Source organism: Chlamydotis macqueenii, chromosome Z (assembly GCF_036417535.1).
Source record: "Chlamydotis macqueenii isolate bChlMac1 chromosome Z, bChlMac1.mat, whole genome shotgun sequence".
Classification (NCBI taxonomy): Eukaryota; Metazoa; Chordata; class Aves; order Otidiformes; family Otididae; genus Chlamydotis; species Chlamydotis macqueenii.
In genome coordinates, this window is record NC_141593.1 from 40,779,427 (window position 1) to 40,923,605 (window position 144,179).

The window sequence follows — 144,179 nt, forward strand, 5'->3', positions numbered from 1 at the left end:
AAAGTATTTGGCAGTTTTCAACATTACTAAGAATAGCACCTCCGTCTTTGTAAGCCTCACTCTGGTGCATCTCAGGGACAGATGATAGAGCATGGCCTTCCAGAGACAAGTTTCTTCAACAATTACATTTTCCTCCCTTGTACACAATCCCAGTGTTATTAAATGTTTGCAGACCATTTGCTGCAGGAGACAAGGGCACAGCCAATTCAGATTGAAGCCTGGAACCGGGATAAACACTGAAATTCTGGAACCCACCTAACGGCCAAGGGTCTGGAGCCAGGGCCAGGATACAAGCCGAGGCTGAAGCCAAAGACAGGAACCGAAGAAGCTGCCAAGAAGCAGGAACCAGAGCCAGGATATGATCCAAGGGTTGGAAACCAAAGCCAGGATGCAAGCCAAAGGTCAGGAACAGCTGCCAGGGGCTTGGATCAACAACAGGCTTCAACCATTCAACAGCTGAAGAGCAAATGCAGACACCGCTTTAACGCCCAGCAACTGACTACATGGGATGGCCACACGTGTGACTGTGCTGCTGAAAAGCACCAGGACTCCCTCAACCAGCAATTTCTAACAGACCCCAGCTAGCACTGAACTCAGGCCAAACTCAGAAGTCCAGACTCAAATAAGCTGCAAACTGTTGCATCACAGCTAAGTAACAGCAGTGAGACAGAAGGTGAGATCTGAAAGTAGAATCACAGTAGCGCATCTTGCTCCCATAGGCCTCAGTCAGCCTGGTAACACAGTTCATTACACGTAACAGATGCCTGTGGTGCTGATACTTGCGCTCTTGGCAGAGCAAGCTACAACATACATTACTGCCGCTGTGCATCAGGAAATGGAATGGCTAGATGACCAAAGTGGAGATCAAAACACAAAAGTTATAGCCTCAAATCTACTTTTGAGGTTAGTTTAATCAACAAACTTGTGGCTGTGAAAACAGATAATTCCAGTAAAGCAAGTTGTAAAGCTGACCCCTTTATCAATAAACATAGAATCATAGAATGGTTTGAGTTGGAAGAGACCTTAAAGATCATCTAGTTCTCACACCCTCGACATGGGCAGGGGACATCTTCCACTAGACCAGGTCGCTCAGTGCCCCATCCTGTCAGGCCTTGAACACTTCCAGGGACAGGGCATCCACAAATTCTCTGGGCAACCTGTTCCAGTGCCTCACCACTCTCACAGTAAAAAATTTCTTCCTTGTTTGTGTCTAATCTAAATCTATCCTCTTACAGTTTAAAACCATTACCCCTTGACCTATAAGAATAGATCCTACTAAAGAGTTTCTCCCCATCTTTCTTATAAGCCCTCTTTAAGTACTGGAAGACTGCTATAAAGTCTCCCTGGACCCTCCTCTTCCCCAGGCGGAACAGCCCCAGTTCTCTCAGTTTGTCTTCATAGGAGAGGTGGTATAAATTCACAGACAAATAATTAACTTACTCTCTTGTATAAAGCCTATGAAGTCTGAACTGAGCATTAGAAGATTCAGAAATCAGAGCAGAAGAACAGCATGAAATATCTTATCACAATCTTTGACTAGTCAAGGGAAAGCAAAACCATTAATTGCACCCAAGCTGTAGATGTAACAAGAGGGCTCACCTAACCAGTAAACTAATAAGCCCAAGTAGTGGAGGAATGGACCAAGACAGATAATCAGAGCCCACTGCACTGATGCATCCAAAGCTCATTCAATTTGAATTAGAAGCACTGATATAATAGAGTTGCCTAATTTCCCCTGATTAAGCACCTGGCATTTCCCAAAACATCATCCTCTCTGTATCATGTTTGAAACATGTTTTAGTGAGATGCATGCATTTTTCCTTTAAAATAGCCTCATTTTTTTTTTTTCTGCAGATGCCAAATTACAGGTTGCATAGTAAGAAACAAGTTTTATATTATCATACAAAATCAAGAGTCATGGTCTTTATTCTCTTCCACATTTGCATACCTGCTGACTCGGGTCAGGTAAACGCCTGCTTGTGAAGGAAAAAGGTGATCTCTTCACCCCTTTGTCTTTACAAAGATTTTGTAAATGCATGAAAAACTGAATTAAGTTTGGTTTAGATTTTACAGTAGCTTCTAATCTTTGCAGTCATTATTAGAACATATGTAATATGCGTGTGAAAAGCTGTAAGAGGCGGAAGACAGGAAAGGGCTCCTTAGGTATGAAGAAGGTAAGCGATAGGGTCATGCAACTGGGATTCATAACAAAAGCAAATCCAACAAACTTATATTCATATTGGTTATTTGACATGGTCCTTCTTTGTGCTAAACTATACACATAATGTCCCTATGTTGTCATATGGTGTTATCAAATTCAAACTCATCTACAGACATTCTTCTTAAAGTGGGAGTGAGTGGTTTTGGTGGAGGAAAAGAAGAAGAGGAGTGCAAAAATGAAGAGGAAAGATGTTTTTTTTCAGCTTTGCTTGTGAAGAACCACATTGCCAAAATATAGATGAGCTTCCTTTCTAGATGAAATAACAGTTTGTAATAATAATACTTCCCTTTGACAGAATCTCTGTACGTGCATCTACTTCTAGTTAAACTCCAAAAATTGAACAGTATCTTTTAAATAAAAAGCTGTTTTTGGTAAGCATCAACTTTCCTGTTGGATTAAAAAATCTGCACCTTGGTGTTTGAACCCAACTCCATTTCCCTTGGACTTAAGAGTGGAACATGAGTCAATGATCCCAAAGAACTGCATATTGAAGTTGCAGGCTAAGAGAAAGGAAAACCAAAATAACATAAATGTATAGATTGATCTAGGAAAATTTCATTGCTGACACAGTAAGATCAAGAAATAACAGACTTCAATATGCTTAGAGAGTGTATCATTTTATTGAGTTTAACTTTACCACAATGTTATTTTTAAAGAGATACGATAAGGAAAAAAGAAAGTATGATACTTAGTTTCTAAATGCTTTAAGTATATTAACAATTGCAAGCAACTAGGCATATCAATCCAAACCTCTCAAATAATGGGTCTTTCTCTAGTCTGTTAAAGAATCATTACTCAGGCTTCAGGACATTTAAAGATTTAGGCTTTCATTTATCTATCCTTACGAAAATCAACATATACTCTAAGACAAGCTTTCCCCAGTGAAAGAGGTTGTGAAATTATAGCAGAGAGATTTCCAGCTAAAAGCCAGGGGAGGGGCCAGGGGGATAGGTCTAAAGGGGAAAGGAAAAAAAAAAAAAAAAAAGGGAGAGCAATCCCTTCTCTAATTTCTGTGGAAACTGTGCTGAGAAGATGGATGTAATATTTCTCATCACTGCTCAGATACCATTTCTGAAGTCTCTTTCTTTTCTTTCCTGGAAGGTCTAAATCCTTCTAGTCAAATACTGAAAAATATCTACTATCAGTAGTGGTAATATGATAATTCATAATTCATTTATTACCTAGGTGTTAAGCATCTCCCAAACATGATTGTTAAAACTTAATATGGATTTTTTTTTTTTTCCACAGACTGAGGAAATACCTATGCATTGACTGGGACAAGTCATCTGGAGTTGTTAATGTGCTTTAGAACAGCTAGAAACCATTTACTTGGACCACCCCTAAAGAAGAGTAAAAATAGCTTTCGGTCTGTTATTCAGCCTGGGGTCAAAAATACTTTGTGACAAGGTTCTGAAATACATCCTACAAGTAGAAGCTCAGTTCCCTGTGGGGGAAGTACCTGGCTGCTATTAAAGCTGGATGGGTCGTTAACAACACAGGTGCCCCTGTAATTTCACAGCTGCCTGGAGGGTTCATCAGGTATCTCTTCACTTAAACATCAGCAAGTGCCTGGAGGCAAAACCGTATGGGATGAAAAGGACTCTCCCAGAAAAGTAATTTCTTACTTGTAAATCCTACTAATTTATGATCCTGTGTTAATGCCTGAAGCTCTTTGAAGAACTATTACATAAATCTTTTTTAACTGCATTATCATCTCTTGCACACAAACCATAATTTATTCTAAGGACTTCAAAGGTCATCAGTTATCCTGGCTGCAGCTCCAGCCTGACACAGCAATCCATTAAAAACAGAGAGACCTTTCCCAACAAAGTTTTTCACTTTAAATTGCCAGATGACTGAAACTGTTAAGTGGTCATTCTCAGAAGAACAGTCGTCATATTTTTATTATCTTTAAAACTTCTGTTCAACTCTGCTGTCTATTAAGACATCAGCTGTCTTCCCCATGGTCTGTATTTTTCAAGAATTATACAATATCCTCACTATAATATGTTAATGTATATTTGACCTTAATGAGTTCCATCCCCAGTATTATCCCAAACAAACTCTTAGAATGGAGCACACATCAGGGCAAGAAGCTTCTGCTTTGTAAATATATTCAGAAGAAAGGCACTCTTTTCCAAGTATTTCAAGCAAGGTTGCTTTGGTGTTCAAAAAAGTTCTGCCTGCTTCACATGTTTATACCCTTGGTTTGAATATCTCCTCTGTACCAAAAGGATAAAACTTCTGTAAAAATATTTTGAGTGTTTATCATAGAAAGTCCAAAAAAAATCTCCAGAGGAACTGGAAAAATATACAGCTAAAAGAAAAAAAAAAAACAAAAAAACAAATTAAAAAGGCTTGAAAGCAACTCAAACAAAGAGGGATTTACCAAATGGAAAAGGCAGCTGTAATGGCTGAACTCTCTTTATCAGTATTCTAACAAATAACACCTCCTGTGCTTTAAATATTTAATGTGAAATCCATGGATTTACATAGCTTACAAAATGCCAGAGGCTTATTATCTTTACAGATTGCATGACAGGAATATTCATATCATTTGATTCACTGTTTAAGACAACAGGAATTCCTCCAGGTGCTAATGGTAGATAACTTGTGTGCTGCTTCAATAATCTACTAATTATAGAATCCCTCAGGTAGAACATGTCATTAATCAGATTAAATTATTTATATTTCTGGAAAGCAAAATCTTATTAGGTCCTTGGCATTTGACTGTGTATATCATGCAGCTGTGTTTGTAGTTCATGGTGTTGAGGAAAAGGTTTGTATTTTACCTAGCCATCACCATAGGTGGAAAAGGACCAGAATGTCTTAGATCCTAACTTATAGTACCATTCATAAATTCCAGGGCATGCTCTGCATTGCATAGGTTGTCCATTTAGAGCTTCTGAGACTGAAGACTTGCTGTGAGGCATTTATCAGGCACCTCATCTTCTGAAGAGCAATATAGCAACAGACATGGATGGATTCTTGTCCACTCACTACAGGGTAACCATGTTAACACTAGTGAAATTATCAGACACACTAACATAAGATCAGAATCAAACCAACTGCCAGAATTAAAGTGAGGGTTGTTTTCTATTCAACAGAGCAGTGAAAACACAAACACAACTTATGTTTGCATAAAGCACAGTCAGATCCCACTTCAGTAGCTATGATTTTAAAACGGAAGGAATCATAGGGATCAGGAACTGGTATCTACCCTAGCTTGTAACTTAACATATAAGAGTGGCACTATAACTAGATGCATTGTAAATGAGCAAAACCAGAAATTTTGCTAAGTATTTGCAGCACAGAAGATATTTTCAGCAGCAAGCATCTTCACATCATATGGGGTAATGTGTTGATTGTTTATAGATAAGTGACAAATCCCACTGTCATCTTTGTACACATTGCACAGTGTATCTAACTCCTATTCTGCCACACAGCTCCATTTGAAATTTGTCTTCCTACATTTGCATGACAATTAGAACAACTGTGATCAACATAAAGATGTTCCCATAGTAAAGAAATAAAACCAACACTACATTTTCAGTCATTTAAATATTAAGGTATTTAGAGAATTCTTAAGGATATGATTTAATGTTGTACCTTTTTTACCTGCCATATCAGACAACTTATATGTAGAATAATTTACAGAATAATATCAAGCTGTCTCTGTAGGCCATAATTCTGCCAACATTTATTTACAGTCAATTTAAATTCACATCCATTCAGGGCTAAGAACAGGCTTAAGTGTTAGTAGTATCCCTTCAAAGCAAAAGATTGTTCTGCTTTTATAAAAGAATATAAACTAGTATGATTGTTTAGCTTTTTGCCCTTCTAAATAGCTAGAATATTTAAGTATAAAATGAACTGCACAGAAAAACTTGAGAACACGTCTCACTGGGAGTGTATCAAAATATATGATCTAGCCATCCCTTCTTTCTTTAAAAACCTATGAACTTTTATGTTTTAGATTTTGGTATAAAATTCAGTTTTGAGACTAGAAGTAACATGTACAGTACATATTGTATGTAGTCAGCCACTCCACATATTATAAAGCATTACAAGTCGTAACATTATTGTATAAGCTACAGCTTTTTATTCCTTTATAAGAATTACCAAAGACTCCTTCCAATGCATTACTGGCCATCCATGCAAAGGATATCTGGAAAGGGATTAGAAGTAGCAGTTTCACATATTCAGCTGATTCTTCTAAGAAAAAATAATTTTGTTTTGTGAGTCATCTTGCTTTCTGGCAACAACAACAAGAAAAGCGATAACACATTTCACCTCTGTCCTACACAAATCTGGTCATGTAAAATGTAGGATGTTCATCACAGTGAAAGTGAGAAAGAAGAGTCCTTTCCACCCTCCAATAGCAGCTCCTGCAATGAGTCATAGCAAAAAGTCACCTTGTATAAAACACAGTATCTCTCTCAGGCCAAACTCTGCTAGTTGATCTGGCATAGTGTTACTGAAATTAAGTAACCAGCTACCACTTATACCATAAGAAAATTCAGTGCTTTTTTTATCAACAGGTTTCTGATGTGCTTCTTGAGAACAGCCTTTCCCAGGGAAGCCTGGTTTGCATGGCACAGATCTGAATGACAGCACATGCCTGCTGATGCCACCATGTCAGTAGACCTCCTTAAAGCCTCTTAAGTGAGAAAAATGTCCATTCTTTCAGAAATGTCCACTTGAGTCATTGCCAGAGGAAGTTTACAGGCCATACTGGAGATGTAAAAGGGATGATTCTTCCATCTGCCTTAAATCAGAGGGGTACTAAGCATGCTCCCACAATCAGTTCACTGCTCAGTTGGACAACATGCTCAAGGTTCAAAGCTTTCTTATGTTTGAGAAAGTACTCTGTGCCGAAGGAGATACATAGATACAAGCACAATTTTCTTATGACCGTCCTCACTGTTCCTCAGGCCAGGGAGGTCTGGTGCATATTTGCTATATACAGTAAGCATCTGCTAAATAGCCACCTTTACAGAGAAGAGAAAAAAACATGCAATATTTTACCTTCAACCTTAAAGACCTAATTTTCTCCTAATCTACCACTACTGCCGCATCACAAGGCATTGCTAGAATATTACATATGCTGGATAAAGTCTGTTATACTGAGTGATAAAAGCCCAAGTGGGTGGAAAAATAACAAGATGCTGAATGAGCGAGCAGTAAAAGGACTTGTTATGAGCTCTACGCTGAAGGATTTTAGTGTTTTCTCTAGAGGATACTCTGATTTGTTTTCCTATGTCCACTGGTCATCAAATCCCAGAAAAAATGATGTTTTTTTCACCTGTAAAATGTTATATCACACATCAGAAGACAAATCTAGATTCAGAAGGCAGTAAAAACAGCACTGGTTGCTACACCTCTTAGTGGGAAGGAGAAAGTGAAAATGACAGAATCAGCTGCAGGTAATGTTGTCACTTTATTAATAGTCCTCAGTGCACAGAGACTTTCTGCCCACATGCATTTAGAGTACATTATGCTCTACTAAAGGATGTGAGGGATAAGAAAAGGCTTAAAGTATCGTGCCTTCGTATCTCATGTGCTGCAGCTCTCTTCTAGTCTTTTGCAGACTAGACTTTTGATAATGAACTTCACTAGAAGGGTAAGTACGTGAACCTTGTTCTTTTGAAAAACTTCTATGGCTCCACTTTCAAAATTATATTTGCTTTTGCCCTATACAAAGGACAGTTTTTACTCATCCTCAAAAAATAGAAAACTTAGCCATAGGAATTCTTAAGGATTTAATACCTATGTAATGTTTTTTTTTTTCACTGCAATTTAAATAGGTCCTAAGCTCTTATGCATGTGTACTCCTTTCCTGCATAAAGTTAAACTGCAAATAGCAGACAAATGGTTCTTCTGAACCGAATGCAAGTAGAAATACTGGGAGAGCAGAGCAATTATGGGGCAGAAAAAAGGTGAGGGAATACAATACAGAACAGCAAAGGACAGAAGGAACAGATTATCTTTTGTTGTGAACTGCAGGAACTTCTCTGGCTCCAGCAGACTACGAAAGTTTGCACAGCTGAGAGCTGCCCTAGGATGAGAGACAGGGAAAAGAGCTTGGACAGAACAACAGTACATCACAAGGCCTGGCCAAAACTAAACTTCAGGTGTTAACCTTTGTATTAAGAGACTTTTGTCCTCAGGCTATCCAAGATGGGATTGCAATGGTGGTGACTAGAGAGGTGAGCAGGTAAAAACATCTGCCAAGCCAGAAATATCCTTTTGCAATGTTGACTGCCTACTCATAGTGGGTATTAGAGACACATTGTTTGGTGGTGGTGGAGGTTGCTATTTTGTTTTTTCTACATTACTGCATACTTGACTATGGTTTTGTGTTTAATATTATCTTCTAGCAGATTAAATAATTGTGTGTGTGAGTAGAAGATATATAGAACTGTGCATTTTAAAAAATAACTCTTCTTACAACCAGCAACAGGCATGTAATTCTTGTACCTCTTCCTCATTCAAAATTATAACCTCAGGTACAAAATAATTCACATTTTAGTAACTGAAAAAAAAATTAAAATCTGATTCTCAAAACTGGAATATGCTCAGGCAGCTCTGCTGCCTCCAGCGAAATGACACCTGATGTCCTGTATAGGATTTAATAACAAACATTTGCATGTCTGAAGGAACTCATTAGATGTCTTATGTTCTTTTTACCACCATCATTCTTCCAGCTTCTTTTCCACTCAGAAAAACATTGTTATAACTATCACTTTGACTCACTCTTGTTTTTCATATGTTTTTTTAATCCATAATGTATACTGTACCTCAGTCTACTTGATTGTTTCTTCAGACTAAACTGGTATGAAATACAGTAAACACATGAATCCTGGTAGCCCTACCTAAAGAAGACTGTAATCTCAGATAGATAATAACCCATTACCTAAAAATCTACCAGATTATAAATCCAATTACCATTTACAATAAAGCCATTATATCACAGAATTATAGAATCATATAATGCAGAGACAATGCATCGCAATATAAAGTGTTATGCACTTTTATGTATGGTAAGTAAGGTAGGGACACTTAACTTAGTTCTTATATCCGTATGTGCAAACTCAGCTCAAAAACATTTCCCTAAATGAGCTTATAAATTAGAACAGCTTTCCTGAGAGTTGAGTTTCTATAGAAAATTTTGAAATCCAAATATCTACCATGCTGAAAAAGATCCCATTTCATTATACCTTCCTCCAATTTACATACTTGTCCAATTCACCTTTGGACTCAAAATACACCATTGAACCAACAGCAGAAGAGTGGGCTTCATTTCACTGTTCACTCCGAGCACAAACAAAATAACCTACATCTACATCATTGTGTAAACATACTGTTCTAGACACATGCAATACTATAATTACAGCATGCATGAAAATACAGCACTTACCTTTTTATTGGTTGGTTTAGCCCCTACATGCTGGCTGAATGTAACACTTAGTAGGCTTTGGGAAAACAGAGAGGCTAGTCAGCCACATCTGCAAAGGAAGGAGGCAAATCTGAAACAGTAGAAATGTGGACTATGTATATTCTTATTACTTTTTCTATCTCTAACTTCTATGGTGGGATCATAAACTATTTATAAATATTTGCTCTCAGCAACATGTAAATATAATTTTAATTGTATAATTCATTCTTGGTGCTTCAGATGATTCAGCAGTACTCCAAGCTCCAGCTCTCCTTGTGTTACAAACCTCCATCAGAGGATTGCAATACATACATGACATGTTGTGGAAAAGCTGAACTCCGTGCCCTACTACCAAACACAAGGTCTGGACCTCATCACCTGAATTATTTTCTAGTACTTCAACTGAAGTAAGGAAGCATAAATAAAAATGGCAAATGAAGCTGAATTAAGCAATAAGGTTTAAATCTGTGACATTAATGCTCCCCAACGGTGCATTATCACCATTTAAAATAAGTGTAATTAATTCTGATTCTAATCCTGCTCAGAATTTGCATATCAGGAACAGGCCTAATCTACTCTGGAAAAATGTAACATGCCATATATCTATGGCTCACTCTATGTCTAGCACTCATCATATTCATGCACATTATTCTTATTCAGGAGTATCTGCACTGTTTGGGATCAGTTCTCAACAAGTCAAACACTATATGGTAGTGTTCAGAAATTTCCTGATTACTTTTCTGTTCCATAAACCAACAAAAGACTTAAAATTTTGCTGACACTTTGTTAAAACTGATGGCCACCTCTGAATCCTTCTCAATATCCATCCAAAGCCTGCTGGTGAGCTTAGGCCTCAGGAGTTCACTTCTCTAGTGTAGCTCTGCCATGAAGGAGGGCCAGAGCATGGACCTCCCAGTCTTCAAGCCTCCCTAAGTTCTCACAGCTACTGATGAAAACCACCACTGAGCCACTTTACAGATTGCATGGCAGGACTGCACAGGCTGTAGTGGCTGAGGGCATCCCTTACTGCAGATCAAGAGGTTCATGTAAACTGTACAGCCAGGACCACAAGCACTTTATGACTCTGCAGGAACTGAATATGCACTAGAACTGTGGCCAAGAAGACAACTTAGAGATTGGCTGCCCTCACTCCATTTCATCCTGAATTTTTTCAAGTAAAATCACCAGTTGTTTTCTAAGATCTTTACTTTTCCTTTTGTGGGAAAATCTGGCATTTCTAATTCTGGTTCCAGAAAGCCAGAACTTTTGACTTTTGGACCAGCTCTGTCATCTTGCTTTCTATTAAAGCAGACAAATCATCATCATAAGAAAAGTAGCAGCATGGAAAAGGCAGAGCACCATCCATGCAAACCACCTTCCTGTATTCTTACATGGATCCATTTGATGTTCTTAACATAAGAATTTTAACATAGGGGTCAGACCACACCTTTGTGATCTTCTTTACTTTGTTCTAAAGATTACTTCATTGGTAAAGGCAGCTAAGAGCTGAGCAGACATCTGATGCAAGGGGGAATTGGGACTTGTTCATCTGTCACCCTATCTGAGCATGAGGGAAAAGGCAGATTTTGCCCAGGTAACCTAGAGCACGGGAGGTCAGCAGCAGTACCAGCTGCAGCTCCAGTGGCCAGTGCAGGCTGTGCCACCAGCACCTTCATAACCAAAGGGGACCCACAGACCACTCATGCAGCTCAGCTCTCAGCAAAAGGCAACATCTAGCTTGTCTGGCTGCAGTACTGATTGCCCCCAGCTCCCCTGGGGGGAAAAGCGGTACCTGTCCTCAAAACTTCCCATAGCAGCTCACACCAAGCTGATGCAACCAGTATGCTCAGCTTGAGAAGAGGCAGCTCAGGCAGCAGTCACTTCATGGATAGGGTCACCTCACTATGGGCCACTGGATGCCCAGTTATATACTTTGCTTCCAGGCTATTTTCTGCAAAAGGTCTTCATGCTGCTCTGCTGCTATTCCGTGTGCACCCCAAAGGAGATGAGAGAGCTGCCAGCTGGCACTGAGCTACTTACAGCCAGTGGTGGCCATCTGGGGAGATGAGGAGATCCAGGGCTAGCTAGATTTAGTCATAAGATAATTTTGGTGTTTATGACGGTATGTCTGTGACGGGCATTACTCAGAGGTATAAGCAGTGCCAAAAGGAGAGAGATCAAGATTATTGTGAAGCCCAAAACAATAAAAATAAATCCAAGTTTGGGGAGGAAGATGCATGCATTTCATCCTCGCCTAGACATGATTCATCAGTAATCTCCTTTCTGTGCAGCCTGAGGAGCTGCCCCAGCACTTTGTTCCCTTCCCCTCCAGCCTCTCCGCTGTTCATTCACAAACCACCTAGAGCCACGGCTTTACAACTACAGCACTTTCCCTGCACACAGCTAGGCATATCACGCATAATAATTCAAAGACTACCATTACGCTACTGTTAAATAACTTTTTGTTGGCTAATCAGGATGCAATTGGATTAGCTTTCACTGACTGACCTCATGGCCACACTACCACTTAGAAACACTGCTTCATTTTCATCACAACATTGATACCATAAGGACTTATTATAACCTTTTTATAGATGCAGTGATTGATGAAGCCGTTTGCTCAGAGTCAGCAGCAGCATCTACAGCCGAAGTCATAAAACCTAAAATCCCACAATTTGAAAAACACAAAGTCATCCACTGTCTGTCTTCTTGATAAATCTGATGCTACATGGGAAAGTTTCCAAGGATGGTCACATTCCATTGCTTCTCTCTGACCTCAATGACCATTTTCCAGATTTCCAAATAGTAGAACAAGAGAAGGGAAATATTGCAGAACAAGTTTATCCTTAAGCTTAAGAAAAAAAAACTAAGACTAATTACACAATAAAACCTCAGGGTTTTACAAACAAGTACCACATAGTATACATTGAAGCAGAAAGGAAGGTAGTTTGTGTACAAAGGAAAAATACTTCAAAAGTACAGCTATGACCAAAAAACTGCAAGTAAATTTATTTAAAGGTATATATTGGAAATCTTACTAAGAGATTTTTATCATGCTGGAGATATCCTCTTACGGTAATTTCCATACTTCTCTAGCCTTTAAAAGTGGTCCTGAGCAGGAATTTAAGACAGTGAGGCCTTTGAGTGTATTCCAGTTGCTTAAGGCTTGGGAAGCTCTCACTCCTGCCCTTCAGAGTACATGCCTTTCTGTAAGACATCTTTCAGTTCAGAAGAACAAGATGCCAACTCTTTTTAAGTTTTCAATCTCAAAAGAGCAAGTTTAATCACCCAGAAAACACCTAGCTGCCAAACAGAATCTTAACTCCTAAGAATCTATTTTCTACAGAGAAATGCATTAAAAGTGGGCCAGAAGGATCATTTCCCAGATACAGGATCTAACTTGAAGACTCCCAGTGTTGTACCACATTGAAGGAAAAAAAAAAAAATCTCTTCCTCCTGTTCACTTTACAATTGGAAATCATATGAGATGAGGAGTTAAACATAAACTGCACAATTTCAAAATAACCATAATGTTAGCAGAAGAGTTTCAATCCTCTTTTCCTTTCTTATGCTATATCTAGACACATTTCTCAGATTTTTTGATTCAAATAATTTTCCCTTGTATTTTTAAAGGGCTAACCTTTTGTTTCATTTCAATATAACTAGTACTTCAGAAACATATTAAAAGTTTGCACTATTTTAAATTGTAAAATAGCTAAATGAGAGAAAAATTTTGTCTTCTGCCCATTTATAGGTTCTTTGTGCCATGAAAATAAGTAAATTATTTTGATAGATCTGTCATTTTAAGGTAGCTGTTATAGGACTTGTGTTGTATAAGGCGATACGTTCAGTTAAACACTATGTTACAGTGAATAGTGTCACTGTTGTTTGGACTTTAATGTTGACAGTTTAGCCTGGCTGATCTCTAGTGATTCATGGAGATCAGCTCATTATAACTTCAATAAGGAAACTGTATATCACATGAAGGAACAAAAACCAAAGGATGATTTAGTTGGAGAGTCATTTGCTATAAGAACACAGAATAACTGCATTCCATTCTTCAGAAGAACAAGAAAATGACAAAGGAGAAATACTGTTTTCTATAAATAAAAAAACAAACCAAACACTTTTCTTAGGATATTTTCATGGGTTAAGAGCAAGAGGAAAAAAGGAAATGGATTAGATAGATAAATATTGCATAAACTGTATTTCACGGCTAAGTGAAAATTTTGGCAAACAGGATAAATGTTCATTATCCCTCTCCCTGCTTCTTTGTAGTTTTTTACTAGGTAGACAACTTTGAACTGTTTCTTGACTGGCATCCAGAAACCCTTCTTTATGTCTAAATATCCACAGAGAGCAACAATTTCTCTAAAACAATTTCACAATAGAATAGCCTAAAAATAACAATGGAAAAGAGACCATAATTACTGTCCTTTCACTGAGGCTTTTTTATTAGTCTTGTTTAGGGATGAAAAAATATCAAGGTATAAGATTTATGATGGGAAAGGAATCCCAGTTTCTGCACAGTTCCACTGTTCAGAAGGAGGCTCTGCAGTATCTGCAGAAATACATGTCCCAGATGGTGTGACTTACATATCCTCAGTATAAGCTTCCTTCTTTTCCTGTGCGAAACAGTTTTCTTTGCACTCTGTTCCGGCAGTTATGCTGAAACTATATTATAATCTGCCAAACCTTCATAGTATAACTGAAAGGCTGCCTGGTGGGTTGCAGACTGCTCAGTCACCTCCTGTCTTTCACTTTTCTCTTACTGTCCCATTCTTGTTCTACAGCTGCACCATATTACCACCATCTTCTGCTGCCTGTCATACAGGGGAGTTTCACCTTCTTGGAGTCATCAGCATTAGCAAGGTACTTGTTTGCGCAATGATTCTTCAGTACTTGGTTGATATTTTCACACTTTCTTGTAATTTTCCATCAGGCATTTCAGTATTTTCCCATCTTCCACATAGAAAACCCGTAAGTAAAAGTCAGTTGAAAATGATGCAGTTTCTCTCTTTTTTTTTTTTTAAATCAAAATTTACAAATCCCAACAAATGCTTACAATGGACACTGATAGGGTCACCTTTCAGCAGTGTCCTGTACAGAACTTCCCACAAGTCAGAAAAGGGCATCGCTTACTTCATTTTGGTAGCACATCACCTAAAGAATAGTTTTCTCTTCCTCCCTCTGGCTGGCTTCCTCCTCACACATGCACTTCTCCTGTCCATGACACAGACTCATCAGGAAAATCTCACAGCGAGGGACACTCACAAATGAAGTTGTGCTAATGCACAGGTCTTGGTGCTTGGGCATTAGCTTGTTTCTTTTCCCATGGGGAGATAAACATATTCTTACCCTACAGTTTCCTTCACTTACTCCAGAGAATGAGAAGTGTTGCAGGTCTCAAACACTGGCATATGCATTTGTCCCCAGTCCCTTTTAAAACAACAATTTGTCTTTTAATCTTGGATCTTTAATGTAGCATTTTCATTTTTTGGGTAAAAGCAGCCTGAGATGCTGTAACTGTAGACCTCAGATGTCCTCAGGAAATTCGAAGTGCTTTAGCTAAGCTGTTCTCAGTTTCAGTAACGTGGGTGTTTGGAATTAGCACTTGTCACATTTATCTTATGTTAGAATGGTTACAAACGCATCACTGAAACCAGGACACTTTAACAAGATGCCAGCATAGATTAGTACTATCTAGCTTTTACATGGCATTTTAGCTGTGAATCTCAAAGCATGTTACAGAAGATGGTAAGCAACATGCCATTTAGCAGACAGAAAAGACCGAGAGACAGCGTGGTGAAACAGCCTGCCAGAGGCTGCTCAGGAAAGCAGCTCCTGGCCGCTGAAACCAGGGTCAGTAACGTCCTGAACGAAGGTACTCCCTGCCTGCCTGCCGGCAAACCTTCAGAAACACCTTGCAGCCATGCCTCTGAAGAGCAGGGTTTCCATGCCATGTTTTGGATGTTGAGCTCTTGTTGCTGCCAAAAAGAAAAGGCAAAGCATGAGGCACCCTACAGGAATCCACTTCTACAGATTGTCTTTCTCCTAAAATATTTTTTCAGTTAATTTTTCACCAGGAGTGCTTTTCCATTCAAGTACACCCCAGAGTCATATTTTGAGACTGTATTCAAACCCAATCCTACTGCTGAAACCACTAGAAATCTTCCCAGTTTATACCTGCAAACCAAAGTAAGACTCTAACCAAAATGTGCTCCCGTATGAAAATACCAGTAACCATTTTAAAAGGCAATATATTACAACCAAACCATCTTTTAGCCAGTCACTGTAGTTCATTGTGCTGTGCAATGTATCTTCCTTCACTAGAGGAAATCGAAGCTTTTTTTACCAGTCAGGCAGTCTGTAGCATCAGTAAAAGACAGATTAAGCAACAGACCCCCCAAAAAAGCATATTTAAACATCCTTTTGATAGAATATAACAAAGACAGTTCATGCCAGTTTAGAGGTAAGGTGGCAAAAATAGCATGATCCTAGTTTTCAGAAGTCAACACCTCTTTTAACTGCTTATTTCAAACTGTTCTCGTGAGCAGGCTGTGTCTCGAACACAGAAAATTCCAACTACACCTTTCAAGAACGAGAAATCTGTGTAGCAGAACTGGATATCCAGAGCCAAAACTCTTGGCTACTCAGAGTAGGAAGCAAATGCATAGTACGCATAGAGGATCATGCTTAAGCAGCTTTCAATCCCTATGTGTCTGACATGTTTGAATAATTCTCAAAAGGCCTCTCAGACAGGACCACAGCACTATCTAACATCTTTACATGAGTCCCTGCCTCAGTACCACCTCTTCTGTCTCAGGAACACCTAAACATTTGCTAAGAATGGGAAAGGGATTGGTGTGATGCAGCATAGGCTTTCTGTTGCCTGTTCTTTCTAAGCCTTTTTGTGCCCTTTGAAGAGCTGATTCATGCTTCTTCGGCCATATAACATAGTTTAAAAGTAGCTGGAGTGAGAATTAAAATCCTAATTTGCATACCCAGGGTACAGCACTCAAAATATAGACTGAAAAACACTCCAAGATCTACGCTTGAGTTGTTGGACTTTCATAGCAATGGCAGAGTTCAAAACAGAACTGGTGTTTCTCCCTCAAAATTTCTCAATATATGAGGACAAAAGAAGCGGGAAGGAGATAAATTTTCAAAGGATAAAAAAAAACCCTTAAAATATATCTCATAACAATTTTATATGGGGCTTCTAGTTCAGAGATTTCATGCTCATATTTTCTTGTGTAGATAAATCTTTCCAGTTAGCCTAAGTTCTCCTGGGATGCATCATTTGTAGCTCACAGTGGTTGTCTTCCACTCCCTGCTCCCCCATTGAAGCCCAGTCAGGACATGTGAGGACTAGGAAGATGAGGATCCTGAGGATCCAGAAGACTGCAGCATCTGACTATAAAGAGAATTACATTTTCAACAACAAAAATAGATTTGCTGTGGAGAAGGTCACATGCTTCTTGCCAAAAATTCAGATTTTCAGTTATTCTTAGCTACAAAGAGGAAATTCCTCCTTATTGGTAGAGGGCTAGCAGCTATTCTAACCAAATTTCTGCAATTAATCATTATAACAACAAATAACAAATTATCTAGACACTGATATGGAAGTAATACACACTTCTAAAGGAATTACTTTGAAAATGAGCAGGTTAATGTATTTCTTGTACTAAAAATTTCAATTTGCCAGCCTGAATGGTAATGCACACAAAGAAAATTATTATTTTTTTGTGTCTAAATAATTCTGTCCCCCTCCTTGATATTTACTGTATATACACACAAGTGCATGTAAGAATTGGAAACATTCAGTAAATCATGCTTAAACTTCACAGAGTATCTAGTATTTCATATTATGCATTACTTATCTAAGAAGTGATGATAGGATGAGGGGTAATGGTTTTAAAATAGAGGGAGGTATATTCAGATTAGATATTAGGGAAAAATTTTTTACAATGAGGGTGGTGGAACATTGGAACAGGTTGCCCAGAGAGGTAGTGGATGCGCCATCCCTGGAAACGTTCAAGGCCAGGTTGGATGGGGCTGTGATCAACCTGATCTGGTTGGAGATGTTCCTGCTTCTTGCAGGGGAGTTGGACTAGATGACCGTTGAAGGTCGTTTCCAACCCAAACTATTCTATGATTCTATGATTCTATATCTATCAACATTTGTACCTTTGCATTGATAACTTTATGCATTTGCTGCTGGATGAAGGATTTTTTTTTATTTAGATAATTTATTTTTTTTCAAAACTTGAGAAACTGGCAATAATGCTATCATTTGTGGGTAAGAACAGAACTCTCCATATTGTCTGAAATAAACAAAAGACAAAAGGAAGAATGTGATATTTAAAGACTTTAATAGCACATAAGATGGTACTCAAACCACTCCACTCTTAACTTCATAAAAAAAAGAGAGAACTGAAAAAACAACAAAAGTATTCACAATAACAGTGTAGGATTATTTATACCAGCAAACATGGGAGTTCACAGCCATCTTATTCCCTGAGCTAATATTTGGAAAACACTGTATTCTAGAAGCAATACCTAATGTCCTCTACATCTTTCTAAGACAGAGGAGGAGGAGGGAAGGGAAATTTCAGTCAGCATCATGACCCATATAAAAGAAATACAGTAAGTAAAATTACTAAAATGATACCACAGGGATTATTATACTGAATAGATGCTCACATAGGCAGACATTGGATTTTTTTCTTACAGAATGAGGGTTAAGAAAAAGTGGTTGCAGGCTTACAGGATAATTTTCACACTACTCTGAGTCACAAGCTCCATTTTCCTTTCTATGCCCCAAATCCAGTTCTATAGAAATGCTCAACTTTTCATTCCCAGTTTCTTCTTCATACTCTCAAGGCTGCTTTCCTCCTTCTCATCTTTTTTCCTTACCAGGTTTTTCAAATCCTATTACAGATACTTAGGAAGAAATTATTTTTCTCAGGAAGAAATTATTTTTCTCAGCTGAACTAAAAGTTGGAAGCATTTTTTTTTCATAGAAAAATGCCAAATTCACTCTCCACCACAAAAGAAAAAAAAAAGAGAGGAAATTCAAACATAATTATGAGCACTTTGTTTGCCAAAAATAGCTTTTTCCCTGTGCTTTCTTTAAAAAAAAAAAAAAGTTCAGTACATACTTTTCACTGAAACTTAAGCTTTCAAGAAAAAAAAAAATAAATCAGTTCCTATCAATCTCAATGCATAAGAGACTAAAAAAAAGGCTAACACAAATCTCACAGAAAACATGAATCCAAAAACTTGCCTTCATTAGAAGGTAATGATCTAAACCAGCAAAGTAGCCAACAGCAGTCGCTCTCCTGCAGTTTCTTCCTCCTGACTGCATAAAGAAACCCAACATTTTGCCAAGTGTCCTTTCTTCTTCCCCATCTCTCTCCTCATTGCCTTTCTTTTCCAGAGCTGTTTAGTTCCAGCTCAAATCCATTTAAACAAAGCTTGGGGTAGACTGTAGGGAGTCACACCTGAGGTTCGCTGCCTTCAGATACATAGCTAGGATGTGAGCCTCTTTCTTGTTTAGAGTTTTTTTGAAAGCTTTAACTTCTAGCTGGAAATGAGGACAGGTTGCAAGAATAAAGGTGACCTTTTATTCATTTTTTTCTTTTTTTTAAGCCCTTCCCCAACCCTGGTGAAGAGATGCATATGGGGAAGGAAGCTTTGTGCCATGTGCCTGTGCTCCCTGGGTCGGCAGCCGCTCAAAGGCAATGCAATCACCAGAAGTGGCAGACACTGAAATTTCGGCTTTCTAGCCTTTCTGGCCTCCTTTGACAGGACTCTGGTCACCTCTAAGTCCCCTGCTCCTCACTCGCTTCCAGGCAAGATCTTCCTGTTTGCAGAAGAGCAGTTTGTAGGCCTGGAACTTCCTCCTGTTCCGTCCTCTCCCACATGAGGCAGTAGCAGTCACAATAACAACTATATTAAAAACAATTTTCAGATTAGCAAGAGTTCGTTAAAGCACTTACGTGGCCCACACTCCTGTCAATGCTGGGAGTGCCAACTTCCTAGCTTGCTTTCAGATATGATTAAATACTACCCATCAGGTCATTTTTGCATTGGTTGTAACGATTAAATTTTAATACCTATTTCCATTATTTAAAATGTTGCACATTTTTCTGGTGTTACTTAGCCTTGGTTTTGTCAAATGCAGCTACAATAACATACACAATCACTATCATATCCCTGTTCCCAAATTATTATGTACTTATTTGACAATAACAGTCCTTGCCTTTTCCCTCATGTTATCTTCAATGAGAAGTATGGTTGCAATTAGCAGAAGACTTGTGAAAGCAGAGACATATCCATCCAGCTTTTGAAAAATAAAGCTAAAGTAGTACTGATGCGATTCAGCTTCCCTTCTGGAGGCTGACAGCTGTGTAAGATGCTTTTCAACACAGTGGGAACAAGTATTTCCCCTCCTCACTCGTACTGAGTAACCTGGAGATGTAATTTATGATGGATTCACAAACAAAATGGTCAATGGTTCAGTACAAACCAAACATAAGCAGACACATTTCTAAACTTGTCCGTCATGCTGCTTACACAATCTGTTGATCCATTGAACAAATATATGTTGAAAGATTAGGCAGGAGTTGACTGCCATTCAGTAAGATAAATGTAGACTAGACTCATTTTCTGCCTGACTTAATGCTTAAGGATTTGTATTAAAGGGGAGGGGGAGAGAATTCCAGCCACCTAGATCTTTCGAATGAGATTACCCTGCCAAAGACCTCACACGGAGGTCCCTACCAGCCCTCTTTCACATACTGAACCATCTGTTTTCTGAATAAAATTGCTAGGCAAGTGAACTGGTACTCAAGGAGCACTAATTCTGGCTATTCAATTTTTTCTTGGCAGAAGAGAAAAAAAGGCAGAAGGATGAAGTTGTATGGGGTACAGTTGTAAGTTAAAAGCGCTAGCTGTGCTGTCGTGGTCTTTGTTATACTGTTGTTTCACAAAAGAGTTGCAGGCTATAGAGCCAGAGAGAAAACTGAAGACCGTTAAGTGGGGAAAAGCATTCATGCTGCCCAGGGCCATCCCCTGGCACACAGTAAACCTAGTCTTTACTCAGCTTCTTCTTAGTGACAGTCCCTCTGAAAGCAGCAGCTTTCCTAGAGGAAGATTCCTGGGGTTTTGCCAGAAAAATCCTTCACCAAAAGAGATACTGTTTTTTGGAAGCTGGGTCCAACAAGACTTTGGTTGAAGCATGATTTGCTGAGATTAGAAATAGCACCCAACAGGAAAAGAGCTTGTTTTATGACTCATGTTTCCCATGAGACCTGGGAAACACTGGCATCCCCAGCAAAAAGGGCTACTGAAAGTTTAGGTGGGTGAGCTGACAAGAACTTCAACAGGTTTAAAACATCTCACACAATTCATCATCATGAAGCGCTTCCTTTTCTGAAAAAAAAATGAAAAAATTAAAAAAAAAAGAGGGAAGTTTCTCAGAGATGTAATTCTGAGATGTAATTCTGAATATTTCAGGCAAGTCTGCAACAGAGCCTTGAAGAGACAGTAGATACAGCGGTTTTGTCAGGAAGACCTGACTTTTAGAAACATCCATGGAAAATGTGGTAAAGTTCCAGGTTCACTGAAGTCAACAGCAAGTTTCAATGTATGCATGTTTTCACAAGCTTACAAAAAACATCTTTTCATCTGGTGTCCAAAGTTTAAATTCCACATGCTTCTGGGAATGTGTCTTACTGTAATGATTCCAACAACCTATACCAGGCATCTATCTCATGCACCTAGATCTCCTGGCAGAGATACGTTACTCAGAATCTCAGAGCCTTTCATCCCATGACATCTGATATGCTCTTCCAAAGATTTTGGGACAAGTGACAATTTTCTAAGCACTTCAATACTAACCTCTAACTCTTGCTCCATTTCTCACCCAACACAAGATTCATCAGGAGCAGGCTGGATATGGATATCATTACACAACCCCTCGTCATGCAACACTCTCTTGGGCCAACACTGGCATGTTCTCTTAAGTGTTTTGCTACCTCACAAATAAGAACAAACATCTTGCATGCATCAGTGCCTACTTCCCTTGTGTTATAGAGAAGCTACTCTTTCAAACACTTGGGTTTTTTTTTTTTTCCCAGAAAGAAGCACTTACAGTGCTAAAATATGCTTAACCTAGGCCACCTCTCCACCTTTCTCCCACTTTGTTTAATTCCCACTTTCTAAAGCAAATCCTGTGATCTTTAGCATAGGATGTCTTTCTGTTTGTTTATTTCAACAACTGGAGGCTAACAGAGTGCTGATTCTACTGGACACTACTATAATACTGAAGTAGCACCTCAGAAAGATAAGCAAGCCCATTGTTCCAGATACAGTAAACACTGTCCAAATATTACTATGGTTGATTACGTCTCATTGTCTCATGTGCAAACACTAGTCTCTCCATATTCAAGCTCAAATTCACTGTAGAAATTGAAACGTTTCACAAAACAGAGATGGTTTTGCTTAATAATCACCTAATACGTATGTTAACAAAACCAAGCATACTCAGTTTTCTAATACATTTGAAATTATCGCAGTACTCCTGTTCCTCCTTCGATCTTTGACTCACTGTTGTGGTACCGTGTACATGGCAGATGGTTTCTGTGGTCTGGGTACTGTCGTGCTTTATTTTCCAACTGTGTTGCCTCCACAATGCAATGCAATTCTGCAGCAGAAATAGATCAGATGTTGGCCTGTTACTGGGCTGTGAACGGTCTTGAGATGATGCTCTGCTGTAAGATTATTATGATGCATATGGGGCATCGCAACTTTGGACCTGGTATATTCAAGGGCATTCGGGGTCAACAAATAGCAGACAGTGGCCAATAGCCAGGGTCTGAACTGGACTGACAGACGCCTTCAAAGAGGACATGTTATACAGCTGCTGCACTTGTTCTGAGAGGGGGAAAGCAACTCTGTTGCCAGCACCAAGCAGTTTTTGTTAGAAACTGATCAACTTAAGTAAGCAAATAGAAACTTCATCCTGTGACTTCCAATTTACATATATTTACTTGATGTTTTGTTCAAAGTAACCAATTCACATTGGGTAGTTCAGAGGATAAATTGTGATAAATTTAAATGTTATACCCCTCTCCAGAACTACTTCCTTACAATTAAACAAAGATCAGGAAGGAAAAAAAAATGTACAACATTCAGTTCCTTGTCATGCTGCATTAGACAACATCAGTGGACTTATTCACGTTAGTACTTCTCCCAAATATCCAGGAAATAGTCAATTTACTGCAAGCAACTTGCACAGTAAGTTCCTAAAAGAAATGAAGATAGGGGTGAATACTATTTGCATACTGAGAACTACCCACTGTAGGAGCTCTTATTGTAAATGGACAAGAGTTCAGCTCCTTCATCTTTTAGGAGGGATAAAATACAGGAATGAAAGCTATTTTAAAAGTGACCAAATAAAACCAAACAAACTGAAAAACCTGCAAAGTAGTGACACCTAGAACTATATTTTCTACTCCATTCTTTCCCAAGTTTAAAAATAGACACTGTCCCTTTACACATGAGTTGGTCAGTATCCTATTATTGTCCCAGCATATGCTTGTTCTGTTTCATTAGAAAGTTGATTTCCTGGTTTCTCAGTAAAGTCACCATCAGGAAAGTTCTGTAAATAACACCTACTGGTCTTCCATGAAACATCTGTGTACAAAGCGCTGATGGTTTTGTTTTTTCCAGGTTTTTTACTCAGATGGATTTTTTTTTACATCACTAGTAGTAGGTATTAGAGTTTCTTTAAGGATCTAACTCTATCAGAACTAATTTGTATAAAAACATTTTACTTAGGTTCTCAGAATCCTTCAGCATTAGCCTACTTTGATTAAACAACTAAATAAGAACACCTGTCCCAAATTTTGAGTACTTTTGGCAAATCTTTAAACAAATTAAAAAGAAAATTCAAACCAACAAAAAGATATAGGAAGAAACAGTCTGGAAACACACGTAGACAAAAACATCTAGCATATTTAGGACCAGTATTTCTTATTCAATGAGTGAACCATCCATGATAAGAACAAGGCAAATACTCTGGCTGAATATATTACAACTACAGCTCCCTGTTATTCAAACATCTAGATTAATCCCAGACAAAAAAAATGTATTAGCTATCTCTAGAGACCCTAAGCCAAGGTCTTACAGGGTTGTACACTGGTTTAATTAAAAAAAAAAAAAAAGGAAAAGGGAAGGAGGGAGGGAGACCGAGAGGGACATAGAGAGATAGAGAAAGACAGAGAAAGAATTGTTGAACAGTTTGAATCCTTCAGAAAAAAAATAATCAGGCACTTGAGATTAGTTTGGCAGTCCCAGGCTTTTTAACCTAGCCGCTAAAATTATACTAGAAAAGAAAGCTACAATATGGTCCTAATGAATTCACTGGAGACAGTTTGCATTTTAAAGAAAACATAAACTTGACCATCTGGATTAAGTTACGGCAGATTGCTGAGTATTTTTCTTCCTTCAGTCCCACTTATATGTCTAGCAACATCATATTTGGCACAGCAGTAACCTGTGATAGGCTTCATGGCTCTTTTGAAAGCCTGCTGGTACCTACTCCAAACTTGGGAAGTTGAATGGTAATCATCATGATAAATGACAGTCAAGGAAAGCCTGATTTTTTTATATTCTCTTGCTTAAGATAGCCACTACTGTTGCTCTTCCTTTTCTTGATGCCATAACACATACTCAGTAAGTAGCATCTACAGACAGCCAGTCAGTTAGTATCTAAAATGAGTGCTTTACACCAAGAAAAAAAAAAGAAAAAAATGCGTACCTGCCCATAACACCCCTGTTCTTCATGAGCTCCTAGGACAGCAAAATATGCACAGTTCAGAACAACTTATTTGAATTCATCACAGTTTCTACATTCTCCTCAAGACAGATGCGTATTCCAGTTTCATCCATACTCAGCTGAAAGGAGGATCAGACAAGCTATATTGTTTTATATTAGAATTAACAAATAACAACACAGAAGTCACCAAATAAAAGTATCCAGACAGCATGTAAGAAGTGCTGAGTGGGGGAAAAAAAAAAAAGTTCAACAGCTACTAAAGTAGCTAAGTTCTTAATTCAGCACAAGCTACTTGCGCTTCACCAGGCTCAACAAAATTATGTACAATTTACAGCCACATCAGGCTCATCTCTCTAAAAACACTTTAATTTTCCTTCCTGGAACTGGCAGATGGATTTGCAACTGCCAAAATCAGGAACTTTACAAGCAGTACCTTACACTGTACTACACAAAGACTTTGAAGCTTCAAACACACTGAAATGCAACTTTTCAAGGACTACAAAAAGAAATCCTGTTTGAAACACAGGAAGTTGAGACTCAAAAGTTTTGCCCAGAGAAGGAATCCCACAGTGTTTTAAAATACCTGATTCAGCAGAAGGTAAACAGCAGCACGAAGAATGTATTTATTATGTCTTGAGAACACAGCACAGGTCGCCCCTGCTTTCTGTTTACAGTGCAGTGGCCCCTGAAGCTTCTGGAGCAATTTGTTCAGCTGTGTCTACAAGCGCCACTTTTCATCTGGTAGGCCATATTTTATCTTACCGTCAATAACCACACATAGTTTTTGATCTATGGTCATTACACTGGAAAAACAGTGTTTCTGCCTTGCAGGAACTTTGCTTTACAATTGGTAACTAGCAAATATAATCTGTGTATCTCAATGCCATGGCAGAGTACATGGTGTCTAATTGGACAAGAACACAGTGGGGCTTTTACAATAGCTGGAGCTGCAAGTAGCTGAGTAAGGAGTAGGAGGAGAGTAGCTCTCTCTCAGGACCTCCTCTGGTCCATCACACTGCATCTGGACACACGTGCCTATCAGGCAGCACCAACAAGAGAGCTGAGTACTACCAGGTTTCCCCAGAAAGTATGCCCAGAGAAAGAAGGGCATGCAAAGATCGCTATACTTTTGCATCCATATTTTGTATTATTATCACCAGCCACGCTCATTCTAGTGCACACAATGTTCCTGTGACTGCTCAGGTTATACAAAGAACTTTTAGGACAACTTGGACACAAGAAGAGCACATAACAGCTTTCTAGTGCTTTTGCAATTCACCCAAGAACAAGTCCCTCTCCACAAAGTAAGTGCTGCATGCAAGTGCTGTGCTTGCAGTTAAGGAGATGTTATCTCAACTACTGCATGGGAGGGAGTGATTTATATACAGAAGAGCTTTAACAGTTCTCAAGGATGGAAACCACAAAGGTATTTTAAAGGTACAAATCCCTTCCTCATATAACGAAAGGGGAAAAAAAAACATGATAGGATTTTACAGCCCACTCAAGACTGAGTCATACCCATGGAGGAGTTAAAATTACCATTTCTCTTTTCCTGTCATAAGGCTGTCTTTTCTAGTGCCTCTCATCCCAGCAGGTTACCACCTTCACTGCTGTTTCCCCATACCCGTCTAACATCCTCTCCTTCTACTTCATCCCATTTTGTCTCCCACTACTTATGATGGCAGGTGATACACCTTGCCATCAGTAGTGAATGCAAGTTACCACCTGTCCCACTCCAGCAGATGAGAAATACATAATGAAAATTGAGCAAGGACCACAAGTGGAACAAGGAAGAGGAAGAAGATGGTCTCTCTTCTCTCAAAGAGTCCTAGGGAGAAAGAGCAGCTCACAAATCATTTTGCTCCATCAAACTATTTGTACTTGTCAGGATAGCGCACAGCTCTCTGGACTGTAAAGCCAAAGGAGAAGAGGCAGCAGTCCTTATTCTGACTGAATTAAAAAAAAAAAAAAAAAAAAAGAAAAAAAATTAGTGAGAAGAGTTAGGCACTGAAATGTGTAGTCCAGGAAACGTGTGGTATGTGCATTCTTGGAGTTAAGTAGAACTTAACTGGATAGGTCCTAAGCAACTCAACTTAACTTTGAACCTGGCCCTTTCTGAGAAGACGTACAAGACATACAGATATTCCTTGTGACCTAAATTCTATTGAATTATCCTAGAACAGGCAAACTGCCTGAGCCTTTCCAAGCTAAATCAGTAACTTTGGTAATAACTGCCTTTGTGGGAGAAGAAGCTAGCAGGAGGTCAGAAGCCTTTATGATAAACATCAACATAAGGATTATGTTTCCTCCTTGGTTTTACTGAACTTGTCATGAATAGAGACTAGGACGCAAGAAAAAGAACATATGAAGCTAGAGGCCTACACTAAATAAATGGGGTAGTTTTATGGGACAAATACAAGAGAAGTGTCTGAAAAACAATTAGATTTTAGCAATGGCTAGCATAGATATATAATTGAGGATACCTATGGTGGATGTGCATGTGTCATGCTCTGCTCGGTAGAGCAAGTAGGTCTAGTACCCTGAAAGAGAAAGGCTTCTTTCCATTTGGTCGTTGGGTTGAAGTTTTTTTTTCCCCCCAGTAGATTTCCTGCTGGATGCCTGAAATGGTAGTTAGGAGATGACCTCCCTCCACACGCAGCAGGAAATCAAGCACATACTGATTGCACAACATGACATTCATTGCAAAGCTAACAGAAATAGCAAAACAGCTCCTTCTTCCAGTACAACAAGTTACTAAACACTGTAGCCTCTTAAGCTGCCAAAGCCCAGCAGATTGGGATTTCATATCATTTCTAACTAATTTCATCTAAAGAAGTCAGTCCTGATTTACCAGTTCATGCAGAGTAGTCCAGCAGCCCAACCCACTCATCACACTGGTTCCTCAGGACGGGAAAAGAGAGAAATGGATATTTTGCCTATATGCAATCCCAAAACAAACAAAAATCAAGGCGAAAAAAAGAGTAGAAGAGTTACAGATGTTAGGCAGGCCTTTCAAATACCCGCCATCTCCACTTAGAGACATTCAAAAGGAAATGCTTCCTTTAAAAAGCTCAACACTGTAACAGAAAATGAATCAGTGAAAGTAAGATCAAATTGAAGTTCTTTCTATAAGAACTTGATTGCTGTGGGATACTCAGACAATTGCTCCGAGCTGAAGCTGTTCTTATTGTTTAATTTCTGTTTTCGTTCATTTTGCTTTTGTAACATGAGTTTCTTCGCATTGGCGTAGCAGCAAGCTGCCTCCCAAGGAGCTGGAAAGAGTCAAATAACTGGCAATGTTTTGCTTTTGATTGAATGTCTTGCCTGAGGCATGTTTTCAGGCTTCGGATGAAAGCATGGGAAATTGCTATGATAAGCCTCATACAGCACACTACTATAAAGTAGTAGTGTGGTGGGGAAGACACTTTGCTGTAGTACATATTGTGGAACATTTCAAAGCAACACAGCAGAACACTATTCTGTTCCCGACAGAAGAAGATTCTGTCACTCTGTATGAGATTAACAGAACGCACACAAATATGAACCCCACTTTTAAGGATTTCTGTAGTATCAGCTCTAAAAAAACAACACTGATTTTTAATGATACCTGAATTTTCTGTTTTATTCGCCAGTTTGCAACGATTAGAGAGCAAAGAATTTTCAGTAGGATTGCCAAATGATTTTTATATTTTTTTGAAGGCAGATGCCATACAATGTTCAGCACCTTGTGACACTGGCCTGTATTAGTTCTGAAACAGGAGCTATTAATGTCACATTACGGCTGCCCATGCTGCAAAGGGCAGAGCCTTCACCAGGGCAAATACCTCATCCTTTTCCTGCCCTATATCCAAGTTCCAAAGTCTCCAGCATGACTGATCAAGAGTTAATCATCAACGTATTTGGACTTAGAATTTGCAGTCTTTTCTAGATATTGTGTTCCTGAATAGGAAGGTGAGATTCCTTACAAGATGTTTTCCTGGGAACAGAGAGGAGGACTTCTGATGGTACCTATATACAGGCTATTTTCATTAGAACAATTCCAAGCAAGCTGGCTCAAACCAGAACGTTGAGGTCTCTGCCAAAAGCACATTACACTTTAACCACAGTGGTTAGCCATCGCCTGGTTGGATAAGACCATTTCTCAGGAACTTATCAAACATGCAGATAAACATTTGCTTGGATATTTGCTCTTCCACTGCCTTCTTTCCTGAGGCTACTAAGAAAAAATCAGAACAACCAACAGCATGTGCTAGCTTTCCTGTATTTGGTTCAATAATGCAAATGTAATATTCCACCCAGATATCTTCAATCAAGTATAAAGTCTTGGCTTACCTTTCTGGTGTTACATCTTCATTGCTGCTTGAGTGTGCTATTTCTAACATATCTCCATTTCCTCTGTAAATGGAAAAATCTTCCCTGCTGGCAGAAAAATAATGTTTCTTTCCAATCCAATCCACAGTCACCTTCCTTTCCAGTAAACAAGCCCCAGATAAAGCAGTTTTCGCCCTGGCTGGAGAGAGGCAGCAGAGCCAGGCTGTGCAATTCCTTCCCCTCAGGTGCTTCAAATCTGCTGCAGAGCAGCTTGCTGCAGGGAGGTGAGGGAGATGACAAGGTCTCTGTTAACGCAGTGGACATGTCACAAGTGGAAGCCGCCACAAACAAGCCAAACTCTTGATGCCACCCCACAAACCCCTTTCTTTCAGGTCTTTTACTTCACTGCCCCTGGACCATCCTGGACAAGCCCGGACCCCAAATAACACTTAGTGATGGGGCTGTAAATTATTTATTCATAAATTCATTAGCTCATCCTCACCCATAAGAGATTTATTTATACTGCATCTTTTGACCCCGATTTCCCACTGCCTACACCCTCCTTCCTTAAATTCCTCCTGGCAACCCTTCTCTCAGCAGCTTCCCATCCCTCAGGTCCTTGCCCAGCACCCCAGCCCCAGGCCCTTCCCCAGCAGCACTGGGGCTGGCTCAGCAAGCTGATGGCCAGACTATCCCCCACCACCTTGTGTGCATACGATCGCTCATCATGCCCTCCCTCCTCACCCCCACCCGACATTACTAGGAGTCCACCAGAACATGGCATCTGGGCCACTCCAAACACTTGCTGGCCCTGTCCTTGAGGCCACGCACTTCACCAGCCTCTCGGCCTCATGGCTGAGTGCTAATGAGGAACACATGGTCAAAAGAGAAGCTTGGCCCTTCATCTTCCCCCCCTTTATCCCTGTTTCAACCTGCTCTCCATCCCAACACCAAAAGCCTTAAGGGCTGTGGTCACGCTATATGCCTACTTAGTGCCTTTTTATAAGCAGAAAGCTGAATCTTTATGAGAGCATAAATAAAAGCATTGGGATATTTAATAGAAAAAAAAAAAAAGTTCTTTGGCTAACTAGACCAAGCACTACTGGATTTTGTCTCATAGTGTTGGGTTCGTATGAGCAAATGGTGGGGACCAGGTTGGTTTACTCTCAGATGGAGTATCAGAAAGGTACAGTGCAGGATAAAGGATATTTTGGTAGAGCCCAGGAATGCTAAGATCAACTATTTCATAAAAATTAAACACCTAGTGGAAGCCATTGGTGAAGAACATGAAAAGAACCGTGAATTGTTTTAATGAATGACCATGAATATGCTTCTGGGTACAATGAACTACTCATAGTTTAAAAAAATTTTGCTGGGGCTAGGAAAAATTACACCAGCAAAACATTTGATATTCAACAGGATACTGTAGTAAATTAGAACCATTTTATAACATTTGGGACACTGGAAATTTGAACAAAGACAGGGAAAAAAAAGCTGCATTTTCCTAATGTGGCAAGTGAGAAGTGTTACACAGGAAGGCATCATTATTTAAAAAAAAAAAAAAAATTCAAATCCAGCTGATTAAAGAACTCAGATTTTGTTCTTCTGATGTGTTATTGGCTGTATTTATGCAAAATGAAAAGCACAGCCTGACAAAACTCAGACTGACCAAAGCTTAGATTGACAACAAATTCTCTTTGAACTAATTACAGAAAAAGAAAGCAAGCACAGCTTAGTGTCCTGTCTCTTGCTGGAGCTCACAAGCTGTTACAGGATGCAGGATGCTACTTACGGTTTGCACATCTTTTCCAGTCATTAAGTGTTGGCTGAGAACTGGTTTGTCTGAGTTGTTTTTTCCCCACCAACCCTCTCTTAAACCACTCAACTATCCAGACCAGTATTTGGTGCACTCCAAATCCCTCACAGCTCCATGTGAATTTTTGTTCTTTCCATAACAAAGCAAGAGCTTGCAACTTTGAATTTATGACAAGCAGCTTCTGCTTTTTGTACAAGTGATTTGTTACCTCCTTGCTCTGTGTAGAATAATGGGCTTGGCCTTATTAAAGCCAGAGTAGGCATGCAGGTAACTGTGTTCATGATGCCATCAGCCAGAAGAAATTAATTTCTGGATACTATATAACTCAATTTTCTTTGATTGTTTGTTGCAAGAGAAGGCAAATTCAGACATTAGCCAGGGCAGATTTTCTGTCCCCTAAATATTTTTTGATTTTTCCAATACAGGTATTGCACTATACAAAAAACCCACGTTTGTTACTAAATGGCAAGGTTTATTTTGAGAATGGAATTAGTATGTAACACTTTGGAAGATGAACAGCTATTGTAAATACACAATAAAGGCTCAAGCACCATAGTTCTTCTGTTCCTGTATTTGTGTTTTACAAGACAAGACACAGTACTAAACTGCGTAACTTCCATAAAAGGTGCTGTAACTAATTTAGAAAGACAATGCCTCCACAAAGTAGCATTTCAGATTGACATACGTGTGCATCCATGACCATAAGAATTCAAAACAGGGGCCCAGAGAGCCCTGTAACATGAAGTGTTCTTGATCCCCTTCAGCTGTTCTTTGAACTATAAGCAGTACCTGGGTTGTCATGCTGCCCTATGTTCAGTTCCTCTGCCTCAGCTCCGTAAGGCAGGCCACTAATTTTCTCTAATCAGTTGTGTGTTAGTAAGCCTTGTCAGCTCATTTACATCAGTGGACACTAATACAATAGGAAATGAACACACTGATTTCACTTGGATCCCTGGGCAGCTCCCAGTTACCAACAGATCTCAGCTGAGTTTGAAAACAGCAATGCTTTTGATTGCAAAATGACTTTTTCCCTGCTGCTGCCCTCCCCACGCTCACTTCTGATCAATACATCACTCTGATTCACACACACATTTTCCTCAGGAGGCTTTGAACCAACTAAGTACAATTGCAAGCTCAGAGAAAATGTTGGCATTTATTTTTTATGTTGAAAACTAATTCTACACATCCCCTCTCTCAGGATTCATGGAAAAGTTAACTCTTTTATTAAAAGGCCCTATAAAACTGAGGTAAAGTACAAGATTAGGAAGGTAGCTCTAGTAGAAAAGACAGAGGAGGAAACTCATTGCATATCACACCATAAAGACCACAGGGGAATTTGTTTAAACAAGACAGGGGTGAGTTTCCTATCGGCAAGGAATTTAATGCTAAAATCTATCAGAACAAGCGTGTATCCCATGACTTTTACACTCAGCAGTTACAGCATAAATCAGCTCCATTTCACTCTAACTGCTCCAAAATCAAATGCTTATTATGGATATACACATAGAATGAAATAGCCAAAAAGTTGTTCCTATCATAACCAAGGTTAGACCAAGCAGAGGCAATTATCTTTTTCTTTTTTTTTTTTTTTTTTGAGATAAGCCTCATAAATAATCTTTTAGTTTTGTCACTAAACCTTTGAATTCTGTATGTGCTAACATCATTTCAATACATAATGGCTTTTGCCCATCTGTACAATGAAATTTCTGGGTAAGGCTCTAACACCTCATCTCCCATCTTCCAATAGAAAGGAGAGGAGGGCAGCAAAACGTATCACTAATGCTTAAGCTTCCTGGAGCAGGCTACCTACAAGCATAGCCAGGATAATAATTTGTACCCTCCTTCAACCACACACAATACAGTCTTTATTCAGCAAATAGCAAAGTCGTTTCACACCAAGCCAAAGGTCAGCTTCTGCTGTATTAATAGCTGCTCTGGGAGGATCAGTGTTGTGCTATCCTACATTTTTTCCAGGGCCTGGAGATGCAATTTCCTACAATCTGCAGGCAATTTCCCACCAATTTTCTTGGGGAGCTAATAGGCTGTGACAGGAGATGGAGCTAGCAAGTAGCAGGCAGCTTCAGAAAAGACAAATTGCATCTCTGCCACCTAACTGGGCAATCTAGAAAGGCAGAGTTTATAGCTTTGTAGTGTTACTGGGCCCCATGCTAACAGCAAATCATTCAAGCTGCTATGTGAATTTCATATTCTTTTCCTTCTGAATTTATCACCACGTAACACTTTGTAGCACCTTTTCTACAAACGACAGTTAAATACAGATCATGTCTGATTACTAGCTTAGCTGCCTTTTAACTAGAAAAGCGTTGTTAAATGCTATTCACACTCAGAAACAGAGAAATATACAGTCTCACTGTCAAACACAGTGGTATTTTTGATTATTTTCATACTTGTCAAGGTACAAAGCAGATGCCTACAGAAAGGGATTCATTTGTAAGGTAAATTCAGATGAGCCATACAGTGCAGACTATGGGAACATTTTAAAAAGCCTCTACAGTGAGCACACCTACTGTGGTAAGAAAGTCCCACTGATCATATATAGTACAAAGTGAAAGTATATTAAAAAAAAAGCCAAATATGCCCAGTAAGTTCTCCCTCTACTCTAGCAGTGCTTGAAACACAAAAAGTTAAACTGAACAGTCTACAATCAGTTCAAAGCCATCCATAAAACCATTTACCTTACAGACTTAAATTCAATGTTAGTAAAACTAGTAAAGCTCTAAGAATGTATCATCATATCCACTTTAACAGAAATGAAACTGATTTAAAGCTGCTAACCCTCATCTAAGATACAAAAAAAAAAAAAAAAAGAATTGTAGAAAATCATTCAAAGGCACGTAACACTAGCAACTATTGCAAGTTATATCTGTCACTGTACTTCCCCTTACTATTACAGCAAACCCAGGGGATAAATACTGTAAACACATTCTATTACAAAACCCTGTATATCTATATGTTTTTCTTCAAAATATAGAAGAACAAGTTTCTGAAAGCATGAAGATTATTAAAAACAACCAACAATATTAATGAAATTACTATAATTAGTAAAATTTGCAAGGTTAGTATTTTTCCCTCCCCCCCAATAAGAATAAATTAGGTAGAGTAAAAACAACCCCATCTAAATTATTGCTGTCCACTGGGAGACAAAATTTAGTACTGAGAAGTATGAAATTTTGCTGTAATTCAACCCTAAGGATTTTTTTAATTACTTCAGTAATGAAAAAATGTAAAATTACAGTGAACAAAGTGTTGAAATATTCTAACATGCATTTTGAAACTCTCACATTTAAACTACTTGTCATTAATATCCCCATTTCATATTTGTGGTTTTTAATAAGTTACAGCTAGATAAAATACTGAAGAACCAGGCAGAATTATAAATAGAGTACCAGGTCAATAACTTGCACTCAACAAAGAAAAGTGTCTACATAAACAAATTAAAAAGCTATGAAAACCATTAAAAAAAACCAGAACTAGTTTCTTAAACAGATTCACTGATAAAACCACAAGAGTATCAGGACTTGAGAATCTTGAATTTAACAAATGAAAATTAATGATTTCTCTATACAAGTCTATAAACTTCTTGAAGTACACATTCCAAAACTCAATTATATCATAGATTAGCAAATACTCACTCAACTGCTGTCAGAAATACACATCTTACATAATTAACAATCAGAAAGACATAGAAAGGTAGAAGCATTATGTATGTGTAACACATTAAAACATCTCTAGAGGATTAATATATATTCAGGAGAAAACACAGGGGAGAACAGTAGTAAACTGATCCCTGTAGGAAAAGGAAACTTATTTCAGGATGTAAATTTAATGTGGCCACAAAAGTTGAATTACTGAACTCCAGAGTTTTGTTGCAAGCATGGCATGCTAAGCAAATACCAAACTGACATTAAGGTCATTTACATACCTAACAGCCATGTTCGGCTGATTCATCAACAATCAAAAATATATTCAATTTGCAAAGCCATCAGATTGTATATTTACTTGAAATCTAACTGAGAAAATACTCAGGTCCAATTGCAAAAAAAATAAGAACAGCTGATTGTTTTTTTAAGAATAAAGGGAAGCTTTTGTTGCTTTCCAAAATATCTTGCTACAGCAAATCACAAAATAAGAGTTATTAGCTTATCATAACTGCAGACAATTTTTAAAGTAATGGCGTAATCCACTGTGGATTGCTCTAAGGAAGTGGGACAAAGACTGTGAAATCAACAGACAGATTTTATTTAAAATAAATTAGGCTCACTACAAGGGAAGTAACAACTGATTTTTAAGTTTCCCAATGCTATAGGTTAACTTCCATTTATGACCTCTTCATTCTGCTTGTTAACTTTTTAAAATTGGCATTAATATCAGTTCTTGAAGGAAAACCAGTTTTATTATTTGCAGTTACAAGCTATCATCTCCACTTTCTATGCTAATGACAGAGTATACAAAATAGATAATGATAACAGTATGTTTGATTACTTAATCTCCAAATGATATGTTATCTTCGCCTCTAACTCATTATGGGCAGAAAACAGATAGAAACGAGGTTCGAGAGGTACTATACCTTTGCATTGTGAATATAGCAAAGGCAGTCCTTGCCAAGCTCTATGCAACAGTATGTCTAGTGCACCTTGCAGCATCTCTTCTATGAATCAACTTAACCTTACTGTGGGTTGAATCACATGTGAAATTTTAGGAGAGAAAAGGTCTCAAAATTTCAATTTTACCTCAGAAGCCACCACAGAATTTTTCTACGGTGAGTCAACTACATCAATCAGCAATTCCCCAAACAATAGAAGTATGAATATGGAACAATGACACTATCTTATCTCTGGGTGGTTGCTTTAGTAAGGGAAATTATTACAACATACACCGGCTGATATTATCTATGCAGCTATCTTTTAAAAGATTCAATCAGATCTTCCTGCAGTCTACATATCACTAACAGACTTGTTAGCAACAAAATTCTTACGAATGCATGAGACAGAAAGGGCATAGCCTCTTGTTTGGCTTCTAGAAGTGAACTGTGGGACTTAGCAGTAAGTAATGGGAGAAAAAAACCCAAAACAACCACAGAGCCAAAAAATGAAAACTCTTCATAGATTAAAAAATGGTAACTAGCATTGGTCCTTATATCACCAATTTTTTGGTATTCAGTTTTCTGAGAATGGCACTTTAGCTCCAAGGAAACACAAATCTAGCTCTCTGAAGAATTAATATATCAGAGAAACAATTGGTTAACTTGTTTTGAGATATAGCATCTTTAAGAAAATTCTGCCCTCTGAAAATAATTGGTTTTTTTTCTTACTTCATGTTTTCTTGTTGTATTCAATTTATAATTTTAAGTTATGCAAGAAGAAAAAAATTAAATAAATCAATGCAAAAAAAGCAAAAAACCTACCCACACCCATGTGCTTAAACTGTGTTCAAAGCACAGTTTTTGCTGGTTTAGACAATGTTTAAATGAGTGTTTGAGCTCTCTTATGTAGTTGAACACAAATTCTGAGTAAACTTCTCAGAAATGTCAGTAAGCTAGACCCACAGGGCAGATTTTTAAAGCACCCAGTTTGTACATGTCTGGTTTCACTAGCAGAATCTACCACATTGAAATAACTCCCTTGGACTACAATGGAACATCTGGGAGCATGTTGCTGAAAATGGGATTATCCATTGCTGGAAAGCTGATCTTGAGCTACAAAAATATTAGATAATGGGAAATGCTGAGAACTGTGATATAACTCTCTTTCCTCTTAGGATCAGATGACTGCCTATGGATGTTAAAGAAAGGCCCACTTCCAGTTGCAGTATACAACTCAGATGTTCTTGAATTACTACGCAGAAACACCTGAACAACTTTATGGAGAAACAGAAGTTGGTGAAATTGTACACTGGAATCTTATTCTAGGTGAATTTTGTAGATTATATGCTAGACTACCACTAAAATGTATATAATATGTGTATGTTTCCATTCTCCCTCATTCCTCTGTGTATTCTCTGCCATGAACTGCTTCCTTCACTCTGATGTTCCTCGGGTCCTATTCTGAGATGCTTCATCTTTCTTATTCCTTAATAAAAGATCTCTCTCTGGCAGGACACCATAACTCAAATCTTGTATAGATCTACAGTCTCACATTCTTTCTATGCACTTGTGGTAGGAAGGGGGGAAAAAAAAATAAAAAAAAAAAAAATCCTCCAAACAGACAGCACAGTTGGAACCAGTCCAGCTTCTCCAGTGAAGTGGCTTAAGGAGTAAATACTTTATCACTAGTGCGAAATCTGAATTCAGTACACTTCCTCAGCCTGAAGACATTTAAATTCACCTTTCTTAAATGCTAGAATGGTGGAACTTCCCCATTGACTCAAAATTGCACCAATATAATATAAAATATGAAGAACTACTCTAACTAGATTACATGATCCAACACACCCATAACTAGGGCAGTCTTTCCACAAAAACAAAACACCACCACCACCAAAAAAATCAATTTGTCAATCTGGGTTTAAGTTTCTTAAGTAACTTAGATGCTTCTTAAAAGTTTACCTCCATCAGGAATGCAAAGATGCGACACAAAAATTATGGCAAATCATTTATACACAAAAGTACTCATATGACTAGACAACAGATTCTACTTTGATGTTAATTTTTAAAAATAACACTATTATTTTAACAGTCTATGAACTTCATTTGATGCTCCTTTCCTTTAAAGGAATAAAAGCTTTTGAAATGCCAAATGAGTTTAAAAGAATTAATGAGGATCAAAATTCTCTCTCAAGGACCAGCGGCTTGTGAGTTGATGTGGGGAATTATCTTTGCTTGGAACTATAATCAAAGAGAGGTACTCTGGCACACTGACAAATGCATTGTGTGGAATAATATCATGATTTTCTGCACAACTGATTTATAAAGGGTTATGCCGAGTGCACATATATAAAATATACATATTAGAGCTGGCAAAAGATTTTGTTCCATCGAATTGACACTACCACAAATCTCCTGCTCATCAGTTATTGTTGGCCCTGACACCCCATGTGTCATTTGTTAAGGACTCCCTGCTTCTGCCTGGCACTAGTGTTTGCCAGAGTGGCATTCAGACATCTCCAAATACTGAGGGCCACCCAGCAAACACAGGCTGTCCCAGAAAGGGGCTAATCAAAGGAATTTTTTAGGATTGTAATTAAATTGTCAAAAAAATATTAATTACCTACACTACTGTTACTGTTGTACCTCATTTTCCCATGTGCTTTTCCCAGTGCCTTTACTATCACTGCTGGTCAGGGTTGGTCTGTTTCTTCATCCTATGTGCAATTATTTCCATCCACTACTTTACACAGGGCTAAAAGAACTTACAAAGGTTTTAACCTCTACAAGTTTTAAATCTTGTAGGTAATAACATATGCAAACATGCCAAGATTTCACCAAATGTTTCTTTGCATTAAAAATTATATCTGCTGGTGGAACAGGCTTTGTGTTTGACAAATTAATTTCAAAGTTTCATAAACGATAAGTGAAATCTGAAACAAAAGATCAAGACAACTATTGCATGATGCATCCCCAAGTTTTCAGACTCAAGGCTTAAAGTAGATCTGATTGGGGAAAAAAGAAGTAATTTCTTAATTATAACCAAGAAACATATGGTACAAATATGATTAAATTCATTCACATGGATAAATAACATCCAATTCCATAACTGTTCTGATTCACTGTGCACTCTAGAAGCTAACAAGAAAAGACAAGGTATTTCATTATTTTCCTAACACTATGATTTTGAACCTTCTGATTGCCAGGAATGGCAGTAACAACCACCATGTCCCAGCTTATAGAAGATTCATTAAATATAGGTGTATATTTTTTTTAAACTTACATGAATGTGTAAGAATACTTCCATTCTTGGTTCACCTGATATGAACTTTAAGAAAGGCAGAAGAACACCTATAAAGTAAAAGCCAAGGTGACAGTAGTTTGGAAGAATTCCAAATGTTCCTAACTACAGCAAATTTGCCAGTGCTGCTAAACAAGTCAATCATCACTGGCACAGTCAGACATTCAGAAAAACTTCAGTATGAAAACAGGGTCAACATAAATGCCAAGTAACCTAGAACATACTCTTTTCTTCAAACTTTCCCTTTTTAAAATGGCATAGCACTTCACAGTATTTCAATGTAGCAAACATAATTATGTCTTTGAAAAGCCTGATGATTCTGCTTTCTGCCTCACCACATGTGAAAGGAACATCACCACCACCTAAGCTGGTCTGTCATTTTTATACAGATAGATATTCACAACACAGAAATAAACAAAGATATAGATACATATGGATAATTTTAAATGTCTAGAAAACCAGACTATCCTGAATGGTTAACATTCCTAATGCAAAGTTACTGTATTAAGGCTTACAATTCTAGATGCTATAAAACGGTTTCAGTAGAACGGTCATAAAAATTGAAAAGGAAATTGATGTCTCTTCAGACTGGAAATTGAGAGAAAATTTGCCCCCAAATCAGAAACTTCCTATCCAGTCAATGCATCTGTCAGTCAAACTTGTTTCTCCCTAGTTCTGTGTCTTTGAAAGAGCAGGGATATAGGCCATTGCCAAATGCTAGCAAAATGAGAAAGCAGCTCTTCACAGATGAGTCTTAACCTGTCTGCCAGTTTGTGTAATCTGAATTATTTGTTCAAAGATATCCTTCTGTTCATCTGTACTCTCCATTAGCAATAGAAAGTCAAATTAAATTACAGAATATATGAAATGTATGGCCCTCATTGGTGCAATAGCTAGGTTTGTCTAGCACAGAGTGGTAGAACTCGTTAATCTGAAAAAAACAGTTAGAATAAAATGTACACATTCTCTCCTCATCCATTTCTCTTGAGTACACCAAGAAAACTTGATTTGAAGATGCACAACTTTGGTAACTGGCTGCTTAGCATGGCTCTTCACAGATGTCACACACTGACGGGACAGTGGAAGGGACTCAAAGATTGTTCAGTATGAATACATACAGCCTATTGGCCTGTGTAACATGGGACACTCAGGAAAATGAATTCTAATTAATTTGTACAGTGTATTAGTTAAAAATTAAAATATTTTGTCAATATTCTCAGAAGAAATTAAGAAGAGAGTTTAACTTAGTTTAGGTTAATTTGTAAAGTGGATTAGTTAAAAATCAAAATATCATTTTGTCAATATTCTCCCAAGAAATTAATAAGCGAGTTTAGCTTAGTTTAGGTTAATTCACTTCACTTGCAGCCCTGCAAGTATTTAACAATGTTTAAGTGATCCCCTGTAAAACTCACACTTTTGGTAATTTAATTAAATTTACCTGAGTATCTAAGTATAGACACAACCTTAAAAAGGAAATGATCATTAACTACCACTTCTCTGCAAAATAAAATGTCTAGAACTTATCTAGCTTTGTTTAATCATAGACATACTCAGTCAATGAATAAAGGCTCTGATGTACTTAGGTGAAATGTAGTCTTGCATGAATTCTGTTCAGCTGGGGAAGAAAGGAGAGGGAAGTCACCTCCTCTTCTACAGAAATGACCAAATGAGTTCTGATCAGGCACATATTACTGTATCTGACGAAGAACATATACATAGGACATCAGAATAAATTTAAAATAAACTGCACAACTTTATGAAATGTTCAATTTTTATATTTACACTAAAATTAGTACAAAATTGCCTTTTAAGTTTTCTGTAGCACAAGACAGTATCTACTGGACTTTATACCCTAATATGTCAAAACAACTAACTTTGAAGTATGATAAAGGAATCTAGGAAGAGTTATAAAGAATAAGACACCATTTTCAAACTATACATAGTGTTTGCTTTTGCTTCTAAAAAGGTACTTATATCCCCAAAAGTTTTTTAATTTTAAATAAGCAGGGCAGGCAGGAAAGGGGTAGGGGGGGAAGACTGGTTGTTGGTACTAAAGCCTTTACTGTAATAAACTAAATATATTTACAATTTATACAAATGTTTGACCTTCAACAAAAAATACAAAAACATATCACAAGATGCAAAACCAGGAAACAAGTTCATCTGAGACACCACTGCTCTACACAGGACAGAATGCAACTTGAACTGCAAGGAACAGAAAGGTATTTATCCCCCGTATTCAGGCAATGAGAACAATTTGCATGAGGTCACAAAGAAAGAAAAAAATAAAAGGCTCCAACATTTTTCAGTAGACTCGGCTTTTGAAAACTACGTCAAAAACCTAGGCTACATCTGTCCATCTTGCCTCTGTATTCCATTTGGTCCACGTAGCCAATATTTAGTTGCTGGATGTTGCCTTCTATTTTGAAAAAATTGGAGTAGTTTCATGGCAAGGTCTGGAATCTCAATACTTTTGTTCCTTTTTAAAAGGCAAAAGCTTTCTACTTCTACAATTAAGAACGATTTTGGCCCAGTTCAACTTCTAAAAGTTATATCCCCATCATATTTTTCAGTAGATAACTTCATAGACTGTAGCCTTTTTGTCTCCAGAGCCCGTGACTATGTACTTATCATCCACAGAGATGTCACAGCTAAGCACTGACGAAGATTCTTTGGACTAGAAGAAAAATAGAAATATAATAAATAATTTTTAAAAGTCTGTTATCCTCATCTCAACATCCCATTTTGGGTACATCACATAGGTGAAGATATTGGAGTCCACTCTTGGGACTCTGGATGTTCTATTTTTTTCATTAAAAGCATCATCATCCTCACCTGGAAGATACTGGCTCCATAAGGAGTCCTCCATGCATTAAGAAGGTTATCTTTCCCAGTACTCACAAACCATTTACCTAGAACATAAAACAGAATGACTATGAAAATATATGAAACAGACATCTGACAGATTTTGGGTTTTCAATTCACATCTATGAAATCTGTTAACTAATTAACATTATAAAGCTCTCACCACTAGTCAATATAGTACTTTTGCTTATAACCAATGTGGATACTCATGTTTTTACAGTGTGTAACACACTAGGAAAGTGTGTAGGACTCTGTAAGTAGAAATAGCTTTTAACACACAAATCAAGCTTCACAGCAGCCTTTAGACAAACGGATGGCTGGTTGTAGGTAAGTTCAAATTCATAAAGCAGAGATATTTATTCATAACTTAAGAAACTGAGATACTAAGTAAGTTTTGATGATCATATGAGCTATGACTATGTAATAACTAATCAGCAAAGCATGAATTGGAGCCCTGACCTCAGTTCAGTGTTCAGGGTAACTTACCACAGTAAGCAAACTTGAGTGACAATACACAACTCTCATGGAGGTGCAGCTGATATTTGTCTGGTTTATTTACATGTAGCACTTCTACGTTGCTGCTCTCCATTCCCACAGCTAGCCATTCACCAGTAGGACAATAACCAAGGGAAAATATCTGAAAATTAAACCATATTTACACTTTTAATTTTTTTTCTACAGTGGTTAAATTAATTGGGAGAGGGAGAGAAGGGCCAAATAAAATTTGCATAGTTCAACAACAAGATTGCTATTCAAAATTCAGGTGACTAAATAACCCCTGTTCTTAACTATTAACTTAGAAAAATAGAAAGAGAGAGTAGCGTCAGGCTATCATTTTGTTCTGGAAGCTAAACACATGGAAGCTCCCAAATACTGTGAGCAGCCAAAAGGAAAAGAGGGAACAATCTGCCATCTGCACTGCGCTCAATCTCAGCTTTCATCCTAAATGTTCCCCTCCCACTGCACCCCACTAAGCTGTAAGAAAATCCAGTTACCTGTGATGTGAAGTCGTGCTGTTGTAGCTGTCTCCCCTCTCTCAAGTCCCAGGATCTGACAGTGTTATCCAAACCTCCTGTCCAGAGCTTGGTACCATCATTAGAAATGTCAATACAGCTGGCTCCATCTGTGTGGCCCTGGAATTGCCTGATAAAACAAACCAGATTGAATAACGATTTCCTGCCAGAGCTCAAGGTAAACACTGCTGTGGTGTTAGTTTTGGACTCTGTATGTGTGTGTCATCTCTTCTGTGTTTGCTGATGGGCAAAAATCAGCCCCTCCCTCTTACTGAGAATGAAATACAACAGTATTACAAAAACATTTTCCAGGTGCCAGAGAAATTAATTGCATCATGGTTAGCTGAACCAATTCTAATATTCCCTATCAGGCTTTGAAAAGCAGAAAAAAAGCTTGCAAGAACAGTAAAGTACAGTAACTATAATTAAAAGTACTAAGGACAACTCAGATTAAAACAGGTGCTGACAGAACAAAGCTCCTCCAGTTTCAGAAAACAGCTTCTGTATTTTTATTTGGCTGCAGGTCAAGATGATAAATAATAAGCAGAGATATTAATAGGAAGGGATCCAGATAGTTAAACACAAACATTGCTGAGTCAGCAAAGTTGCATTATCTATGGCAGGAGATGATAAAAACCTAAATGTCGCAGTTTGTTTTAAAATCTCATTATTAATTCTCGGCTTTCAGCAACCAGAAGATCATCTCAAGTTTTCCTTATTCCTCTGGCAAAAGCCTTCTGAGGCTCCTGCATTTTTCATCAGCAATTAGTTTTAGGAAAGTCCTGTGCCTCAATGTGAAAGGGCGAGTAGGGGGAAAGGGCGGGTAGGGAAAAGAAAACTAGCTTGAGAATGAAGGGTATGAATCACTAAGAGCTGTCACAGAAAGGTCACGCGGCACATTTTGTTTTGTAGCTCTGGTCTCAAAATTCCACGTGTTATCAATTAGCAGCATCAGCCAGCAAATGGTGGGAACACCTACAGCAAACATTCAAAAGACAATACAGTCATAGATGGAGAGTGCACCCTGACAGAGACTAAGCATGCATAAGTCAAACTGAATCTTCTAAAATCTTCTTTGTTGACCTGAAAGTTCAACAGAAAGTAAAATTTACAGGCACATTAATATGACTCTCTGCACATATGTGTGCATAGGCTAATTATTGACATACAGGAAATTTAATTAAAACAGAGCAGACTAAGCAGATTCTTCAGTGTGTGTTCAGAACTTTTAAAACATCATAGCCTTTTCCTGTTTAGGCTCCCTATTCTCATATTGTAAGCCACCACTACTCTGGTAAGCATAAACCAAAAATTATCTTTTAGTAAACCACACAGCTAGTTGCTAAGAGCCATTTCACACATGGGCCTATCTTTCTTTCTCTGTCACAGCACAGATGCTGAATATTGACCTGCCAAAAGATTTCAAAAGAAATTCACATGGCAATCCATTTATCATACTCTTTGCAATCCATTCTAAAAGTTTTAGAGATCAAATTCCCTCCAAATACTCAAATACCTTTCTCTCATGAATGACCAAACCTCAGTTCCTAAAGAACTGGGGGGATCCACACCTTCAAACACTTTCTAAGATTAACTTTATTACTTATCATCACCAAATAAGAACTGAAAATTCTCTTTATTACTTAACAAGGCTTAAGACAAAGGAAAAGAACAAATCTCAAAGAGTTTCCTAAAAGACATCAATCACAAATGAGCAGAAATGCTGCTTGTCGAAACCTGCAGACAAATCTCAACTAACTGAAACCAACAGGAACTTTTACACTGACTTCAGTAGGTTATGGACCAACCCTTCAGGCATTGGCATTTCAAGGGACCAACCCTTGAAAGTGCATCTTCCAAGACTAGGCTGAAGCTACCAAAACTAGTTTCTGTCCAACTTGAGTGCAAACTGCATTATTTGGATAAGAACTACTATTTACTTTGCTGTCATGAACCACTATGCAGGGAGATAAATATTTATGTAGCTGTCCAAAGAGTAACTTCTATTAAAGTTTTCTGTAAACAGGTAATGACTCACCTGACCAATGTCTGATTGTGGAGATCCCACACTGCGATGTTCCCATCACTGCAGCAGGAAAAGCACACCTTGGAATCAGGGCTGATAGCCAGAGCGTAGCAGGCAGGGGCTGAGGATGTCAGCTCTGCTTTTATACGAGGAGTTGGTGCTGCCAGGTCCCATATGGATAATGTGCTGGCTTCCCCGCCAACTATTAGAGTGCATCCATCAGGCAGCAATTTACAAGAGCGGATGTAGTTATCTCTGTTCTGTACAACATAAATCACCTCAGTTATGTTAATACATGCCTGCCAATAATGACCACTAATATGATTCTGACTGCATCAACGTTTTAAACAGTAGGCTATTTTTATCATTACCAACGTATTGAAAAGGAACCAGTAGATCCTAAAAGGTTTCAGACACCTACAGAAGGGAATGCAGCTGCAGAAATTAAACTGTAGACTCCTACTGCCACAGTCTACTCTGTTTTACACCTGACAAATGGCAAGTCTTCCATCTCATTACACAAAACCAGAGCCAAAGTAAGCTTGCATTTCTGCAAGTGCACTCCATCAGCTAAGGTCACCAATAATAGAAATATGTAAGTAAATGACCTTTCTCGTGGCATTTAGGCAACCCCACACGAAAATGCAGTTCAAGTCTCATGCCTTTCAGGTTTTGGAGTTTTCTTTCAAGTACTGTTTTGCATTCAACATTTTCAAGTTAAAAGTTATTCCCATACTAGTCCTGGATTTATGCTGGTCCTTTGTTGTTCCATGTTATTCTTATCATGCTTACGCTATTAGTTTCCCATGTGTAATACTACTGCTGATTGAGAGGTACTATAAGGGATTTAGAGACGTAAAACATTTCAACCTTCACTTATTACAAACTTGACTCCTTAAGTGTATTGGATGTCCGTTTCTCCATAACAGCTGCCAAATTAGCACTGTAACAGTTCTTTAGGAAATGGAGAGATAAGAACTGTAACTCAAAACACCCAAAAAAAACCACTGCAAGAAGTAGTCAACAGCATTCCTACTACTACTTCTTTTGTTTTTATTCACAATAAAGGAGGAGTAAGTAGTGCAGTGGCAATGTTGCCTTAGTCACTGTCAGCCATTACTGCTCCGTAACTAAAATGTAGGCAGCTAAGACTGTGTAGCCAGACACAGTATCTGCCACAGAACAGAATACATACCATACTTTTACTACAAGATAACTAACATAAAGGTAGCAGTAAATAACGGGGAGAAGGCTAAAAAAAACCAAACCAACAAACCCACCACATTTAATTAGATCAACGTTGAAGCTAGAATTATTTCCATTCAGAATATGTATCACTGTGCTTTAGAACATTAAGTCTTCTCTGTTAACATTTCACAAACGTCTACGCTGCTTCTAATATGAGAAGCATCTTTCACTGAGCCGTTAATGTTTTTGAGTTAGCTTCTCAGCTACCTATACTACTACATTCAGTCTCTTTTGTATCCTGCAGATGTGAAAACAAACAACCAAAATCTGTAACTCATGGATCGCCAACAAAAGCATAGCAGGACTTTAAATGACCTTGATACCTTGTCACATTATTTCATTATGTGGATGCTATCCTCTTACAAAAAAAAAGAGGTTGCACTCCTGGTGTGACTGAAACATCTAGGAAGGCCCTATGCAGCCCTGCCTAAGTCACGCTATATCCCTTTTAAATTCATGCACAAAAATAATCAGCATGACGAGAAGGAAAAAAAAAAATTTGAAAAAAAAATGAGGTGTACTCTCTACTCAGAAATCTTATCTAATCTGTTATTTGACCCTTAGTGATGGTATTTATCCCTAAAGAAACCAGCACTCTTGTTTGTAACTCCACCTGCTTACTGTTTAAAAAAAGACAGCTAAATACATAAAGCAGGAAACAGAACTGCCTGTTATTTTCTTGTAATATGAACAAAATCCAGACAAGGAAAGCAATTTCCTTATTGAGTCTCCAAGGAGAAGCTACCCTTGTGCACAAGTTCCAGCTCACTTACCAAGCAGTCCAGCTGAGAAACCGGGCTCTTGTTGCCAGGCTGGCTGATGTCCCAGACTTTGACGCACCCCTTCCCACCCGTGTACACATGTCTGGTGGGGTTGCTGATGGTAACTGCACACACAACTTCCCCATGGTTCAGAGTGTTGATCTGACGAGCATGGCGAGGGATTCCTGGACCAATGAGGGCATCAGGAGGGAAAGGAACCGGCTGCATCTGGCCATCTGCAGTAACGTGAAAGGAGTAGGCTCTTTCGGGGAAAAGAAAAAAAAATTAGCTAGTTACAGTGCTACAATGCAAGAAAAACACAGTATTTTTAAATTTTATATCTTTGCCAATCTTTTTCTCATGAAAATCAGAGCTATAGTGCCAAGTAATAAAGGCACGTGAAGCCTCAGAGGGAGACAAGGATTCACAATAGATATTTTCAGCTTGCCTCAGCTGAAGTTTTTCACACAGTGAGGAAGCATGTTAAATACTACCCTTAACTCTACGGACCAAGGTCATGGCTGTTATGCCTCAGCCACTCAAATAATCAAAAGATCTTTCTGCCCTGGTTTCTAGCCAGTAGCTCCAAGTTTCAGCACCACAAGTTCCGCAGCAGCAATCCCTCACCAAGCACCGCTCTCAGACTTCTATGAGGCTTTCACCTGTTGCCTTGCAGCAGCACTAGCCAAAGTGCAACTTTTGCTCTGTTTCTGCACCTCATCTTTAACATCAGCACCAGCTGTGCTCACATGCCTCTTTCCAGCTGGTAACTAGTGCTTTAAACAGAAAATAGAAACCTGCAGAGTGGTTGCACACACATCTTTCATCAGAAAGCTGATACTATCTTCTCATAATTATGTTTTCTTGAGTAAGTATCTTGGAAAAGCTGGAAAGCTCAGTTTCCCAGGTAGTTTCGGCACTTCTGTAACAACTTTTATTTGTATTCAGTGCACGATTTCAAGTATATGGAAACTGAGGGTTGAGGAAGTGACTCCTAGCACTGAATAAAAACACTCCTCCTTGGGGAAAGTACACACAATGTCTTCATGTTCACCGTAAGGTTTAAAGTTAGCTCTACGGAAGGACCACAGCACAAATAGCAGCTAATAAAGGTTTCAGGTGGAGGAGGTTTTCTTTCTTGTGTTTGTTTTAAATAATAATTAAAATACTTCTGCAAAAGGCTGCTTTTTGTTATACTAGTGAGCTCCTTTTCTGCTTTTTCTGTTTTAAGCACCTCTTAGGTGCTTAAATCTGTTTCTTGATGCTGCTGTTACATTAACAGCATTTTTCAAGAGGCCAAAGTGGATGAAAAATGGTGAAATACAAGTATCCTTTTTTTTTTCACTAATGAGCTACCCTCTCCCTAATGATACATTTCTTTTTCTAATACAGTATTGTGTTCAGAATTGCTCTTTCTTTTCCAAATGTATCTGCTTCCTCAGAAATCCTCAACTCACTGCAGCTCAAGTATTAGTATTCCATACCTCTTCCAAGGACCCAACAATAGATAATTCAATTTAATCTTCTGTTCTGAGTTCTGAACTAGTATTTTCTAAGTATTTTATTGCATGTTTCCAAGTATTGCACAGTTTGAAAGGACATAACAAGCACAATGCCTGGATCTGGAGACATCACAAAGCAACTGAATATGCCTAGGAACGAAGCAGAAGATACTCCTTTAAAAAAGAGTGAGAAGCAGGGATGTGAAAGAACTCTACACTTCTTTCATACAGAAGGTAACAGTGGAAACAATCACCCCATGCAATATCAGTTTTCTCAGAAGAGAAGGTAAACACTGCTTAGCAGTAATTGCTATGAAACAAAGAAGAAATTAATAGTGCATTCACATGCAATTCCTGTACCTCAGTCATGTTTCATGATGAGACATGTGAGTTGAAAGCCTACTTAGAGAATATACAGAAATGGAGGATGAGCAAGTGCAAAAGATGACAAATTTCTTTTGTCATGGAAATGGCAGGAATGGGAAATGCAGGATAAGAAAGGAAATGCAAAGTTCACTCCAAAGTAGTTATTTGCTAAACAGATGAGATACAGGATGGGAGAGCAAGCAGAAGAGGAGCAGCAACAAAACTGCTCAAGGCTGAACAACTGCTTCCGGTTCTGGTAGAATCCAACTAAAGAGTCATAGCACTTAAGAGGCTGCAAAGCTTGGCCCCCATCCTGGGCTCCAGATCAAAGTCAGTTGCAGAATATTTATTAGCAATAAGAGTGCACAGAACTGCACAACTTTGAAGTCTCAGCCTGTCCTTGCTCTTATCATAGACGAAGAATAACAACTAAGCAAGTACTAAGCACCTTTTTCCAGCATGTTTAAGATAATAAACCATTTGTACATAGTTTTTTTTTTTAAGGGAAGCTTACAGTGTAAATGTTCTGTTCAATTAAAAATACCTAAATAACTGGTGTTTTGAAATGCTTCTGTGCATACACATCGCTTCTCAGTTCTTGCTGAGACAGGGTGGGAGGAAGACAATAGGAACATCTTTCAAGCAATTCATGCATACTGTAGAATCATGATGACTCTTCTGCTCTGAAATGCCAGAGCCTTACTCAGTGTACTTTTAACCATCTAGAATTTTACCAATATGCTCATGTTTAAAGTGTGGTTATACAGATTGTAAGAGTAGTCACTCTTCTTTGTCATCATGAGCAAGCATTTGCTTCCAAGACTAGCTGGTCAGGACTTGGGATGACTGAGTTTGAGGGCCTAACAAACAGACCAGTAGTAGTTTCTTACAAAGCAAGACAGCTTTTTCTACAGTGCAAGTTATCAGCAATTCACTGTGTAAAGAAATGGCCACACATTGCCAAATCCCTCTGCCCTTGCCAAGACAAGCACACAAAACAATAAACGTTCCTCTTTGCTTGAAGATGTCATGCTATCCTCACCACCATCAGCTTACTTATGTGGTCTAGTAACTTGTATCTACTAGGTATTATGGTATAACTTTCCATTACACATACCTTTTACTTCTAAAAAAACTTGCATCATTTGTAAGACTGACATTCCCTAGACAAGGAAAGCTTCTGTCTCCAGAAGAATACAATACTGGAGTCAGCAGTGCAAATGACTATTTGCAGCTCAATCGCTGTTGTCCTTGGCTCTCTCTCCTTCAGGTCACCATGAAAGAGGGCCTACTCTGCTGCTTCTGAGGAGGACTGTAATTTCAGTGCTACACCTACAAAGCTGTAGGTGTACTTACCTACAATAAAGAAATGACTCAATTTTTAATGCATTAGATATATTTGCAGGCCTGAATTTGCAAACCCAACAAGCATTTTGGTTGTCCAATCTTAAAAGAGTAAATATTTAATAAAATTTGGGAAATTCTTGAGTACTCTAAAGCTCAAGGTATTTCTTGACAAGCACCACTTGCCCACCCATTTTTCTCCTCAACAAATGGCTACTGATATCTGAATTCCATGACACTGCAAAACTGTACTGTGCATTTCTGTCCTTTTGCTATGATCTTTTAGAACTGACAGTGTACACCAGAAACTGCTGTTCAGCTTCATGATGATTACGCATTTCTGTCTCACTCTCAGCATTCTGCCTCTATGAAATGACTGGGTTCTATGATTATCTGTCTTTGGTCAAATGACTGCTAGCATTAACATAGCTCTTCCTCATATTGGGCTAACAACCACAGAGAACAAAGAAAAAGTTCTTATACAATACAATTACAATTTAACATAAAACAAGTTAAGTATATTATATATTAATTAATATCTAAGTATACTTGTAATTAATAATTGTGTATTATGAAAAGAACAGTTACAAGACAAAATTGCATGCCTTTTACTTAGGAAAGAGTTCTGAGAAATCGTATACTGTCACTAAGTATTATACTCTTTCTGAATAACAGAAATATTCTTCTGATCTATTGCATCCAAAGACTTCTCATCTGTGTCAAAGAAGCACTGAGAACCTGCGGAGTTCCCATACATTACAACATAGTAGGTGATACTAATACAATCCAGTATCTCACCTTAAATCTGGTAATTATGGCCCTTTAATTTCCAAATAAGTATATAATATGTAAGTATCATCTGACATGCTGAGGAGAGTTTAGAGCAGTTTTGTCCTCTTCAAGGAAATATTTAACAGCACAGGCTTCCACATTAATTCACTGTTCAAGAACAGGGCAAATCAACTAAACTACCTAACTCCCAGCTACTCTAAGTATTAGATTGATATAATTCAAGCAATTCCTGCCTATTTAAAGTACTACGCCTTAAAAAAAAGCTTCCACTTCATTCCTCCAATTCAAAAAGAATTCCTTAACAACCATAAAAATACCCCAAATGCAAACACAAAAGCAGACAGTTTCTTCTACTGAGGAGTGCATTTTACTTTCAGCTCTTCTTTGTACTTCTTTGTACTTTGTTTTCTTTATCACAACAAACAGTGAACATCTGAGTATAGTGTTTCATTATATAGGACAAAAATCCAGGAAATAAGGATAAAGGTATTTGTATAGAAATAACAAATCCTTTTAACTTCATACATGTCATCAAATAATTCCATCCAGAGGTATAAGAATAACCAACCTGTTATTCTAGAATATAGTAAAATTACCCTTCTTTTAAAATATTCCTCCTTGTACACTAACTGAACAAGTGTGAACTGAAATCTTTTTCATTTTGGCCTTGAGCAACTCCAGAACAAGTCAGCTTATAATTAGAAGCTGAAAAAGTTAACATTTACCACATGAAATTTCCCTTTCCTACTAAAATGAGAAATGTCTATTTTCAGCTCTTTCTGGTGTCTAACACCTTGTGCTTCAATTAAAACTACATTTGAAAAAAGTACTGAGAAACACATTTGTCCTCAACGCTAGCATTAAGTCACAATTTTAGACACCAGGGAAGCAATACTGTGGACATAAATCGTACCACTGAGCTTGAAAATATGTGGTCAATGCACAATCCAACTATTAGAAGGTGTGGTTCACATCAAGGAGAAATTCACAAGAACATTAATTTAGCAGCTATCGAAGACTAAAACCTAAGTACCTTGCTGGAAAGTCTATGCAAAGCAAAAAACATTATTACAGCAATGCACCAAGAACTTATAGTCCAGGGCAAGGTTATACGTATCAAGACAACAGAGTGCAAGACTCAGACGCCATATGTCCATGTCCAAAACTAGTACTCATTTCCTGCTCCTACCCTAAGACAAAGATAATCATTGATTAGGTGATGGCTCAAGGCAATCTGTAAGGGATAAAAAAAAAAAAACACACTTCCAAAAAAACTAAAAACCACAAACCAGAAGAGCTGCTAAGAAAAGAATAATCTACTGATGGGAAACAACTTTGAAACCAAAAATATGAAAACTTACTTTATGCACATTCATACACACATACAGCTACCTAGTCCTTGTCCATAAAATTACTGACCTACAAACACCTGAAGAGAGAAAACAACTGAGATCACATGTACGTACATCAAAATATCAAAGTAATATGAAAACCCTGAAAAGCCTCATAAGAAATATTTTTAAAAAACCCAAACTGCCACCAAATGCAAAGACTAGCTCATTTGTATAATTAAGAAATTGCTGAAGACACTTTGACTTTCTAGATTGCTACCCCATTTCCCAAGTACATCTGTACAACTGCTAACAAGGTGAGACTCTGCAAAGAGCAAAACTGAAGGATTCACATTCAGGAACATAAAAAGATGGTAGTAAAGACTTGCATTTAATCTAGTTACAAAACCACACAAGCAAAAGATAAGCTTTCTAGCAACAATCACTTGATAAAAGTAGATAACGAGAGGCTACTAGTTTTTCTAACAAGCTAGTCATTGACAGATCTCAGAATATTCAGGGGTAAAAAAACCTGGTTACTATCAGAAATGTCATTCACTTGGAAAGAAAGGAGCTTAATTTTGTCTTGGAAGCAGCTGAAAAAAACAGTCCTGGCATAATCATTGACAAAAATGTGCAGCCGTAAGCACACACATAGTTCAATGTGAAAATACTCTGTAACACTTACAAGACTCAGGCTAAAACTCCACATCTCATAAAACAAATTCAACATGGCACCTTAATTGCACCTTAGGAAAAGGCAGATTTTTAAAATGGACCAGGAGTACTCCACTAGTTTGCATGATTATATAACCCATGTACTTTGTACAGAAAATACAGGAGACTTGCCTAATGAAGGTAAGAGATACTCAAAGATGTTGCAGGAAGCAGATGGCATCTAGCTAGCTGTAGCCAATCAAGACTAAACCAAGAGATCTTTCTACAGCTGTCAATAGAAAGATAACAGATCAGATTATGGATTTTTAGGTTTGCCTCATTTAAAATAAAGATAAGCAAATAAGTCACTTTAGAGGAAATGACTGATGCAGTCCAAGTAACACGACCATCAAAAATACACACCAAATCAAGTGGAGAGTAAGATATTAAGTAGATATTAAGGTAGGTGATCTACAAAGCAGTGTGAATAAAGTGCTGAAGACACTAAATAGGAAGATTTTTTAAAAAGAAAAAACCATGCAGACTGTAACTTAGCTATGAAATAACAGGATAAAAAATACAGCAGCCTATAAGCACTGCTTTTGTGCCTTGAATAGTGCGACTAGAACTCAACCACAGAAAATTTCTGACTGAACAAAAATAGGTTTTCATAGCTTATAATATAAAATATTGCCAGGCATTAGTAATAGAGTATGTCATTGAAAGCTTATGAATACACTTGTTTAAAAGTAAAAACTTACAGCCACTGTATTATGCATCTCCAAAAATATTTTACATAAGTATGCCAAATTCTACTGAAGTCAGCAAGGAGTCTGACCCTTAATAAAAGAATGTTTTGAGAACAAAGCCTGCTCCATACTGTACTAAATTTAAATACACTGCCATCTGATACATAACACCAACTCACCCTGTCCTCACGTCAGTAAACTTGTCAACATACGACCAACTTTTCTTTAAGTAAATCCAATATTTAACAGGTTCCTCACACTGCCAACAGATAACTAAGTCTGTTTTCAGATGCATGCTGGATAACAATGAAAACACATTCAGGATGGCTTTCCTAATCTAAGTCTGCTGCTTTCCTACTGTTATGGAAAAAGAGTATAAGAAATTACAGATTTTTGTGTGTAATCTGATGTACTATTAAGGATGTTTGCATTACTAACATTACAATGTATCACTAACAACTAACAGGATTTCAGAATGAAGACATACAGAAGTATGTAACTTTAACCACCGTGTATCTTAAAACTTAAGTTTAAGTATCCTAACACAAACAGTTTCTGAATTTTTCCTGAAGCTGCAAAAGGAAAAAATAACCATGACAGATTGGTAGAGATGACAATATGTAACAGGAACATCCATCTTAGGAAGTGCAAAGTGTTAAGTGAGTTTAAAACTATGTGAGTACCTAAATAGAGAGAAACTACTCTAAATGCAACCTTGTGTTGAAAGAAAAGACAGGACTGAATGGCAAGCACGAAGGGACAAAGAACAGGTTCTAACAGAGTGTCGAAAAACCTGTTATTATTCTCTCTGCCCCACTGTCTCTAGGAAAACAGGTTAGTCAAATTTGCAGCCTATGCTCTGTTTGTACCTGCACAGACTAGTTGTCCAGAAATACTTAAAAAATAATCACATTTTTCAAGAGCTCGTGACTCTACTGCACATAGATGAGCTCAGTCTCAACAGTCTACACCAAAGCCAAATTACTGAAAAATTCTACGTAAGCTGTTTTGGTGAATTTATTTTATTGTAACATCAATAAACCACAGCATCACAGAAGTATTTTATTTAAGCACCTTTTTCATCAATAATTACAACTTTTAAATAAAAAGAACCTGTTGTGAAAGTCATCCTACATCTATCCACTACCTGCTGCGAAACTGCTTCATCATCATCTTGTTCTTCAGCTGCAAACTTACCCAAACATTTTAAAGAGCTTGCTCCATTACACAAGGTGTGCATCAGTTGCTAAAGTAACTGCTTCAGATATCCACTGTGATCAACAGTCACAGTCTCTCATTGCCTGATAAAACAGGTGCCAGACAAGAAGTCTGCGAATTTGCACTACACATTTATGCTCAGTAGAGCATGAAGTTTAGTTTCAATATGTTTTTATCTTACACATTTTATCACTGCATACCAGTCTGTAGTTCCCTTAACTTCCCCCAGGACAGAGGAAATAAAAAAATTTAAAGTATACTTTCAACAGCTTTTCCTCAGAAATATGTACACCTCTTTTAGGATATGACAACTACCATTTGAGAATTTATATGCTGCATCTCTAAAACAATCTCTTGGGAACAATCAGACACTACATCTTTTGGAATTCTTGTTCACTGACACAAGGTAACTTTATTATCTCTAGATATTGCAAATGTTACCAAAATCTTAAAAGTTACTTACGGTTTTCCCCCAGGAATCCCTGCTAGATTTGGAGGGATTCCAGGTACTCTCATGTGAGGAGGAGGATCAAACCCAACCTGACAATGAAAAACAAATTCATCTCACACTTGCAATTTCTCATTCAGCCAGCCCCTTTTCTTAACCCCCAAAATATTATGCATTTAACCAAAATGTGGCTTTTACCCACAGTATTAGGTAAGTACATGTCCCTTCATAAGAGCGGAAAACCAAGACATTTTTCCTAGGCATACTTCTGCTATAAGTATTCATATGCGAATAGAAAACGAGTAACGTATATCATGCATTCACACCACTAAGCGTAACACAGCTACACCTGTCTTAGCGCACAACGAGCCCTGGAATTAGGTTGTGGTGCATCGGCAGGTAGCCACGCCAGTGCTCTTTAGCTCTGCGGCAGCCAGTGCGTACCCATGCATGCACAGCAAGGTGCTGGAAAGCAGCTTCGTGCTCCAGCTAGAATCTCTGCATGGCTCCACACTGCACTGTGTGGGCACATCACCTGAGAGATCTCCTATGGATTTACATCGCAGGGTGCAGACAAATCTGTCTAAAGCTTAAATATACTATGTTCTCTTTACATACTGAACTTTTATATCCTGAATAAATATGTACATCAAATAATCCAAACAGAAATTCTGGACCAAATGGACTTAGTTTTTCTTCTGAACACTACACCTGAGTTAAAATTCCTACTGCTTTAGCATACATGCTATTTAGGATTTCCACATTTTTACATAAAAGGTCTGTTCACCAGTTTGAAAAAAGCAGCCTATCTACAGTAATGAGAAGACGACATGCTTAAGTCCAATACTGCATCTCTTACAAGTCATTTACAAGTTAGGTAAGTTTGGCTATGCATAAAGCTGCCACAAAGCTCATGTTTGCAGAATCAGGCCCCTAGGCTATTCTGCTTGACAGCAGCTACAACTGCTATGCTCTGTTTACTTACTACACCCACAACAGTAACTATCCTTAACACACCTTATCACAGAGCTCCAAGATACGTACTGACCAACTTCTCATGTTGATTGATTTCCACAAAAAAAAAACCAAAATACAAGGACAGAGACATAGATAAAGAGACTTCAAGATTAATCATGTCTGCACAGAACACAAATCTGGTTCAGCAGGAGAAAAGCAGATATATACAGCACCAATGAAATAGTTCGTAGCTATGAAAACTACTTTTTCATTTAAAGGATAAAATAACTTTTTTTCCTTTATTAATCAGTCAAAGCACAGGTGAAGGCGAAGAAGAAAGGAAACATACATAAGGTGCAAATTTGTTTCTCCAGCCACGCAGCAAAGTGAAACACGAGGCGAAGCTGTCAAGCCTCTGGTGCTGTTATAACATGGGAATTCGACAGTGCTAAATGAAGCATGCAGCTCTTCTCAGTGAACCACAACTCATACAACTGAGATTTTATACAACGTATGGCCTACCATAGGAGATCTTCCATAGGCAACCACAGCAGCTGCAGCAGCAGCAGCGCTCATCTGGGGTGACATATTGTGCAGACTGGCATAAGCTGCCCCTGGGCTGGTTAACTCTCCATTCATGCCAGCATGAGGTACCATTCCAAATGGAGCAGGGTATGGTCCTGGTACTGCCAATGGCGTCCGCAAACCTGCAGCTACGGAATAATGAAATCCAGTAGTTTATTTATACACTACTGCATACAGAGAAGCGAATAGCCCTTTTTTCCCCCCTACAACATCTAACCTTCCCCTCTGACATGCACACACTGCCAAGAAACGTTGCCATACTTTATCAGTACAATCACCTCTTTTCCTTCAATGTAAATAAGATCTACTGAAGTCTGAACTTGCTGATTACTTCTAACAATATCTCCTAGCATTACCTGTTTCCATTTCTGTAATATTTCCCTGTTTGCATTAATCTCTCCTTTGCCAAATTAAGCAGTAAAGCTGACAGACATGGTTTACACAGCTCATGTCTGAAGCAACTGCTGTACCAGCCTGAATAGCAAAAGTAAACTTTCCCCGGCAATTTGTGAAGATTTACACTGCAGCAAGTGTTAGTAGACTCAGATGAAGAGCTGCAGAAGAGATTGCATTCAGAGTAAGTACCAGAAACTTCTTTCTGAGAAGTCTTTTAATATTGCATTCAGTCTCTGGATTATTTGCCAAAAAGATAAAGACAGAAGTAAACAAAGGATAAGAGATAGAAAGATATTCAAACTCTTGATAATCCAAACATCTGCTTCTCATCAAGCCCTCTCTTGATATCAAGAACAAAGCAATACATTTAGTTAACATTCGCACAGAACTACATATGTAAAAAAAGATTAATTTTAGAACCATAAAAATAACTGAGGTAATGCATTACCAGCTTGGTTAACCAGAGGGTCCATTGTTGGAGGCTTGCCAAGGCCTGGACGAAGTCCTGGAGTTGCACTAGTGCCTGGGGTTGGCACATCACTTCGAGGAGTTGGTGTGCTGGATTTCAGAACAGGCGTGCTGGCTTTTTCATGCTGGTATCATTAAACAAATTAAATTAGTATTATTTTTAATCCAGGACATATTATACAATTTATCACAACAGCAGCTGGGGTGCTGGGCACCTACTACCTAGTCCCTCAGCCAGTTTTCATAAATCTACACAATGCTGAAAACATCAACTTGCAAGAGAGAAATGCTGACCTTCTTGGCTGCTGACAACATTAAAATGAGAAAAAAAAAAAGTGGAAAGTTATTTTTTGCTTCTTCCAGTGTAATAAAAAAAAAAAAGCCTGAGCTAATTTCTTTCAAGACAATACAGTATGCATCACCAAATTATTTTAGCTTGAAATCATTACTGTCTCAATTATTATTGGACACAGCAAATCTAAGTACAAAATCAAAATACCTCCATAGTTGATAGTATTAAAAAAATTGTGACACAAAAGCTACAGTGAATCTGATCAAATTATTAGTGATACTGCAGGAAAAGTTTTCAAAGAGTAACAGCTTCTTTAGAAGAGTTTAATAAAAGCCTGGAGAACTTCTTAATGACTATACACAGACTATGATAAACTATAAGCTATTGCCAAAAAAAAACCACCTAAAAAATGCTTAAGCGACTCTTGTACTTTGTAACAAATTTGCAACTCATTTGGGATAAATGTAGGAAATACAAGAAATCAATAAGCAGAAAATATTGCTGAGGAGGAAAGCTGAACAATACTATAAAGGTCTGGAAAAACAGTAGTCTATTTCAGCTTCAAATGTTTAAAGTAATGTACTTTCTGCCACAAGTAGTTGCAGCAGAACAGAGAGTTCAACTTTACAGGAAAGAAGAACATCTATCGGGACAACAGACTGCTACCCACCAGACTCATTTCTTTGGACTTGAGGGAAGTGGAACTTCCTGAAGAGGCCGTAGACGCTGGACTGCTAGAGGCGTCTTTCTTCAGCAGGCGGGTTTTATCTATACCGTTTTCACGTGGTGAATGAGTGGGACTTGCCCTTGGGGAAGAAGGATCCTAAAACAAAGGGAAAGGAAGAACAGCACAGAACTGTGTCAAGGGCTGGTACGCAAACACCACTCAGGAGTCTATGGGAAAAAAAACTAGAAGAATTTCAGTAGTAATTTCAAATGACAAGGCATTTTGTTATTTCTACAGAAAAAAAAAAGCTGAAATCCCTTTATCAATTTAAGGACATAAATAAGTTCATATAGTAAGCAATCTGTTTTTATTTTACACTACATGTAATCACAAACTGTTTCCAAGCATAGAGCTTGCAATCTAAGTATACCTAAGTACGAACTAAGGCAAGTGCACAGAACACATGGTAAAAGCAAGAGAGATGAACAGTAACTGCAGTAAGTTTACACAGGTTTTCCCATGTATGTTCTCCACGCACTGCTAGTGACAAAAAACATTTCAATAAACTCTTTTAGGCCATGCAAACCTTGCTCATCTCTGTCTTCAGAAGAACAGATAAACACACATCCTTTATATGCCATGGTATCTGTCACTTCTTTCTAAATACCATCTGCAATTGCCTCGACACTTAAATCTAAAGGAAAACTGAAATCACCTCTCAGGTGATTTCTCTTTTCCAGAGGCACTCTCTGCATTTACTTTAACCTGAAATAACCAGGCCAGCAAGCTACAATGCCACCAGAGCTCTGCAGGTTCTCCATGCTCCTTCAGCTCATGAGAATAGCAGCAAGGAGGAAGCAGTCCTCACAAGAGGGCCCTGAGTCTACTGATTGATTATTGAGCAGTTTCATTGTAATAGGGTTTCTGAAAGGATTACGAAAATCCCTGGTTGGATACCCCTTTTTCTACTTGGCTGACATCATTTGGGCAGTTGGAGCTGCTGAAGACACTTCTCTATTAGCTTCTCTCCCTATGCTTTTCACAGAGCTGAACCTTCTGTCATTTCAGGCTTCCTAAATCTCTTTGTTGTATGAAATAAAAGATGAAGAGAAGGGAAGGCCCATCCCTTCACCTTGATGCCACTGCAAAATCTCTGCCATAGAGAAAAAAAGTTGCTACAATCTCTGGAAAATTTTGTGAACTGACTGACTTCATTCTAAAAACCAAACATTTCTGGAAAATGCTATCTTTAATGCACGACATTAAAATACCAGTAATTTTTAAGGTACCAAAAATGTTTTTAATAATAGTCCTACTATTAAACACAAGGTCAGGTGTTGCCTTCCTTTTCAATTTGAAGACAGCAGTTTGAAAACCTCAGCCCTCCACCTGCATCTCACCACAACTCTCTCCACTATAAAGCAGCTGTGAAGCTTCAGAACGTAGCTGGTGGAGGGAACAAACCTAGACAAAACAGCAGAAGAAAAAGCCAAGAGGGCAACCAGATAAAGCTCAGAGGAAGACATAGTAATTGCAGTACTAACAAAAAGGAGACGTTGTGAATATTTTAACATATCCACTTAGAGGATTCTTTTTCTTCTAACTTCTAAATGTACTTTTCCTTTAACCTTTGGGCAAACGTCAAGACTACAAAAATGAAAAAAGTTACCTCATTGGATACATCTACAACCAAGTTATCGTCACTCTTGTCCCCATCACTGTCCTATTAAAAATAAATAAATATAGTGTTCATTTCAATTAGTACATTAAGAGCCCAGAGAGAAAGACTACGCATCTACTCAGACATTTTTGGTTTTTCCTTAACAAAAAGCAAACAGCCTTTCATTAACTTATTAGCAATAGGGAAAACAATGAAAACAGGAACACAACACCTTACTTCTGTTTCAATAATAAAACACAAATAAAGTACAGCTAGTTGAAAGGTGGTGGTCTCACCATCAGTGTAAGATGGTCCAAAACCTCTCCTTATTACCACCACAGTGTTATCACTGCTCCTAGAAGAGAAACTCATTCTGTTCATATGCTAATCTTATGTGTTAACCTTACAGAAATCACTGCTTATGCATACCTAAAAATCAGCAGATATCAGAAAACTGGAGCTTTTTGGCATTTGTTTGATGAACCAACTTCTTCAAAATGATAGGACAATTTTTTCTCCTTTTCCAGAAAGGCAAGTTTTGAAATGTAAAGTTGAGGAGAAGAAAAAGCCTCAGAAAATGCCAAGGCATTTCAACATTTCTGCCTAACAAAACCAAAATAATTTGACATTCATAAACAGAAATAGTTTACTGTGGCTTGTCAAGCTGCATTTTGACTGTTTCACAGGAATCTGTGTTCACCTGAGCTGCACTAGTGCCTCCTGCGTTACTTAGTGCCTCCTCGTGCCTATCTGCAAAACAGGCTGGGATGCCCCAGTAGACACATGCTATGACACACAGTGGTCTAGTGATTTCTACAGTGAAGCATGGTGGTTCAACCAGTAGGCAAGTCTTGACTCAAATCCAAAACCAAGCAAACAAAAAAGTCAAGTGAATGACAAACCTGAAAATTTTTGTATGGGCAAGTTTGACATTTCCAATAACAATACTTTTGGTTTAAAAGTTTCTAGGCAAACAAATCAGACATACAAGATTGCTCAAACTGTCCCCCATCTCTTGCTTTCAAAATGTCTGGGCTATCACACTTAACACTGGCAGCCAGACAGTAAAACACCAGTTCATTTCTCTCACTTCAGGTCATAAATTAAAAAAAAAAAAACAAAAACCAACCAACCAAAAACCAACCCCAAAATTCCAACAAGTAGTTTCAACTCTTCCCTTCTCCTTTAGCAGCTGAATATTGCTCCAAGAAATACCACAAACATATTAGGGACCCAAGAGTGCCACTGAGGATGGGATGGTGGCTCTGCAAACAAAGGGTGCAAAAGGAGAAAGAACAGGAAAGCTTCAGCCTCGGTTATCTGCCACTTCTTAAAATGTACAAAGCACCCAGAAGGCAAGAATAGAACACATGTAAGCATGTGGGAACCCAGTAGGTGGGACACTTGTTCACCAGAAATATTGCCCCTTAGGAGGGCAAAAATAGCTGCCAATAAATGATTAAGTGCACTCTGCTGACTTTGCAATCTTGAGAAACAGAAATTTACTCGGACTATCAAAGGCATCTCCTACAGGTACTATTAATATCAGAAGATTCTCCTCACTAACAAACCCACAGATTGAAACTGTACAGGTCCTAAATGAAAATTAGTCAGAAGTCACAAAGAAAAAAAAAATTGCACTTTGCATGTTATGTCCACAAGCAACTATTCCTACAACTTGATTTATCTCCTTTCTGACAAAAGCAGTACTTCCTTGTCTCTACAAGGGCCTCATCTAAAATGAGCTCAAAATCAGTAGTTTTGTGTTTGCAGAATTGGGGAATCTTTAAAAAGAAAGATCTTCTTCCAGATTAGAATAAATCTGGAACTTTCAAATATCCTTCTTTTGCTCAATTCTTTATTTTGATACTGCCTTTATCTGTAAAATCCATCTCAAGCAAACAGAATCATACATTTAAAATGTAGATTAAAACAAACTGCTTCTATAGTGCAGTAATATGCTTTCCATTTCTTTCCAGTAGAAATACAAGAAAAGCAAAAGTTAAGCTTTTTCTTCCTTTCTTTTACTATCAAATGTAGCTTAAGAATGCTTACTATTTAAGTATTTAAACTGAAAAATGCCCATAGAATATCAAACCCTCAAAATCAAGGGAGTAACATGGGGAAGTTTGCCAAACCCGTCTGTACTAAAAACAAGATTATTAGGAAGTGGTGGAAATAAAACTTGCAAAACTGTAACAGTACTACGCAAAAAGGGGAAAGTAACCCCACCTACTGTCTGTAGCTCCAGGGATATCCAATAGCGGCCCAGCGATATTCTGGGTCCAGGTGGAGAGAAATTACCCTACCAAATACTGAGGTAATAAAGTGGCACCTGAATTTCTCTTGGGTTTCAGTAACCAGGGAGTAATTAGTGATTGGATTCATATAAGCCAGACAATTTGCCACATTATTGCTATGTCAAAGAACAGTATCTTCTGTTAGCTTTAAGTTCTGCTTTTCAGCACTCCTTCACATCAGTCCTAGTCTCTAAAGCCTGTTTAAGTACCATCCTATGATTTGGCTGATCATTTACACTTGAAGTTGAAAGCCTATGTGAACCTTTTAAGGTTCACACATGCCACACTGTTGTACTGAAGTATCTCTTCAAAATCAAGCAACAAGCAAGCTAGTAAAAAATGCAAAACACAAACTGTGAACTTTCTGTATTTCAATTTGCTTTCTGCTGAAACTGTCATACCAACGAAAAGCAAACTTCACTAACTTGGTATAGCCTCATAACATATGCAATTTGCAATGGTAATTATTACTTAATATGGTAATAACTAGTATCAGAAAAATGTCCTAAAATCCCCCCAAATCAACAAAATGCTTCATTTCAAACAAACCTGCAGGTTTTAGAGCAGTATAGAAACGATCTCTTGCTTCAACTCTAAGAAGTGTCCCAGAACAACCTGGGAATCCCAAACAGCTACTACTGGCTCATTATTCCCTGCTGAGGAGTATTGCTTGACAATAGCCCAAACAATTGAGTCACTATTCTTCCCACCACATGAATAACAGTCTCCCTGGCTCATATATTCATGTACTACATCAGCCATAGGAAACAGATCACCTTGTTCTTCACAGCTTTTTTACTCCTTATACAAGCACAGTATGTGCAAATAAATTAATCATTTCTTTGACACAGATTTGCTTACATAGTGGCTGGAATCCTTATCATCCACCTTTCTCTTTTTGATGTCATTGGTATATTCAGGGCCATTCCTGCGTTTATCTGTGCTTCGCAGACTGTCCGGGACCAACAGAGAATTACTCTGCAAAGACAAAAAAACAAGGTCAATCAAAAATTCCTTTCAAGATTCCTCTACATACACCTAAAAACTCATATTGGATATGATAGATGCTTTAGAAATGTGATACCTACATAGTCTTTCATTCCATTTAATTCAACTTAAAGTCCTGCAGGCAAGCCTGTACAGCTGCATGCATTCTAAGAAGCTTGGCTTTTCATTGTTCAACCTATCAAAAGTTTAGTTCACTTGTCAGTCACCATCTATTTAACTAATTAATTCAACTGAATTTATTGTTTAGGAGAAGCAGGCTTGTTGTTTATTCATGAGCAGGTTACAATGATTTTTTTTTTTAAATATACAAATCCCATATAATAAGAGAGACTTACTAAATATAATCCGATTGATTGCTCGCTTGCAGACTATCATAAATAGATGAGGCTTTGGTATGTCTACACCTGCAGGCATGGATAGATATATAGCAACTTGCCTTTAACTTTTAAAATAACAAATATTTACCAAATCAGGTTATGCAGTAATCACTTATTAGGTGCAGTAAACTCCAGTTGGATGCCTTCAAAAAATGCATTGCAAAGAAAGATCAAATATTTTTACTTCCAGCGTAACATTCACTACTGGTGTGAAATTAAGGCTAAAGTGTTGTTTAATCAGACTTGATCTGAATAACTGAGGCCAACACACACACACAAAAGACCAAAGCAGACTAATCTTTTCCTCAAACTACATGGACGGCTTTCATTCATGCTAAGTTATGCTAAGTACAAACTGTTGACCCAAAGAGAAAGGCGTTTTAGACATTTTTCAGTCACATGACATTTTGACATGCTTGAGATTCCCATCTCCATCTCCGTTCCAGCTAAAGCATTAAAACATGTTACAATGAGATCTTTTAAGTGCAGGATTAGCATATGCAAGAGGGCAATTTGTTCAGTGATGTGTTAATGCTGCGAACAATACTGAATGAGGGGAGAAAAAAAATCTCCTTTCACAAAGACCTGGTAAGCCTCGCTCCGAAAAGCCAAGTACATGCTGGCATAAATAAATATATGCTCACATAACTATCTAAGTAGATACGTATTTACGGGTATACACGTATCCCTCACAAGAGAAAAGCCCAATAGCGACATATACACTGTAAGTGTGAACCCTCAAAGGAAACACTTAGATCTACCCAAGAGCCAGAGATATTTTCTCCTCATAGATCATAAACATATACTAACAGCCAGGGAACTGTGCACTCAATGGCTTCCCCTTTAAAACCTGAGGACACCACGGTAGTTTTGCTCAGACATTAATGTTTAGTCCCAAGGAGAAGGAAAACAAAACAGGGTACATAAGGCAATCTGAATCCTTTTTTTCCTACTTCAGAACCGCACTTTAAAGCCAACTCTAAGCTCTTTTATTCATGACTGTTCAAGCTAAACAAATGCCAAGGGGCTAACATAAAGCATATAGCAGGGTCTAATGAAATTCAGTTTAAAGCAGCTCAAAATAATGTCTTTACCGAAATGTTTTGCAGCTAAAAGGTGGGCTTGTTGGATCACTGAACTAATTGCCTTGACAAATACGGTTTGAATTTAACCCCTCCTCTTCTCCCAGATGCACCCCAACTCAGGGATTCACTAGTTTGAAAAACATTAAAACTCATCTTGAACACTTTAGTATTGAATCCATTATGTCTGTAGCAGTGGAAGCATCTTAAGAAGCAAGCTGTCAATTCAAACTCGACCAAAGATTGAGTGCTGCAAACGTCTTCTCTTAAGGAGGGAAGTCTTTTAGTTAAGAGATAACTTCCCTTAACAAAAATAATTTTAAAGATCTTTTTTACTACTGAAGAGCTTAGAATAAAACAATGAAAGCAAACGTAGAAAAGTCAATAAACACAGTTTCTCATTTTAAATTCCCAAAATTAAGAGTGAATAACAGAAAGGTGGCAAAGGGAAAAATTTAGCAACCTTACTATTTGAAGTTACTACGCAGAAGTGTAGGGAACTGCTTGCAAATTTTGACATCAAATATGTGTAACTACAACGGCTGGTATTTTTTTCTGGTTTAATGTAAAGCCTACCTAGACAACGATGACAATATTCTGTACAGTTTGTCTCACAGAATTTCAATACTATGAAACACACCCAGGAACTCCTGGGTATACCTAGCTCCCACTACCTCCTGAATGCCCAACAAAGATTATTACATTTTACTTTTCCTTAAAAGACTAATGGCTTACTTATCACGTAAACATGTAATTTTAACAATAATCTACAGTCCTTACAAGCCTATTCTGCATAATGTCTCCTCTATGGTCATATTTACACTGCCTTTCTCCCACTTTTCTCCGGAATCAGAGCACTCACGCTAGAAGAGCAGCTTGTTTCACAATAGCCATACTGGCAGTTGCAAAGAAGGTTGTGCTGTTACTCTGGTAAAATTTACCAGTAAACTCAAGAATTAAAATAATTTTTAAAAAACCAAACAAACAAACAAACAAAAAACCACCCTGTTTTGTTCTAACAATTGCAATTAAATCCAGGTAAAGTATAACTTTTGATGAAAAAATAGCTTGCTACTGTAACCTACTACCGTAATTCAAACCATCAATTGTGTAAGATTTCATTGAACAGTATGAAAATACATATCTTTTTAAGTAGTGCATATGGTAGATCCAGAACACTAAAGTAACAAAGGAAATAAATGAAAATACAAACAAGAACTGGGAAAGAGACGATCATACAAACCTTGGGCTATTGACATCTCTCATCGACATAATGTTAAGGTTCAGGGAACAGTGAGGACAGCCTACTAAAAGCCAGCTTTCCTCATTTCAGTTCTGGTAGAGAGCTATCAAGCATAGGGCCAGCTAGGATACAGCAGCAACAGCTTCACAAGGATAGATTTATCCTTATTTTCTCTTTAAAAAAAAAAATCTGTTTAGGCCTACTAACATCTAATTTATTTTCAAAAGTAGCACCAGCATTTTTATTTTAGCTATAATATTTATGTAATTTTTTAAATTATGCTACAGAAATTTTCAGTTGGGATTATCTTCAATAATAATCAGTTTGTACAAAAAGATATACATGCATAGTTTATTTCCTAAAGAGAAACTGCATGACACCAGTTTTTGTTTTGTCTTAATTTCAACAGACTAGACACATAACTGAGGATAATCTTTGCTTTCACACCAGGAGTTCAATTTATTAGGGATCATGAATGCAACATTTGTAAATTGTGAATCTCAGATCAGAACAAATGGTCAAAAATTTTATGTAAATGTTTTATTTTTCTTCCAATAATTCAAAATTTATTCACATGAATCCCTTTTCTTCAAGTAAGTCTCAAAAGAAGAAAAAAAGTCTAATGCAGCACTGCTTCCTGTCAGTTACCAGATTGCATAAGGGCTGTGTAATAGGCAACTTGGGATCCTAAAGCAAGTTTGCTGCCAGCAAAAGTTAAAACACTGAAACCACGAGCAGGAAATGTGAAATGAAAACCCAGTCATGATGCACAGAGAGAAGGTAGGTTCCCTACTAGGAATATAATGCACATTATTCAAATACACTTCTTTGCCATGCTGTTCCACACAGGAACTACTTCCAAACCACAGATACGTGTGCCAGAGGTACAAGCTCAGAGCCCACAGAACCTCATTTAGCCCCAGTTAAAATACAGCACAGACAACTGACTAGAACATACAGAACTGACAATTAACTCTATGCTGATCATTACAGCAATTAACTAACAGTATTTACATCACATCTGTGCTCATGGTTCAACTACACCTTGTCCCAATTAAGATCCTCTCCAGTGCTGGCCTCCTTATCCCACACTTGCTCTGTGCTTGGTCATTCACTGACTAGCTGTACATCCAAACCAACTGCACCCACCTGCCAGTACAGCCAGTTATTACAGCTGACAACTTGCCCATTCCCACATCACCAAGCAGGGCTGTTGTGTTTATTCAGCCTCTACACTGGACCTGTGCCGCTGCACCACACACAAGCGCTATCTACAGATATCCATACGGAGGCTGGAACAAAGGCAATTCCTTGTTGAGTAGACACAACAGAATCAAGTCTAACATCTACAAGTGAAACATCAGCTGCTTAGCGGTCCCACCACTCATTGTCAGCACTCACTGACAGGAATATAGTGGACGTTGGAAGAGGGACTAGTGCTTAACCATCCTCCAGCAAGGCACAAGAAGATTTCACTCAGTTATTCAACTCAAGAATCATTAACTTCCATTTGTTGGATATGCTTCTTGCAAACACACATATCAATAACCCAAAAGTTGACTTACAAAGACAGTAGGTTTTGTTTTAAATTACCAGTGATGGAAAGCTACTGACTTCACCTTCTTTTGCCATTTAAAGTTACATCCAGACTAGTATGCTCATATTAGGAACAAGGAAATCTATAAGTCTAAATGGATTTGAATCACTCTCCACATTGATTCAATAATCTGAAGACATTAATAGAAGATAAGGCTTCACTTGATTTCAGTATTTGCTAGCTAATGTTTGTCGGAATCAGGGCACAGACAAAAATTTATACCAGACCACCCCGATCCTCTCATCCTTTATCATCAGCCTCATGCTGCTTTCTATCAGCTACAAACTAAACTGCAACACAGCATCCCACAGCTCTTCCGTGTGAGCATCTCCTGCTGAAGCTGATTTGTGGTTTGTATTCATAAAGACTGTAAGATTTTACTTATTTTTAAGTTTACAGAGCCAATAAAAATAGAAGATACAAATGATTAAAAAAATCCAAGTCTTTCAATTACAAGCTATATAATGGAAAAATCATACTTTCTTCACATAGGACAAGAAGCATACATGTGCTACACTGAAAAGTACCCTACATCTTCATATAACTCCTTTTATGATTTTTCCCTCCATTTAAAAGAATTAAAACACAAACCAAAACCAGCTTGCATATAATATCAAACAAAAAGTAGCATTCAATATTGCATGCCCCCTTCCTCCAAGACTGGGAGGGGAAGAATAGGACAGAGAGCTAAAGACAGAATATTTTTCTGCTGTAAGAAAAAAGCATTTGCTTTACAAAACAACTGCAACATTTATGCTTAACAATGAAGGCAAAAAAAAAAAAAAAAAAACCAACTTGGAAAACGTATGAGTACTTCCTAAGTCTTAGAAAACAAACTCAATGTTTTTCATGATGACAAAAGTTAAAGACTAACCTTAATGTAAAATGTAAGCACATGATGAAATCAGATTTCACTGTCTACAAATTATTATCGATACAATAGAGCGCTTCAGAACATTTTCATTTCTATGCTGTCCAAGCAGGATTCCAGAACAGTGGGAACACAAGTGATTGAGGAACACGTAAGATGTTTGAAAAATGTTGCCAGTCTCTTCTCTAGAGAAAAAAAAATGTGGACATCAAAGTTCTTTCTGATTGATGTATCTCAAAACTTTATTCAGCTTCAGTTGCAAAACTTAGTTACACTGTCTGACCTAATTACCTGCAGCCAGACTGTATCACAATAGTAGGAATGCCTGCAGTGCCAAAAAACATGACCTAGTTTTGGATGGTTATAGAGCTATATCAGCCAAACTCCACCTGCCATTATCCACATAGTCCTGTAATTTAGTTTTGACCAAATAATTTTTACAGTTCATGTATGAAGTATACTAGTCTTACTAACTTAGATGTTATCTACTTGACAAACATGCATTTACAAAGAACTTTCTTTCATTTCACTTAAACTTTAAGTAATATAAAAAAGATAAATGTAGCCCTCATCATTTAGATACAGTGAAAGTAGGTAAAATGGACACTGGACACAATCAAGAATAATGAAATCGCTACATTTTTATATTGCTTCATAAATACATAAATCTCACTGCATTATGAAGTATTTAATAGAAATAGAATGGTTTGAGTTGGATGAGACCTTGAAGATCACCTAGTTCCAACTCCCCTGCCATAAGCAGGGACACCTTCCACTAAATCAGCCTAGCCTTCCCATCCAGCCTAGCCTTGAACACTTCCAGGGATGAGGCATCCATAACTTCTCTGGGCAACCTGTTCCAGTGCCTCACCACAATCACAGTAAAGAACTTCTTCCTTATGTCTAAACTAAATCTACCCTCTTTCAGTTTAAAGCCATTACCCCTTGTCCTATCATTACACACCCTTGTCTAAAGTTCCTCCCTATCTTTCCTGTAGACTCCCTTTAGGTACTGGAAAGGCTAATATAAGGTCCCTCTGAAGCCTTCTTGTCTCCAGGCTCAAGAGCAACAACTCTCTCAGCCTGTCCTCATAGGAGAGGTGCTCCAGCCCTCTTATCATCTTCACGGCTCTCCTCTAGACTCGCTCCAACTGGTCCAATTCCTTCTTATGTTGGGGGCTCCAGAGCTGGACGCAGTACTCCAGTTGGGCTCTCACCAGAGCAGAGCAGAGCGGGAGAATTTCCTCCCTCAACTTGCTGGCCACAATTCTTGTGATGCAGTCAAGGATGTGGCTGGCTCTCTGGGCTGCAAACGTGCTTTGCCCAAGTCCTTCTTGTCAGGGCTTTTCTCAATCCATTCTCCGGCCAGTCTGTATTTGTGCCTGGGATTGCCCCAACCCATGTGCAGGATCTTGCACTTGGTCTTGCTGAACTTCATGAGGTTCACACAGGCGCATCCCTCAGGCCTGTCAAGGTGCCCCTGGATGGTATCGCTTCCCTCCAGCGTGCCGACTGCACTACACAGCTTGCTCAGAGTGCACTCAGTCCCACTGTCCATGCTGACAACAAAGATGTTAAACAGGGCCAGTCCCAGTACTAACTTGAGGAACACTACTCATCACTGATCTCTACTTGGACATCTAGCCATTGACCCCAACTCTTTGAGTGCAACCATCCAGCCAATTCCTTATCCATGGTAAATATCCATTCCTTATCCACACTATATATCCACCATAATATGTTGTATTTCTAAACACACAATACAGAAAAGTTCTTGACTGTTTATTTGCCTAAGAAGACTTAAATAAAGTTAGATCTCATTTAAAATTAATATGCTCAACTAATATGCCACAATACGTTTTAACTCTAAGTTATGTCAGAAACCCTCAATTTAAAAACAAATAGGCGAGCGCTAAATTGTAATCTTTCAAACTTGGAAATTTAAAGCTGTCAGCTTCTACTGATGATACCAGAAGGTCACACTAGATGTATTTGATGGAAATCATACTGCAGAACTGCACAGTAGTACCAAATTTAAGTAACTAACAGACAGCATGAGATTTGGTGTCTTGGATGATTAAAGTAAGCCTTTGTCAGGATTTCTGGCAGCACCACACCATTACACTTAAAACATTACTCTAAAAATCAAATTGATCTTATCTTGGTAACCCAGATGCTATAAAGTAATTTGCAAAATAAGAGCCTACTGATCAGTTGGAACCACATGTACTAATTAAACAGACCTGCTGGTATGCCTTGTGTACTTGTGACCAATTTTATATTACCCTTAAAAACGTGTTTTAAATTAAAAAGAAATCCATTAAAAATACAAGAGAATGAGTAGTTCAAAGAGCAAATCATTCCCACCTGATCATTTCAGCCACACATTTGAACTTGATTACCACTTGAATTACAATTCTTTCACTGAAGATATAATTTACTGTTAAGTCAAGACGCTACTGCAACACTGTATTTAAACAAATTTAAGTTCAAGTTTAAGTTCATCTGTATTCAGCTACTAAAGCTTAATTTAATTCTGAAGTATTATTTTCCACTGAGACCAAAAAGATATTATGGCCACCATAGTATAGTAACCTGAACTCAATATAACCATACAGTAATGTTCCTTTATAAAAGAAAGCCTCAGATTTTTTAAAATTTACTTAGTGGTAAACCCAGCATTAAAAAGTCTACTACAGATAATAACCAAGCAAACATGAGTTACACATATGGAGACAGAAGTAACTGAAGTGACAATTTTACATATTTTAATTAAATAAAATTGACATATATAGTAAACTAAGCAAGTGATACTGCAAATCTCCTGCACCACAAAAGCAGAGTTTAATTTTTGACAGTCCTTCCATACGCAAGAACTATTCTCAGCTACAAGATGAATTCAGAGTCCAAATTTCACGATACTGTGAAGTATCTGATTTTAAACTCAAAAACCCTTTAGCAAAGTACATGATACAGAGTCAGGGGAGGATAGGAAGAGAGCAAGGACAGAAAACATCACAACCAAAGCACAACACAAAGCCATCACTCCCACATGTGCACACAACAGACACACACTGAAAACCTCCTTTCATAGCTCTTAAGAAAAGTTGTTGAGAATCCTGCACTTGACTAACATAATTCAAAGAAATATGTCCCACTCAAAGAAATATGTCCTTAATAAGTGTGAGGCTTCAGGAAAACCCAGCTTAAAATTACTTCCACAGTTACACTGTCATTGATAACATTAAATAAACTGAAATTAAGGCTTCTTGCTTAGTAACGTAGAAACAAAAAAGACTGCCATAAAGATATGCAGATAGTTTCCAGTAAATAATTGTCAAGACCTAGTATTAAAAAAAAAAGAAAAAAAGCAGCAATAAAAATCAGAAGTTTAGTACCCTAAAGATACCTGTCAAATAACTTCTCCTACTTCTTGTATTTTCTAATTGAGAAAAGGAAACAAAATAGACCTCAAATTCACCTGTTTCATGAACAAGCAGAATCGGCTTTGTTACTTGAGATTATATTGAAGTTGCACATGCCCATCTCCAACAAATTAATATAGAAACATCACTCAACACAACAGTCTAAAAAGCTGTAACAAAGTAGTTCCTTGGCTGGTTTTCAGATAAGACTGTCTTAGATCAACTCTATTAAAACTTATGTCTAAAAGGAAAAAAAGTATTGCTATGGATGTTATACCTAAAGCGCAAATTAAGCAGTAAAGACATTAGTATGGCTTAAACAGAGTCAGCTAAAGAAACACCATCATGACACATGGATTTTAAACTTCTTACCTGTTCTGCAACTCTAATTCCTGAAAATCCTACAGGAAAAAATCTTAACTCCGACTCACAATGTTATACGTTAAGATGCTGACAACATTCTGATTGATTTGCAGCTTCCTTCCCTCAACAAGCAAACTGAAGTTCAGGCTTCTTCGAAATCATTCTGCTCAGAAACAAACCTGACTCATACAGTCCTCCAAACAAATGACTTGGAGTTTTGCATAAACCAAGAGATATCTTAACAGAAGACATATGTCTAGTATCATGAAACTGACTAAAAGGAAGACAAAACAGATAAACAGTGCAATTTCTGATTATTACATTATGTAGAAGTGGAAATATTATCAGGAATGTTGGTACTTACTGTGCCCGGCTCTCTGTCTGCTCCCGCAGTAACCAAGAAATGCACAGACATGCCCGTTCAGACACAGAGGCAAGAACAGAAATAAAAAAGGGGGGAAAAAATTAGAACACAAGCCGCGAACAGTTTTAAAATGGCTTTTATTTATATAAGTCATTGCACATTCCTAATACAGTGATTTCCTGAAAATTACAGTATTTTGTAAACATGATTTACAGTTTAACCATACACAAAGCCTAGTTTTATTTCATGACAGAATAAATTATTTTCTTTTCAAAAATTAGTCAAGTGCAATTTTGCCCAATATTTAACTGCATACTAAAATTTAAGCCTATGAAACTAAAGTAACAGATGCAATTATCTAAATCTTTTGTTCGAACACATTCACTTCAAAATTTAACTTCTCATTCCCTCTACCTCCCCACCCACCCACCCATTTAACAACATTACTTTCTTTGAAAAAATTACCCATTATGCAGTTTAACAGTTTTCCACAAAATGGTGCAGGCCACTGGCGTTACAACTAAGCATTTATTTACCAGGATGTCAAAATGCCCTGCAAACTACAGAGCAAGCGACACCCAGAGATCCCCTTTCAAAATACTGAAAACTTCCAAGCTGAGTTTTGTTTCAGTGATATATGTGCAGACATTTTTAAGTTTTAAACAGTATTCTCTCATTCTATATAACTTGAATTCTTTAGAGATGCACATAATTTGCAGCAATGTGCAAATCTGACAGTGTCCTAATCAGGCCTGCCATGCCTCTCACCTCTGTGGTGTTCTGCATCGTGATGCTTCTTGTCATCTTTTATTGCCAAGTGAGACTGCCCACCCAAAGCACTAGAAAGGGCAAGAAGGCCAGCACTGCTTCCAAGTGGAGGGATTCCTGGAGGCTGGAGTCCTGATGGATGTGGTGTTAGAGGCACAGGAGGTCCATGGCCATGGGAGAGATGTTGAGCCTGCAACTGCTGCTGCTGTTCCCAGAGGTACCATCATCCCCAGAAGAACAATACGTAGCACACAGTTTGGGAAGGAGAAGGGAGAAGTTTGGTTAATTACTGAGAAACAACAGTGGATTTTCTTTCATTTGTTTGTTTTAAATCTAGCCTCTCCTCTTTATTCCACGACATTATACATAATGCATTGTATTGTGCTGTCTGTGGACAGCTCTGCTCATGTCCCATTAACCTAAAAAGGCTAGCTGGATACTTGTTCTGCAGCCTGAGGAACAGGTTCAACTACTGTAAGTTGTTTTGGGCAGCTACTGCCTCTGCCACAGTATCACTGGTGACAAACAAACAGTGGCAGCGGAAGGACTGAATATCCTTTCCTTTCCAACAAGTTTCACTGGCTAGACTGATTTAAACTCATCATCCTCTCCTCCCCAGTTTGGAAACAGTAAGTAGGTTTCTATTTTGAATATTAAAAAACCTAAAAGACACTACTCAATTTCATATTTAGTATAGTTAAATTTATATGTTATTCTAGCCAAGCTTTTGAAAAAAAAATATTCAGGAATTAATGCTGTGTTTAGGAACCAACTTTGATCTTAAAATCCAGGTAGGCCAGATAGCATCAGCAAGGTCATGGAATTCCCAACAAGAAACATGGTATTAACGAATTGAAATACCTTTATCTGTTTCAAAAGCAGCTTGCAAGATCAATATCATAACGAGTGGACATACAACCCTGCAACCAATCTGGCAAAATAACTTGTAAGCAATTTTAGAAACAGAGTCCTTAGAGTGGAATGACTTCCCCATAGTTTAAATATTAAGATATTTTCTAGTTAAAGCCGTTATGGTTTTACTAATATCTTCCAAGTTCATCTAACCATTTAATTTGTCCAAAATGCTCAGCACAGATTTATTTAGGAAATCAAGCTTCAAAACACCTTTAGCTTAGTCATAGCTCCCCTTTAGTCTGCTACGGGTAAACAGATTTTCTGCCTCTTGCCTGCTTTCTTGTGCCTGGGCATATGAACAGAAGACAGAACAAACCTCTCCACCTTGGCCACGCTCCACCATCCCTCTGCTGAAGGTAGACACCATGAAAAAAGCTAGCGTACCACCCAATTCATGGGATCAAAGAGAAGACAGATAAGCAAATGTCTGAACAGGATGAGCTCGGCTAGACATGAGAGTTTGACCTGGTGAATGCCAGTGGTCCTGTAAGAGCAGGCAAAATTGTTACAGTACTGCTGTCAGCTACTGAAATCATACCTATACCAAAGCTCACAATATTTCATAAGTTACTCCAAAATAACTCAATTCAAAATAATCCAAAAATATTTATCTGCTTCCACAGGTCTCAAAACTCTTCAAGACAAACTGTCAACAATACCTGCATAACATCTACTAGTATATGAAGGACTTAATTTATTACTATTTAGAGAACTACTACACCCCTACACTTTCCTTTCTTATAACCCCATCCCAAGATATACCTTGAGCTGTTTTTTTTTAAGTTTATGTAGACGTAAGTGACTAACACTGAAGAACTCTGGACTGGAATTGCTAATCTTTCACTTTTCTGCTGCCCCAACTGTAAAGCAGTCATCATTTACTTGTTTTAGATACACAAGACAAATCATAAAATTGGCCACCATAATCCCTTTAGTCATTTCTATAAAGCCACAGTTTTACCAAATCTTTCTCACTCCCATGTATCAGGAATTTCTTTCCACATGCTGCAAAAAACAGCCTTGCTAGTCTTCTCTGTGACAGGTATATTTGACCACTATTCTTGCTAACTTTTTGGTATGTTTAAAAAGCAAGGCAAGAGAAATGTAGTTCTTATTCTTCTATTTTAATGTGTTTACAACAATCCAAAAAGCAACATTTCGAAAAAAGTACTAACAGCTATTTTTATGTGAAGTAGTTAAAGCAGTAGACCACCTTCTACAAAATCAAGTAGCTATTGCTAGTGAAATGTCCTGGTTTTGGCAGGGATGGAGTTAATTTTTCCTCTCAGTAGCTGGTATTTTGGATTTTGTGTGTGAAGAATGTTGATAAACACCCTGATAATATGAGTTGTTGTGAATGAGACCAAGGACACTGTCCTGCTTTCCAAGTCTCGTTAATGTGCAGGTTCAGGAAGCTGGGAGAAAGACAGAATAATTGACCCAAACTGGCCAAAGAGAGTATTCCATGCCATAAATGTCATGCTCAGTATATAAGTGGAGGCAGGCCAGGGTGGGTATCTGCCTTCCTGGCATCCATCTTTCCTGCTCATTTTGCTGGCATCGTTCCCTCTACCTCGCTGGCTCCCCTTTGCTCCTTTGCTTGCTGCTCAGTTTTGTCTTCTGTGATCACTGCTCGGGACGGGCTGTATCAGTCATTGGGACATCGTGTGGTGAGAAAACATATATTGTTCATTTTGTATATTTTAATATCCTTATATTCTGTTATTATTGTAATTTTCCCCTGTTATTTATTAAATTGTCTTCATCTCAACCCACGAGTTGTCCTTCCTTCCCAATTCTCTCCCCCATCCCGCTGGGGAGGGGGAAGGTGAACGAGAAACTGTGTGGTAATTTGGGCTAAACCATCACATGAAACTTAATTTAACTGAAGAAGTATCAGTAAAGCACACTGTTAAGTCTGACAGGACTGCAGGTTTGGGTTGGTTTTTTTTTTTGGTTTTGTGACCCAGCCTCTAAACAACAACAGGACATCTCTCTTCTTACAGACTTTATTGAGTTTCTAGCATGCTTCCTCAAACCAAGAGATAATCTGATGTTTTGGCAGGCTCTTTCAGAGAGATGGCATTTTAGACATTTCCTTCCTGGTTGACCACTTAAGCCAGGTCAGTCATCTGCACTCTAGCCATGAGACAACATACACAGCAGTACTGTACCGCATGCATGGCACTGGTCTTACTTGTCCCCAGCTGCACTATCACACTGGATTACCTCGTTGTGCTGTGCAATTGGCTAAGAACAAAAAGTGATTTATGCCTTCCAAATTGTTTTCATGGAGAAAAATCTCCTCTCCTCTCCAACAGTGAGCTCAAATTAGCATCTTTCACAGTGTGGGCATGGGAAGGTCAAAACAGGGAAATGAAGTTAAATTGTTTCCATTCTTGTCCCTATCCCTTCAGGAAGCCTGTGAAAATTCCCTTTATTCATGCCTCTCTTGCTTGGTTTAATTAGCAAACAAGTTAACCTACATGACTTCAGGAAGCATAGCTAAACGTTTTTAGAAATCCAACTGTTAGAGATGTATTACCTACAATTTCCCTGGCTTTGCTTTGTAGCCTACACACAGCAATGCCTCCCAGAAATGAGGAACAGATTAATCCCTAACAGATTCTGAAGGTGAAAGCACAGGACATGAAGGGCTATGTCCTGTTTCTCTGACAGGACTGCATACAAACAGAGGGGAGCAATGCCCAGTGTAAGGTGTAGAATGGAATATGAGAGCTCTAAGTGGGAATGCATCACTGTGCATAACATCTTAAGAGCTTTGCAAAATGGTTACTGAGGGCAGCAGAGGAAAAATGGCACCCAAAGATGCTTAAATACCCAACTATGTTAAACAGACTTAAGACCGATTGTGGTCTTTTAAGCCAACAAAGGTATACTGTGATTTAATATTATCTAAGGCTCACTGTTGTTTAAGACTGAAGTATATTGATTTACTGTTTATATACTAGTTATTCATAACAGGTTTAAAGTTCTCCCTACCACATAGATAAAGATGATCCTTTCCAGAAGTTCATGCTCTTTTATTTAAAAAACTTGAATTGTTAAATGTATACTGCATTCTTTCTAGAAGGGGGAAAGGGAGTATGTGCTGCACAGAAAGGAAGAAAAGAAAGACCAGGGAGATGGATAACAGCGGCAATCACCAGATGTATTTAGTAACTAGACATTTGCCATAGTAGATCCTAGAAACAATTATGTTATGCATATAATCACTTTCCTGTCACTTCAAAGACACTAATGCCTGCTCTGTCACCTTTTAAGAGCTTAGCAGCAGTGAGATATAAAATGGAATAAGTTGGCAGCAGTATCATGGTCTACTAGGCATATTCATTAGCAGTTAATTAAAAACTAGACACCTGCCATAAGAAATGTGCTCAAAAAAGGATGAGTAACAGGTCTGTCTTACTACCAATTATTATCATTACTTGTAGAGCAAGGGCTGTGTCCACTTTCAGATGGAAGTAGGAAGGTAGAGAAAAGTGCAATGATGCATAAATCAGTGACTGCACTGAAATAATTAACCATAGCAGTGATTTTAAAAGCATCAGCAGTTCACCCACCATTTTGCTGCAAAAACAGAAGTTCTTCATATTTGCAAAGGGAGAAAAGTAATGACAAATTCAGCTTACTGCACTGTCTAGATGTAGGTTTTATTGCCTCAATTTTTTTTTCCCAGGATCCCTCTAACAAGATTGCAAAGACCCAAAAAATCAACATATGAAAAACATACCACTTGCTTCTCTGAGCAAGCACCTCCTAACAATTTTAAAGGCAGTACACTTTTTCACCTCTGATATCCTAGGCAAGTTCCAGATATAAAGACCTCTTTAACTAGGACTTAAAATTTGGAATTAATTTTCAATCTCTGCCAGGGACTTCCAGAGATGGAGTTAGTAAATCTTAGTGAAACAGATTTCCTATACATAAACAATGACATATCTCTTTTACAGTCCTTGCTTATCAAGATAGAGCATGAGCTCCTACAATCCCACTTCCCACCTTAATATAGCTCTGTGGAGGTCACAAACACCTATGGCTTACTTAAAAATTTTGGCTTTTATCCCTAGCATTAAACAGATACAGCATTCTTCTGTTCTTAAACAGATGTGTGATATACTATTCAGTATGTGTTAAAAAGCACTGAATTAAAAATTCTGATGTGATAATACATGAACAGCAGAAAATAAGTTATACCTGGTACCAAATTATAATAGCTGTCTTCTCTTGTGCTCTTCTAAATAAACACCTGAGAGCAGAAAAAGTTTTCAAAAACCTTATCAGTTCTAGCACCAGTGATACTATCAACAGATTCCCCCAAGCTCCATGGAAGTGTTCTGAAAAAATATCTGGCAAGCACAAGAGTCATTTAGAGACCTAAAATGTAAAGGGCACTATTTCATGTCAACTTCTGTAAAATTGAAGGAATGTGATTTTGTTAAACTCAGGCAGGCAGAAAGACATGAGAGGAAAACATGTATTACTGTGTTCAATTTCATTGCTATATTCCCCCCCTTCCCAAAGGGGAAATCTTCAGGGTTTTTATTGGCTTGTTTAAGTAGCAGAAGGAAGTGAGAGCCTGCATCAAATGGCTATGGCCAATGAATATATAAGGGACAATGAGCACATACATCTAGCCAACCAAGTGACACCCTCCCTCGCTGTTTATAGAAATATTCTTAAAGCCAGCATTGCAAATGTTACCTTCCAAAAAAGGAAACCGCTCAAGATTATGCTCCTGTCAGATCTAGTCTTCTCTCTTATTCTAAAAAAAAAAACCAAAACACTATCCACACTACCAACAGTCAAGTGTAGCAGAAGTAAACTCATTAGACAGTATAAACCACTAATTAATACTTGCATTTAAGTTTCTGTAGGTACTTTAAAAAAAAAAAAAAAAAAGAGTATTTCAGCTACAAGGAAGAACTTATTGCAAGACAACAAACAACCTCCCTTAAGGATACGTCCACATTCTTCTACAGTGAAGTGACGGCATCAGCGGACAAGGGAAGAGCTACAGATATAATCTACCAAGACTACTGGAATACCTTTGATACAGTCCCTCACAACACTCTTGCCATTCAATTAGAGAGATATGGGGTTGATGGATGGATTGTTAGACAGATGAGGAACTAGATGGATGACCACATTCAAAGATTCAATGTGACTCAATCCAGTAAGTCAATGGCTCAACCTCCCTGTGGAAATCAGTAACCAGTGGTGTTCCTCAAGGGTCCACAATGCGATCAAAACTATTCAGTAACTTCATCAACGACATAGCTAAAGGGACTGAATGCATCCTCAGCAAGTATGCAGATGACAGCAAGCGGAATAGTACAGTTTATTGACTTGAGGGAAGGGATGCCATGCAGATAAGACTTTGACAGACCTGAGGAGTAGGCCCATGCAAACCTCATGAGGTTCAACACGGCCAAGTGTAAGGTCCTGCACATGGGTTGGGGCAATCTCCAGTATTAGTACAAATGGGAAGATGAATGGATTGAGAGCAGCCCTGCAGAGAAGGACCTGGGGATACTGGTGGATAAAAAAAAATTGGACATGAGCCCACAACATGCACTTCCATCCCAGAAAGCCAATCATATCCTGGGCTACATCAAAAGAAGCATGGCCAGCAGTTCAAGGGAGGTGATTCTCCCCTTTACTCCACTATCATAAGACTCCTACCCGGAGCACTGCATCCAGTTCTTGGGTCTACAGTACAATACAGATATGGACCTGTTAGAACAGGTCCAGAGGACTGTCACAAAAATGACCAGAAGGGACTCAAACACCTCTCCTGCAAAGAAAGGCTGGAGAGCTGGCGTTGCTCAGCCTGGAGAAGAAAAGGCTCTGGGGACACCTTACTGTGGTGTTTCAATATATAAAGTAAGCCTACAAGAAAGATGGAGAGAGACTTTTTACGAGCGCCTGTAGTGACAGGACAAGGGGCAACAGTTTTAAACTGAAAGACTGTAGGTTCAGATTGGACATAAGGAAGAAATTTCCTACAGTGCAAGTGGTGAGACACTGGAACAGGTTGCTCAGAGAAGTCATAGATGCCCTATGCCTGGAAGTGTTCAAAGTGATCCAGTGAAAGATGTCCCTGCCCACGGCAGGGGCGTTGGACTTGATCTTTAAAGGTCTTTTCCAATTCAAACCATTCTACTATTTTAAGGTAGGTGAATAGACCGATATATGAGCTACCCAATACAAATCGCTTACCGCTCCATTTTCTAACTTTTTCTAACTTTGCTTTAGCTGCAGAAGCTGTATTTCCTCTTCAGTGCTTTTGAATTTCTTTTTCCTTGATAATATCACTATTAGACTAACTAATCACAAAGCATGTTAGCAGTCCCTGCAAGACACTTCCTTTTGACCTATTTAAACCCTAATTTTCAGTACCATAGCAGCAATGTGCAGAACTAATGTCAGAGTTTGCTTTCTTTTGCTGATGACAAAACTGGGAGAGGTGGCTGATACATCAGGTGGCTGTGTTACCATCCAAACGGACCTCAACAGGCTGAAAAAAATCTCACAAACTTCAACAAAGGGAAGTGCAAAAGTCTTGCACCAGAATAATCCCATGCACCCAATACAGGCTGGAAAAGCAGCTTTGCAGAAAAGGGTCTGGGAGTCCTGGCAGACACCAAGTTGAAGTGGAGCTAGCAATGAGTCCTTGTGGCAAAGCAGGTGAATGGCATCCTGGGCTGCATTAAACAAAGTATTGCCAGCAGGTCAAGGGAGGTGATCCTTCCCCTCTACTAATCACTGTTGTGGATACACCCAGAATATCATGTCCAGTTCTGGGCTTCCCCATACAAGAGAGACATGGATGTTCTCGAGAGCATCCAACAATGGGCCTAGAAAAGGTTAAACAGTCCCAGCTCTCTCAGTCTGTCCTTATAAACAAAATTCTCCAGCCCCTTAACCATCTTTGCAACCCATTGTTGGATGGTCCAACGATAGGGGAAGAGGCAGTGGGCACAAATTGAATCATGGGAGATTCCTCCTGAACATCAGAAAACACTTCTTTTATTGTGATGGTGAGTGAGCACTGACAGAGGTTGCTGAGTCTCCATCCTCGGAGATACAAACATGGTTTGCCATACAAACATGGTTCTGCGCAACCAGCTGTAGGTGGTCCTGCTTGAGCAGGGGGGTTGACCAGATGACCTCCAGGAGTTCCTTCTAACCTCAGGCATCCTGTGTGATTCTGCAGTTGTTACTGCTTACTATATTCTCCCTGTTAAACATGTTTTAGAAAAATCAGTCATCTACTAGTATCATTGTCTAATTTCATATCTAATTCCTTTGAAAGATCTGTGTTTATTTTGGTTCATTTGGTTTCCTTACTTCCTCTTCTTCTAAATGCATTTTTTTTTCTGTTAAGTAAGAAGATACACTATACCAGACAAACTTGGAAGTGCCCACCACTGCATCTCTAGCTCATGAGCCAAGAATGGAGCCTTTGTAGCTTTGTAGAAGTTATTTGAAAACTATCCATTATGTGAACAAGCCACAGTGCGTTGGGTGCAGGAAAATAATGTCCCTTCAGAACAATGAAATAGTGTCTTCAGTAAGCCTCTTCCATCTATAAACCACGTGAAATGTCATTGTACTACAGAGATTTAAGTCCATAGAAGGACAGCATTGGCAAAAGCTATCCAAAGACATATTTTATACATATAAAATTTGTGTGCAAGCAGCATGATTATTTAAAGACCCAAATGTCTTATGGGAAAAATTCTGTTCCTTTTCATGCTTTATTACAGAAGATGAATAGGATAGCATCTTACATCTTGCTATTTATTTTCCACTCCTCCCCCTAAAAAACCTCAAACTTCTTACTATGTAGAGAATTGATGTCAGAATGCAAATATGAAAGTCAGAAAGATTAAAAAGTTATCTTAAGTTTCTTCTTTGCTATTATTCTCTACTCAGCTTTAAACTAATGTTAAATTTCTGAACAGAAGTTTCTTCAAAGTTTTTCACAATTCCTGTTTCCACTTGTTCAAACAACAGAGACCACACTAATAACTCTCAATTGCACATCAACTTTTTTGAAGGACTATGGAGTTGCATAAATTGCCTCACATAAACCAGAAAACTGGTGTTACGCTAGGATAAGGGTAGCTTCCCCTGCCTAGTAGTCCTTTTCTCACAATTTCACAAATTAACTTCATCTCTAAGGAAAAATGAAATAAGGCTGAGTAGTTCTATTTCACTGCTTTACTAATACAGCGATTATAAGAACACTAACAAACTAAGCCATTCTGACACCTTATCTATTAAAAAAATCAGATATAACACCTTCAGCATGTCCAAAACACTCCATGAAGCTACTATAAAACAACATAAAGTTTATAGTTCTCAATTAAGAGTCTTTTATCTGTTTTCCTTTCTTAACTCCTTTCCTACTGGGTCACTTGATTTCCTCCTCATGTTATTTCCCCCCTTTTCATAATTCACTTTGTCCTCTACTATGGAATCTTCCTTTAAGAATCCAAGTCTTGTCTCCTTTTTGTTCTTCAGAAAACTCAAAATAGGAAAAGCAATGCTGACTTCAACTGGCTTATGAAAATTAAAAAGACCACTTCATGCTCTAGTGATCTCACTACACTTTTACACTCATGCACGCCTGTTTCACCATAAAATGTATTTCTACAAATGTATGCTACACAGTTTTGCCACAGAATACTAAACCTGGCCAGCGGTAAGTAAGCAAAGTTAGCATAAACATACAAGCATAATTCCCCATATACTTGCTCTATTAGGCTAGAAGTTCTTCTCTAAAAAAGAAATTAAAACTAGTTGCAGTCATGAAGCTGCCACACTGAAACAAAAATATATATTTATTGATTGGCACTCAAGTTCAAGAGAAAAGTGATTCCACAGAAAAACTGCAATACAGGAAGAGAACATAGATCCTAACACAGGGCCAGCAACCCACCGATGTACATAGGTCACCTCCAAAGAGCTCACGGAAGGCAACTGACAGCCAACAAGGGTCAGAGCAGTTATACTGAAGCCTGCATCTACCTAGCAAAACCCTTCAGTTCGATTTTTCATTACTACAGCAGGATTTTTTTGAGAGCTCTTTAAAATCCTTATATAAAACAAATACTAAATATTTTCTTTAGCTTGTATTTTAGAATATGTTCTGTATTTCATGAGGATTTTTTTTAAATGAGTAAAATTAAGTCTCTCAACATGAGAAAGGCTTGGGTTGCTATCAATTTGAATTACATAGCCAGACCTAGCCTACCTACAAGTACACACACAGTACTTTTGTTGACTCACAAGATCCCATTTTTAAATTTTAATACTGTAGTTAGCTTTACAGCCATAGAACTGAGAAACAGATCTTCAATGCTCCCCAATATAATGCAAATATAAAAATAATTTCCAAGAGTAGCTTATTAACTGTCAATTAGTTCCTGCCTCACCATTACAGATTGCAGACATATGGACTGCAACGGAGAGGGGAGCACCCTCTTTTCCACAGCACTATATTGAGCAGCAACTCTAATCTTCACCATGCCTTTCTGTCTCACTTTAAACAGCTAGGTTTCTCTGCCCTTCCTTCTGGCATTTTGGATGGCAAGCCCAGGCACCAGAATTAGAAGGATAAAGAGATATTACACTTCAGGGCTCTTCAAAAAGATCACTCTTGTGAACAGTAATGACAGATCTGGGTGACCTCACCCAAAGGATTTGTCATCACACCCAGTGAATGAGCACATCAGCTGTTTTTCTGCCACACTGATCAGCAATTAACTATTTAACAAAAGTTTAGTGATAATTGTTAAATTACAAGATTTTTAACATCCCATTGACATGGAAGGAATAATTATACAGTACTGCCAGCATTACTGGCATTTTCACAAGAGTAGGTCTGCACTCGCAGCCTAGCTATGCTGTGGAGCCTCTGCACATCGTCCCACACCAGCAGAGCCCTGCAGTGAGGACACAGGATATTGCCAGCAGATGAAATTCTTCCAGTTCAGCAGCATCTTCTCCCCAAGGTGCATTAGCACTCCGCTGGCGTAGCTGCATCCATATAAGTGCTTTTGCCAACAGAAAAGAAGGGTTTTCCTCCATCCTCCACACTTTTAGGCATTGTAAGTCAACCTAAAACTTAGTAGCTTGCACCAAGTGCAGACCATTGAAGCACGGCTAGTGCTTGTATCAGCAGCTACACTGGCAACACAACAAGGAGCCCACAAACTAAAGAAGCCATTTAGCTAATATAACCTTATATGTATATATGCACACATGTAATGTTTTATATATCATATATACACAGGGATGTATTTTCTATCTTAATATAATATATCACTTATATTGTTAGATACTATGTTAAATATTATACATATTATTCTGTATATATTACATCTATACAGCAATTTTACACTTTTGTATAAAAAATATAAAAGTTCTTCTGTGTGTTTGTATGTATCACTTTTTCATCAATAGCTATTCTTCTAAAATACATATTACATGGCTGGCTTAAGAATAGTTCCAGTCTCAAACAGTACAGAACCAAGTCAGAACAGCAAATTTTAAAGGTTCTTGTATTAATAATGGCTTTTTTTTTCCTTAGGTTAAATAATGTTGAGGTTTTTTTCTTTAGGCTAAATTCTGAAGAAATAAGGTACAAACAGGAAAGCTGAAGGAAGATAATCCAACAATGGAGGAACCAGAGAAGCCTTTATAAAGCACAGATGCCACAAGGCAGGAGGGAGTGCAGGGGCAGAGTCAGAGTCAAAATGGAAAAAAAAAAAAAAAATCCTTGCAGAGGAAAACATGTCTTCACCAAAGGACTTCCCAGACTCTAGAGGAAAGTAACAAATGCAAAACCACATTCTAAAAACCACAAAAGACGACCTTAAATTCTCTTGGTCCAGACAAGACAAAAGCTGGTTTTCTAAAACCAGTGACATTCTTCTGGTCACTGTCAGTGTAAGTCAGTCTGAGAACAAAGCTCTTCTTTAATTTTCGACAAATACATATTGCTTTCTTTGAAGACTTCGACGCAAGCCTTAAGTCTCTAGAACGAAGCTGTCAGCACACATTGCTTCTGGTCTGCAGAAATTGCCAGCACATTATTTTTCTGGGGCAACCATAAATTCCTAATATTACTCACCTTGTAACCTCAAATCTACATATTTGCCTTTTTAGCTACTGTTAGCATGCCATTACCATCCAACGACACTTCAAAAGCATGCTGCTGCTGCTACAGCAGCCAAAACCAACTAGTTCAAGCATGCACCAATTTGGAAATCACTTAAAGATACTACTCTAGGGGGTTTTATTATTGACATATGATTATCTTACAAAGTATTTATTTTCTTTCCAAGCTCTCTTAGCTTCCAGAAATTTAAATCTTGCTAAACATGAAGATAGTAATGATGGAGCAAAAAGGCTTTTTGGTAAATTAAAACATGTAAGTGAAATATGGTATTTTAAATTATGCTCATAACTCTTTTGTCCCAACTACCAACTACAAAAATACTTTAGAGATATCAAAGAATGAAAAATATGACAGTCATAAGAACAGCATTACACTGATTTTTATTTGCTGTTCCAAGCCGCAGATCAGATTCCTGGAAATTTCCTACACATTCTGAAATGAGTTCCACCTACCAAATGAAAATAACTTCCTAACATGCATTTGAGTAATCTCCTTTTGCTAATCCTTGCTTTTACTACCTCAATACTACTGCTTGTAAGTATTCAATTTTAAAAGCTACAGTTAGCCAGCACTTCTAAAACCAGTACTGGACATTCTCAAGAGTGTTATATGAGACAGCAGCCTTAGTAGTTCAGCGAGTACTCTGAAAAAAAAAAAAGAAAAAATAATGCACTTACCAGATACCAGGAATCCTGCAGTTGATACAAACTCTTCAGCATATTGAAGAGTTACAGCAAACTCCTCTACAAACTGCCTTTGCTATTTCCTAAAGTTATCCTAAATGCCTATGCTAGTCTTGCTCTGCACAAGAACAAGGAAAGCAAGCTTCTCTCCTATCTCTTCCAGTCCTTCCACACAGCTCCTTACCTCAACAATTTGCCTTGCTCTTCCCCCATGAAAAACATCGTGGGTTGGTGTCTTCTTGCACATTTCCAATGTTTAATATTTACAACACTTGTGTTCCCCTGTATCTTCCTCCAATCCCTCTGCACCTACCTCTCTGCACTTTCCTCCACCCCCTGACTCCATCTCTGTCACAGAATATACCTGTTACAGGTATATTCTCCCTGCGCAGTCCACACTACTCCCATCGGGACATTCACAGTTAGCTCACCTCGGTGTATCAGTGTTTGCTTCTCAAAACTAGACCTTAGTTCCTTTTAGATCTGTATGCTTCATTATTTGCACCTCTCTCCTACCACAACGTAGTCCAACTTACACCTTTACATCACTAAACACAAACTCCCAACACCTTTCTCTATTCTTACTCATGTTGCAGGACAACTCCATGAACATGCTTTGCTCCATCCTTACTCAACTAACTTCTTTGCATTTGATTTCACCTCATGTGCAGTTTCAGTTGAGTTTTTTTTTTGTCTGGGCCAACCAATTCCTTCTTGCCATCTGACTCCTTCCTCCTCCAAACCTACTATATCTCAGACTTTTTTTCAAGAGAAGCACTGAAGGTCACGTATTTTTATCTCAGCCTACTGACACTTCACCTACTCTGGTTTCCCCACTTGTCTCACTTCAAGTATGAATGCAAAGCTGACATTTGTAAGAGAGAAGAAAGTATGCTAATCTCTTCAGTTTGTCTCCTTTAACTTCCTTGATAACTTAGGGAAATAGGGTAATAGTCACAAAAACCATCTTAAAAAGTGGAAAGCTATTCTGCCTGCATACGCTTGAATCACTCAAGTAATCCTTTCCTCTGGGATTCAGTAACCTTCCCTTTGGTGCCAGTAACATATATATACATATACACACACACACATTTTTTGATGCTCCTCCTCAATCACCTTTCAAAAGCAAACCCAGCCCTAACTCACATTTTATCTTTCTGGTAGACCTTCCATATTCTTTTTATTAAAGCTCACTGAACACACTCTCTGTACATCCTTGCCTTGAACTGTACTATTCCAGCATTTTGACCCAACTCTAGTCCTTTCCATTTCACCAAAACTATTTATTCCAAACAAGTCTGTTTAACAGAACCCATTTGGAGCCATGTTCACAAAAAAAAAAAATAATCACCTCTTCTAGTGTATCAATCTCCTCTCCTTCTATCTATCTAACCCTTCCTGAAACCACATTCGCCATTGACTTTTCTGGTCTTCTGTTTACTATTGTCACACATTTCTAATTTTACCGGTCCCCCCTTGCACCTCTCTCCTGCTGCAAAACAGACCAACTTACAGCTCTACACCATTCAAAATGTGCATCCCATATCCCCAGTATCTGCTCTGTAGACAGTAATCTAGCAAGTGGTACCAACTCACTGTCAGTACCCCACATGCTCATATAATCAGAATCCACCTTCCCTCTGCATTTGTGGTTGCGTTATCTTAAGGTTTGAGCTCCAACTAACCACATTTTTTCCAACCATCTCCCTTTCACTCCCTTTCTTGAAAGCTGTTTAGCTTTACAAATTTTTAACCATATATGTGGTCTCACTTTTGACTTGTAGCTTAGCTATTATATCTAGATGAGAAAGCCACCTAAAGATCTTTTGTTTTTCTTTTTGGACAAGATCCAAGATGCAGCTTTTTCTATCTGCCCACATATGAAACCTTGCAAGATAAGGGAGGCCTGGCCCGCAAATCAATTACATTTGACTTTTGGATACAATCTTTCCCTCTTCAGAATGACTGAGAGTATCTTCTTCTGTAGGAAATTATTGTCTCATTTAGACACTACACTCCTCTACATTGCTGCTCCAAGGTCCTCCATTTCCCCATCCGTACAGAGTGCACGGAGGTCAAGTGGAAATCAACTTTGGTTAATGCTGTTCATTCACATTTTACACACCTTCTCTCAGATTTTTCTGTTTTGAGCAGGACAAAATGTCAATACATGTCACCAATGTTTTCTTATTTTTCCTCAAAACCTAGTGGACTAAAAAATCTGACCATTTTGAGGGGACTGGTATTTTGAGAACACCAACTGTGATGCTGACAAATACCTTCATTTGCTACCTATTTCAAACTTAGTTTACAAGTACAGAGCCTTTGTCTTCTAAAAAGCACCTTCCATGACAGAATCCTATAATGTAATAACAGTTTCTACATATTTTAAAGAAGTAAAATATGAAGGATAACACAGGACGTTGCCACACAATAAACTTCCTATTGCTGGAGTTTAGACTTGGAGTTACCTACTTTATGTTAAAAGTGAGGACAGTGTCTTGTACTCAGTAGATCTCATTTTATTTAATTTAAAAGAACTAGGCAATTTCCCCTCTCTCAGCACATAATGCAGATAATGGCTGAGGAGGATCTAAAGTAATGCTACAGCTGCTTAGCTCCTTCCTTGCACTAAGTTCTGCATTCATTTCTGCTCTAGTCTGTGTTTCTATTTTATAATGAAACATACAGCCTAGTTATTTATAGGCTTTCTAAGGATTAACTACACACTCATAAGAATAAACCCTCAGGAGGTTAACCTCATCCTCTTAAGCTTCACACACTACAATCCCAGAGATAGCTGGCAACCACAGCCAAGAGAAAAAAAATAATCCCACATCTTGCTAATCCTTTAGCCAATCACCTCATGCAACAGTGGAGAGGCCTCTCGGAGGTCTACAACTCAATCTGTCTCAAGAGTGCTGTCAATCCAAAGGACATGTATTTCACAGAACCATTAGCAACCCAACTCAAAATGAAAAATAAGACATATCTGGCTACTTTGTGGTAAACTGAAATCGTTCATCTCAAATGCAATGCCAAAAAAGATTCCAGCTTCCTGCTTATATTTCACACTCAGATCTTTGTATATTCTACACATAAAACCTACCTACTTTATTCATTTGAAATCTAACAAATATTTCATTGTTTACATCTAAATAGGCTAGTTTAACTGTCCCTTATACTTCCTACTATAAACTTCAAGTACCTTTGATTTTCCAGCCAGATCATATCTCTCTCAAAAAAAAAAAACCCAACTGGTTTGGTAAACCATGATAATCTACCTAATTCTGTCATACTATGATCTGGATCCTCCCTTAACCCCAAATGTGGGCATTGCCTGCAGCTGCAGCAGTGCCAAGGAGTTAACAGGTTCACTTAAATTAAGTCAAAAGTTTGTTTTGTTTTTACCTATTTAGCAAAACTCACTCAACTTCACTCAATTTTAATATAACAAAAATTAAATGCTGTCACTTAAAAAAAACTAGTAAGGAGGCTACTTAGCCATACTACTACCCCATGGCTCTAAGCTAAAGCCTTCAAGAACATGCAGAAAAAGTATAAGGCCAGAGGTGCGACTTAATCAAATATCATCCACAGTTCTTTCCTGAAGGAATAATTTTTAATCACCACAGAGGATTAGCACTCCTTAGAAGCTTACAGAGTCCAACTATATTACTTTGTTTTTTGGTTTTTTTTTAAAAAAAAGTGTCAACTCATTCATTCTTTCATTCGTGCTTAATATACACAAACTCCAAAGCCTGGCTTTTGATTTTGTAGGTAAATTCTCTGAAAAATCTCCATCCCATGAGACTACAAGTCTCCATCTTCACAGTCTGTCCTCTAACAGGCTTCCACTTTTTCAGCTGGAAATCTTAAAAAATTATAAAATAAAGGTAGTTAAAAATCATTTTGTATTTCAAAAACTCGTTCCCACCAATTAAAGGATTTGTTCGCTTCCAGAATTGACATATGGCCTAGAAGCATCAGGAATTGCTCTAACTCAGGCAAGCCAGCTGGGGAAACTCTTGAATCACTGAGTGTCAGGAAACAATGGCCCATAAAGACAAAGGAAAGAGGGGGGAAAAACAAACTGACAAAAATGCAGATTTTATCTAATCAAGAGAAACTACGCAAATGAACATCAGCTAGAAAAATTAAAATTTCCTCCTATCTTCAAAATTTATAGTATGTAAGTATTCTCAGTAGTATTATGCCAGAGGCTACTCGATTGCATCTTCTACTGTTACGGATTGCTCCAGCCCATTTGCAACCTGAAAAGAAGTTTCATGATCTTTCACGCTCATAATAGATGTCTAAACCGTTAAATTACTATTTCTTTTCTTATCTTGAAAGACACTGAACTTTAACAGCATGGCCCTTCCATTGTTCTTTACACTAAGTTGGGTCCCTGAACAATACTGACAGCTGCTATCAAACTGGGCCATGCTCACTATCGGTGCAGCTGCTGCTTGTAGGAACAGACAGGCTTCTGATGTGTCCTCCCCTCTGGGGAGAGGGCTTGACATGCTGCGTGCTCAGTGAGGGGGAGCAAAGGTCCACTGAATTGTCAACCCAATTTTATGCTATTCAGATTTTCCAGGATGCACACCGTCCCTTTCAAACAAAATCAAGCATATGTCAGAGCATGAAACTTATTGTGTGGCACAAGATAATTATTGATCACATAAGACTGTAAAAGATCACTGTGACATACATCTAATTTTAGTATTATGTATATGCATGCATCTACATGGTCAAAGAAATTTTGTGCCCAGCATGCTCATTTCCCCATTCACAGTTTTGGATTTGTATGGCATCATTGAGAAATCTCTCAGAAGACACAGGAAAGCATATCTTCTGGTCAATCTTAGATAATTTAGAAAAACAGAAAAGGTAAAGGCTTCTATTCCTGCTTCCAAAGAGTTTCTTCCCCTCCTCCCCACAAAAACAAAAACAAAACAAAAAAAAAAAAACAAACAACAAAAAAAAACCCAACCCCAAAAGTTCTTAATTGCATGTGGTACTTGTAGATCCTATTGCTTTTAAGACTATACTGTGCAGACTTTAAAGAGGTACATGACAAAATTCGGTTTAGCTAAGTAGGACTATCCTAAGGCCAGCAAGAATGTTTTAAAACATATTTTAATACATATTTCCATTTCCTGCATAAAATAGTCTTTAAAACTAGTTCATTAAAAAGGGTTTTCCATTCAATTTTTATCCTAAACTAGTAATTTATTTTAAAAAATGCAAGAAAGTTCAGTTCTCTAATCTTTTCTTATCAAATACCACAAACGTACATGTGCTGTATTTCAAAGATCAAATCAGGTATTCATAAAGTAATTAATTACACAAGCAAAGCACAGAGGAGATTGTGACAAATACAGATGTAATTGTGTGGGTTTCTAAGATGTGATTAGCAAATCAACTAAGTAACAGTCAAAATTTGATACGAAGGGAAAAAACACCACAGATTTGAAGCGAGGGGGGTATGTTTATGCAAAGCTAATCTGTCAAGTGTAATAAAGCAGCTTGAATAAAATTTAAGCTGAAAATCCACTGAAGCTCCCCATTTCAGGGAGGAAAAGCTATTAAAAGGAAATGAAGGTCACCCTCCCAGTTTATTTCACCTAATTGACTGCCAATAGCTTACCACAGGCAAACCGACTGCAGATCTGCAATTGAGAAACTGATGAAAGGAGAGTTTTCAAGCTGAGGCTCATTCTTTTAATCCTCTCTCACTCCTATTTTTTTTTTCCATCTCCAGTTGGGATGTAATTTTAAGCACAGATGGATTAACTGGTTCCATTGTCTGTAGACGTCATTGGACTATGGCACTGTTAATCCGTACAGCAGCATGTCTAATTATCATTACAAAGTGTCTGAGAGAACTATAAAGACCAGCAGGGCATCTTCTCACAAGCAATTAACATAAATTGATAAATGAGTAATTTGAATCCGCTCAAGGCGCTCACATATGAATAAAATCAGAAAGGCCAGGTTCTTGTTCCGGCTACTTTTTCACTTAGTCTGGAAGGGCAGAAAACATGAGAAATATTCTAGACTTAGTGGCAGGGGAAATGAACTCATGCAGTGGAAGGAATGTATGGTTCAGAAAGTTCATTAATACAAAGCAAATAACTAGTGATTGACAACCAGTCACAAGCAAGTAGTATTAACTTATTTCAGCATATTTAGAAGCACAAACTTGGTGAAAGGCTATTAGAACACTGTGTCAGACAATTAATAGTCCTTCAAAAGCAAGTGAAGTTTCTTTTCAGTAGCTTGCTAATTTAAAATTCATGAAAGATTCAGAAGAAAGGGAAAGAAAGAAGAATGAATAGTTGTACAGGCTCCAAGAAGAACTCAAGCATCACAAAAAGCAAGAGGCAAAGGTAAGCAGATTAAATGACATACAATATCTACAAATAAACAAGCAACTCTCCTAGTCATTATAGTTCTTGCAGGAAAAGTTTTGCTATGTACAGCATTGCTGCACAAAATGATGTTCTGACAAAGTAAACTATTAACTTTATCCCCGCTAAAATCTGTGTGAAGCAAGGCAAACACTTCAGCAACATTGGGTATCAAAACAATGTTAGATATCAAAACAGTAAGTTTATTTTTAAAATAGCAAAGCAGTAAGATATGAAAGCAAGTTATACACACTGTAGGAGGTAGACCTGGAAGGCCACGTACCCCGATGATGGCATTCAGTTCGGCCATGGTCACTTGTTTGGCACGTTCTACAGCTTGGGCCACTTGCTGCTGATGCTATGAAAAGAAGTAGGGGTATGGGGAGGAATTTGTGTTAAGGTATTGACCACACCAAATCAAACCAGAATCACAAACACCTGAATAACCAGTTTATCTGCAGAAGCCTAAGCAAGACATCTTAGGCAGGTAAAACGTAACTGTTCCTTATTTCTCATCTGTTCAAAAGCAAACAAGAGCCCTGAAGGCAGCCAGCTCACCTCTTCCCCCACGCTATTTCAATATTAATTTTCTGGCAAATGAATAATCAGTTTCTAATTGAGCTGACAGGATGATAATGTTGACTCCACACTAGTGTCAATTTTAACATTTATACACACTGTGCCCACATAGCAAAACCTACTGAGATTTCAAACAGGGGAAAATATGTGCTTCACTGAACTCAACAAAAATTACAAATGCTCTTTGTAGAGTTTGAAAACGTCTATCCAAAATAACAAGCTTCAAAATGCAACAGCAGCTGCCCACAATATGCTACATCTGATTGTTCAGACCAGATGCAGGTTTGTAACCTTAAACAGTGCTTTACATCCAAACCAACAACTCACCTTTTACACTAAAATTTTATACACATTATGTAGGCAAGACAAGGATGCTTATTTCACCACACTCACATTTGACAACTGAATATCAAACAAGCAATCGCCGTGATTAGAAGTGAAAGCATTTTGTTGCATTAGTAATATTTCACAGACTTCCACTCTCCTCAGGCAACAAGCGAGGCTGAGCCATTGTCACTAATTTGAACTCAGATTTGTTAGACCAAATTAGCAGGGGGTTTGCACACTTCAGCTATAACAGATGTTCCTTACACTTGTGTATTGTGATAAAATTAACATCTTAAAACTAGCTAATTTGCAAACAGAAAAGCAACATAATTGCACTTTAACAGCTGAACAGTTTTACTTACTTCCTGAGACAAAAATGGGATGACTTGTGCACAAATTGTATTCAATCTCTTGGCGATTTCTGTCTACAGAGGAAAAGTATTTTGATTAAAACTGTGGTTTAAGTTTGTTGCCATATATTAACTAGTGTAAAGGATTATATTAAGTTAACATGATGAAGAAAGCAACAAAAACATCCACATCTTCATACTACTCCAAATATAAATAGTTAATATATAAACCCAGATGAGGACAGAGATTTAGTTAGCAGTTCTAGGACATCTGCCATGTCTAAAGCACCTAATCTGTATACACATTTAAGCACAAATCTGGTCCTTGTACATAGCTCATTAACAAGTAAAGCGTTTTTGAAATCCATTAAGTCCAAGATAAAGCCTTCTAAAAGGTAGATTTATTATTACTCAAATTATCAAGCAGCATAACATGAAGGTGACAGGCATGGAAGAAAAATGTTTCTCTCATGATCAATTTTCTTTGCCTATTAGAAGATAAAATTAGTTTTGCTGACAGAAACACATCATCGGGAGTACAAAAGAAATACCAAAACAGAAGTGAGGCAGAATGGAGACAAAAGATACAGACTTCTAAAACATCCATATTGAGAGAGAATTTAAATAATGCAGACAAGAAAGAGAATCAGATCAGAAAGTGTGATAGTCAATAACAGCAAATTAGTGAAATTGTGAGTAACAGGAGAACAACAAGGCTAGGAACTAGCACAGAACAGAACAATCCTTCACTGAAAGCAGCAGAGAAGACAGCCGGACAAAGTGTCTGAGTCCCACTTTTCGACAGCTTTATGTATCTTCCACTTTCAGATTTCCCACCTTTTGGCATGTCAACTTCAACACAGGATTTCTGAGGGAGTACAGGGATCTTTTTCTCTCATTACTCAGCCTTACCTGTGCTTACAGTTTTTCAGACCTATACCTCTGCCCACCATTCAGAACCACTATTATATTTAACCCTCAAGGTACTTGCACACCTAGAGTTTTCCTTAAAAACATCTCTTGTAATCACTGTAGCACAGTTGCACAGAACCAAAATTAGCATCCAGATGTGAGCACAGCCTACCTACATATAATACACTCTGAACAGCTCTTGTCAGTCTTTGTCATATCATTAATCTGTATAGATATCTCTTGGGGCTTTTGTTTTATTTTAAGACACAAGAAACAAGAGATCCCTGCTCAGAATCGTTAGGCCTTTCATGAAATGACATGCATAAACCTGAAAAAGACCAACTCTTTAAAAGAAGTCAGATGAAAACATTGCTAGCTCACCTGCCAAGCTTTTCCCTGAGCATTCCCATCATCCTGAGTTTTTTCAGGAAAATACTGAGATGATCCTTATACATCAAACAGTAATTAGGATACAAAAGTCACCCTCTGCTTTTACATCTCAAGAGACAAGTGACTTGGGATCTGAATACCACTGGCAAACTCTAACACCTCTTTTCCCACCTTTGACAGACCTAGGGAAAATACGTGACAGCATTGAGACCTGTAAACACCGTGTTTCTCTGATGTAAGGTGAAGTACTCCCACCTGACCAAAGTCTGGCATTTGACATATCCCCTCTAAAGTTTTGTGGAGAAAAGAGTCTCTGAAATGTTTCTTCCTAGGACAAAAATGTTCCTCTTAAATAAGGGCAACGAAGTAAGAGTTGCTTTACAGCAAACCTTTCCACCCCTGCAACACAAGGGGATCAGATCTCTGTTCTCAATAGAACAGCTACCATTTCACATAGCATCACAGTGGTCTGTTTTATTTGGGCCAAGCCCATAAAATATCCATCATTCTGTATGTGGCCTTTAGTATTGGCACTGTATACACACTAGAAAAGGCAAGGCAAGGAAGTTACCAGCTTAACTATTATCAGTTATCAGACTTAACTCTTACAAAATCTGTTGGTACTTTCAGTGTCTGTTAACAAGCAAAAAACCCACATGATTCTGAGAATCTATGTACTAAAGGGCATTTTTCCACATATATCTCTACAAAAACCAAGGTATGGCAGCCATAGAAAAAAAAGTCTGTTACATAGCAATCTGGTTGGCTGATATTTAGCTAAGATATTTAGGGTCCAAGAAGTTAACTGCCATGGACCAGTGGGATTACCTTTGTTTTCAGGACAGAAGCCAGGATGAATCATAGCAGGTGATAAGAGGGGGAAGAAAAAAAGTAAAATAGGAAGCTCATTTGGTTTCTACCGATAAGCTCTTTGGCCTGTATGGCCTACACAAAAGTCTCCCTATTCTGTAATACTCAGATAAGTATCCTCATTGCAGCTGTACGAGTGGGGCAGGTGCGGGGGGGATCTATTTTCTGTAGAGTCCACAAAACATACAAGTTGTCTACATTACTGGGGTTTTATTCTGCACAGGACCCAATTATCTGAGCTTACTGTAACAACATAGCATACAGGATGGCATACAGTAAGACAAGAGAATGCAACACCATGAGATAAATACTAGTCCCAACACAGATCAATTAGATTTTTTAAATTTTTTATTTTCTAAAAAATGGGGCATAATCAACTTTCCCCCTTTCCCAGTCAATCTTAACTTTAAAATTATTGTCTCAGTACCACCACACTTGACTTAATATCAGAACTGGAAAAAAAAAGTATACTTCTGAGTTTGTCTTTAACAAAGCAGGGCATCACTGATGATCATGTATGAACAGCATCCTTAATATCCATCCACAGTGCTAGGTAAAGGCAAATATACATACCATAAATAAGTTTCTTTTGAGATTTCCTGCTGCTGTAACAACTGCCAGTTACGAGATATTTACACTGAAAGGAAACCGAAAAGGCTATTCTATACTTCATAAAAGTTGGTTACATTTAAAAGGCAGTTTGCCTACTAGCACTCTTTCCCACACACAATTAAAGTACTAAAAATTATTTGTCCACTATGAGATTTCATACATCTCCTTTCTGCTGTCCTCAAATGTTTACTAAGAAGTATTCTTACTCACAAACATGTTAAAAATATTTTTGTTCTCTAAGTTGCAGAAGATAGGTTTTAATGCACAATTCACCTAATCTTGCCCATCAAGAGTTGGAAGAGGTTGTCTTCAGAATTGAGAAAAAAGAAACTTTTATTAAAGATGGATCCCACTGTTCAAAAGGCAATGTACATTCACCTTTCAAGGTGAAATATCTTTGAGTATATATGCACACATGTATATATATTTATTCTTGAAAGTAAAAGCCTTTTCTGAAGGAGAATAATTTTGTTAATCAAGACTAGACATCAGTAACTAGTGGCATTAGAGTAAGCTATATACTCCAGATGTGGTGCTCATGCATTCGAAAGTCTGAAAAGAAAGGTACTTATCAGTTACTTCTAGAAGCCTCCCAATATAACACAGCTATTGTCTAACTCCTGATCTTGAGACACCCACGGCAGTCAGAAGAATAAGTAAACAAAATTTTGCAGAAAGCTTCTCGAGCACAGACAAATACGACTAATTGCCCATGTTCTTCGGCTCCTTGGTAAAGCAGACTGTAGAAGCCTGAACCTCTCATGAAAGCCCTCCTAGCTCTATGGCAGCTCTTAGCAAAGCATCTGAAGTGCCCTTAATTGTTTGTGTTCTTAATGCAGAGCCTCTTGAATACATTCATTTTTAATAGACGACTGGAGTGTGGGGCCCATCAAAGAATGACAAAACTACATCATTCACTGGTTCTTGCAGTTGTAATGATTGTCTTTTGATTTATTTGCAAATGACAAGCTTGTCAGACCTCTGACTGAAGTGCTACCCTCCTTTCTGAAGTATCATTAAAAATTAACATGAAGGAATTCAGCTGCATTTTGTAAAATTAAGTTGAGCTAATGGATTTCTTTTTTTTTTACTTCACTCGTGTGATTTTTTTGCCTCCGTTCCATCTAATTAAGGATTTAAATGTTTTGACCTAGCTATTGCCAAATTCAAGTGTTTGTACTTAAGTTTGTCTCTTGCTAAAGTGAATTCTTAACATAATAACAAAGAACAAAGCAGAGTAGTTACTAAATATTCATTTAAGTCATTATATTAAGCAGTTAAGAAAGAGCTTGTGCATAAAATTGTATTTTTTCCTTCTGCATTGTTTAAAGAAAAAAAAGTACTGAAGTGTTTTGCTCTACAGTAGCCTATTCCAGATCATTTTGCATTTTGACAGCCTGTACTTGCCAAAGCATCATATAAGATACCATACTTAAATCAACATGTTTTCTTAAACAGCTACAGATTTTTTCACTGGAATAAAAAGAAGGAAGTATCCAAACTCTAACTGTATTTCTCACCACATCTAAAACCCATATATATTTTATCATTAATGCTGGAAAGCCCTAGCCTATGGGAGTCACCACTCTCACTTCTGAGTGAAGAACACAACCTTTCTCTGAGGAGAATTAATCACTTTTCAGCTTCAGAGGTTTCAGTAATAATAATTTCGGTTTTGCTCCAATTAGTGTGTACTACACATGGCCCAGTAGTGACTTTAGCTAGAGCACCCACTGTGATCTAAAGCAAAAGTTAAATCTTACAAGATGTTATTTTTAACAATCAGTTGCATTGTGACAACTGCTCTGTTATCAGCACTGAGACTCCTCAAAGCCATCCAGACCTATCTTCACAAAACAATGCTCAACCAAAAGTGTCTGCTGTATGTCAGAAGCTTCTTCCTTGCAAACTGCACTTCCGATATCACAAAGTTAGATCAGTATTTGAAAGCACTATCACCACTTCTTAAGGACAGGTTTAAGTATTCTCATTTATTACTTTTTAATTTACTTTAGTTATTTCAACATAATTTTGAGAATGACATTTGTCATTAGATTGAGAAGAATACAGCTTAGGAATAACACGATTAAAACTAAAGCAAGAAAACCCGAATTTCTGACAATACCAAAATAACACACAAAAGAATATACTGTTACATCACATTCACAGAAGCTTTAGAAGGTAATTCCTAAGTACTCTGCCTCCTCTTACACTTTTCCTACATAGAAAGCCAAGTACAACACCGGACTCCTCCTGGAAGAACAAAATGGACTTCCTGCCATTTACAGCATGTAACACAGTAATCCGCTAGGGAGTAAAGGGCAACGTTGCACTTTTGGTCATTACTGAATCATTTGAGATTATCCGTGGTGGGGATGAGAAGAAAATCGAAGGCTATGAGAATGCTGCAAATGGCTTGACCTCAGACCAATTTTCATCTCCATCTGTCTAACAGACATGTGGATAAAAGCCCTCTTTACAGGACATGCTTGACCATTTTTTTAATCTCTGTTGCAAGCCAGAAATCAGTTAAATACTAAATTTCAGAAGTCCTCGGGTAAGAAACTGCATGCGTATATTTTAGTCTTGAGCTAAAGTTTAGTACTCATTCTGTATTTTCATTTTTCCAGTGGAACAATTGAAACAAGCAGCACACTTAAATGATGTAGCCTTTATTCTTTTTGTGATTGAGATATTTGAAGACAACAAAAACCCCACCTATTCAGAGAGCAATTACAAAAGGAAACATTTCACTGTACTGAGCTCTCTGCATGCTTTTTTAGAACTATGCTACAGGAACACTCAAGCATTTCCAAAAATTTGTTGCTAAGAATTTGGTGGGGTGAGGGGATGTTGGGAGGTATAATTAAATCTCAAAACTTAAATATTCAAAAGCCTCAAACGATTACGGGTAGCATTCTGTGAACTTTGCTGTTCATGAGCTATTGAATCCACGTTGAGCACTGAGATACGCATATATTATTAATGCCCTTTTATTTAAAACTAATACACTACAATCTGTTTTGGCAATAGCTGCAAAAGGAAAAAAAAATAAAGGCAACATGCCATTTAAAAGTTTAGGCTTCCATAGTATATCAATGTCAAACAACAGCGTGTCAAGCTAAGATTCAATTCAGGTAAGTACCACTGCCAAATTTTCTTGTTCCCAGACGTGCTTTAAGATTATTTTATTGCTTAAAATTTAATTTGTTCCAACTCGCATCTCCATGACAACGTTGGCTAACCCTGCAAATCATTTGGGTAATTGGATATCTTATCTTTCTATTGCTCTCAAATCAAATGATCCTGCTAGAACTGCAGCAGCCAATCAAATTTACAGGCCTCCTGAGTAATAGACTCGCACAAGTAGCCACATTCATCTCCTCTTTACCGCTGTATTAACCACCCTGCGACAAACTGTGGGAGTTGGCCTTCAAACTCTATTTTAAATTATAAACACTGTCATTACTAATATTCTCACCAATCGGAGGCGGTGGGAAGGTTTACTCTCAACAGATACTTGAGATTCAATCTGACAAGCGGCAATTGGTAGCGTTCATTTCAGCGACAGGAACAATCTATGCATTTTGGGCGTAAACTGTCAGTTTAATACAATGTATCATTAATAAATGCAGCTTTCCCTCTGCCCGGCATTTGTACTACTCATTTTAATTGTAAGGTCAGCCACCCACAAGATGATGAGATTAAAACCCCAGAAGACTGGCATGAAAAATCTTTAGCTATGAAAAAAAAAAAAAAACAAAAAAAACCAAAACACACCACCATATTGCAAGTGGGAGTGAGGAAAGGAAGAAGTAATAGAAATATTAACAGAATAAAAACTCAAAATGATAAAGCCACAAAATGCTAAAATGTCCAAAGTGAAATTAGTATAGTTTTAATTCAGTACCTAAGCAACATTTATCTGATGTCAGTTTAAATTACAGAAAGGTCATGTTAATTTAAACATAAGCCAAATATGATGCACAAGTCAACAGCTACACTTGCCAAACATCTACTACAGGTTTGGACCTCGTCCAACTACAAAGTGAAGTGACTGGATGTATTTCAGATGTCTAATTTCAATGCTTTCTGCAATAATAGAGAGAGGCTGCTGTGCAGCTCTCAATGAACCACTGTACACAACTGCCCATCCCATTTGCAGCTGTAAATCCTGTTGAATCCGAGCCAACTGGCAACAAAGAAGCTGTTGTCAGAACATTAAAGTGCTCCTTTCACACATCTTCACTATGTCAAGACTCTTAAACTTGGCTAAACAGGAAAGTTATCACGTCTCCTTTAATCCAACTTTAGCCCATCTTGCTCAAGCACTTACGACTACAAAAGGTGTGTTTATCCAAATTTCAGTTCCACGGCTTAGTTTCCATGCCTAAACTAACCTTTAATACACACAGAGATATTTAAATCTCTGAAGTGAGCATCCAGCCTTATTTTACTTTCAAGTTGTTTTCCAGCACACACAGTTCCCACTTTTACTTAGATTCCATGAGATGCTGATCAAGTCAGAGGCCGACTCCAAACCAGAAGAGGTCTTGCCACCTTTGCTTCCAGAGGCACGCTTTCTTCAAGCCATGCTGGACACATTCAACTAACTCAACTAACTAGTCAAGCAGAAAATACCAGCAAGTTAAATAGGCTCACAGTAGGCATCCATCAGGTAGCAGAGCAGCCTAACATACCAGGAGAACCAAGCTAGCAGCAAAGGTTTCGGTGGAGAAGAACTATTGGATGAGCTCCTCAGTTCCCACAGGACTGGACTCTCATGTGCTCTCACAGTGCTCTAGAAGAAGCACAGTCTCCAAAATTATCCAGACTGTTTTGCATTATTACCCCTAAGGACACTAAGCACTTAATTTACTCTGGACAACCGAGCAATACTATGCTATACAAGAACAAGGAGAAGAAACAGAAAAGAAAAATAAATGAGGCATAAAAAAGCAGTATATCTCTAACTGCTACCCCCCTATCAGAAGAGAGTCCTGTCGACTTTTCATTTAGTTTAGGACATTATTTTAAAACTGCTTCCTATTTCGTTCTCACTCCCACAAGCCACATCCAAATTTCTGCATACACCTTTGCAGCACTTGCCATACTGAGCCACTTTACTGGGCCGCCAGTGGAAAGTCAGAGCTCTTGCATAGCTGGAGAAGTGCCCAGAACCACAGAGCTTTGAAAAATTAGAGCATAAAGTTCCTCAAACCAAGTATATATGGTTACAGTATGCAAGCCAATAACAAAACTCCCAGTCAGGATTCAGTCCTTACCAACGTTCAGGTAAGACTATAATAGCAGTAAAATCTGGACTAGAACAACAAGCATGCCATCTGACAAAAAAAGACGATACATTAAGACAAGGGTCTGAAATAGGGGGAAAACATTCAATATGCTACATTCACCAGGGCTTTAGAACTAACTACCAAATTAAACCTACCAAGTCACATGTACTTTTGTACCTTAAATGTAACTTTACCATTTTACAACACTTAGTATATTCCCAGCTCAGTTTCAAAAAGCTATCAAGTTAGAGAAAAAATTTAAAGCCCTAAAAAGGTGTTCGTAACAATGCTTCAGGTGCCATCAGGTGACTCACTAATGAATAACAAGTCAGGAGGAATGACAACTCTTTCCTTAGCAACTGGCAGAATTATCCACCACACAGGACTTGGAAGGAAGGTGAAAATAATGGAGATTTTCACTATGCAGGGAAAATAGTTTGGAAATATTTCAGCAAAATTTTGGGAACATGTCAGTAAGTTTCTTCCCCATTTTATTATTTTTTAATATACATTCTGCTGCTCACAGAACAGAAAAAAAAACTAGTAAAGATACTATGTAGATTACATTCTAATAAAGAGGAACAGATTGAAAACTATTCAGCCAGTGGACACCTTGCCGAACTCGCAAATGTCAAGTGGATAGCAAACTATGAAAGGACAGTGCCTAACAGGAAACAGCAAACGAAGGAGCAAAGACACTCTAGCTTAATTACTATGCCTTAACTTTGGGCCATTAAAAAGTCTCTTATACATAAACATCTAGGTGAAGCAGGGATAAAAATCACAACTCAGAAGTATTTTTCAGCAGTAAACAACATCAGAATTACACAATGTTCAAAAAGGTAAAGTAGTTACAGCTAAGAGAGGCAGATGATGTTAAGGTCTTTGCTAAGAATTTGATACTCGTAGCACAATTAGAAGCAACATAAACAGCCAGCTAAAACTTCACCAGAACAAGTAAAAAACTGATAATTAAACCATGTATGAATATATCCTTCTCCTCTGCAAATTAAGAAGTTCTGCATGCATGATAGGTCCAGTATTTTTCAGTATTTCTCAGTATTTCTCACTAACAAGCATAAAGATCTCTTCATTTGCCCTAATCCTTAATTTGAAGACAGTTTCAAGCTAAGAAAGACAGAATATGCTGGAGAGCAGCTTCAGAACTCCCTTTGCAGTGAATGGAAAAATGGACTACAAAGGAAAAAGAAGGGTAGGGATAAATACGGATAAAGGACCATAGCATGCCTAGACAGGAACATAAAGGAAAAGGAAATAATGGGCCAGGAAGGAATTTTTCGGTCACAGCGAATCAGAAGTTGAACGTAAGTCAATAGCATGCTGTTGCAAAAAAGGCTGCCACCACAGTAAGCTGTGCACTAAGTAAACCTTCTGTGCTACTCAGCATGGCATTTCCTCCCCTGGAGCACTGCACTTACTTCAGACACTGTACCTCAGCTGCGCAACAATATTCACAGAACGAACAATAGATTGCAGAGGTATACAAAATGGTTCTGGAAGGCAGGAAAACAGTCTGCTCTCCCCAGCCAGGGCGAAGAAAATGCATAGCAAAGAGCTGAAGCTGCAACAGAAAAGACTGAAGTCGTAACTGAAGAAGCACTTGAACAGGCAGGACATAAAAGCACTCTGCTACCTAGAGGGCTTGCGAGTCGCCACTGCTGTTAATTCTTTGCTAAGAGAGGACAAGCACCCCATCAGGAGTGACACTGGGATCGCTGATCCTGCCGGGACATGTGGAGGCACTAGGTCCTTTCTAGTGCTGCGATTCCACAGTTCATATTTCAGTCTAAAGAAACAACCTAACAGCTTCCCATAGGTCTTGTTCTTTAAAGATTTTGTGTTTGCTTAACTGGCAATTTATGTCCATCATTTGAGGCCACAGATAGCTAGCTGTCTGCAAAGTAACAGCTGGAAACCTTATAACCAGCTACAGAAACAGAAATTCAGCATGACCTTACATGCAAACTCACACATAAAGAACAGTGATAAATTTTGTTGTTGTGTTCTTTTCTTTTTAAACAAAACAAAAAACTTTGTTGTAAATGGAAACTGTTGTGGCTACACAGCAGAAGTATGATCTTTCTATTTTTCCCCAAGAAATTGTGGGGGTTTCATCCCCTCTCCCCAGGGATTTAATTCAAAGTTTTACATTTTAAAGAGTTGAGAGTATCATACCATGAGGCAGAGACTACAGTAATTTGGGGGTTTTAGAACACTTAAAAATAATTTCATAAATAGGCAGATTTCCACAGATTACAAAACCACCCAGTTTCAGATGACCTCTCCTTTTCTTGACCTAGCAAAAGGAGGTTTCGTCCTGGACTTAATACCTAATCAAGATGCAGCTGAACAAGTATACCCATTCTTGCTCCCCTTCTCCAAAACTGAAAGCTTTCTTTTTGTTTTTGCGTGCTAATCCATAGAAGCCTTTAACATGGCACAAACAGAGGCAGCAGCATTTTGTTCTCTAAATCAATTTTATCCTTGGCCATCAACTAGATGTTCCAACACAGAGGAAGAACAGTCCTTCCCTTCTAATTCAAAAATCCATACTACCATTGCCCTTGCAAACTGCTAAACAAGCAGTATCGGCAATTCACTTGTGCTCTGTAATATATTTACTGCAAATCCCAACGGCTGGCCTCCTAATGCAGTTTTCTATTGTGTCTGTTCTTGTCAATACACTGACTGGTCACCTTACAAGTAAGTTGCTTTGACCGACTGTTTACACAAACATCAAAGCTTCAAGAGGAATAAAAAAAGACAGAACAGGAAAAAAAAAAAAAACCTACACCAGAACACAAATTAACCTCAGTTTTCTGTTTTGTTGTCACATAGCCAAAAAGGCTAGTTAGCTTTTCAGATCACCTGAGAAGTACAAGATACTTCCAGATAAGCAGCCCTGACACAAAGCTGACCCAACAGCCCTCAAAGAACTTTAATTTGTAATTTAGTAATCTAACCTGTTGATACTTCTGAAGAACCTAAGGAAAAGGTGAGAGCAACTCAGGCAATTCCCAATTACAGATTAGAGTCATCTTAAACACTGTGCAATTTATTACCTACAGGATGCTACCATCATTACAAAAGGTTCAATGAAACCTACCAAACTAATTTCCTGAACTGTTTTCTCCATACTACAATGTATAGCTTAAAATAACTAGGCTTGCTAACAACTAAAATAATCCTCAACACTTCCAAACTTAATAATACTACCCTATGAAATAATTCTACAAACCTTTTTCTTTTCCAATTTAAATTAAACATACTGTGATTACGATTCCAAGCAAAAGAATTCAACATTCCTTCCATTTGTTTATATGAATCTTGACACAGTAAGAGAGGAGGCTGTTTTTTTAAGTACCAAAAAAGTGCATCACTGAGCCTTCCTTTAAAAGACAGAACCTCAGGAAGTAACTGATTTTTAAACTCAGTCAGATTTAAACTAGACTTCAGTTAAGAATAAACAGAATTTCGGCAAGCTCTAACCTACTCTTCAATCATCTCCAACACTATCCCGTAAAGAGGTCACTGGTGGAGTTCATAAGGGCCTTTACTACCATCTGTTTTACAAGTATGTTCATTCAGCAGTGCAGCCTGGAAAAGACAGCAAACAGTGAGTTAGAAAGCTTGCTCCATAAGAGAATTCATTCAAAGTAAAAACAATGGCTGAAGAACTGGGAAGTTTAAGTGGGCAATGAAAAGAACTGTATATAACCTGAATTTATGCACACTGGGAGTAGTCATCCCTAGCCTCAATGTAAAGTGATGGCTTACAATCATTGTTCAAAAGCAAGAACTCAAATGTGAAAGGTGACTCCAGCAGTTCACCATTTATTTCATGGCAAGCAAAAGAAAAATAAGATATTGGGGACTTTCAGTAAAGAAAAAAAAATTACATGATAATATAAATCTCTTGTTTACCTGCACCCTGAGAACTGCATGTACTTCTCAAAAAGCTAAGTTAAAAACAAAAAAAGGTTGAGGGAAAAGGAAGGAAGATCATCAAAGAAAGCTACACAACTGTGTAGGGTGGGACTGCCTGACCTGAAAAGGAGTTGACACAGATGAGTTTCAACAGAGACAAAATTTTGACTGCATTAGGAAAGCAGCTAGGCATCAGTCGCTTGTCTATTCTGAGAACTAGGAGCCATCAAATAAACTAGGTTCAAAGCCAATAAAGGTGGGTTTTTTGCACTACATGTGGGACAACCTTTTCCCTATAACAGCATGCCAGGGTGGAAGAAAACACACTAGGAAGCAGTGTGCAGAAGAGGGTGCAGGTGTCCTGGTGGACAAGCTGAATACAGATCAGCTCCACACTCTTCTGTTGAGGAGGGTGACATCTCATACCTGGATGCAACAGTACAACTGTAACCATCTAGTTGATCAAAATAAGTTGTTGCTCTTTTTGTTTCTCATGTTTGGCAAGAAGGAAAATGTTGCCAAACTGGAGCAAGTCACTAAGTGACATCACTAAGATGATCATGGAACCTGAGCACACAACGTACCAGGAAGAAGTTAGATTTGTTTAGTTTCAAGAAGAGGAAGATTAACGGGAAAGAAGATCTGATGGCTGACAAAGAAGTGATTATGGAGAAGAGTAAGCGAGGCTCTTCTCAGAGGTGGACAGAACAAAAAGCAGGCAATGGTCACCAGTGCAGAACAGCAAAGTCCCAGCTAGTGAAGGGGAAAATTAACCACAATGAGGGCAAGTCAAACACTGGAAGGTGTTGCCCAGATATGTCACACAAGATTACCTTCTCAAAATACTTAGGAGGAAAATGTCATACTTGCAAAAGCACAGGCTGCAAGTTCAGGTTGAACAGAGGATCAGCTTGCAAGTACTTTAAAAGCCATGACCTATGAGTAATGATAAGGACCGATCCGTTTAACTAACTGTTTTGACAAATACATCCTGAAAAATCATGAATTCTCCCTGTTAGCTGTTGTTTTTTTCCCCTCCTGAAAGGACCTATGTGAGCAACTACTCTTGCCCAAATAGCTACATCCAACTAAGAAGTGTGATAAAAAAAAAAACAAAACCCGAAAATAGTAGTGTTTGACACAATTGCCATTAGGTATCCCTAAATCTTACTTCAAGTGGAAAAATAATCTCATTAGTTCTACTCATAGCTGTTATCATGTTTAAAATTACAGTACTGTGCAGTCTTCTGATAAGCACCAGTCAACCTGAAACTGTTTTTAAAGGCTTTTACTGTATGCCAGTGGTGACCTACTATCAAACCTAGATCTTATCTTCTATTTTGCACAGGAGAAACAATGCAATTTTACTACTTTGCTACAAACATTTAAGTGCTGGAGTAGGGTGAGAGGAAAGGCAATTCAAATGCCTAGCTTGATTTGGTGTAACAATCACCAGAAGGAGACAAAGCATTAAGCTTTTTCCCCCAGGACCTGTTGCAAAAGAAGGAGTACTGCACATTAACAAAGCATCTTCCCTCTTACTCTTCTCCTTGTTCCCAAAAATACCATGAAATGTTTTTTGCCCACTTGAACCAATCCAGAAAGCACATCAAGAAAGGTTTGGCAACGTTAAGTTCCAGCAATGCAAGAGAAGCTGAGCAACGTAGCTGATAGGAACGTGTTTCTTCTCTCCTTCCACGCTTCTGTGAGGAATCTGAAATCTGGCAGACAAAAGTCTAAAATGCAAGATGATCAGGCAGTATTTAACATATGTACTTGCAGATTAAGTTGTGTATGGAGTTGACACAATAGATGGCATCTGACAGTACAGTTATCTAAAAGCCACACGGAGATGTATTTCACACAGTGCCCTGAATCTGTCAGATAACTCCTTAACAATATGCTGGTCTTGAGCTTGAATGTAGTTCAAAAGACAAGAAAGTTGAGGTCATTGTTCTAGTCTTTCCTCCCCATTCAAATTGACAAGTCTAGTTGTGGTTGAAATGGCTGCACTGGTGATTCACCTGTACTTATTTAGAAACCCAGTATTTGTAGGGTAAGTAAAATTTTTTGAGTGAAAAATATTATGTCCCAATCAACCTTACCATTTTCTCTTTTAAATAAAAAAAAAAATTGTGTGCCTTACATGGCAGTGCAAGCTGTAAAATGTTCTTGAAACATTCACTGCACACCACCAAAACCTTAAGGATTCATGAAGTTTTTCATTCTAATAATGAAAATGCAAGCAGGAAAAAAAAAAAAGAAAAAATTAATTTATCTTTAAATCCCTTTAAACAGCACAGCCATCCTACTCAGGAGCTGTAGAGAGCTAACTAAGCTCCTTAATTCCCTTCTATTTAACCCACTCCTGAAGACTGATGTTCTAACGAGATATCAGAAGATTCTGTCCTTTGCTGTAGAGCATTATAAATTATTCCACAAAACAGACTGGGCTAAAACAGACTTTTAACTCTAACATAATGCAGTTTGGGAGTTTGTATACTCCTCTACAAGAGGCAAGGTACTGAATGACAGGTCTGCCTCCAAGCAGGTCACAGAAATCATAATAACCCAAAGAAATGGAAACCTAGGTGACACCGTTGGGACAGCAGAAACCCACACACCGGAGTAGTTTATATAATCTGTCAGTTGGTTCAGCAGTGATGAATTTTCCTTTTGTTGGCTGCCTGCCACCGAACAAAAGCTAATCTTGCACCTAAACAATCTAGGCATTAAACACACAGGAAGCCTTATCTTCTGACTTATGACAGAAGATGACAGAGCCGGTGAAAATAAAGAGGCACGGCCCTAATAGTCAAGGGCAGCAACTCTAAGTACAGCAGGATTTTAAACACCCAACCCACCCTACATCTTGGCACTAGCTGTTGACGCATCTGCTTTGTCAGCCATGGATGTCACAGTTGGAAAAATCTGACTTGCATGGTATAACGCAGTGGAGAAACTTAAAACCACACAAAACATTCATCCTGTCTTCTTGACACATACAAAAACAGTATCTGAATCAAGTGCATCTCTCCTAAACAAATCATCAGGTACTTGTTTCTGTTTCAGGTATACAAACCTTAGTCACCTTAAAAAAATCATCTCTCAAAAGCATAAGAATCCACACACAACATCCTCTTAAGAACAACTTTCAAAATTTTTTTTTTTAATTTAAAATAATGAAAAACCACATAAAACAAGACAAAAAACCCTCATCCATAAACCAGCCACAAATATGCCAAAAAGATTATTTCCTGACCACTGTTCAGCCAGCAGGTTGAAATGCAGCAGCAGTACCTGGATTTAAGCACACAGTTATGCAATTAAACACTCCGAAGTGCCAAAGCTAAAGTTGTGAAGGAAACCTTAACATGGCCATTTCTGGACTCAAATGCAGGACTCCACATTCAGGTGGAAAGCTCTGCAGTACAGCTGTTTGTGTTTGGAAACCTCACCTCAATTAAGTATGTTTAAAGCAACATTCAGGTCTTAACTAACTTTGTTTTAGTCAAATTCTAGTAAGTTACCAAATAAAACGAAGAGGGAACCGCTGATGCAACTGTATCAGTACAAGAAATCAACCCTTTCATACACAGGCAAACTGCAATTACTTCATTCTACCGAAGCAAGTCTACCTTCAGTGATGTACACATCACACTGCATGAAGAAAGACTACTGCAGTGTAATTTTTTTTTTTTTCAGCAGCCCAAGCACTCTGAAGGGTTTCACACCGAGTGAGTGCAGCATCCACACAGGAGGCAGGCCTTAAAAAACGTTAAAGCTTATTCAGTGGAAAGTTTCCCCATCACTGCATTTTTCAGTAACAAAGATGTTGTCAGAAATGACAATTTTTTGTGTCCCCTGATGATGCCTTGCTAGCATTTGGTTATAAGCCATAAAGCAGGAATAATTTCAGCCTGTCAGGAGTCTAGCTAATGCCCAGTTTCCCCCTAGAGAGAATTCCTGTCAAACGTAATGAGAGCTCCAAAGGCCCGCTCTACAACATAATGAGCACTTAGGCCATGCTGGTGATCAGCCAGCAAAAAGCACCAATTTGAGCCTGGCTACACCCTTGGGGCTAGACATCACCAGTTTTAATAAGAATTATGATTACTATCTGCCAAAAGCCTCCTCAGAACTTATTGTTAGCAGTGGAAATTCAGAAGAATGTCACTAGTAGGTTTTTTGTTTCCTGTAATATAAGACCACCTACACACACTGAACTGTAACACCATTTGGCACCCTCATTGCAGGCATCTAAATCAAGAGTCTTTAACACGAAGGTGCTACATTTATTGGAAATTAGAATTACTTAACATGTGAAAATACAGTATCTGAGACTCATATTCAGGGAAATGTATTTATGCCTTCAAAAGCTTATTCTTTTCTTAGCAGCATACAGACAGCGAGCGTGCTCTACTCTCTTCAGCTAGAACTAACATAGGTGTAACAATGCCCTGCCATAAATCTTAAAAGCTTCCCAAGTATTGTTGCCTACTGGGTATATAATTATAGTTGCCATACATACAGAACATTAAACCCTTGCAATACACAGATGTTAAGGTCAAAGTGGAAACCTTCATTCTGACACTCTTTAATCTTGTGGGCTTAATTGATTTTATCTGAGGTTAATTCCTAGTACATTTACTGAAGTCACACATTCTCTTCGAAGATCTTAGGAAAACAACATCCGTTTCACACCAAATGAGGCTCCCATACCGATGCTGGCTTCCTCACAGGTTACAGTGTGCCAGGAAGTTGTTTAGCAGAAGAAAAGAAACAAAAAAAAAAAATCCAAGAAAGAAATCTCCAAATCACAAAAGTCTGGAAAAGTCACTTCACAAGGTGTTTGTCTAAAACACAAGACATAAGACTAATGCAGCTACAGCAAACACAGAACCAAGTGAAACACTATTCTATTTGTTCTACCTATTCAGTGCATTAATTTAAAAAAAAAAAATGAGGTTGCCATAAGATTTATTTTTTTACTAGTGTTTTGCATTCAAACAGGAGTACCTCTAAAACCAAGTGAATACCTACACAGCTTTTTAGACAGAAAGTTATCACAGAATTACAAAACCACCTTACCAAACATAATATTTTTAGGAGAAAACAAAACAAAAATCAAAGAGTTCAGAGTTACAAAAGCAAAATTCAACTCTGCAATTCACTTGCTTAATGAAAGTCTTTGAGTATAGTGAAGATCCAAAGCCTGAACTAATCAATTTCTTCACTGTGCCCTAGCCGGTCAGCCATGCTCTTTAATTTAATGAAACAAGAGTTTTAGATGAAATAGCACATACACATCAAGAAAGAATTGTATTGTTGCACTTTGAAATGTGTCCAACTGTGCAACTTCATCTAATGATAATTTTTTTTAAGAGGCCATCGATTTCTGAAAGACTTATTGTAGCAGCATCTTGATGAAAAAGTGAATGTCAGCACATCTCCAGAATACTTACACCCTGCCATTAATGCTTTATTTGGCAGACAATGACTACTCAATTGAGGGTCCTCTGGGCTGAGCAATCATTTAGCTTTTCTCCTCTTATGAGGTCCTTAGTGTCTTGTTCCAGTTCAATACCCTTCTTATTCACCATTATAGTGGCCATAAGTGTGAATTTTATGGGAACTTGCAAACTCATAGTCATAACTAGAGCTTTCCAAGTCGCTAATCTTTTCATACCTTTAAATGGCAAAGATTTGAGCAACTATCCCTACATGTGCTACACACGCGTAAGACCAGTTCTACATATCAAAGGCTCCACCAGCAACAAAATAAAACCACATAAAGCACCAAATTGTATTTCTGAAACCACAGACACAAGACCTTTCCTATTTTTGTCAATGTCTTTCAGGACCAATATCAAGAAAGCCTTTCGCTCAGCCTAATCTATACCTCATCTGACAGCTGGTAGGTAAAGGTTTACTAATCACAGCTACAAATCAGCCTATTGATTCAGACACATGACACAGTCATCCAAACATAAACAGAATGGCTACATTTAAACGTATCACACAAACCGCAGATTTTGTGGTTTAGAAAACAAAATGCCTTACCTGCTTGTGCATTTCAATGTTTAATCCATACGACATTTCATAATACTGCAAATAAAGGAGCATACATTATTTTCTTATGCTGGTTTACGTTATATTAGGAGATATTTACTAAAATAAAGAAAAAACAAATATACTTACCATCACATAGTGCCTCTGCATTTCTGTCTTTTCACTTGCCAGTTTCTCACATTCCAATTTAAGGCTACAAAATAGATCACACTTTAATGTAACTGTTATGTCATTTGTTTTGACATCTACCCACTTTATATGTATTTTGACAGAAGCAGCTAATTTAAAAAGGCTCATAAACTAACAAGCAAACATAGAGAGAAAGACTTAATATACACTTTAAATACAAAGGCTGAACAGGAAATTTAAAAGATATTTCAAGGGTGCTGTATGAGAACCAAGCTATCTCCAGAACCCAAACATAACCAATCTTCATGCTTTGACAAAAAGCTGCTACGAAATGCTACAACTTTCAAGCTATAACAGGATCTGAATTTCCCCGAAGTACTTCTCAGTAGTAAAACAGAGGTATCTCTTTGTATACCACATTTAGTAAATCACTGCCAAGTAACACCACCATTCAACGTTTACAATTACAATTCGAGTATGTCTGTAATTCGTAACCTTAAGTACACTTTAGCTAATACTATCTTGCCCACAGCTTGAAAATCAGTAACTTGGACTATAATTTACTAGCAAGTTTGTCTTCTATTTTTGTTTTCGCAGATGAAAAGAAGTTGCATTTGGCACTTGCATATCTCATCACGAACAGTGGTATAATTCTCACTACTCTCCCTGAGGGCAAATGCCTCAACATTCCTTTTGTTCACTGGCAAACTGATTTTTTTTTTTTTTAATGACACCAATAAGCATCCTAGGCAACAGTTAGTGTGTAAGCCAGCATTTTTCAGTTACAGATGCGATACTCAACATTTACAGTTTACATTGCATTTCTAAAGTAATAAATGACTTAAACAAGTTAACGATTTTGGATAAGGCTAAGACTACTGTACTATAGGTAAGAAGGAGGAAACCTAATAAAACCCAAGCGATTCCTAATTGGGAAAGTTGTAAAGTTTTCATTCCTATCCAGATCTCGCAGGTGCACATAAGTACAAAATTAAGGAAGATTAATGCCCTTTAACACCAATTGCCCTCCGTTCGTGAGAACCCGTACCCTACATCTCTGCAGGGGCCTCAGCAGCAAGCACAAACGCAACAAGAACGCCTGAAGGACCGCACAGCCATCAGCACCGCACGCCACGGCTTCAGCAGACTCATGTCAACTTTGTGCTAGTACTCCAGGACTTGCGTGCTTTAACAATCCTTCCCCGCTCTTTAAGCGCCGCACGTTGGCATTTTATTAATCTTTGCATTAACACTACACACAGATGAGCAAACATGAGAATTAGCCTCCTTAATGCTCTGTGCCGCAGAATTAAGGCAAGCCTTCTCTTGAGATACTTAAAAAAAAATCCTCCACATAGGGATCCCCAAAGATTTTTTTTTTAAACGCATGCAAGCGCCGGACTGGGCACCACTGTCCTCCAGCAGGTGCCGGGGCAGCGGGGCGGCAGGCGGGCCCACGCAGGGCTGGGCCGGGCCGGCCGCCTCTCCCCGACCGACCCATCCTCCGCGCACCACCCCCAGCTCCTCGCCACCGACGGGGACCGGGGCTCCCCGCGCCGCCCCGACCGAGCTCGGCGGGGAGAGGCCGGGTCCCGCGGCGGCGCTCAGCCGCGACGCCGCACGCCACCACCTGGACACGGCAGTTCAGTGCAGCCCTCCTCCCACTCCCACGCACCCGGCCGGGGACGGGGCAACCACCCCCGGCCCCGCGGCGGCCCGCCGACCCTCACCTGTGGTACTGCGCCTGAAGGAACTGGAACTCCTCTTTGATGCGGTCCAGCGACTCCGGGATGGTGAATTTGAAAGGCTGGCCCGCAGCCTGGTGCGGGGTCTGGCGCGGCGGCGGCCGGCGCGGGAGAGAGAGGCACGTTCAGACACGGCGCGGCCGCCCCACCGGGAAGAGGGGACGGCGGCGCTGCCCGCCGCGGCCCGGTCGGAGGGATGGAGGGAGCGAGGGGGATAAGCGGAGATGGGGAGCCCGGTCCGCCCGAGGGGCGCCGCGCACTCGTTACCCACCTTACCGTCCCTCATCTGCGGGGGGCGAGGCTGACCGCGCCCGACGAGCCCCTCCGGCCCCGACCCACCCGTTCCTGCCGCCGCCGTCGACCCGAATGCGGGGCGTGCCGGCTCCTCCCCGCCGACCCCCGGCGCGGGGGCACGGTCGGCCCCGGCCCGGGCGCCGCGCTCGGTGGGGAAGAGAGAGTGGAGCTGCTGGCGGCCCCCCGCCGTCATTCCCAAGGCAAAGAAGTTGCCCACAAAACAAAAGGGGTCGGGGGAGGGGAGGGAGCGCGTCCCCCACCCGGCGGGTAGGACCCGCAGCTCCTCCCGGCAACGGACAAACTTGGGCGGGCGCCCGCCCACCCCTCAGCCGGGCGGGGGAGCCCGGGGGTGCGCCCCAGCGCAGCAGCGCCGGCAGTGGGGCACCGCCCGGGCCCCGCCCGGCCCCGCGCCCCCACCCCCGCCGAGCGGCGGCCTGGGCCCTACTTACGGGGTGCCGGCTCTGGGGGAACATGGCTCCGGCCGCCGCGGGGCTCCCTCGCAACGCGGCTCTCGCGGCGAGCCCCCCGCCCCACCGCCGGGGCGCTGAGGGGGCAGGAGCGGCGATATCCGCCGGCCGCCTTCCCTCTGCCGCCGCGGGCAGGAGCGGGGCGAGGCGCGGCTCAGTGCCCCCGCCGCGGGGACATCACTCGGCCGCGGAGTCCTTTTGTCGCTGTTTGTTCCGGGGACGGCTTGAAGGGGGGACCGGGGCAGGCGGACGGGCCGCGCTCGGGACGGGCGGCGGCAGTGGCTCCGGCCGGCGGGCGGCGTCCGCAGCGCCCGGGCGCGACGGGACGGGACCCGACCCGACGGGGCGCGTCGGGGAGGCGGGAGGGATTAATGCCCCTTTCGGGCTCTTAAGCCGCTGATGCGGTGGTAAAGCCGGAAACCCCGGGCGGAGACGACTCCTCTCCTCACTTCTGCCTCTCGCCGAGTGGGGGAAAATCCAACCGGAGGAAGCGAGACGCGGTCGTCAGCGGCGGGACCGTCGCAAGCCGGGGGGGCGAGAGAAAGTCTCCGAGGAAGGCCGCGCTGCTCCCGGGCACCGGCGGAGGGGCCAGGTCATCGGCAAGACGCAGAGCGATGAACGAGAGAGGAAGGCAGGAGGAGGAAGAGGAAGGGGGCGGGGGGGTGCTCCGTGCAGCCGGCCCGGTCGGAGCAGCTCCAGTAGCACATGCACCAAACGCAGGAGGGCGGAGGAGGGGGAACCGCACAGGCAGCCGAGACTCTTCCGTCAGTTGCAGAGAGGTCCCCAGGACAAAAGAAAAACGAAACCTCTCAAAACGCCCGCCCCGTCGGGGAAAAATCAAAGAAAAGGAGGGGGGGAAGAATATAAAAGCGTCCGGATCGGGGCTGAATCAGACGGGAAGCTCCTTCGTGCAACGGCACCTCTGCAGCCTCCTCCGGGCGGGCGGGCGCGCACCGGGGAGCCGCGCACCTCACCAGGGTCCCCCAAACGCGGTGCATCGCGGCGTCATCGGCATCCTCCCGCTCCTCCGCGCTGCCCCACCGCTCCTCACCGGCCAGGGGTAAACTTCCCCGGCTGCAAAATCCGGGCCCGCGGTGCCGGAAGCGCCAGCGGCCTGCGTGCCCCCTCCCCTCCGCGACGGCCGAGGGGCAGGGGGAGCTGGGCTGGCCCGGCGGGAGGCGCGCGGCGGGACGGGTGCGCGGCCCTGCCCGAGCGGGACGCGCCGCGCTCGCCCGCGCCGCTTACATTAGCACGCGGTTTCACACTCCGCCAGCTAACCAGCCGCTCGGCCCCGCCCACGCCGCCGCGCGCGGGGGGGCCAGGGGGAGCCGCCGCCGCCGCCAACCAATCGCGGTCCCCGGTACCAACGTGGGGCCGTGATGCGCCCCGGCCCGACGGACCAATGGCAAGAGCCCGAGTCCCGCCGTCTCTCAGCCTTTCGCTGGGAACCGTTTCTGGCGGAGCGGCAGGAGCGCTCGGAGCTGGCCAATGGCAGGGCGCGGGGCTCGCCGAGCAGCGGGGAGGAGGGGAAGGTCGGTGGGAAGGAGAGTGGAGAGGTTGAGCTGTCAATCAAAGTAACGTGGGGCTCGCGGGCGGGCGGGCGGGCGGGGAGGGGCGGGGCTGGGAGGTGGACGGGGGAGGGGGGGCGAGCCCTGCGCGCGGCGCGTGCGCGCGCCCGCCGCCCGGGCCGGGGTCGCCGCAGCGGAGCGGGGCGGGGCGGGGCCGGGCCGGGCCGGGCCGGGGTCCCCTCAGAGGGGCGGGGTGGGGGCGGCCCGCGCGGCGCGGCGCTCGCGTCCCGGTCGGTTGGGTGCGTGTGGTGTCGGCTGTTCGCAGTGCGCGGGCCCGCATCCGCCGTCCCTCGCCATTAACCCGGCCACGGTTGCGGGGCGAGCGTCTGGAGGGGCCGACTCCGCAGCCAGGGCCGTGCCCAGCCTGGAGCGCTGAGGGAAGGGGCCGGACTTCCCTGTCCCGAAAACCTGCTCGGTAGCTCAGGCTCGCAGATGCGGTACCTGTCCCCGTCATACGTGCGTGGTCGTGCCGGTGCGTGCGGTAGCACCTGCTGACCAGGCCCTCGGGTCCGCAGAAAATGCGGCAGAGAAGGGCAGAACCCCACGCTTGTTTGCGTGGCTGGAGCGCAGCAACTGAAACGCTGCTTGGAGCGGCCCTCTGGTCAGACGGCAGTTGTCCTTTTGGGTAAAATCGGCCTTTTTTTTTTTTTTTTTATAAGAGGGGTCTGCTAGGGGAAAGCTGTCAAGGGCTTTGCTGCTTTAAGTGGTTTATAGGCCCACTCGAGGTAGACGAGGGTCAAACAAATTCCACAGACTGCGTGTGACTACCGAGATGACAAATGGTGACACAGCTTGCCGTGGGAAGTACACTTCGGAATGTGTCCTCTGTGAACAGCCGCCTTATTCCTGGCACAATTACACGATAAAGCGTGAAATACTGGTGCCGTCGGACTTCAAACAGTGCCTTAAGACACATTTACACTGTTTGTATACTTGTATACTTCCTAAAAAGAGGCCTTAAAATGTCATATCGCATCATTTAAACACAATGAGGGTAATTTTACAATTTGCACTTTCTTACAATTCCCCATTAATGTTTACTAGATACACTTACTAAGAATTGTATTACGCTTCATCTTGTAACCCAAAGCAAGAGCAGTCCGTCTTTAAAATTTGATATGAAACTGGATATGTCGCAATGTCAAGATACAGCTTTACTCATTCGGAGTGCTAATTTCCCTGCTACATTATTCCCAGTTTCACATAGAAATGACCAAAGGAAAAGAAAAGCCCCACTATGTCTGTGTGCACGTGCTTGTGTGTGTGTATATGTGTACATGTAATCTTGTCTGTACCTATACATACGTGTGTGTGTGTGTTCATATTTGTGTATGTAATATATATATATGTGCATAAGTCCTTGTGAATACATAAAGGCAAGGACTTTAAATTTTTTTTTAAGATACAAGGCAAAATGCCCTTGATAGTGACCTTTGATAGATTGTGGTTCCCAGGACGGGAATGTAAACTTGTCTGGTGTTCCGCGTGCCTAAGTAAAGCTGGAAGTCTTGCATTCTGTTCCCAGCTCTTCCCTTGTGGTCTTGGACAAGCCAACTCACTGCTCTGTTCATGGCATTAGAAAGCTTAATTAATTAATGCTTATGAAGTACTTAGATCTTCGGATGAAAGATGCCATAAAAATGCAAGCTATTATTATATACTTTGTGTGTGTACCTGGTAGCCATGGAGTCTCTAATAACCTAACACTTACCTAACTTTGGTTGTACTTTGCTTAACCTGCTGGCACAAGTTGTTAATGAGATGTTAACAGATATGACATTAAAATAACGCTATGTTTTGGAACATAAACAAAAGCGCTTTTTTTTTTTAACTGCTAGCCTACATGAAAGTTGAAATGTCTTGTAACCTTTATTTGTCATCATTAAAACGTCCAAGGCATGTTTTAACAGAAGCAGAAAAGCTCTATTTTTCTGATTTTTTTTTGACAAGTACTTTAGATTCTGGAATCAGACACTTAAGCATTTTGAATCTTCTCCATTATAATTGAGATAAAAGAGCTGTAAAAGCAGTAGTAGAATCAAATGTGATGATTTTTTTTTTCAATTTATAATGCATCATCATTGGCTGATTAGAGAGTAAAAATTCCCTATTTGTTAGGTGTGTATAAATCTGGATTAATCTCAGCAAACTGAACATCCTCATTCCATGGCAATACTCAGTATTTACACCACTGAGAGACAGGCCAAAATATGGCTTAGCGTGTTGTAAAGAGCTGTCTGTGTTCAACTCCAGGTGGTATTTTATACCAGATCGTTATGCCACAATACTGTACATACTTTACACAATTCTCAATCTGGATTAAAAATAATTGTGTTTAAACCTTTGTCTCATGTTCTAAATAGATTGCCTTCGTTATTAACCCCTCCAAACCATTCTGTTTAATCATCCATTCAACTCTGCTATCTGATTTTTTTCTGCACTGTAAGCATTTCTAAGTAGTATTCTTACCTCTTACAGGAAAGGGCCTTATCCTGCATTGACTTTGTACTGAAAACTCACACTGGAAGCAGCTGGAGCTTTGAGTCGAAAAAAGCAGCATTGGGTCCAAAATGTAGTTTGAATATATTGAAACAGCTTCAGATGTAGCATCCATTCTTTAGGGAGATTGTATGATGTTTAGGCATTGTATGATGTTCTGTTTACCACACTGCTTATATTTTTTTTTCCTTTACTGTTAACAGTACTATTTACAAGCAATATTTTTTAACTTCCCACAAACTGGCACATATAATAAGAATGTTGATGATGTTAATCACTAGGAGTTTGCTGCAGGTGGGCGGGAAACAATTTAGCGAATTTGTGATTTATCCCACTGTTCTACTACCTCTCTACTGAGAGCAAATGAGTGGAGGAAGCAATTATAGAATTAAATAGATTTTATGCTTTTAAAGTTTTAGGTTGAGAGATCACTGGATTTTCAACTGAAAGAGAAACAGTATGTTTAAAAAATGTGTCTGCGCATGGGGGAAGGGGCTGGTTCTGTTTTTGGTTGGTTTTTTTTTTAATGGCAGGATGGCACAGGTGGAATAGAAAAAAAACAGTATCTGAGTCATACATGTGCAAGTGTTGTAGTAGTGACTACCTATACAGCTGCAAGAACAATAATTATTATGAGGGCATGCAAAACAATATCACTTTTAAAATATTTTTTATTTATGAAGTGCAAATGATGTGAGCAGGGTAAAGCAATTACATTTCTAATTATTCTCTATCTTTTGGCTAATAGCCATTGCATACCCTCTTTGTAATTTGATTTCTTTTTAATTAGTAGCTTTCCTTGTAGGCAAGAATGTTCAAAAAGTTGCACTAGGTCATTTTAGCACCATGTCTGTATTCCCTTCCCCCATTCTTTAATCCTTAAAAATTCCCCGAGTTGAATTAAAAAAAAAAAAAGTCAGTAGCAGATCGTGCAGCAGTAAAACCTCAAATAAAATCACATCCAAAGAATCCCTTGTGGTTTCACACAATATGGTAAAATTAGAGATTGGAGGAAACCAACAAAATTAAACTGGAAACATTTGAAGAGAAATGACCAGGCTTTATGAAAACGACACATTGACTGGCCAGTGTGTTTTTTTATCAACAATTTCTTTGTTGAGGCGTAGATCAAAGAAACCTGCATATGTTTTCGTTTTGTTCTAAGTCTAACTAGAAAATTGCATCCAGATGTTTAATAGGCATTCTGTTGGTTTTTCTGCATTGATTAGATATGTTGGTACTGTTTGCTTACAAGTGTAGCCGGATCATTAGCTAATGCAAAGAAATGTTTGCAGCGAGTTGCTAATTAGGTCTTTTGGAAACTCTCCATACTCAGGAACAATTTGTACGGTGGCCAGAAAAACTTGCGGTACTTGAGAAGTCGCTTTCCCTTCTGTGCCTGGGAAAAAACAGTCAGTCGCTTTCCCTAATCTTCTTTTGCCTACAGGGATTGCAGCTTGATCCCAAATGGGTTGAAGTGCAAATAAATTAGGAAGGGACCACACAGGCGCACGCGCGCACACACTCGTACACACCCCGGTCCGCTCTTTCAGTCAAAATGCAGTTGTACAGTCTTGCAAAAAGCTAACCAAACTCGAGTGTTTGAAACTAAACTGTGTTAAATTGTCAACCTTCATGTTATCAAATACACAACATTTTTGAGTATACTTTAGAGACAGATGGGGAAGCCCTTTATGATAAATGAGTGTACTTGAATTCATTACTGTGGTACTTATAATTAAAGTAGCTCTTTCACAACTTCACTACTTCTGCAGGGTACTTCAAGACAAAGCTTCTGGGAAGTGTATACATGGATGACGGAGGGGTGAAAGAGGCACTGAAGAACTTTAATCTTCGGTGTTTTGTTAAGTCTAAAAAGGGGTCAGAGATATTACCTGTTTACAATATTGTCAGAGAAATTGTTTTAGACTTTGTGGCTCTGGCCCGATAACCTTCTAGGTGCAATGTCACCTTTCAAAAGCTGCTTGACGATGTCAATGACCTTTCTAATAAAGACCACCTGCCAGTATATCACACTTCAGTCTGCTGCAGAATGAGGTTTCCACCATGGGAGATGACAGCGAAAGGAGCAATGTGCATCTGTTTTGTACGGTAAACAGGGACACATGCTCATAGCAGCTCCCTGATCACACACATGACTAAATTGTCTCATGGAAATAGTCCCTTTGAAGTCAATGGCAATACTTGCATGAAAAAGTATACCTCTGTGTCAGACTTCACCAGATCCGGGCCACGCGTACAGAATGCTGAATGCTGTAGGTTGTGTGTCACATACATACGCGAAACACATGTGTTTTTACCAGGGAGGCTATACACATGTAGAAGACTGGGTTTTATCCCCCTTTTTGGGGAGTTAACTAAAAGGGAAGGGTGTCACAGAGGTACAGTTAACCATTTCACTTCAGTGCACTAGTCATGGTACGCTCTTTTTCTGTGACCTGCAAAATCCTAAAACTTTTCCAGCCTTTTTTTGTTCCCTGTCTTCTCATGTCTTCTGACATGAGTACTAGAACTTTTTAGTTGTTTGGTTTTTTTCCTAGGCTGTAAATAACATCTTAGAAAGAGTCTACAGATCACCAAAGATCCTTAGACTTAAAATCACTGGGGAAATACCATTGAGACAAATGGTGGTGTGGAAGTGTTGCTTCTACAACATTTGTTGAAATGAGCAAAGGAAGTTTAATCTTAGAAAGAAAGGGATTATCTGACAGGGAGAGATAGTTCCAAGTACACTGGCATTTCAGGGTTAGGAACAGCAACTGCTTGCTGCTGCAAAGGTACAGGAAACCCTGTCCTTTACCCTGATATCTGTGTTCCATGTACGAAAGCAGCAGCCTTGAGGAATCTTTTAAGTACAGATGTGATGCAGAATTATTGTGTGCAAAATCATGACTCTCTGTCAGCCAATAGGAACTCATTTCAACTGGAAGCTGGCTGGAATTTTGAAGCTGCTTCTCTAATATTTCTGCCTCTCAATTCTTCAGAATTTGAGTTCTTGCCTACACTGAGGTTATAAACTTTCATATGGGTTTATGAGCTAGCTCTCATACCAACCTTCTAGTCCAGACCTCAGATTTCAATCTGGTGGAGTCTAGATGAGAGCAGATTGTGCTGTCCTGCTGTCTCTTCATAATGCGGATGCTGTAATGCGCTGGCATGCTATGGCTGCAACATCTGCGGAGATGCTCTTCCAGCACTGGTGGCACAGAGGCACTAGGTCTGTTTCCAACTTTCCCCATGCCGTAAAAGCTCTGGGCTCCCATGTTCTTGAGGGAATGGATTTACCAATATGTCTTTTAGGATCCAATGGGAAGTGGAGAGATTATGAGAAAGAGATTGCTGGACGGGAATAGTGACAGGGAGGAGAACCGGGGAGAAAGGAATTACACGGGAGGCAATATTTCAGTACCAGTGTGATGCAATTCATAACAAATGTGGAAATTTCCTTAGAAAAACACAATTGGACTTCAGGCAAGATTGTAAACACTTACAGTTGCTCACAGTCTAAAAAGAAAATAATTAAATGCCTTACTCATCCAGCACTGTCCACTCCTCTGTTTTTCTTCTCACTCTGAACTTACTGCCCTTCCACTGCTTTCAATGCAGGTGTCTCAGTTTATATCCTGAAAGGCTAATATGTAATGACAACTGTGATTATTAATAGAGCATATCCATCCTCCAAAATATGAAATCATAAATTCCACAGTTTGACGTGCACGTAGAACTGTCACTAATGTGGATCATCTACTCTGCCCTCAAGTGAATGCTCAAATGAAGCATCCCATCAAAAAGATGTCTTGCAACTATTGATCTTTTCTGATGCACTGGTATGCTTGTAACCGGTGGCAACACCCAGCATAAAATCAGTATAAAGAAAAGGAAAATAGATCCGCCACATGCAATTCCAATTATATATTACTGCCTCTGAAATACCAGTACACCTTCTACCGCAGAAAACCATATGGTGTAATTACACAGAGTAACCACGCACCGGTAACCCAAACATCTGAATATTTACCAGTTAGAAAACGCAGTGAAGAGTTAAGATTAACACTGGTTGTTGAGGAGAGAGCAGCCAAAGTCACTGGAAGGACACTTTTTTTTTTGTGAAAACAGAGGCCTAATGAGCAGTGTAGATGGAAAGTTGTGCATTGAATTACTTGGGTGGGGAGGGGATAGTAGTTGCATTGGGGTTTTTTTTTCTTTTTGTGATTTGCACAAGAATGATTTGCCATCTATGCACCTGAGCTCAAAAGCAGTGAAAAGTATGCGCATACCCATAGTTTACTATTATAAATTCAACGGTTGATACTAAGATATTTTCTATCCAGGCTCTCACATTTTCTGCTGTAGCTTTACTGTCTGTTAAAGTGCTGAGGCATACTCAGGTGCTCAGCTGTCTGAGTTAAGTAGCCTCCATGCAGGAGAAAATCATGATGTTACATGACCAAAGAATGCCTATGCCCTAAAATTGGCAGTAGGTTGTACTTTGGGAACAGACTGGATCACAAAAGTGAAATCATTATATCTTAACTAATTTTACAATAAAATAGTTTGCAAACCTCACCAATGCAAACCATGAAAAGCAGGGAGTAAGCAGCACAAGGCATACAGATGTGCATATACACTGTTTAGCATAATTATACATTGGATTAAATGTTCTCATATTGCCCATATGGACAGATAAGTGGCAGCATTTTGCTTTTGAATTGAGGTCTTTCACCTAAATGAAAAAGCTACATGATTAGTCTTCCGAAGATAGTTGAATACAAGAGCACTTTTGCCAGTGCTCTTCACATCTGCAACTGAGATGTCCTTGAAAGACAACAGTATTTGGGGATTTGTAGAAAGCCACCAGTAGTGTAGACCATTATTAATGAGGTCCTATGAAGTCAGGCACCGTTTCTGGAAACATTCTATTGCATCATAACATACCGACAATACCTTTTAGTCTCTCACCCCAGGTTTTGCTTTTAGCTCAACAAAGCTGGGGATTATTTGTCTGGCATAAGGAAGAGGTGGATAAGCCCTTAGGGATCTTTTCTACATGCATTAATTAATCTGGTAAAGCTTCATCCATTTTGCTTTTATTTATGTCCTTTTTTTAGGAGCTTGATTTTGCCTGTGTTTCCTACAATTTTGGCATTTCTGGATGTAGATAGACACCTGAACATCTATCAGAATTTGCCATTTAAGTAAGCAGATATTTTTATTTTGAAATCATACACTCTTGTTTGAATTACGGGGTTGTACGGTTTCTTATACTGTCAATTCCACTGAAAAGAGAAAAAAGCAAGTAAGCCTGGAGAGAAAAAACAAATCATGGATCATTGTTCCACTTTAGGTCTGTCATAGGCTGAGATACTATGGAAGGAGGAAAGGCCATGCTCTAAAGCAGTTTTCTTTAAGTGGTTCACAGAGGGTTCCTGCTGAACTGGCCAGATGGTGCAGACAAGGTCACACATGTTTTTAAATAATTTTTGAATATTGGTTGGTTCTCTTCCTACTAGCCAGCCAAACCACAAGACAAATTCTGAATCCTCAATTGAGCAAAACTCCCACAAGCAAATTGCTCAACAAAGCCTGGCATATTTTGCCCCTGTGTTTGAAAACAATAGGAGCGGGGAAGCATATTTCCTGACTTACTTCTATCCCAAGCTGTGAGACACCTCGCAGAAGCGCATCAGAGGGGAACAGGTCGTATAAGGAAGAAGGGGGATATAGCACAGGGGTGGTTGTCTTCTAATGGCTTCACTTGAGTGTGGGTTGCCAGTTGCAGCACAGCCATGAACATGTTCTCCTTCTCTCTGCCCCTCCCATCACCCTGCCTTGTTTAATATCACAAATCAGGCTGATGTGTATCCCTGTCCTCTGGGTCATAAAGCATGAGAGACTCTCAATGCATGAGGTACAGAGCTAACTATAGGAATACCAACTATGCAGGTATCTTGCTCTATACATTCAACAGGTCCTATTTACTTCAGCTGGGGTAGGATTTCATCCCAGGTATCTGACAAGTTTAGTAAAATAAATTGAATGTCCTAAGATATGCTGGGACTTTTCCTGCTTGGCATGTGTAAGGAGAGAGAAAAGCAACCATCCAGAATCGCCTATCTTAACCTAACTGTCAAGCATAACTTTTTTTTCCTCAAGAAACCTGTGCAACTGCAGAAATATTGCTGGGTGTAGTCTGCAGAATTTTACTGCAGGGAATATTTGTCCTTGTCCACTCTTTTTTATTTTAAGGTCTTTCATAATTTTGCTGCCCTGCATGACTGCCTTCTTCTTTGGCTTGCAAAAGACATCTGGGACTTGTTACTCAGTTGCACAGAGAAGTGCTAGAGTATAGTTTATCTGGAATACAGTACTAGAAAATATTTTATCAGCCACTGTTGAGTTCAGGAAAAAAATATGTCTTTCTCTAGATAGCCTTCTATCACTTACTTTTGTATTTAATTTTTTTTTTTTTATTCCACAGAATTTTTAACTTCTAATGGGAATGTAGTGGAACTTTAAAAATAGAAGTCTTCAAATCAATCAGCTTATTATTTTGGCAGTCTCTTGGAACATTGTTATATCATTGCAAGAAGCTGAAACTCCGCAGTAAATCTCCAGTAAAAGCAAAGAACACATTTATCTGGATAATAAGTATTTGAAAAGCATGAGACAGTGGAAAATAAAGTTTAATTTATTTTTAAGTGCTACTTTACATATTTGCTTTGCTGGCTTATTATTTTTTTTTTCATTGAAAACATTTGAGAAACCATTACATGAAGTCTTGGGCCTAGTTAGATGTTTTCTTAATGAGTGGAAGACTATTACAAAAAAAAAGCTAGACTACTAGCATCTGGCTCAAGCCAAAAAGATTATTCTTTTATAGAAGGTAGACTATATTTCCTTAAGCCACTGATTGAACACCATTTTCTATCTAGTATGTGACTATTAGTTGCCCAGTCATTAATAAGTTGCATCACTTTTCAAGTGTCACTTGAATGAAAAAGTCAGTATTATGCTTTCCCAAATTTTCTGGAAAAGTACAATTTTATAAGCATCCTGTACAGATAAAAATAATAGTAAAAATGTATGAATGTTATTCCCATCTTTCTCTTCCATTATCTAAGAAGAAAGGGAGACTCACAGGCACTCTTCAGGGCACTAAGTGTAGTATATACTAAACGGTGGGTATGATACAAAAGCTGGCATGACACAAGGTAAAATTTTGTTTTTCTTGATTGTTTTGGAAAAATAGAAAGATACGTTCATCAGTAAATTGGGAAGTTATCCACACATATAGATATATGTATGGACATATGTATATATATAGGTAATATACTTACATGTACACATACACGTATACATATACAACAACATGAGGTAGCAACTGATCGTTCAATTCACAGGCAGGGCATTCAGTGAATTTGAAGGGTTGAGAAGAGAGAACCTGGTCCGGAGATATAAATATTTCAGTTCATGCCATAATTAATCGAATGTCAAAGTAATGTAACCTCACTTTTTTTTTTTCCTAAACCTGTTCCAAACAATTATTTAAAATGAATACCGAATGCTTTAAAATATGCCTGTTAAAATGTCAGATGCCAGGGAATGCTGTTGTCTTCTGCTTTCACCATTTCATACCTTCTCTTCCTCAGTATAAATGGCAAACTGCAACTGGCACCTGAGAAAGCGTTAAAACACACTGGAAGTATTGGAGTGATGTTGATAAATGCAAACAGCCTGCCTGAAGGAATACCACCTTCATTTAGATCATCTGTTTTCAAGTGTGCATATCTGTGAAAACAGACATGTTAATGTAGCTTTTACCAGCAAATCAGTACTTGGAGAATAGTTTAAATGAAATTGTAAATATCTGAAGAAGATAAGAATATCTAAATAGCTGAAGAAGACAAAAAGCTCCTTAAGATAATTCAGTAATTAAGAGTTCCAAAGACCTTACCTTTTTATTATATGATAATAAATCATGTAATTTAATTTCTGTCATTTAATTTACACTGCATTCCTGCAGTGTAAAAGTTCCTGTTTCTTTTTTTTATTCAATGTTTTATACAAAAATAAGACAAAGTATATTTCTCCCTTTTCAGCAAAGAATCTGATTTGATTAAATGCAAATTCAGCGGTAGAAGTGCCACGATATTAACTGATTCAAAGTTGTGCATTAGACTATTTTGTTTTATTGTTGCACTTTTCTTTCAAGCCAGTCTGTCCTTTTCTGGGGCAATATGCTTCACTCAGCTGGGATTTAACATTCACATTTTTAGATATGAGGATGTGTTTTTCAACTTTTTCTCTGCCTCCATATGCACACATGCACACACACACATGCGTTCATACATTCACACAAGCAAATACAATGCTAATGAAAAGATGTTTCATGATTGTGGGGATGGAAAGCCACTGGGATTCATGATCAATGTTTGCAGAGGAGAAGAAATTATAAAAAGTATTTGATTATGTCCTGGTGGAAAGGGTATTCTAGCTGATATATATGATTAGTCCTTTAGCTTATTAGATGGATGCTGACATGATGTTTTATGTTTATAGATAGGAGGCAAACAAGCTGTGAACTTACCTTCATCCTTGAGCCTAGTTAAAGGAGACCATGAGATTAGACGTACCTTTCATCTGCATCCAAAGGGTAAATTGTGAGGCCACGTACTTAACTTACGTATGGTTCACACTGGGTCTGGAAGACGAGAGCAAAGTGACTGTCTGCTGCACTTAGTACCAGATTGAGATTTTAGTATAGTGAAGAATGATATATTAGAGCTCATATGGAACAGGGATATGCCTATATTTCCTCTGTTAATTTGAAACTCTCAGATATTGTTTTTAGAATACATGATGCTTTTTCTGAGGTGACACCTTTTCTGTCCCACACACCATTTCCTCATTTCCCATTTGCATTACTCCTGCTGCCTACTGGTGAGAGGAGGAAAAGAGGAACGCTGCCAGGCTGCAGCGTTTTAATATAGGACATGCTCGGAAGTTATGTCTTGCTCTCAGGGTGCTGTACAAACAAAAATGAAAGAGTCAGTGGTTCATTAGGGGAATCCAGCAACTTCCACTGTGGTGTACTCCTCTGGTTTTATGAAAGAACACTAGAGTTGGTCAATTTAGAGATTCCTGCGGTACCTCATGTATATGGTCATGTTGGTTTGGCCCCACTAAAGCACTATGAGGTGGCTTTTTTTTTTTTTTTTTAAACATGCCAAGTAACACCCCCATGTTTCAGGGTAAAAACAGCCACAATTATGAAACCCTGTTTCATCCAGTGTTGTAATTCCAAACTGGAAAAAATATTTGGCTTGATGTCTAACCCGTTTACTTTAAAGGGAAGCGAGAATGTTTCTGTGAAGCAATAGAAAAAAAATACTTTTTTTTTTTTTTGAATTGTATTAAAAATATTCTAATTCAGAACTTTGTTTTTGTCAGTCTAGATCAAAGTATCTTTGTTGTGTTACTTATCTTGTACTTAATCTGCTGAATATTCGTGTGCCAGAGGTATTTAAGAAAGAGAATTTAGTCAAGTGGAGTTATTAATAATTTTGTTGCAAGTAGGTTGGGTTAGGTCATTTTCCTGATGCTTGTAAACTCAGCCTCAGTATCTGGAGGACTGAGGGTTTTCTGTCACTGAGGGTAGGGCTGGTTATATGCCTAGTGATTGTTTTCAGTTCATAAGGACTTAAAGGTCCAGCTACAGCTCACTGCTAAAAGACCTCTCCTTGTAGTTCAAAAGGAAGAAGTCTGTAGTTTGGAAATCAAGTACCAGAGTTCCAGTTACAACACCTTGTAGGTGTTGAAGGCAGCAATTGCATAGCCAAGATTGAGTTTTATCCCTTTTGATTTTTCTTTTTACCAAAAAGGAATCACAAAGAATTTAAATTTAGGGCTATATCTTTGGCAACTAGAATACATTTAAAATGTTGGCTGAAAAAATAAGTACTTATTTTAAAGTATTTTTTAATGAATGCTTTGGAGTGTTTCGCAAAATGCCTAGGTTTTAGCTTCACCTATCTGATTGTTGTGCCATCTTTGTGGGAACTGAGGATAGGGTTAAAAACACTAAAAATAAGTAATACGTATTTAATTTTTTGTTTTGTGTCATCTGAGATGAGATTTTGTGGGGCAGAAACAAAGATTCATGTGACCAAACTGTTCTTCACAAACCCTATTTAAGATTATGCTGCAAAAGGCTTGGGTCTATGCTCATAGCAGCTATAGAAAAGAAGATTTAGAATAGAATAGGAAGCATGCTAAAATACAGCAAAGAGGCACAGTTCAGAACCTACTTTGCAATCAGTGGCCACAGCTAGATCACTTCCAATGTCCACGCTGCCTCATTTAGAGCTTGTTAACAACCATGTACTGCGTAGTTTGGCGGAAACTAGTTCTTGGAGCTTTTCTGCAAGGAAAAAAGCTTTTGCAATGGGGACATGGTTTTGCAGTTTTGCAATGGGGACGTGGTTTTGCAGTACACTGACTTACCTTGTGGAGTAAAGTGAAGTAGTTCAACCCACTGCAATGCAGAACTAGCTGGAATAACCATAAAACAACCTTGAAGGACTGAAGAAATGTGACTGGGTGCGAATGTTATATATTAAAATAATTTCCGAAGATCACCCTCAGGCCTCCACTGGAAAAAAACAACAGTCAAGGTATTGAATTTGTTGTTTGGCAGTTACAGTTGCTGACATACAGGAACAGCAACAGTACTTTATTGATTAATGCAAACTACTGAAATGATACCCGCACAACATGATAGCGTGCCAACATGAGAGAGGAGAAATAGCAGCCATCATGGACCCTGTCTTACCTTTCCAAAGAGTATCAGGATAGACAGTAGGTACCACAGCAAGAGGAGAAGCTTGCTTTTTCAAAACAGAGTAGTGTCTATGTTCCTTTTCAAGGAACACTGCCTGTAGTTCCCTTCTCCTTGTGTCATGGAGGGTGCTATTGTCAGATACTTGGACTTGATAGCTGCATATCAGTGCTTTCTGATCTGGAAGGCTCCTGTGCAGTTCCTTCTGTACTGTCACAATTTCCTCCTCCTTCTTGAAAAATTTTGGGTGCATAAGTCAGGTATGATCATGAAGATACCTCACTTCTTTTCCTTTTGGTTTTTATTTGTTTGTTTTTATTTGCTTTGACATTTTAGGCAGAAATTCAAGATAGAAAAAAGATGCAACTGAAGCAATAGTAAAAGACAGATGAGATACCCAGAGATATAGCAACAAAGGCAGCATGAGAAGAAACAACTCCAGGTATGGATGACAGATTTGTGCTCTTATACGTTTAGGTCTAATAGAGCTGCAATAATTGTAAAGGGAAGGAGCCACATCAGCAGACACTCAGATTTCATGCTAGCAATGCCATGCTACATTGACAATGTGTAGTCTTAAGCCATGTTTTCTTTCTGGTGGAGTTTCTCCCAGTCTTTAGCCAAAAAAGAACTTTAAAACAATCTTTTGTGGGAAGTCATAGCAATTTAGGGTATGTAATTAGACATTTCTATATAGAGTGCATGGTTTGTTCTATATATACTAAAAAGCTCTCTTTTAAGTATATGTAAATGATAAAAATTATGGAAAGTATAAAAAACCAATCAATCTAGGTTTTAAATCAAATATATGTTGAACTTTCTCATAGAAAGCTAGTCACAGGCATTCCTACATGTTTGTATGTATGTTTGAAATAATAAAGCTCATTTAACATGAGTATGATTCTCTTTACGCTGTTGTTCAGGTCCTGCATTATTTAACAAACAGAACTTCTGGAATTTTTTTCCCATTATTATCTGTTTTACAAGCACTGACTCAGGTTTTCTCAAACCTGAAGCTTAGTGAGAATTGCTAAGCCTTTCTTGAATAAGAAAGAAATCTAATGGCTGCGAATTGCTGTTATGTGGTAGAAGTCAAACTCATTTATCTTTCAATTCTACAATTCTCTATCTACCAAGACACTGTTTTGAACCTCTACTAGGTGTCCTCCTTTATTCAGATTCTCACATCTGAAATCCAGCATAGTGAGGAAAAGCAAAGAGCTACTCTGTCCCCAAGGAAGTCTGATTCTTTCTAATGGAAAAAAAAAAACAAACCCCTCTCTGTCAATCATGGATGATATTTCCTCAGGACCAAGACCTACATTTTCATAGTACGCTCAACTGGAATTAACAGATCCATCAACAAATAGTCACAGTTTTCAGTATTCAATGACCTTGACTGCACTTCCTGGCATATTACTTCTGTTAGCTTAAATTTACTTCCTTGTACTTCCGAAATCAACTATTTTTATTCTTTTCATTAAAAAAAAAGCTTGTTTTAGAAATGCAAGTGCATCCAAATTGCTTGAAAGAAGACACATTCAGTTTCTGCATCTTGTAATGTAATGTCATTGCTCCTTGATAACATATTCCCACTATACTTACCAGCAGATTTGCATATTATGGGATTTGAAAGCACTTACAATTTAAAACATATATTAAAAAATATCACTTTTCCTAAAGGAAAATATTTTTAAAATAAAATGATCTAGTAAACTTTTCAGAAATGTTGATGTTCTCTTGAGTCATCTGCTGTTTGTTGCATGCAAGCGTCATTGCTACACATCAGTATGTAAAAATACCCAGCACGGACTTAATAGCACTGAAAAGTCACAATTTTTGGTGTGCAGTAGCCCAAGAAGAGCGTTAGCTGTTGAAAGATCAATAGCTTTTCATGGGCTAAGTCTTCTGGAAATAAATATTTTGTTTGGAAATGCAGATTACTTCCATATCTTTCATATCTCCTTGAAGCATTTTTCCCACTATTCAACATTTCCAGTTCCACTTGCTTTGCACTTGAAATAAATAAAAAAAAATTGTTCTTGTTATGAGAGGAGTGAAGCATTAAGAAGCAACAAATGAAAAAGTAAAGCAAGCTATTTATGAGATAGCATACCATGTTTCTTTTGTAGCATGCTGTATTCATTTTGAGTCAGAGAATGATAGGGGGACTCTATAAATTTAAAGGTGAGTTTTATAATTTTGGCAAGTGGAAAATAGCAATTTGTTCCAATATGTTGCCAGATGTATCTTCTGCCTTTGACAAAGCCTTTGACACTGTCCCGCACGACATCCTTCTCTCTAAACTAGAGAGACATGGGTTTGATGGACGGACCACTCGGTGGATAAGGAGTTGGCTGGATGGCCGCACTCAGAGAGTGGTGGTCAATGGCTCAATGTCCATGTGGAGACCAGTCACGAGTGGCATCCCTCAGGGGTCCGTGTTGGGCCCGGCCCTGTTCAACATCTTTGTCGGCGACACGGACAGTGGGATAGAGTGCACCCTCAACCCAAGTTGTGTGGTGCCGTCAACACGCTGGAAGGGAGGGATGCCATCCAGAGGGACCTTGACAGGCTGGAGAGGTGGGCGCGTGCCAACCTCATGAAGTTCAACCAGGCCAAGTGCAAGGTCCTGCACCTGGGTCATGGCAATCCCAGGCACAAATACAGGCTGTGCAGAGAATGGACTGAGAGCAGCCCTGAGGAGAAGGACTTGGGAGTGCTGGTGGATGAGAAGCTTAACATGAGCAGGCAATGCACCCTTGCGGCCCAGAAGGCCAACTGCATCCTGGGCTGCATCAAGAGGAGCGTGGCCAGCAGGTCGACGTAGGTGATTCTCCCCCTCTACTCTGCCCTGGTGAGACCCCACCTGGAGTACTGTGTCCAGTTCTGGAGTCCCCAACACAAGAAGGACATGGATCAGTTGGAGAAAGTCCAGAGGAGGGCCACAAAGATGATCAGAGGGCTGGAGCACCTCTCTTATGAGGACAGGCTGAGAGAGTTGGGGCTGTTCAGCCTGCAGAAGAGGAGGCTCCAGGGAGACCTGATAGCAGTCTTCCAGTACCTCAAGGGGGCCTACAAGAAAGATGGGGAAAGGCTGTTTAGTAGGGCCTGTTGCAATAGGACGAGAGGTAATGGTTTTAAAATAGAGGGGGGTAGATTTAGATTAGAAATTAGGAAAAATTTTTTTACGATGAGAGTTATAGAGCACTGGAACAGATTGCCCAGAGAGGTGGTGGATGCCCCATCCCTGGAAGTGTTCAAGGCCAGGCTGGATGAGGCTCTGAGCAACCTGATCTAGTCAGGGATGTCCCTGGTCCTTGCAGGGGGCTTGGACTAGATGACCTTTGAAGGTCCCTTCCAACCCTAACCATTCTATGATTCTATGATTCTATGATTCTATGATTCTGTTGTACTAATAGACTGTGGATTCTAGTCACTGGAGAAGGGACTTTACCATAGCATTATGTCTCTTTCTGTAACAGTTGATTTTGCCTGTAAATAACTAATATGTATAGGATTTCAGAAGACCATAAAAAATGCTATAAAACTATTCACCCACAAAGAACTTGGAGCAACATCTGGGTGCTCCTATGAAGAATCCTACCTCTGCAGATCCCAGTCTGCAGGACTCTTGAGTAAGCATGCTTCCATGTTTCGGCCCCCTAGGACGCAGACCCTCGCCAGAATTTCAAAGCACTGGCTGTTAAGAGAGGGAGTTATGCAAAATAAAATGCATTCCTAAAATCCACAAATATTTGGCTGCTGACTGGGCAAGGTGAGGCACATGGCTTCCACTTCTATAGGCCTTGCTTGTTAGATTGAAGTACTCCCTTAAGGAGACTTAGAAGGGCTTGTGCAGAGCAGGCAGGCAGGTCCCAAAGACAGACTGTGTGGACAGGCCTCACAAAGTAGAAATGCAACAGGAAAATTTCTGGTCAAACATCAAGATAAAAAGTAACGGAGAAACTGCTCATACTCCTGGAGAACATTTAGGAGCAGCGTAAAGCCACAGAGCCTGTGCTCAGGCACATGGCTGGCAGAAAAATAGCCTTGGTTTCTTGTGGCAGATCTGTGAGATTAGGACTACTGCCTTTAGAGCTCACTAGAAAACTTCCACTGGAATAGTATTGAATCTCAAAATGCTGATTCTGCAAAATAAAAAAATTCTGTGAGAACACGTTGTGTCTGTTGTAAGACTGACTGAATACCAGGCAGACAGGTAGTCCAGGATGTTATGCAGAAGTTCAAGCTAGGTGAAAAGCAGAATTTCCATTTTGTGGCTAAGGTTCCTTGATCTGTGGAGCTTAAGGTGCATCATTCCTTTGGAACAAAAGTTTCTTGCATGCTTCATGCCAAAATAATCCACAAAATACTTCCTAAAACACACACACACAAAAAGATAATAACATTTATGCTCTGTTCAATACTGATTGCTCTCAGTCAATGATTAACAAAACCTCTGCAGAAGACTTTCAGTGGAATTTCTTCCCTCAGAATCTCCTTTTTTAGGTATCTCCATGAAAAGAAAACCTATCCATTTTCCCCTATGGATTAATCCCATGCCTGCCACGGTTAATGACAAAATATTGTATCAAGTCAGTGATGAGGAATCAGGCCTTCAATAGGTTAAAGCAGATAGAGTACATGTAAGGTGGTTTTCAAATATTGACAGATAAGCTGTTCAGATGATAAAGATTAAGATTTAATTGTACGTATCATGGACTAATGTTAGCACATTCCACAGCTAGTTTGATTGATAAGACAGCAAGGACAGATTTCTGCTAGCCTGGTTCAGCTGATTTCAATCATTAATAAATCGCATCATGATTAGGTTAAATTGCAGAATAGCTTTTTCAGAGGTTTAATGCCTGAAAATTCTGGCCCAAATTCTTGGTTAGTGCGAGGGAAGTGATCATATTTCACTTAAAAGAGAAATGCCCGCCAGTAAGCAGGCAGGCAGATGTATGCCACTGAAAACCCAGAAGGATGGACTCCATTCCTTTTTAACCAGTAACTTAGCTATAAGAATCTCTTTTATTAGCTAGACTATCACCTTTTATCCTTTGTTTGTGGAACGCGTAATGTGCTGTTTAAATAGAGTATTTTCTTTCAGATTTTCAGGTAGTGATAACTAGGGTATAATTTATTTTATTAATCCTCTCAGCTTCCCTTGTTTACATGACTAATGTTCTTGCGTTGTGCACGTCTGATGCCAACGCATGGCTCTGTTGTCTCTTTGTGTTCTCCACTAAGCTTAAAATCAACAACGAACTTTTCTATCTTTCCAATCTTGGATTTCACCTTACATGCCGTTCAGCTTTTAGAGGGCGTGTGAAACTCCTTTGGAAACAGAGTAGTAATTCATGTTTACCACTGAAAGAAACAATTATCTTTCTCTCATTTCCAGTAATCCATGTCTATGAGTAAACACAGTTTTTTAAAAAACCTCACCTTCATAGAAAGTGAATAAACTTCCTTACTGCTCAAACCCTTTCTTACCCTCAAACCCCTAGCAATAACACATCTCTGTTTATATTCTTTGTGTCTATGTTACCTTTTACTTCTGAAAAATAGAGATATAGATATATGTTCTGGAGTGTGTAAAAGCAGGTGGCTAATGACATTTCCCTTAAGTCTGACTGTCTGGCGAGCCAGTAACCAGACTGCCAGAACAAAAGAATAAGCACACATTTATTCTCTGCCTGTGCTTTCCACCACTGAAACAGCTGTGCTGAGGCCCCAAAGGAGAGGGAGAGGGAGAGGGAGAGGGAGAGGGAGAGGGAGAGGGAGAGGGAGAGGGAGAGGGAGAGGGAGAGGGAGAGGGAGAGGGAGAGAAGGGAAGAGAAAGAGGAAGAGGAGAAGAAAAGGAAAAGGAAGAAGAGGAGAGGAGGAGGAGGGGATGGAAGAGGAAGAGAAGAAGGAGGGGAGAGGCAAGGCGAGGCAGGGAGAGGAGGGAAGGTGCAGGAAGGGAAGTGAAGGTGCAGGAAGGTGCAGGAAGGGAAGGTGTGGGAAGGGAAGGGAAGGGAAGGGAAGGTGTGGGGAGGGGAGGGAAGGGAAGCGGAGGGGAGGGAAGGTGCGGGAAGGTGTGGAAAGGTGCGGGAAGGGAAGGGAAGGTGCGGGGAGGGGAGTGCAGAGGAAAGGAGGGGAGGAAGCTTCTGCTGATGCTAAGGGGAATGAGAAAGGTTGGTAGGTGAATATGGCAGAAAGGGACTGCCTGGATCACAGAGTCCAGTTCCCTGCTTCCACATGTGCCACATCACAAAAAATCCTTGCGTGAATTGTAAGATTAAACTGCCTGCCTTGAGAATTCTGTATGTAGTAGTTAAACAAATAAAAATGCCTGCATGCATCTTTCAGTTCTAAGTATCACTTTGTAGTATGGGACTTCATTATGCTGTATTACAATTGAGTTTTGATTGATCCTTAAAGTAAGTTCAATTTACTTAAAGAAAAAGAAAGTCTTTGAGACTGGAAGATGATTCAATTTAGAATACAAATTTAATAACTAAAAAATTCCTTATGAGCCTTGTATTTACCTTAAAATATTTTTTTCCTAATTATATTCTTTTAAATAGTTTTAAATTTTGTAACTCAATTTTGGCTTCTGTTTGGAGATAATTACTAGAGCATCACAGTTGGCATTTCCATTACATGAAGCCCATTTTTCATGTGTTTGCAATTGCCTATATTAATTTATACTGGAATTATTCATATTTTAATTCATACAGGTTGTGAACATTTTTTAGGCTTTGCTATGTTCCTGGACTATCAGCTTCTCTTTTTGTTTTCTGAAAATAGAAATCATTTAATGCTGTAAATAAATGCATGGTGGACATGTATGGTGGACATTCTATGCTGCAAAATCTATGCTCAGATGATTGTGCTTGTATGTGCCCTTTGCAGAAAATCATTAACATCTCCTTATTGTAGTGACCTCACGTGAGGCTTCAGATCTGTTTGGGATAAAACGCAAAGGAAAAACAAGACACTTCCTGCATCAGAGACTCACAATCTGAAATTAGGCTTTACATTCCTCCCTTCTGGAAGACGTTTTCTCTTCTAACAGATAAACAAAATCTGATCTACCTCCTTTGCTGAATAAGTCATTGTGAGAGATGCAGTGCAGGAAGAGAAAAGGAAAAGGTGGGCTCTCCTTAAGTGTCTTTCCATGAACTACACAAAACAAATGCATGCCAAAGTTCTGTATCCTGCTGTCATGGACGATTCAGAAATGCACTTAATGAATAAATGCTGGGTAAGCTCTTTACTTGAATTGACACCACAATTAATGTCCAGATGAACCAATATTATGAACTCCAGTGGCAAAACATACAAGTGTGTAATTGTCATCTAATTAGTGGATTATCTTTAAAAAACTTCATGGACAAGTGGAATTATTTCTAGATGGAGAGGAAAAGAGCTTCTGAATTATTCTTATGTCATAGAATCATAGAATGGTTAGGGTTGGAAGGGACCTTCAAAGGTCCAACCCCCCCTGCAAGGAGCAGGGACATCTTCGACTATTTGATGTCTGATGTTACTTTGCCTTTTGCTGATTTTACAAAATTGGTCGGCTACTGCATGGAGGCTAAAGCTCTGCCCATCTCAAGGTCATTGTTTTTTAACAGCAGCTTTTACTGTAGCAGATGCTGTGTCAGAAGTTCAAGGCCTATCCAGTCAAACATCTGATGAATAGTATACTATCTGATGAATAATGTCCTTAATTATTATTTTTGTCACTCCTGTTTATTTGCACAGATATGCTTTTGCATTGTTTGGCCTACAAGAACTAGTTTAAGACTGTTAAAGATATTTTTCTTTTGTTTAGTTTTGATTTGAGACAGCATATAGAAGGCAAGTAGTTTCCTAATTTTAATCCTGCTTCTTCAGGGTTTAAAACAACTTTTGAAAGTCACTTTACGTTAGGGAAAATGTGATGGTAGTCTTATGCAAGACATACAAAGCAAACACCCACTTTCAATAGTAAACACTCATTCTGAATAATATCGTTATAAGGGCATTCAGGCAATGAGCCGGAGACTGAACATCATAATTTTCATTTCTGTTTGTATGTCAGCCTATCAGGGTCATGTCTGCAGCAGTGTTTGCCTTGCTTCATGACACGTTCAGAAGAGGAGTGGCAAATGGAAATACTGCTCTGAGGCAGAAAGCTGACACCTGGGATTGAATTTCTGGCAGATAGTAGATATTTTTTATAATTTTCTGCAGACAAGGAGACTTTTGAACAGAGGGACAAAATTTGAATTTTGTTGCACACACCCCTCCAATTTTGTCACTGCCTACTTTCTTATAGAAAAAAGTCATTGATCCTCCTGGGGAAAGTGACAACAATTAAAAGTTCTTTTTAAACACAGTAGCAGTGTTACATATGAGACTAATTGTTCATAATTAAAATGAGCTGTGTCTTTTCAAAGTAGTACACTGTTACACTGTCCAAGGACTGCCAGATGGTTATTTTTCACTATGACAAGGCTAATCTTAGTTCTGGGCAATGTTATGTTTGGTGGTAAGATGAAGGCCACAATCAAAGGGATTTTGGAGAGTGCAGGAAGAAGAATTATTTAAAGAGCCTTCTAGGTTAAAATATCGTTCCAATATTTTTTTAGTTACACTTCCCCTCCATTTCAAGTAAAACTGAAGCCTTATTTGTAGTGCAGCTTGATCCTTTGTTGACTTGGCTAGGGATATGGTCAGGACATGAGCTGAGGCCCTCATCCATGCAGGCATTTGGGACTCTTGATGACCCTTGTTTTTAGGCACTTGTCCCTTGTCTTGCATGTTGAAAGCACAGTTCCATGTTACTCATTCAGTCTATTGGTACAATGCATGTGAAGGGTGAGGTCCTTGAGAGAGCTGGATAGGAAGCAGAACTGGCTGAGCTAGGATGTAGGGAAATTTCAGGACAGTTGATGTCTTAATTTCTATCTCAGTCCATTGCTTAGTCTTGGGACTGTGGGGGGATATTTCTCACATGGATCACCTACACCCACAGCCTAAGGCATTAGCCTTTTCTTTTGACAGTTGGGCCAGGCAGTCTCTTAAGTGCATTGAAGGAATAAAGGGGAGAGAGAAAGACGGGGATTTCACTCTCTTTTTTCCAGCATAGCTCTCTGTTTCAGTTGAGTGCCAGCTGCCGGAATACTCCCCCGGGGAAAGGGTTCAGCCTCAAGAATTCAAAGCTATTCTCGTGTGAGGATATTTTCATTTTTTCCATCTTTGCTCCAGCATACCTAAAAGACCTATGTGACTTATTGTTCAGCAAGTTATAGGGTAGGAAGGAACACATTTTTTTCCTTGTCAAATATTAAGTTATGTGACTTCACTCAGTGTATATATTAGGCAATTAGAAATAATGAAAACAGTCACAAACTTCAGAAGTGATGAGGGACACCATCATGCCTGCAATGAGAAAGCTGACTTCAAACTTCTTGACTTTTTGGACAACCAGATTTTCCACTTTAATGTACTATAATGTTGCTTTCAAGTATATTTTTTATACATATATTATTTTACCTTGCCTTCCTTGGAGTGGATAAAAAAACAAATCCTAGCTACAGTTCAACCTCCCAAAGTCTGTCTGCATCTTCTGATGTAATACTGTTTCATAACCACAACAGCATTTCTCAGAAGGTGTCTCTTACCCTTCCACAGATAAAAATATATTTCAGAGGACTTTTGTAGTTTGCATAGCATCTTACCAAACAAACAAACTGTTGTGACAAAACTGCTGTACTGTTCCTGTTTACCACATTACTAGTAAACTATTGTTTGGAAAAAGCGTTTTGTTATAAGCCTCCAGATAAAACTTTGATGAGGATACTTGTCAAATGTCCACATTTCTGGGTACAAACTAGTGCCTCAAGTCTTCCAGTATGTCAGTAATAAAGATAACTCTGGAGGCCTATTTACAAAGATAATAACAAAAATACTCTTCTTCAGAAAATATCTTTTACCTTTCTTCATGTGCTTGTTTATTTTTTTATTACTGTAGTGTCAATCAAGCAGCAGATCTACTTATTAAAACAAGCGAGTACCTACTGAAATCAAACCTAGTGTAAGAGATATAATGTCACTGACTTCTGTGGGGTTGTATTAGGGTTACATTTGCCCTGAATATGAATCATTAAGTAAACTTCATATGAATCATTAGCTCCTAAGGCACTGAAGGACTGTGGTAGTTTTAAAATCGACTCTGTCCTACATACTGCATATGAGTAATAGCATTTCAATTAGTGGAAAATAGTTCCTCCCTTTCCCTCTTGAAAGCATATTGCCAGCATTGTAAAAATCAGTTTTGTGAGCTTTTACCCCCTCTGAGTATTTTACAGTCTTTTCTCAGAACAAGTAACTGCAATACCATCTGTTTTTAGCCAGTCTTGGCTAAATTTCAGTGATTTAGAGGTTTTGTGACATTTCTTTATAAATTATATACTGATAAAATACTTTCACAGAAGTAATCAGATAGGGCTTCTGATCCCATGACTGTCTTTGTCCACACTTGAACCAGCAAGTTTTAAGCTGGTGATGTATGTGTCCTATTGCCACACCCCTGAACCATGCAGTCCCTTAAAATTGAGATCTTATTTGTCACTTCTAAATACGTTTCAGTATTTAGTAACATTTAACTCTTGACAATGATGTAACAATATGGTAGACTATAATTAAATATACTGAGTCAGTTTTGTTACCTTTCTTTGTATTGAATGAAGCTATTATTTTTAAATAGCTGCTGTAGTTTTAGTGAGACTAAGTTAAAAAAACAATGTAAAGAGGAGGCAGAAAAAAAATAATTATTCACTTTGAAGTAAACCATAGTACTAAGTTCATCTAGTCTAGGATTGTTACATATTATGTTTGTAAAAAGAAAGGAAAGAGATTACAATTTAAGAAAATAGCACCTCCCCCCCCCCATTGTTATTTATTAATTGCCTCCTAGGGATACTTGCTGGTTATCTGAAGTGCTTTGTCATATGTGTTATTATTTTATGCTCCCGGATCTTTGTTAAACTCCACATTTAAAGGCTGCTCTTTGTACATAGAAGCCGCCTGATGTAGCTAAGTAGAAAACATATGGGAACACCAACGCTGAACTGAGAGGAAAAAATTACAGGCAACTGTATGAGTACAGCTGGGAAGTGAACCTGACTGCTAAGCTGGCAAAACAGCAATAATCATCCTCCTTCCTCTTACAACAAAAATCAATCTTTGTAAGTATCACCTTTCTTAAATTCCCACAAGTGTTTATGCTACTTGCATCTTTTTATGTGTAAAATAGCATTGATGCAGTGAAGGGCAAAGATCTTTCTGTTAAAGAACTTCTTGAAGACTTTATTTCTAGGAAAAACAAATGCAAAATTCTGTATTTGTGGAGCAAAGTCAAAGAGCAACTCTGAAAGAACTGGTCAAGAGAACAAACAAGAAAACACTGTAAGTATAGGAAAGTGGATCAATGTAAGATTTAATCTGAAGATACAGTTTCATTTAACACCATCATATTAAATCATGTTCAAATTAGAGGTAAGAATAGCCTTGGGGATAGAGTTTCAAGCACAACTAGCATGAAATAAGCTACAAAATTTTTTAGTTTTAAAAAGTTTTAACTGCAGTTTTTCAAACCTGAGCTTGCACATGATAATGTGGTCAAGTTCTCTCTAAACTTCTTCAGAGTAAGCTCAAAAGTACGATACCTTCTGCTGAGATGCAGAATTGCCAACACGCCCTTAGGGAAATAAGATATATGGAAGTTTCAGTGTTTAAAAGGGAAAGATGCTGGCGCCTTACCTAAGCTATAGCCAAGCTAAAGCTTGCAGAAGTTTGTGAAAAGGAAGGGAAGTAAATTTAGCTGTGTAGTGCATGGGTGGGGAAAAGCCCTGACCTTGTGGACTACCTGCAAAAAATCTGTGTGTGCCTGAGAGCCACACAGACAGACCACATGCTTGGCTGACCCAGGGAGAGAGGAGATGTGGGAGCTGCCTACGGACAAGAGATGTGCCTCTCTTCCTGTGAGGAGTGGGGAAGAGCATGCTGTAGAGTCCTCTCAGTAATATTAGGGATGTGGCTGATGGTGAGAAGACTAAGCCAGAATGAAGAATTGCTCGTGGAAATTTCCATTTATAAGGCAACGTCCTCAGAAGCCTGTAAATGCAGTTTGCATGCCACTTTGTGCCACAGGGGTGCCAGAACTTGTGTGACCCTTTTTCCATTGCTGGTTTGCAAGTACAGGCCTGAGAACAACAATTCAAAGATGTAATTAAAAAAAAAAGAGCTTTGATGAAGGCTAACACCCCCATTGTTTCCAGCAAAATTCAAGATAATTCCATGAAATAATAAAGATTTTTATTCTGAGGCAATTAAGCTGCCAGCAAGCTCCTAGCTAAAATCCAGACAGAAATGCAGTCAGCATCGACCCTGGATCAGAAGATTAACTTTAATGGCAAACTATTGTTCTGAATTTGGTGCTCTTGCTGGCCAATCCCATTAAAAAGCATTACATCACAAAATCTGTATTTGCTTAGACCAGCATCTGTTATTATGCGGGATGTGCGGTTTTTTTTCTTAGACAAATTTTAGAGGCAAATCTTTTTAACTACAGTTAGTATCTGTGGATATGCAGAGTCCATGAACAGTATACATTTCTAATTTTGACCTACTTTACAAGTTACTTAAATTAACAATAAATTTCAGGGTCATTTGAAATGGAGATCCTACTTCTTTGGTTATCGCTGTAAAGTCTTGGGCATACATAACCGTGTTAGGATACAGAGAAGGAATTTTAGAAGTTTTTTAAAAGAATGCTATTAGTTATGTTTTCTGGCATCTCTCTTGTTTTATATGCAAATTTTTGCTTAATTCATTTAATACTATGACAGTGTCTTCCCACTTCACATCCCCATAGGTTATAAGGTGCTTAAAGGAGCACCAGGTTTGTTTTCAAAAAAATAAGCTAAGAGGCACCTCCTGGACTATGCAAACATCTGAAAAAGATTTCTAGTATTCCAAAAGTCTGAACTGAACAAGTTCTTTTAAATGCTTCATTACAGTTATTCTGGCAATCATTCACCAGAATGCCATATGTTGCCAATAAATAAGCCTTCACTAGATAGCCATTGTCCCCTACAACAGACATAAACACTTGTTAATTAAACCTAATTAAACCAATAGCATACATATTGGAAACACATGCTGACCAATTTGCTAACCAAAGTTGTCCTGGCCAAGTCTTCAGCTTCTGGCAGATTGCTGACATCTCAAAGCCATATGCATTAAGAAAAAGAGTCAGGCTATTTGGGAAGATGGACGTGAAAAAGGTTTGTGTATACAGACACAACCCTCACATCTGGACAGATGTAAGGCTAATTTTCTCTATGACCCGAAAGCCAGCAACGCTTCCAGTTCAGAGAATTCAGTCATGGAAAGTGTCTCTGAGAAAAAAGAAATCTCATACAACTTCTTTGCCACTTTGTCAGTGGCTGTGGGAAGGAAACACCGGTGGGAGCAGAAGAAGCACTGTGCCATTGCAAACTCACCGACAGCCATGTTTTGCTTCCCAGTGCAGACCTCAAAGGCTGGTTCCTCAAAAGTACCTATCTACTGCAACCCATTCACGCGACTCTGAGAGTTTTTATAAAACCACAAGCTCTTTGTTCACAGATGTCTGCGTGCTTTCAAGATCAGTAGCAGGTAGTTTTCAGGTTTTTAATAATTACATTAATACTATACAAACTTCATTACCCTTTTATACATTAGCAAGTGAGAAACAGCAGGGGAACAATGCATAAAGCTGAATCACAGCTGTCATTCTGCTTTAGAGTTAGCACTCTATTGACACAAATATTACTACACTTTTTTTTTTTCTTCTTTTTTTTTTTTTTTTTAACCCCCCAAATTCACTGTTTCAGCAGTCTGGTTAAAGTCTTATCAGTGCAGATAATTCAGCTAGTACTTGTGGGAAAAGTCTGCCTGGGTGCTATCACCTGGGGCCGTCAGTGTGGAGCAGGACACAGCCTGCTGACGAGGGTGGAAAGGCTGCCTGAAGTGTTAGTGCACCGTTAGTGTTCAGGGTGTCGGTGGCTTTTTTAGCTTAGTGGTAAAGCTGCCTGATGTTTGCCATGCAAGAGTGTTTCTTGCAAAGCATACAGTGTAAAAAAAAGAGTGCAGTGCGCTTGTGTTTTCATGAGATTATATTCTTATTTATAATAATTCTTATTTTGACTGGCAAATTTACTAGTTCCATGTCACACCTGCTGCCTTTTAGAAGCTGTAAGCAGCAATATACCACAAGCAAGCTGAGGACATAACTTTCAATGCAACAGATATACACTGAAATAGAGACATTTTTAAGAACATTGACAGGAAAAGTGTGATTGTGTTTGCCTCTAACTACCAACCACTGCAGTTTCTTATGCAGAGATTTTTTTAATATAGTATAAATTGTTAATAAGACTGAAGAAGAGCAACATGATTATGCACGTTCTCATATGCATAGTTGCCTTAATCTTGCAATGCGAATTAATTCACTTTTCCAATGTCTAGTATGACATTTTAAGCCTAATGCAATAAAATGAAAGCACCTTTATTTTTTACTTAATTCAAAGCAAAATTTTATTCAGATGTCTCATAGGCAACCAAATATTTGTATGAAATATCCTGGGTTTATGAATATTATATTAGGAACATTTATTAGTTGACAATTTCAATTAGCTTATATTTACATATGCAATATTAG

The 144,179-nt window shown here is 39.0% G+C and overlaps 1 protein-coding gene across 4 annotated transcripts; it reads right to left on the reverse strand.

Annotated features, from left to right (window-relative positions):
- Nucleotides 1-40,271: 40,271 nt before the first annotated feature.
- On the reverse strand, nucleotides 40,272-115,725 carry LOC104483783 (TLE family member 1, transcriptional corepressor). Of its 4 annotated transcripts, none has more exons than XM_086769992.1 (20): nucleotides 114,488-115,725; nucleotides 113,730-113,830; nucleotides 112,000-112,063; nucleotides 111,862-111,906; nucleotides 93,782-93,844; nucleotides 92,797-92,871; nucleotides 73,282-73,483; nucleotides 72,514-72,530; nucleotides 63,045-63,161; nucleotides 59,893-59,946; nucleotides 58,227-58,379; nucleotides 57,245-57,389; nucleotides 56,338-56,528; nucleotides 54,874-54,950; nucleotides 46,464-46,713; nucleotides 44,455-44,702; nucleotides 42,399-42,546; nucleotides 41,890-42,040; nucleotides 41,374-41,450; nucleotides 40,272-41,215 (listed from the first exon to the last, which is right to left on the reverse strand). In XM_086769992.1, the coding sequence occupies exons 1-20, from the start codon at nucleotides 114,509-114,511 to the stop codon at nucleotides 41,108-41,110; spliced, it is 2,310 nt and encodes a 769-aa protein (XP_086626118.1). In that variant the 5' UTR covers nucleotides 114,512-115,725; the 3' UTR covers nucleotides 40,272-41,107. The 4 variants fall into 4 exon arrangements, with proteins under 4 accessions (XP_086626118.1, XP_086626117.1, XP_086626114.1 ...); XM_086769991.1 differs by having other exon boundaries at nucleotides 73,282-73,486; XM_086769988.1 differs by having other exon boundaries at nucleotides 73,282-73,486; nucleotides 92,767-92,871.
- Nucleotides 115,726-144,179: the final 28,454 nt, after the last annotated feature.

Coding starts and splice junctions, on each gene's coding strand:
- LOC104483783 (XM_086769988.1), bottom strand. CDS start 114,511: ATGTTCCCCCAGAGCCGGCACCCC. Junction 113,831..114,487: donor TCCCCCAGAGCCGGCACCCC/GTAAGTAGGGCC, acceptor CCGCCGCGCCAG/ACCCCGCACCAGGCTGCGGG. Junction 41,451..41,889: donor ACTCAAGTTTGCTTACTGTG/GTAAGTTACCCT, acceptor TTTATGTTCTAG/GTAAATGGTTTGTGAGTACT.